The 114,548-nt window shown below is 45.5% G+C and overlaps 3 protein-coding genes across 25 annotated transcripts; 1 reads left to right on the top strand and 2 right to left on the bottom strand.

Annotated features, from left to right (window-relative positions):
* Positions 1-341: 341 nt before the first annotated feature.
* Positions 342-40,113, bottom strand: SEC31A (SEC31 homolog A, COPII coat complex component). 18 transcript variants are annotated; one of them, XM_040556485.1, is made up of 30 exons: positions 40,038-40,113; positions 39,689-39,824; positions 39,297-39,379; positions 38,736-38,859; positions 36,606-36,804; positions 35,344-35,439; positions 33,658-33,798; positions 32,576-32,718; positions 32,036-32,135; positions 30,755-30,916; positions 30,414-30,566; positions 28,547-28,783; positions 27,933-28,007; positions 25,672-25,722; positions 24,788-24,865; positions 22,391-22,466; positions 21,624-21,802; positions 19,980-20,106; positions 18,837-18,982; positions 16,907-17,080; positions 16,174-16,347; positions 13,436-13,528; positions 12,659-12,785; positions 11,788-12,099; positions 8,391-8,438; positions 6,973-7,031; positions 4,834-5,100; positions 4,340-4,459; positions 1,675-1,746; positions 342-937 (listed from the first exon to the last, which is right to left on the bottom strand). In XM_040556485.1, exons 3-30 carry the CDS (start codon positions 39,373-39,375, stop codon positions 758-760), a joined length of 3,792 nt encoding a protein of 1,263 aa, XP_040412419.1. In that variant the 5' UTR covers positions 39,376-39,379; positions 39,689-39,824; positions 40,038-40,113; the 3' UTR covers positions 342-757. The 18 variants fall into 18 exon arrangements, with proteins under 18 accessions (XP_040412419.1, XP_040412417.1, XP_040412418.1 ...); XM_040556483.1 differs by having other exon boundaries at positions 11,743-12,099; XM_040556484.1 differs by having other exon boundaries at positions 11,743-12,099; positions 40,028-40,098.
* A 1,015-nt stretch (positions 40,114-41,128) lies between these two features.
* Positions 41,129-78,805, bottom strand: LIN54 (lin-54 DREAM MuvB core complex component). Of its 6 annotated transcripts, none has more exons than XM_040556510.1 (14): positions 78,731-78,805; positions 64,474-65,201; positions 59,069-59,189; positions 56,262-56,404; positions 54,548-54,703; positions 51,978-52,194; positions 51,166-51,239; positions 50,814-51,011; positions 49,695-49,786; positions 48,291-48,362; positions 45,728-45,830; positions 45,288-45,425; positions 44,400-44,602; positions 41,129-43,942 (listed from the first exon to the last, which is right to left on the bottom strand). In XM_040556510.1, exons 2-14 carry the CDS (start codon positions 65,164-65,166, stop codon positions 43,741-43,743), a joined length of 2,412 nt encoding a protein of 803 aa, XP_040412444.1. In that variant the 5' UTR covers positions 65,167-65,201; positions 78,731-78,805; the 3' UTR covers positions 41,129-43,740. The 6 variants fall into 6 exon arrangements, with proteins under 6 accessions (XP_040412444.1, XP_040412443.1, XP_040412442.1 ...); XM_040556509.1 differs by lacking the exon at positions 78,731-78,805 and adding an exon at positions 76,832-77,174 and having other exon boundaries at positions 49,695-49,780; XM_040556508.1 differs by lacking the exon at positions 78,731-78,805 and adding an exon at positions 76,832-77,168.
* A 145-nt stretch (positions 78,806-78,950) lies between these two features.
* Positions 78,951-88,383, top strand: COPS4 (COP9 signalosome subunit 4). Its single transcript, XM_040556517.1, has 10 exons — positions 78,951-79,109; positions 80,345-80,424; positions 81,214-81,365; positions 82,694-82,797; positions 83,516-83,669; positions 84,751-84,901; positions 85,274-85,444; positions 86,760-86,875; positions 87,266-87,350; positions 87,814-88,383. Exons 1-10 carry the CDS (start codon positions 79,036-79,038, stop codon positions 87,945-87,947), a joined length of 1,221 nt encoding a protein of 406 aa, XP_040412451.1. The 5' UTR covers positions 78,951-79,035; the 3' UTR covers positions 87,948-88,383.
* Positions 88,384-114,548: the final 26,165 nt, after the last annotated feature.

Raw genomic sequence — 114,548 nt, forward strand, 5'->3', positions numbered from 1 at the left:
GCTCTTAGCCTTTGAAAAATGCATGCAGATGCGTTCAGAACCCTTGAAATGTAAACATCTCAGTGTAAATGTTAAGCAGAGCTTTTTCATGATCCATGCGAGATCAACATATCCTTGTATCTCTGAAGCAAGATAAAGCTGCCCCACTGTAATCCAGGTTCAAACTCTCCAAGTTGCACTTCATCAAGACACATTTTAATAAATTAACATTTATTGAAAATATCACAGTAGCCTCTTTTTCGCTCAGTTTCCCCTGTGCAAAATTAAGCTATTTAACATGTAAATTGTTATAACAGATTTGCAAGCAGCTTCATAAAATGAAAGACCAAATACACTTATAATAGGATCAGACTCTTTAATCCGGTGGATAAGGAACAGCGGGGTGCAGGGGAAGAATCTGTTTTAGGGTCTGATACACAACCTATCTTTTTGTTTTCACACATACATCTGTTATTAAAAGCCGCTGTTTAGCAGTATAACATGCATCTAAAAACTGACAATACGGGGTATCATCCATTAAATACACTATTTGTAGACCAATCATTAGGGATGAGGAAACGATTAAAATAAAAAGAAAAGCACCAGGGCTCCAAGGCCCGCCTAAAATATTCTGCAGGGAGAGTGTAATGCCATTTGTCAGCGCTCTACTGCAACATGCCATGAGGACTAGCATTTGGTCCATTTCTTGCATGTTTGCTGTAGAAATGCACTTCTTTGGATAAGCCTCCATCGCGGGCTTTGCAAGTGTAGGGTTTCTTCAGACACCCAACTTATTGGCCTGGGTGAGGACAACTTTCAGAACAGGCATGAAAGCCGAGGTCTCACTGAAGTTGCTGGTGCTGACTATGTGCGTGTGGATGTTCAGTCCTTCCATGTAGTTGCGGGTTTCGATGCTCTTCACAATGTTGTGCAAGCCGCTGATGATGGTTGGAGAGAGCTGTAAGGAAGCCAGACAAGGCAGCTCAGCACAGAGAAAAAGTAACAGTGCTAGAACAACTTAAGTCCTGAAAAAGTAACAGTGCTAGTTAGTCCTGAGTGCAATCTCTGGCCCTCAAGGAGGTGCAGGAATTAGGTCCTTGATTTAAGGATAGCAACCTTTGGAGGTGCTCCACCCTGGGCACAGCTGCTGGCAAGTGCGACAGCAGCCTTCAAGCAGAAGATAGCACTACAGAGGTACTAAGAGATATAAAGCCAGTCTGTTATTCTACCACAGACCTTCTGGAAGCCTTTGGAAAAGATACCAGATCTTCAAACTTCTGACTTCCAATCAAGTCTGTGAGCCTCGGATGTCTGCAACTTTTTTTTTTTTTTTTTTTTGACTCCAGGTTGCATGCATCTCACATTCCTTACTGGGAGTGGGTCCTTACTGGGAGTGGGGAAACTCTGTTGTTCGATTCTGCCAGCTTGGGACTGGGACCCTCCTGACGCAATCCCCCTATTGCCTACTGCAAGGGGCTCTGCCCTCAGTCCCTGCACAGGGCCATAAACACTGTGACCCCACAACACTGCCAAGTCTGCACAGGCACATCTGAAGCACGCTTCCGGAAATGAACAGTCACAGTGGCTACATACTGCAAAGGGGGCCACGACAATTCCTAGCCATAGCCTCCAGTATCTGATGGAGGGTGAAATGTTAAAAAAAAAAAACACAAAACCCACAAAACACAAACTTACTGTCTGTTCCCTAAGTTTATCGTATAGACATTCAAGGCGTTTATTCGCATCATCTAGTTTTCTTTTGGTTTGCTGCAAAAGAAAAACACATTAAAAACTAGCAACAGTAAGGACACCATTCTGAGCTGATTCCACTGCAAAGAAGTCCACGTAACCCATCAAATTCCTCGGTTGAAAACATTTTGTTAACACAATTTTAATTTTTCTCCCCTGGTTTTGCTAGGAAAGACCAGATGATATGACCGCAGTTCTCCACCTACAACTGTTCTCATTACCTATCAGGTATAGTAAGCTTTACAGGTACATCCAAAGGGACACTTGCAAAACCCGCAGATATAGCTGGTGTGCCAAGTGACAAAAGCACGAGTTGCAGCAGGAGCACTGTTTTATGGTTCACTGGCAAAGCACTGTAACAGTTGGAAAAAATATTACCGGAATTAAATATCTAATAATGTCATGGAGAGCTTAGGGGCACATGCAGTCATTGAAGCCTGAGTATGCACAATTCCATTATCATTTACAGCAAATTCTAGCTGTATTTTTCATTATATGACTAGTAAAACCAAAAACTTGTTTATAAGTTTTCACTGTCAACAGAAAAACTAATAGCCTAATCGTACCTGTTCTTAAAGATTCTTTCCACTTCCATGATAGAGTGAACCACCCATTGGTGTCTCTGGGATGACCTTACCACAAAAGACTATTAAAATAATCCCATTAAATTTCACATGGAGTGCCACTGCAACTGCTAGGGAAATGCATTTTTATCCGCTTGTTTTTACAAACAGCTACGGAAATAAAAGATTTTAGGCCAAAATAACAAGAAACAGCAGAAATAAATCATCCAGGTTACAATTACAAAAGCAAAAAGAAGTAGAAGGTCAATAGCAGTAGAAATGGTATCAGTGCATGTAAGTACTGGAACTTTCTCCTCCATCAGTACACACATCAATACATCTTCATCTAGGGTAGTGCCATCTTGCCCGGCTACTGGGAAATTTTCCCTCGGTTAAGTAATTGCAGAGAGAAAACAAAAGTCAGGGAATGCTCTAGCTCAGGTGTAAAGACAGGCTGGTGGCTGCCTGCTGTGCCAGAAATTAGGGGAAGCTGCTTGGATGGCAAAGGGCATAGAGGAGAACACAGGCCACAGATCTCTCGTGCCACTTGTGCAAGTCCCCTCAGCAGTGGCTATGTTGTCAAGGGACTGAGGCACGTACAGAGAGAGCATGCTAGGAACGGCTAAGGAACGGCCTTTTGGACTTTGTAATGCCCTCGGATACATGACCTTCCTACGTTTCTTTCAAAACCTGTGAAAAGATCCATGAGTTTACTTGATTTTACAAATGGCTAAGGAAAGGAAAAATAACTTGTGCTCCATATGCAGCAAGACATCTCTCCAGCCACAGGAAATTAGGCACAAGTTGAAGTTGTTTGTTTTCCTGACTCTCTGCTTCCCGTTCCAGCCCTAAGCAGTAACGCTCTTCATGTACCCATTTTCCCCCTTGGTATACAATGACTGAGCAGTGCCTGTGCATGTGCCGACAACAACTGACGGAAACAGTCAGGGCAGTGTTTCTCAGCGCCACGTGTCAGGAACGCTTGCTCTGCCTAAGAACAAAGACTGAACAAGAAGCAAGGAAGCAAATTGTGTTGGCAGAGCAGAAAAGCAATCCCTGGGTACAGATGTGAACTGAATGCTTTTGCCTTTGTTGTGTGTCTAGGAGAAGAGGGAAGACTCATTCAAGGAATAAAAGGTCAGAGGGCCTCCTGCACTATCTGGCTTCTTCTACCCCTCTGTTCTACAGGGTAACTTTTAAAAACAAGATTTTGAGCAACCAAATGCTGTTGAACCTTATGGGCTGCATCCAAAGCAGGGTTTATGGCCTCTAAAAAGCTCTGCAAAGGAGGAATCGGGTGAGTCCGCCATTAAACTGTTGCGCTGAGACCCAAGGGGGAAAGAAGTACCTGCAAACATCAAGTCAAAACTAGAGAGCCAGCTGAAATGGTACAGCAGACCTAACGCTAGTGGCGTCGAATGCCCAATATACTCCCACAGCCACGGAGCTCTCTGACAGCTCAGCTCCTGGTAGCACAGAAGAGTGAGTCTGGGCTGCTGACCGAGCACAGGGAGGCCCCCCTGACACCCCCAGCCTTCATCATCCACCTTTCAGCATGCAGCAGGCACGAGGTGAACCGTCAGCACCTGGGCTGTGGGGCAGTGTGTTCTTCACTGACTGCTGGAGATAAATGAGAAGCTTGGAGATGGATGGCTCGCTCAGAATGAACCGACTGCCACAGGATATGTTTTTCCTGTCCAGCTCCAGTGGCTGTGTTACAGCTCATAACCTTCCACTCCTCAGCTACTCGTTGTTTCCTGCAGCGGGTTATCACCAACAGGATCTCCTTGGCTCTGAACAGCACCACTGTGCTCTGCCCATGCTGAGGACAACAAGAAACCACAGCAAAGCTGCTTGGGCAGCTGGGCTGTCAGCAGGGCTGCGCTCTGCCCCCAAATTCCCACATGCCCTTTGTACGTGGCTTTTCTACGCATTGCTTGTGGCTGCTCAAAGCAGCCTCCTGACGGGCTGTGATGGCCAGCCTAGCTGAAGCTACCAGTGCATGCCCCTCAACACAGGGACACTCTGGGAACACTGCAGAGACTTACTGGATCGGAGGCAGACAGCAGGCACCGCTGGATAAGAGCTTCAAATGTGGTCTTCAGAATAAGGTGCTCCTCAGGGATGGGCTTCTTGGTTATCTTCTCTGTTGGCAGTGCCTGCACGTGCTAAGAAACAGAGCAAGTCAGGCCTCCCAGATCACTCTGCTACCACACGTCCTTTTTAACTAAACCCAGTCGCACTACTAGCCAGCTTGGCACAACTTCTACCTCTTCCCTGCGGGTGCGTGGAGGTGACATGATGAGCATCTGCTGCCACTCCCTCTGGAGTTGCAAAGGAAACAGCTCGTTACTCCATATTACTAGTGAATTAACTGCAAAGAGAGCAGCTAGGCGGAGGCTACAGGAGCCAAAGGCCATCATGGCACAAAACTAGTGCTTAAGAACTCTGCAGAGCATGTCTGAAGTACAGCAAGCCTCCCATCCCACAGGCCTCTGCTGACGTCCAAACCCCCCACCGCCAAACAGCGGGGTCACGTTACCTGGATGGCATTGCCAATTGGGGCCCCCGGAGCCCCCTCGGTGCTGGGTTTGGAGACAGCGGGAGGAACGATGCACGGCCCCAGGGGCTGGGGGGCAGGCGGGTAGGGGCCCTGCAGCGCCGGCTGCCCCGCGGGGAGCTGCGGAGCCTGGAAGCTGGGAGCGCCCGCGGGCGGTGCCGGAGCCTGCTGCATCTGAGACTGCGGGTCTGCCAGCGGGGTCATGATGGGGGACGTGATGGGGACCGGGGGCATGAAGTTATCGGGGACCTGGGGAAGAAGGAATAGCGTCAACACTGCTGGTGGCAGAGCGCAGCATCCAGCTCCCACCGACTTCCCCACGCCAGCACCTGGGAGCTCAGCCAGGTGAGGTGCTGAGCCCCTGCGGTACAGGGTGATACCCCGCATCGATGGAGATACAGAATCCCCTTCTTCTGATGGCAGCTGCATGCAAAGAACCACCTACACCTAATATCTAAATTTTCTGCCCATGCAGTACGTAGGTCACAGCTTGCAACACACACCGAGAAAGCTTCTGAAAGGCTTTCAAGCTTCTGGCAAACAGGTTTTCACTGAGACAGATTATGAGAGCAGTTCAGATTTGTCCCTGAGCATCAGCCAGTCTTTACTTGTGGATATTTTGGAAACATTTGGTAGAGAGAAGAGACAAGAAAATGAGCTGCTAGTCTCTGCTACAAATCACCCGGGAATCCAAATGAAAAGGAGAGCTCCCATGCCTATAAGCACGTTTCTTTGGGTGCGCACAGAGAAAATGAACTATTACAGAACACTGAACACGACCCTGAAGGAATGATGCCAGAACTAATCTAGTGGTTTGGGACAGCAAGAAACATATTCCCGTTACTGCATCACCACCACTTATAAATACAGTGAATCACAATGGTAGACTTTTGAGAGCAAACCAGTAAATCCTTAGTTAGGGAGAAAACAGTTGAAAATTATTCTGTTGGATGAAACGCGAGACAGTCCTGCTTTTTTACGATAGCCTATGTAGAGTGTCATTTTGTAATAGCCCATCTCTACCTCACGCAGCGGACATGAGCATAACAAGTGTACGAACATTTCGGACAGGGCTGCTCAACACTCACCTGGGCAATGGGACTAAACACGGCTCCTCCCTTGGAGGGGAGCCGACCCCCAAGCCCCGGCTGTGGCAGAAATTGTGGCCGTGATGCACACACAGCGGTAGCAAAGGCCCTGTTTGCAGAAGGATTTTTCTCAAGCCCTCAGGTCTGGCAGTCGTTCTCACTGACAACTCTTCCCCTCCTACCCAAGAACCTGAAGGCCTGAAAGGCAGCATGCTGCCTGTAGGACACATCCCAGCACTGGGGACAGCCAGGAGCACTCAAAACACCCCTGGACTGTCCTCCAACAGCTTCAAAACCAGCTGCAGAGACCAAAACCCCAGGCTCACAGGAGACTTCTGCCCTCGCCTTGGCACAGACCTTATCTTGCCTGCTCCAGCTTTTTTTCCTTGTGACGAACACTTCACATACTCCAGACTGTCTTGCTTCCCAACAGCACCTGCAAGTGATACTGACTGCTGGGGAGATAGGCAAGACGAAAGCAGCACCAGGGGATGAAAAGGCTCACTCTGCTCTATGCCAACCATCCCCAGTTATTTTGTCCTGCTATAAGCTAAATTGTTTTTACGGAACTACATTGTCTGTACCACGAAAATTATCTTACTTTTAGCAGATCTCTCAGGGTCCACCCCTTAATCAGAATAAATTTCTTTCAGCTCCAGCATCGTCAGTAATCTATAACAATTTGCACAGCCTCATCATTTCGCTTAAGTATCATCCCTGGAAAAACTCATCTGCTTTACTGCATTGAACATAGTCCAAGGTATTCTCTTCATTCAAACCAGAATCAATGCTGTTATCGACAACAACTCTAGCACAAAATCACCATCTCTAGAGGCCTAACCATTTTGAGAGAGATACCACATAGTGCAAATGCGTGAAGGCCACGTTCTGTTCACAAGGCGTGGCTTTAGTTTGCAGCTAACCCTTCTTTTTCCTTCTCCTGCCAACAAGCTTCCCCAGAGCAGGTTAAATTACTGCTTTTGAAATGGTCAGCACTCAATCGTTTCGAGGCAGGACTTCCCAGACTGAATACCTTTTTCTTCTTCGCAGCCCTGTTCAGGGCAGGAGGGTCATTCCAGCCGTTCTGAGGCCCTGGGACAGAAAGAAAACAGATACCGTGAGTACCTCAGAGACGGTGCTGCCTCTGAGCCCAGCCAGGCTGGCTCCCTGCCACAGCTCTACCAGCAGAGTCTCGTTTTTAAACAGCACGTCTCTTGCCAGATAACTGCTTTAAACAGATGGACCCTGTGAAAAGGCAGGCACTTGCCTACCATGGCCCAAACACAGCTCTGCCACACAGACCGCCTGCGTTAATACAATTTGACAGTTACCTGCGAAGGTTTCTCCTGCCCATATGACATTAGTCATTGGTACTTTTTTCATACATGTTCCCCAGCAACACAACACAGTAATTACAGGCATAAGAGGCAAGGGGAGCCTTAAACATTTCCAGCCCAGATCACCCAGCCACCATGGAGACACACGGAGCCATAAAGCCAGGTTTCCCCTGCCAGCGATAGCAGGTTTATGGGTGCTTTGTGCCCTGCAAGCAGAGCAGAGCTGCTGGATCAAGGCGACCAAATCTAGCCTGGTCCAACACGGCCAATTTGTTTTGAGCTGAAGAACAACAGAGGACGTCTGAGCAGATTCACCCCCAGGCCGGGGTGGTGTTCTGTGCCAAACCTTTTGCTCCTCAAGCACAGCACGCTCAGCGTTAGCGCGTTAGACATGGGTCCCGTCTCAGCGCAGAGCACGTGCCATCGGGACCACAGCATTTTCTGTCAGCTTTACCGTTGGCTCGGCAAGCCATCAGGATTTATTGCACAAAGCCACAAAAAGCCCAAACCAAACCCTTGCCCAATGGACTTTTTCACCACAGCGTTTTTCACTTAGCAAATGATCAATTCACCTCAGACAGCAGAACATAACACCACTGCAGAATTCGTTCAAGTGATCTGAAATTTAATTTTCTCCTGTGCTTTTGTTGAGCAAGTTTCACATCCAGAGCACATTGGTGGGGTAAATGAAAAGCAAATTAAACCCCCTTTCACATCTGGTTTCTCGTGAACCAAAGGCAGTACCAGCGTCCCCGGGGCTCTGCTCCTCCCTATCACCAAAATCCCTTCCCAGCGTATTTCTGATACAGGAAGTCTAACTTCTGCAGTGCTGATAGTGCTAGCACATTAAGAAAACCTCCCAGTCTGATATTAATTTCCTGGAATAATTTGCTTTAAAAAAAAAAAAAAAAGGGCAAAACAGCATTTGATTCTGTGGTTAAAAACTCCAGATATGTTGTTATTGGTTTTAATTAAGGAATTAAAGTTTGACTTGATTAAATTTTAATTGGCAAACAGCATTGCACTTAACGTTCTCCGAGAAACGTATGCATTATTGATGTTTGTTTAATTAATTTCACATAGTGGCTGTAATCATTTTCAGCGTAAGAGGTACCTAGTTCACCTGCCAGGGGAGAGGCCTGGTCTTGAGCTGGTAAGTTTTCTGCAGATAAAACGCAAAGAGAACCAAAAAAAAAAGTTTTTCTTAAAAACTAATAAGACAATCTGCCTGTAATTTTAAATGAGCGATTTAGTTTCAATAAGCATGAGAAGTCAGGAGAAAAATGCCTAACTTAATTAAAAAGTCAATTGAGAGACAGGAGTCATTTGACCAACCCACCCTGTGAAATTGCTTTTGTCTGTCTACCCCGAAAACAAATCCCTTCCTCTCGCCATGCAGTAAAACAGTGTTTCTAGTCACTTCTAAGAGAAGTTGCGGAGTCCTGGCCCACTTTTTTATCTCTTCCTGTGTTCTCATCTTCTATTCCCGCAGGCCAGCACAACTGACAGACCATTACTCTTAGCAACCATCTTCTCACCATCACTTTACCATTGCAGAAAGTTTTTCAGGAGATGTTTTGAGGGTTTGACTTCAAGGTGGATGTCACCTATTTTCCTGAGTCAAGGCTCTCATTTGTACCTTGGAGAAGCAGGAGCCTTATACCTGTGCGAAAAGATGCTCTGCCTGCTGGCCAAGCAACAAACCCAGATGGCACCACAGAGCCAACACATTGTTCACCATTTCAAAGAGAAGAGAAACACCAGGATTTAACAATTCTTGTCCCTGATGTTGGTCTGATGTGCCTGTAGCTCTGCTGCAAACACGTCCTTTAGCTCACAATATGAAACAAGATTCAAGACCCTGAAAACTACAACTCCCTTCAAAGCAGGTTCAAAGAGAGATGCTGAAAATGAAAATAAAGATGGGCTTAGTTGCTGACTGGAGCTCTAAGTATGGCTTGACATACTAAGGTTGTATACACTTGCAAAAAATCTGAGATCTTAATAGAACTGTTTATTTTTAAGTGCATCTCTAAACCCAAACCAGTTCACAGGCTGGGTGCTATTCAAGACTCCGAATTTTAGATCATTCTCCCAGCCACCCTTAATGAATCGCATTTGCAAAGTGAAACCTGATGTTCCTGTACCAGACCACCACAAAACCCAGAAGCACAGCACTCCAAAGCCATGACCAGCGCAGCTACATGCTTTGCATCACAACAGACAGAGTTACAGCTAAGATTTATTGCTGCAGTTCTGGGGGATCTTATACCAAGGCACCTTGCCCTGAGCAGTGTTGCTTTTCTGGAAGATGTGTTGCTGACGAAGCATATAAAGCCTAGACACACTAACTGCAGCATTTACGCAGCAAGCTTTTTTTCCCCTTCCTATTTGTGTGTTTTTTGAAAGGAGTAATGTATAAATGAGAAGGAGACAGTGTGCGCTTGTTGGGTACCTCTACCTTCTCGACGGCTCTCTAGCTGCAGGCAGCGGCTGCGCGCCAGTAGCCCGGTTCCGGCACACGTCGCAGTGCCCTGAAGCCCACCCCTGCCACACAGCCCTGGAAATCACACTCCAACTGGGTTCCTGAGGGCCTGGCGCCTCGTGCCGGCTGCCTTCTCACCACGGCTATGGGGAGAAATGCAAACAGCGCTGGCGGTTTCTCAGAAGAATGTGTAAAAAGCACAGCAGTCAGCTCTTCAGTTTGGAAGGAAACATGGCAAGGGAACGCTGATCATGACTACTTCAACTTCCCTTCTATTACAGTGGCCGAGGATAGATGTGTGAGACCGCAGCCGATGTGAATTGCACAAGGGTGTTAAAAATAGGCCGGTGTCATCCTCGCTGTCCGTTGTTTCTACTGCTGGGGAAGCAGAGAGCCTCCCCTGCTGAGCGCGCACCACGGATCACAGCACCGCGCCGTTAACGCCACAAACCTCGTGAGCGACCACCTCCAACGTGCCTGCCAGTGACGCAAGCACAGTAGTAAAACGGATAAGAACAAACAGTTTTCTTGCTCCCTGCATCTATCTGGAGATGCAGGAGCAACGCTGTCTGCATTATCGTGTGCTGCTCCAACCCCTAGGCCCAGGAGCCTTTCCAACAACTCTTCCTCTACATTTTCATTAATCCCTCCGGCTTAGAGATTCACGTCTGATTCGTCCCATAACAAAGGGACGAGGGAGGTCCCAGTAGGGTATCTGCAAGGGTAACAGAGAGGACACCAAGCGTGGCTGCAGGATGGAGGGAAAACACCTCTTCCCTGCCTCACAGCCCCGAAGGCTGCCCCACTGCGTTCCTTTGTGTTTCTTACTGGAGCACATTTCTGCCAAAAACACGTGCCTGTGAGCGAAGGCAGTGTGCTCACGGTGTGCTCCCAGCCTCCAGCAGCACCTACTCGCAGGTCTGCTGCCAACACCAAGGCAAGATGCCTCTTCTGCACTGCGTCACCCCAACGACAGGGAGTCACAGTGTGGTCCTTAGGGCCAGCCAGTCAGCGTCCCTGAAACATCCCTCAGATCCTGCCTAACATCCCCTCTGCTCTTAGGTCTGGTCCTTGACTCTCCAGCTGGACCCCTGGATGTGAAGCACGTTTCCTGCAAGGCCCGATGTACACCAAGCTGCTGTTTTAACAGGGCTGCCAGCCAAGAGACAGATTTGTTAAACTCAGCAAGGTCAGTGTCCCACAGCAAGCACAAATACATTCCGGCAGTCCCGAGGGCCGCCAGGAGACATCGCTCCTCACCTTGGTGTGTGCTCAAACATGCTCTTAGGGCCAGCCACGCACAGCTGCTTCTGATTAACATTTGGGAAAGAGGCCATGTAAAAGCATTTCTAAATCACTTCTGATTATCTTTTAAGGCATTGACAGCTACAGTAAACCCCACTGTGCTACGTGGCTAGGGGAAAAAAAAAAAGTGAGCTGATGCCACAGGAAATGCCATTTGAATTAAACACGCTGCCAGTCCTGGGCTTGACCTGCTGCTCACAAAACAGGGACAAGCTGACGAATTCCATTTGCAGAAGTGTTCTGCGGGAATAACTGGGACTTGCTCTGCAGCAATTATGAGAACTCGCTCATTTTTCTCTTTCGCTCAGCAGGTGGCAGGTTTTGGTGCCAGCCTCAGGAGGTTAATGCTGCGCCACCACCCATCCGCTGGATACAACAGCCTCCTAAGGAGACGATGCTGGAGCACCACGTCCTGGGCCACACGCAAGCTGTGCGCATGCAGGGAGGTCTCGCTGGCACAAGGCAGACCCAGCCTGATCAGGAAGCCCTGGCTGCAGCGACACGACCGTAGCATCACCAGATGCACAGAGACGATGACACGTGGTTTAGAAATGCTTTCAACTGGCACAAGCCAACTTGGTACAGAGCATTCACAAGGCAGTGTGCACACAGGCATGTGAGTTACCGAGCTAATAAACCCGCCCTCTCCCCGCCTGCCCCCCGTCCAAGCGCAGACCTGTTCTCTGGGATGCAGGAAGGTCACTGGCTGCAGGCAGAGTACCTGTTGGTCCAGTAGGCAATGCATAAGCCACAGAAGTTGCTGGAAGTCCTGGCCTGCCATGCTGAAAGGATGCACCAGAAGGAGGGAGGGGGAAGGAAGAGGCAGGGTTGGGGCCGGTGGGGGAGGGCTGAGGCTGCCCCGGGTACAGCGGGGTGGTCGCAGGGTGGGCAGGGGCAGAGGGCAGGTAGGGAGGGGTGGTGTTAGTGGCAGGGTTCGGGTAAGAGGCTGAAGCAGGGGCAGAGAGAGGCTGCTGAGGCTGATAGAGAGCTGGTCCCCCCGTTCCGAAAGAGTACTGCTGTGTGGCCTGATATGCTACAAATGGAGAAAAGAAGAGATTCAGTCAGTAATTCAGGACAAAGGGGCATGTTTTCTCTGCTTCCTGCCCCTTCCCCCCTCAGACCAAAGCCTGGCGCTCCCAGCACTGCCAGCCAGCTGAGAACCGCTCCCAACCTCAGCCTTGCACTGGGAGCCAAGTGGGAGGATGGCCTCGGCTGCAGGGAGCCCCCTTCTCCTCCTCCCCTGAGCCACCACGCCCCTCAGCAGGGTTCTGGACCGCTGCAGTCCCCACGGTGCCTCTTGGAAGGGTTTGCATCAATGGCAAGCCTATGCCCAGGAAGTGAACCACATCCTCGGGGAGCCAATGCAAGCTCACAGCCTTTCACCAGGGGCCCCGCAGCTCTTCAACTTCACCATCTCTTCTCCACCCATCTCTTGAGGTCACCTCAGGAGATTCTGGCCAAAAAGCATCGGACTGGCTTGGTCTAAACCCTCCCAACGCCAAGGAGGGGGCTGGCTGCCCCCAGTAACGTCCCCCATTATCACCTGGCCAGTCCAGCTGGGCGGGAGGGAGAGGGGAGCTGCAGCTACTCACTCTGCGGGTACGCAGGCCGGGCCCCTGCTTGCGAGTACATGCTGTACGCTGAGGACGCGGCTGGCTGCGGCGCGCTGGGGTTAACGGCTCCCGGCATGATGAATCCTGGAGGAGGTGGGTTGTCTCCCTGTGAAACGAGGAAAAAGCGTGGGGGGAGGTAGGATTTAGTCAGTGATGGTCAGCAGCGCCGAAGCAGAACCGTAACGGAATCATCAGTTCACAGTTAAGAGGCCTGAAGCCACCTTCCCTGAAAAGCCACCGGCACAGGGGCAAACACTTGCGTGACACAAAACACAGCCTGCATGTGCAGCGCGACTTCAGCAGCAGCAGAGGAGCACGCAGCTTCCTGCTCGAGGCAGAGCTCCTCGCCAGCACTGCCTGCCGCCCAGCGAGTCTGAGAGAGCCCTGCCATCCACAGCTTTCAACTGAATGACTTTCACGTTAACTCTGACGCGTCACAGGAGAGAGGAGGGAGAAAAAACATATTGTCACACTTGAAATATCCCAGTGTGGGGCACGGACTGGACTCAGATCACCCTGAGCTACCATGTGAGGCCTGCCAGAGCCACTCATCTGGGTGAAGGTGAAAAAATGAATTATTTTTTTTTTTTAAAAAACAAAAATGTACAACAGAGGATGCAGAGGAGCAAAACCTGAGTACAGTGAAAGCTGCTGCTCCTTCCGCCTACCCGCGCCAGACTGCGTCAAGCACGCAGCCTGCACCGGGGGACTTACGGGGTGGAGCAGGGGCTCAGAGAGGAGTAATGAAGGTTATACCTGTGTGTCAGAGGGACATCCTGCAGGAGGATGGCTGGGAAGGGCAGTGGGAGTTTTGTTACTCCAGGTAGTGACAGTAGGGGCAATTCTAACCTGAATTGAACAAAGAAACACCAATCATGGAAAACAAAACATTAAGAAAGTCTAAAGGGTTTCACAAACTGAGATGCAAAGAAGTGAACAGAGAAAGGTTTGCATGCTGGCACTTCCAACAAAGCCAAAAAAAAAATCACACAGGAAGGAGAAAAAGTGCATTCAGGACTGCTGAAATCACCATGCACTGGAGCCGAAGTGAATCACAAAGTGAAGATGAAGCACAGTGAAGAGGAAGCTACAAAAGGCTGTGGAGCGAGTGCAGCGTTACATGTGCCAGCGAAGCTGGGTTTGCCCACAACATGACTACTGCTAAGCCCTTTTTATCACGTACTCCTATTGCAGAAGCTCCCATCAGGCTACTGCATGGCACTGAGCATCGCTAACCACAGCTGGAAATCACAAATCCTTTGTTACATTCAAACGTACTGCTTCACACAAGGCATTTAAATTGAGCTTCTGATGCATTAAAGAAATTAAAATCTGAAACTAAGCTCTTGCACAGGCACAAACATCTTAATGCTAACTGCTTCTCCCTGAGCGCAGGCAGAAGGAAAGCTCAAACAACTTCGGTACGTCTTTCTCTAACCCTGCGCAGTGCCAAGGCCAATGCTGCCATCAGCTGTACAACAGCTGCTGTGAACGTCTGCATAAGGCTTTTAACCCTGGAGTTATCTAAAAGATTTGTCCACCCTCCATCACTTGTGCATTTTTATTTGAAAAAAATGAAAAACGGTGTGAAATCCTCTGACAAAAAGAAATGGAAGTTTAACGATATGTTCCTATTAGGGACAACAATTACAGAAATGCCGCCTCAAGCTGGAACAAGCCAATATGGGAGAGGGAGTTAGGAGACTCTTACCAAGTAGAGATGGAGCACCGATGGCATTAAACTAGGATGCTAGTTAGTGTCTTTGCTAACTACGGTGCATTGTGCAAATTAATTAAAGCAAGAAGCCTTGGGCCCCTTACCAAGGTCAGTCTCCTAATAAGAGTGTGAGCCTATCTTAAGAAACTGGTAGAAACTGGTCCTGCGGATGGACAAGAGCCAAGGATCAACTGAGTCTGCACAAGGACAAAAAGTCAACCAGCGGTGACAAGGAAGAGTCTTCAATCTTCATCCCCACGACCCCCGACGACCACCACCAGAATACACTGCGCAAGCGCAGATGGGAGGAGTTTATGGAAATTACTCCTTGGAACTAATTTTAATATGAAGCGGGGACAGATTATGAATATGTATAGGCTCATCGTGAAACTTCATGCATATGTAACTCTTTGCTGCATATAACCACGGCAAATTGCTGCGTCAGGTGCGCACGACTTCAGTGGGACTACCCCCCGTGCTGCTCAGTGCTGAATAAACATACCTACTTTACAATCTTATTGATTGTGGAGTCTGTTTTCCGCAAGTCAAATATACCCACTTGCTTAAAAGGGAAAAAAAAAAATCAACCAAGAGATAATAAGGCTTAAGTATGTAATTTGTTTCCATTCTGGTTCACCAACACACCACTGGGCACCCCTTGGACCTGGCCCTGTGTGCTGCAAGCCCTTCCTGTAGCTCCTGCTGAGCACAAAGCCAAGAGCACAGAGGGCAAATCCCTCAGTGTGCTCCAGGGCCTGTGATACTTGCAGGCTTTTAATCATGTGCTCAGCTTTCTTAAATAATAGCTTGAGGCATTTGGGAGACAGGAGGAGAAATGGGGGACTGTGTTGTGAAAAGCATTGCTAAGCTCATGCCATCTAGAGGCAAGGTGCTGTTTTCCACAGCCAAAAGGGAAACGTAGCATCGCTTCTCATTGCAGCTCATTGGTTACAGGAAGGGAGGTCAGACAGGCAGCACAGAATAGCTGAGTTCATTATTAGCAGCAATGCATTTAACATCAGAGACAATTGTGTTAGCAAGGTAACGCTGTACAAACGGGATGAAGGCTTTGTCCCTTCAGAAGGCTGCCTTGTTAACACCCTCAAGAGAAGGCAAAGGCACCCCCAGTCATTAAGAGGGAGGGAACAAAGCCCACCTCCCCACCTCGTCCCAGCCGTTCTCCCATCCTGCCCCCATTTTTCTGTGCTCCAAGTGCAGTGACACGCCTGTGCCTGCACCCACCTCCTCTGCACATGGCCAAGAGCCATGCCGTGAGTGCAACTCCGCTCTGCAAAAAGCTGTGGCCAGCATCCCGCCTCCTAGTCTGATGAGCGCCATCCTCAGCCTGCAGGTAAAACCAGGGCACCTGCCTCCCCAGTCCTCCTCTTCATCCCAGCACAGCTCCCAGCCCCCACAGTCCCATACTCACCTGGTCTGTCTTCTGGCACAGCTGACGCTCAGCCCAGGCCTGCTACCATCCCACCTGCTGCCCATGCTACCTACACTCCCCTTAAGCATGGTCAGGAGGGCTTTTCAAACTCATCTTCAAACCCAGGCTACTTGACAAGGTGTGAGGGATATTTCCAGATGATGAATAAATAAGGCATCCGCACTGATTGAAGAGCAGCACCTATCATTCCCGCCCCCCCCCAGGTTGCTTGGAAGGTGCATCTCAGAGCCCCAGCATGGCCCAAGAGAACAGAAAACAAAGTGCCCTCTGCATCATGCTCCAGAACCCAAGCACGATGTCTTGCAGCAACTGCCAAAACACAATTACCTGTTGGTAATACTGCTGTGCTGGGGCCTGAGGCCCTTGCATCTGCCCTGCCACAGGGCCAGCTCGTCCTTTGGGCATGGGCTGTCTGTCATACGGTGCCTTGACGGCCTCCTGTCTCACTGGCAGCTCCCCTTGGGCTCTGCAAAGCCTGTCCCGTAACAGCACGATGTTTGGCTGCGGACAGAGGACAAGGAAAGAAGGTTAACTGCACTGCCCACCACCCAGTGCATCCCACCGAGCAGCTGACCAGCCACACGCCAACAAGCTGCCCCTCTAAGAAGCCTGCTCTGCTTTACTGGACTGGAATCCATCTTTCCTGCAGTAGAAAGGCAGCTACTGGGCCAGCCTTACTGCCATTGGGAAACCTGCACCTGCTTCCCACCTCAGGCTGCATCGCTCCCAAGCCAGCCTGCCTATTAATACCAGCTGATGGAAGAGGGGAAAATGAAAGAAAGCAAAGAAGCAAGTACCGAGGTACACATGTACCTGGTTTGTACCAGCAATGACAGCCTTGTTGGCAGACAGTGGCTGCAAGGATGAGGCTAAGAAATAAAGATGGAGAAGAACAAGGCCATGCTGCCAGCTCAGCAAGGTCAACAGCCTGACCACCACACTGAGGAGTTTTTCCAAAGGCAGTTTTGCAGGTGAACACTGCACTACACAGAGATCTTTGCTTGATCAAAGTGTGCCTGTTAACAGTGAGGGGGGAGCAAGAAGCCCAGAGGCCACATACCTGGTTGGTGCTGGCGGGCAGGAAGGTCAGAGCTGCAGCAATGCTGCCCTGGGCAGCCAGGAGGTTGGCGTACTGGCTCATCTTCTCAGCCAGAAGGGCCCCCACAGCATTCGGGTCCACAGCCTGGGTGAGCTGCACAGCCTTGCGCAGGATCACGACTTTCTCTATTAAATCCTAGGAGGTCAGGACAAAGGAAACAAGAAATGAAAACAAGAGCCAACCCATTACTCAGCAGCCCTACAGGACCCAATGAGAAGTCCAGGCCAAAAGTGCAGGTTTGCTGGATGGATGCCCCTGTGCGCAACGTGGGACAACAACAGCAAACAGCAACTGTGCACCAAGTGCCTTCAAATGGCAAAGCTGTGTCAGCTACATCTCAATGCCAAAAGAATAAGGTTATTAAACAGGATCTCAGGGCCCTAGCAGCATTGAGCACGTGCACCAGAAGAATATTCTTTTGTAAAAACTTCTGGTGAGAGCAGTGAGCCTGGATGGAAAGCTTCACACCCATCGCCACTATCAGAGTAGGGCTATTCAAGCTGGGGCGCTTTTTATCTGTTTGCAACATTTGACTAAGTCAGTTCTTAACCACCTGAATCAAAAGCATCTAACACTTGCACTGGGAGACTTGTCTATGGCTTTCTGGCTGTTACTGTGAGGAGGGTTTTCCCAGTATTCACCAGGAACGCTCCTTGTCTTGCCTTCCTTGTACATCCCCAACTACCAGAGGTGCTCTGGGCTGGGTTTCTACCTAGTGCTAAATTACAGAAACATGTTCCTGGTAGTTTTCTCATCTTCTCCTATTTTCTTCCTCTAACTACATTATATTGCAAGGTACTGCAAATACTCATTTGCCATCATTCAAATCTAATGACGGATTTAAAAGAGTGCACCACAAAGGATTTCAACAATACTTCGCTAATAAGGAGTGTTGACTGACTATTCAGTAATAGACTTGCATTTGTCCTAACGAATCAGTACTTCAAAAAAGGCAAGTAAAAAAATTATCACAAAACCCACCAGCTTGTAGGACTTTCAGCCGTTTCTTACCATAGTTAACAAGCACACCAATTATGACTTATTTTTCAATATTACTGAGAGAGCAAAACAACGGAATCAAAATGTCAGTTCACACAGAAGTCAAGTCTAACAAAGCCACCACACTCAAGAGATGGGTAAGAACTTTTCACTTTGCAAGTGGGGAGAAAAAAATAAAGTAATATCCAAATTACTCCAGTCCCTTTAATTTTCTAAAGATAAAGAATTACAGCAAGATCAGGTAGCATTACTTTGAGTACTTTCTGAAACTTGTCCTTCAAAGGCTGTGAACAGATGGAAGAAACTAAGATTACACTATAAAATAAATTACTCAATAATTGCTTCATTTCACTGTCATCAATCCTCCTATTCCCCCAAGATATTTGCTATATGCGATGTATTTCACTGCTGGAAACCAAACCTCGTATATGCAAACCCCTAGAGACAACGTTCATGAGAACCCTCCTACAGTTTTTCTCTACATTTAAATCATATTTATTAGATTTCTCCCCCTTAATATTTAAGCCATCTATTCCAGAAACAAAAACATACAAGTATACACCTATTGCAGAAGATGTGACCATTCCAAGTCACTTCTTTACAAACGCACTCTAGGCCCTCAGACTTCCCATGGGCCTCTTATACAGAAAGCGTGTTAGCCCAACCCCACAAAGAACAGAATAGACCCCAGGCCCATCGTGTCTCACCAAGTAATTTCTGATACCATATATACTTGTCATTTCTACTAAAACCACCCATTCCAGAAGCAAAAGTTTTGCATCTTGGTAGATAAGCAGCTATCTTCATCAAAACTCTACACAGGTCATTTGATTTAAGCACCATAGGATCCCCGTCTGTTACTTCCAACCTCTTTCGTCACAGCAATACCAACCTGAAGAGACAAGGGGCTGTTTCCATCCTGAGCTTTGGTCCAGCAGGCAACAAGCTTTTCCACATTGCCGGCACAGATGTAACAGAGACAGGCCTGCGTCTGCAGAAGGCTGTCCCCCTCGCTCTCCAGCCTGTTACCCAGGAGATCTAAGGAAAACAGGAGCAAAGATGATGCTTGTTAACCACCTCGCAGATCTCCCCATTGCTACTGGCACACAGGAAGCTTTCAACACCTGTTGTGCATCTCCTTAGCACCATGAGAAGAAATATTGCCTCTGGGCTCCATCCGTGAGGACATACTCCAGTGTCCAGCACAGGTCACCTCAGAGGGAGCTCATGTCGTGGCAGCAAGGACTTGCCAAATGCCTGCAAACCTGAGACACATCAGAGAGGACAGTCCACCAGCTGACATGACGGAGGACAAGAGGCTGGGGCATCATCACCCTCTCTATCATCTGCTTTTTGTGGATCCTCACTCAGAACAGTGAGCACATGACAGCCAAGGAACTGCGAGCAAAGCTGTCAAAATGCTCAGGGCTTGTGTGTGCTGAAACGCGTCTGTACGGCTCGACAGACACCGTGGCTGACATCTAAGAGGCACACAAGCATCGGACATGTAAGTATTGGCAATAAAACTTCCTTATGGATTGCGCAAACCCGGCCAACTGCCTGCCACACAGCACACGAGAAGGCAGGCATGCTAATTGCTCAGTGCCTGGGAAAGAGCGCATCTTCCTCCAAGTCAAAACACTGTCGGTAAAGAGCAAAGAGCTTTTCTAAAACATTTCCGCTTGTGCTCCATGGAGAAACACTCCAGGAGACTGATCCCTTGGCTGGGACACCTGTCACATCAACTTTGTCAGAACCCATTTTGAAACAGAGACCAGTGGCTGTGCACAGAAGGCGGTGCACAAACACAGCTGCTTGGAGGTGTCTCCTCTGGGCCCAGAAAAACAGGGAACATACAAGAAATACAGTACCCCAGAGGTTCCTCTCCTCCTCTGCAATGGTACTGCAGAACTGCATGACCCATCAAAGAAGCTAGTGAGGCATTACAATAATTTACCTGAAGGGAAAATCAGCGGCGAAGTGTAGTTTTTGCATTAAGTGGGATAAATATCATTGGTCTGTAAAGCATCCTTACCACAAAGGGCTGCAAACTCATCCGGCCTGGCATAAGTGAGCACAGCAGCCAAAGCCTCTCTCCAATTCTGCAGATCACAAGACTGCACGATCTCCTTCCAGTTCTTTGTTACGACTGCAGTGATGAGCTGGGGCCAAAGGAGAGAGACCACAGTTAAGATCTTGGTAGGATTTCCTTTTTTTTTTTCTTCTTTTTTTTTTTTCCCAGTACAGTGTAATTTCTATCTATTGATTGACTTATTCCCACTGCATCTGAGCTGGCTGTGGTAACCTGACCCTTCACTCATGCACACAGGCTGTCTATTCACAACCCCTGAAAGTGAAATTCCAGTTTCTTCTGTCTCAAACTCCGCCTCCAGTTACTCTGCTTCAGACAAAAGACAGGCTTGGCAGCTGTGCTTCAATCTAGTGAACAATGCCCTTGTCATGCCAAGAGTTCAAGCTCAGAAACAGCTGAACAAGCGCTAAGGGCGCAGTTTGGGCCAGAAAAGAAACACCACCACCTGAACAACAACTACAAGGTCGTAACGACAAGGTCATCGTCATCGCATACTCGTTAGCACAGGCAGAGATAACTGGTCAGCTCTCCATAAAAACACCTTTCTCTAAAGGATGAACTCAGTAAAGCACACATTTCCCACCCGGTACCAAGTTCTCTTTTGTTTAGACCAAATGCAGCAAAGAAGCTAGGGGGAAGAAACCCTGCCGAGTGTTAATACTTGAGATTCTCCTCTTGTCATACTAGAAATGCAAACCGTTCCCATCTCAAACTGGCTCACAGATGGTGACCAACAAAATTCCACCTAGGGGCTGGCTGCAGCTTGTGAGGCTGGGTGCTCTAACTCCCCAAATGACCGTGCTGTGTGGCAGTCAGTCCTGCTCCAGGAAACTACTTCAGCAGCTGCCCAGTTTATAGGCTGCCTCCTGCTACTGCATCAAACACCCTTCTTTGCCAGTGGACTGCTGAAGGAACTTTCTCCCCTCCTGTAAAAGCACCCATCCTTGCTAGACACCAACTGTCCTGTGCTCTTCTAAGGCTACTTCTCCCGTCTCATCCTTCTTTTGCTAGTCACGTCAGTACTCACAAAGGAAGATTTAGAAGAGCAGCGTCAGCAGTCCCTAGCATGGCAGAAATCTGACAAGAATCAATAACTGGTTGGCCCTAATATGCTGTCTCCTGCACACAGCAGCAGCGTGCTGAGATTACCTTGTATATAATTATCTACCTTCTGTGCACGCAGCGAAACAAAGCATCAGCAAAATCTGTTCAGATTGATCCCAGGCATTACTTAAAGCTATTGGCACTGAGCACAGATCCTGCACAGCACCTGAAAACATGTCAGGAGACTGAAGAGTACACTGTTTAAGATATTTATCAGTGACAATCTACTAGTGTACATGCATCTCAGAGATACTGGAAACAAGGTGAAGAACACTTTAGTGATATCCATGCACTGCGCCTCTTCTCTCCTTATCAATCAAATATATTTAAAAAAATCCTTTTGCTCTGAGACATTGTGGAAAACTGGAATACATATTAGCTTCCCACAGAAACAAACCCGTGAGATAGCAAGAAAACTTATAAGGTGAAAAGGGGGTTGTCAGGAGTCTAGATGCAGTTTGTTTCTTAGCTGAAAATACATACCCTGGTGATTTTGCTCTGCATCTTCACAAAGTACTTTTCCTGTGTCCTAGAAAGCAGCTCTTGTCCGCCTGCGATGGCCAAGATAATGGCATCAGCCATGCGGTTATCGTGCAAGCAGAGATCTACTGCGCTCTCAAAGTTACCAGTCAGCAAAGCTTGGGTAATCAAGCCATCCACATCTGCAAGAGAGCAATGCCTTTTCAGACCACGGCAGAAGAGTCACCTAGAAATGCAACAGCTGGTGACTCAGTCCAGCTCTACAACACTGCACAACTTTCTCTGCAAAGCAGCCTGCCCCACGCAAGTACTTAGAGGGATGCTTCAAGTTCATCTCCAGTCACACTGTGGTCACAGGACGATCAGGTGGGACACTGTCAAGCATCACTTACCTTGCTGCAGAGCAAGATGCTGGTACTTCACAGGCAGCATTTTTCTAAACGACCTCTGAAACAACTCCCCTGCATACATTACTGGAAACAAAGTCAAACCTAGACAGGGTTTGGATGGCTTCTGTGTTACTCAAGATCCCCTGGAAGTTTCTTTACGAACAGCGAGGTTAACACGCTTCATGCCTGGCCAGGTGCATGTTCTTTTATGGTAAGTGTAATCCCTCTCGGAGTAGCCACATTACAGCAATAGGGTACATGAGTGCTTTACACTTCCTTCCCCGCACTAAAGCAGTATTTGCAGGAGTCTCGAGACTGCTGCGCAATGAATGGAGTAACAGAGATACCCCCCTTTCTCTCTTTTTTTTTTTTTTTTTTTACCTCCACTGACAGAGATGTTAAATGTCTTCTTTGCAGATCCCAAATCTTCAGTTTCTTGCTTATTGTCTTTCACCCTCTAAGAGAAAGAGAAAGCAAGTTTTTTGAGATTATGTACACGCTTGGAATGCATACATGCATCTTTAAACAATATGGCTCTTGCACTAGAAGTTAAGGTAGACCTTCACCTGCCAGTCCCCTAAGAGGTCATTGGTTTTGCAGGAGAGAACATTATTACCTGTCATTTGTTATAAAAGTGCTTCAGCACATGGAATCAACTTCTCCCAGTGCCTGCACCAAGTCAACTAAGTCAAGACTTCTCACAGTGTGCTTATCAAAAGATCTCTAGCGTATGTAAATGTACCATTACAAAAGCTCTGATCTCTCTGAACAGATCGTTTTTTTTTTTTTTTTTTTTTAACAATAGATGCCAAGGGGAAAAAAGCAGTGAAACCCCCAGATTTACCACCACTGAAGGCTTACGCATGCCTAAGTATGCCTACCTGGTGACCACAAAAACCACCAAGCAGACACCTGGATCCCGGGTACTGCTTTGCACAGGTGCACCCTGCCCACACACACACACAACCCTCTCAAAGCAAAACAACCACAAAATCAGATGTTCTCCTTTCCCTCCTATTCCACCTCCAGTCCCCACCAAGAAGAGCCTCCCATAATGCTGCACATTTTGCTCCATGTAGAGTTTCAGCTCATCCTCCAAACACCTGCATTAGACACACACCCCAGTTTAACAAACACATGAACGCGTGCTTCACTTTGAACACGGAAGTTCAGAGTGCTCTACACAGGCTTAAGTACTTTGCTGGATCAGTACAAGAGTGCTCAGCAGATGGAAGCTTCTGTAAGGCTCCCCCAGGAATTAAGATGGAGGTCATTATTGGCAAGCTTTGGAATTCAGGGATTTTCAACACCTCTCCTCAGTTTATAATACCAAGAACCAAGTCTCTCTCCACCATAAATTGTGCAAAAAATGGTCTCCTCTGCCGTAAGTCAGCGTGCCAGTACATGCAGTGGAAGTTGAAGAGGAAAGGCCTGGTAAGAACGCCCTGCTTACATGCTGATTTGTGAAACAATACTGGAGAGGATGAACAACAGGCACACAGCTGACAGAGCATTAGGAGCAGGGAGACAAAGCTGCAACAAGCATTATGTTTGGCTCATGAGAGAGGCAGTCTGCAAAATTAATTCGCTGTCAGATGTTGTGTGACGCATGGCTGATATCAGCGGAGAGCATGTTGTAGCTGGGCCCATTCACTTCACGTATGTGACAGCACTCCCTTGTGCATCATCCATGGCTCCAGGCCAACCTCACAAATATTTACCAGCCATGCTGTCAGGCTACAGTTGTGTTTGGCTGGGAAGTTTCTCTTAGGAGAGATTGGTTATGAGGTATCTTGTAAATCGTGTACGGTAAAAATACATGGATTCACCGCTACAGACTGATAAACTAACAATCAAGCACGCCAGCTAAAGACAGCTCGATTTTGGTCTCCTTAACACGCTGTTACGTGGAGTTGACAGCTGCACTGATCCAACATGTGAGCCCTTAACCACCATCCAGGCCCCAAGCACAAGTTTAACTCCACTGGGAAGCTCACACAAGGCTGCAAATCAACATTGCTGGGCTAACAGCTCAAATCCTACCCTACGAGTGAGCCTGATATTTTCAGTGCTATTAACCTCATACAACACAGGCTGGGTCCTTAGTTCAAATCACAGACCCGTACGTGAAAACAGCACTGTTCAGACAGGCAGAAGCGAACAAAAGCTGCAGGAAGCACTGGTGTGGAGCACAAAATGCCCACAATAAACCTGGCCAAACTGTTGCAACAGAGTTAAGAGAGCTAACTACTGAAGACCGATACTCCCTGTCCAGGTGCAAATGGGCTGGCACCCAGTGGAAGCAACTAGTATTTCCCCTTTCCCCCAATATCACAGCTACATCTCTGCAAAGGGCTCTGTCTAGAAGCAGAGCAGTAATAAGTTTCCCTCAAGCAGAGGGAAAGGAGAAAGCAGTGATGAAAGACAAAAAAAATGAGGAATGCATGAGAGTTGTGGCAGCAGATCGTTTAGTATGTGTTAGCTGAATGTCAGAGCGAAAATTATGGCAGATGATGGTCCTTGGGTCTGGTGCTGACTGGACTGTTAGGTAATGAACACATTCTTCACTGCGACCAAAACCTGTCTGCGTGGTGGCTGCAACTGATGAGAAAACCCTGTGGAACTTAACAAGAGCCCACATTTTACTCATTCTCAATAACTTCTTGTATTTCCAGAAATACTCAGCAGCAGGAAAAGGCAACAAGATGAAATGCTCTTAATAGTGGTGAAGTAAATATACAGTAGGCCAACAGGGTTAGTCTAGAGGAAAACAGATACCTCTCCCAAGAACACCTCCTCTGCAGCCTGGCCTTCGTCCCTCTCGTTCGGTACAGATGCATCAGATTCTGCGGGAGCCTTCAGCAGAGAGAAGATGCCATAAAATAAAAAGAGCCAGCAGAAGAGAAAGAAATACTCTGCACTGCAGAGAACAGCCACCTTCCAACCGATAGTCAGAGCCAGTCTGCAAAGCAGCAAAATGCATTGGCAGTACATATGCAAATACGACAAACGTGGTAGAGACCTCAATTTCCTTGCTCTTCACTACCGCACAGTATCTTTCAATCTTAAACACCTGAAAATGTGCAGCGAATCTTTTTTCGCCGCTAGGCCACTACAGATGACATCCAGGATGCATACGGCACAAGAACAACGCTCCCCACGGTGGACTCAGGCTGTTACTACAGGCAGTGCCTGCATGATGAGAATCTGTCAGGCAGGGCAGTGTTTGTTACAGAACCAACTCTTGGTCCCGTTTTTTTTTTTTTTTTTTTTTTAAGCCCGGGGAAGGTGCTGTTCTTGACACCAGCTGCCAAGCAGCAAGGCTCTGTCCTACCTCATGGACAGCAAAGTGCAACGGTGGGTGGGATGTGGGCAGCAAAAGGAAGTACGGGGACATCCCTGAGACCTTTCACCAAAACCCGTGACAGACAGCCCATTGTTAGAAAACGGGAGGAGACTTGAGTGGAGAAAAGCAGTCCTGTATTCTACACAGGTACCTTCATCCTGCTCAATGTAGGCAATTGTCCTGTGCTGACTTATTTCTGACTGACTCACTCTGTCTGGGACAGTTACCAAGCAGAAAGGAAAGTTATTCTTACTTTGCACATTACGATGGCATTATAAAACTACATGAAGAGTTGAACACATACGTCTTTGCTTACCTCTCCCAATTCACCTTCTGCATGACCCTCTTTATTCAGAGCTGACGTAATCTAAAAAGAACAACCAAGATTTATTAAGTAAGAGCCCGTTTATTTTAGGGACAGACTTCTCACCAATCTCTTCTACTGCACAACTGGCAAACGTAGCTACTTCGCTGCTTGCACAACAGCTAACATGAAGCTAGAGCCATTTCCTTTCCCAGCCTGGTGATGGATTTACTGCTAAGCCCTGTGTACCCCAAGCTCTGGTGGAAACAACAACTTCTCTATGCCTTTAAAGGTTTAATTGTTAACTCGAGGGCCTCAAACCTCACTAGAGCTGCTGGAAACCACAGTAATAAAAATATTATCAGAGCATACAAGAAAAAACCCTCTGTCTGCACTGATTAGGGAAAACGAAACGGTGACAACCTTGCTGGAACAGGGAACTGGTCAGGAAGCTGTGGTTTCAAGCACAGCAGGCATATGGCCTCGGGGTAGAACTTTCTAAGGTACAGACGAGTTAAATCCCCAGCTTTTCCTGCTTTTAAAGGCAAATCAAGACTCCAGATTCGTTTTGGGGCCCTCAAAATGCCAATTTCATGTACAGAGTTTAAAACACACGCAAAAAAAAAAACACATTAGTTGGGCATCTAGAAGCCTGGATTTAGTAATGCTGCTAATAATCATCTATTGCCTTGAATTTAGCAAGTTGTGTTTTACCCCATAGGCTGGTTTTCACACACAAAAAAAAGCTCAAATAGCTAGGGATAATTTTCTGTTTTTTAATCATTAGTATACAATAGAAAGGAGAAAACCAGGACTTGACTCACATATAACAATCCCAGCTTTTCAAAATACTAAAGTACAACACCATGTTCTTACTAACTGATTCCAAGAAGCTGAAGTCACTGGCTTTATTTTATTTTTTTAAGCTTTTCCTGCTCTATCAGTAAGATGAAAAGCAAGTTGTAATTCAGGAAAACGATGGGCTAAGTCCAGCATCTCAGGCCACTCAATTCAGTCGCGTCCAGCTCTTCCCCTTGGGCAGTGCCCATCAACCCAAGAGCAACAGTGGCGGTGGACTCCAGTCTGCCCCCACAGTACCACCACCGCTTCATCTGCAGAAGCAGGACCAAATTGCACCTGAGTATTTTAACTGCAAGCTGCTTTCAGAAGACAGGATTTGTCTCATACTTGTCTTTGAGTCACACTACAAAAATCTAGACGCTGAAGACAAACTGTTACAGACAATGTAATGTTTTTGCTAATCATAATGAGTTTGGCCTGGAAGCCATTTAATTCATAAACATGATGCCATGTTCACAGAGCCACTCTTTCAAAACAAACATTAGATTGATACAATGGAACTGAGTCACACACTCAAATATCCATTGAATCAGAACTGATAAAGCATTAGACGGTTCCTGCGTACAACACTGCCAGCAGCTAGGAGCCAAAACGCACAGCAAGTATCCCTGTGTACCACTAAGATAACAATGTTCTTCCATCTTGGACGAAAACTCCACCCCTAAGAAGTACAAATTCCTTCCTGTAACCCAGTCTGCCTTTCCAAATGTAGTCACGTGTGATCTTTGTTTTCTTTTTTCCTAAAATCAAAAGTCATCCCCCATAAAAAGGGACTATCCTGGGTTAGCAAAGTAGTTAATGGAACACTGAAGACTGCTTGCATGTTCTTTAACCAGAAAGCCTAAAACCAGATGAGATTCAGTGATAATACAAAATCAAGATGTCACGTATCAACAAAATCACACGAACTGTAACAACAAATATCAAAGCTTTGAATGGGTGAAAATTTCCCATCAGCAAGGGACACTCAGATGTAAACAGGCCTCTGAAGTATGTCGGGTGCTTTGAAATTCTTATTGTACAACCACATAGCAAGATGACATAGCTAATAAAACCCAGAGGAAACCGCAAGTGCTGTAAAAATATCAGAATTACTCAAGGTTTCTAGTACCTCTGGAACAAAGGAATTCCTCAAATAACACAAATATTCAAGTCAGCCTTGTTTACACAGAGAATCCAGCACCACTGGTCTTACAGCTATTAGGAAAGCTGCAGTGCTGACAAATACTGTCTGATGAGAAACACACTGAAAATAGCATTGTATAAAAAAGTTTCACATATGGAACAGCTTGTGGATTACCGGCAGTGGCCCTTGCAGACCCACATGTAAATGATTACATCAATTGTACTTGGCAGATACAGCCATCAGCAGCAAAACATTTCACACAAGCACAGCTTCCAGGCACATTTACCTTATTCCTCAGATCATCCTTCCTGTATCCCAACAGCTCAAGATATTTAGCACGTGAATCTTCTTCAAAATTCACCTTAAATAAAAGTTACAAAGAGTATATATATTTCAATTCATCATTTCCACACCCTCACCCAGCTGGCTTTTCACTTGACTGGAACAGTGACTGTGAATACTAAGAGAGGGAAAAGAAAAAACAACAACAAAAAACATGACAAAGGTTTCAGTGAGCTGGACAGCTGAGCAGGTAAGCAAGGCTTCAATCTGGTTAATGGAGGCTAACTGTCTGCAAATCTGCTTCACTCAGGAACCTCTAAATATTCACAGCAAACAGTGAAAAGCAGGCACAAAGATGTTGTGATGGGGGATGACTAAAACACAGAACACCTTTTGCAAGCTGTGACTTCTCCTATGGCGTCCCAAGGGCCCTGACCCCGGGACCCTCATTCTTCTGTTGAGCCACCCCTACCTACAGGGCTTAACGAGCACCATTCCCCCAGTCTGCACTTCCTGTTCCTAACTCCTCCTCTGCTAGAGCACTAACATGCAGAATAAACCATTTCTGCACTGCCTTTCCAGGTCCATGCGGAACTCCTGGACTGCTGTCATTGTTACCTTTAAGAAAGCCCACACATTCTTCTCAAAGTCAGCCTGGGCCATGTCAATTTTCTTCTGGCAGTAACTGATGAAGCCTTCGGACTGCACAGCCTCCTGCAGCTGGTTGGAGCGTGCCAGGAACTCCTTCTCTGTAACAACCTGGCTCACGTAGACGTGGTGACGCTGCTGCTGCTGATCGATGCCCGGCTGCTGCTGAGGCTTGGCGTTCTCAAATGTAACCAGCTTGCCTCCAAACTGGAATTGAGGACACATGTGACATGTGAAAATACAAGTATATGCAAACAAACTATGCACACACACACGTATGTATACTTTTGTTTAATGCATATATGCTTATCATTCAATGGACAAACGTTCCTGGCATCAGCTCATGGTGTTCTTCCACCAGCACATGATGCTATGCAACGAAGCAGCTTGCTGGTAAGCGTGTGCACATTCAAGTGGGTTTATAAACACAACTATTCCTATGCCTTTTTCCCCCCTCAGGCTGAGGACCTGGTCTAGGAACTCCTGAGAAATCTGTCTGCACAGTGGCCAGCATAAACAGATTATCTCATGTTACTGCAACATTGTACTGGTTACTGTTGGGATACAGTTCATTCTCTTCATAGACACTCATATGATGCTATGTTTTGGATTTTTTGTGCCCCAAACAGCGTTGATAATGCACCCACGTTTTAGCTGTTGCTGGACAGTGCTTACACAGCAGTCTTTTGTTTCTTAGGCTGCCCTGCCAGCAAGGAGGCTGGGGGTACAGAAGGAGCTGGCAGGGGACACAGCTGACCCAGACTGCCCAAAGGGATATCCCGTAACATATGGTGTCAAGCTCAGCAATAAAAGCTGGGGTAAAGGAGGAGGAAGTGGTGGTGGGAACAGGAACATTCCAAGTTATGGCATTTCCCAAGAAAAGAAGATCTTGCCCATCCCATTTGCAGAGCAACCAGTGAGCAGCTACATGAAGCTTGGCTGCCTGCTGGGGTAAACATAGAACTCACTAAAGAATCCTATGCATCATTAAATACATGCTCAAGCATGATGCGTACCCTGCTTGTGGCAGCTAGTTTACGGTTTGAAAGTCTACTGAGAGATTGGCAGTGAACGGCCTTCATCATATGGAAAGAAATCCAAAGGGAAAAAAAAATGGAAGGGGCTTACGTTATTTCAGTTTACAGCTCCAAGTTGATTTAGACATGGGTGAGATAATGAATAAGCAGACACACACTGCTGAAAATCGGGTAGTATTTTGGCACAGAAATCCATTTCAAGTGGACTGCCTAAAATCTGTAGGAGCTCTCTTGGGAAATGGCCTCTGAGTCACAAAAACAAGCCCTTAGTGGAGCTGAAGAGCAGGTGACTCTGCTCTTATGAAAAGCAGGGCCTTGCCAGGCTGACAGCCGCAGAGGAGCCTTGGCCTGCGTGCTGCTACAGAGACTCCAGCTACCTCCATTAGGGAGGAGTTATTTTTCTCTGCAACGAGACACAATACCTTCAAGCTGCACTGAAGTCTCAGCTACTTGCCCAACTTATTGTCCCCCACCCCCCAAATACGCATTTTTTTGATTCTAAGCAAACACCACGGAAATAAAAGCAAAGCCTTAGTTCCCAAAACAGAAAAAAACAAGCGCCTGGCAGGAACACAGGGCTTCCCAGTTGCTTTTTCCCAAGCATTTTTTTGTCATGCTTTTGCTGGCTTGCTGTCCCAAGCGCTCACTCCAGATGTTCCCACAAGCATCTCAGCCACCACAGCACTCTGGGCAAGTTCTCACAAGGTGGATCATGATGACCAATTCCCCTCTTCCAGACGTACTTTGCAGGTGCTACCGCTGTCTCACTCCCTGCCCGGCCAGCCTTGGCCCCCGCTTACCGAGAACGATGCTCCCACGGGTCGCCGGATCCATTTGGGTGGTTTCTTTAGGGGCAGAACGACGCTCTGTGGGGCAGTCTGCTGGGGAAGCTGCAGGGGCGGGAGGGGCTGTCCTGTACCAAACGGATCCAGGTTCCCAAACGAGGACGAAAGCTTGGACAAAAATAAAAAAGGGGGGTTAAAATTCTGATATGCCATCTCCAATAAGCCAAACAGCATCATTTTTTTGCACTGGATTAGTACTCCTGCGAACGCAGAGTTGCAACACCCCCTGAAGGTTTCCCTGAGCCCATGCTTTTTCCTCTTCCCGTCCACTTTCTCAGCTGCGTGCTTCTCAATACCTGGTCCACTTGCTTCTGCCTCAACCCGTCCGTGCTGCCTCCCATAATGGAGTAAACGCTGATCCGCCCGTCGAACGAAGCGGCAGACAGGACGGCAGGGTTTCTGGGACACCACTGGATGTCAAAGCACCACTGCGTGTTGGTTGGCAACTCATACAGCACCTGGGCAACAAAACCAAAGTCCTACATGTCAGAGCTTTTCGGAAACACCATGAGCAGCAACAGCATCTTTCTGGCTGCCCTGAGAACAAGCTGCTCTTCTTGCTCCCCAGCAGCCTCCACATTACCCGTACACACTGACAGGGGGCAGGATGTGACGATCAGAGGAGATTACCACACACCGCTGCTTAATTTCCTCCTCCCATTAAGTTTTCTGTTTAATTCACACCCGACCAGCTAGGCAGGCAGCATATGTCTGTGCTGTGTGTGCAGCTACTGACTTTTGGGGGATAACTGGGAAAGTTAAAACCTGCACTCTGAGTAGACGGTCTCTCCTGCCCTGGAACAGAAAAGCCTACTGCTACAGGAGGCATTTAACCACAAACTAAGAAATTATTTTTCGCTTGCCTAACAATTTTTTGCTGAAGAAACAAAATGGTAGCTGCCTTGCTGTCTCCTAGGAAACACTTTTACTTTAAATAAAAACATGTGGTATGAGTCATCCAAATGTAAAGCCTTCTTAGCAGCACAGCATCCAGCTTAGATCACACATTTACCACCCCCACTTTTTGTCTTACGCAGCTTTTGTACTTCACCCATGTCTGAATTTTGGAAACACGTATCGCCCTGTCTGCCAGGATTGTCTTGCCTACACTGCAGGCAAGAAGCCCTCCAACAGTGTCATGGTCTGTTGGCAAACACTCACGTGGTCTGTAAAGAGGATCCACTCAGTTTAGTGACGTCCATGTCTATCCCTTATGAGATAGATAAATTTTCTGCACTACTAAATAGGTGCAGAAAAGCAGTAGGGACCCACACGTAAGATTAGCTACACCAGGAAGCAGTCTTGCAGCACCAAAACAAGCTCAGGAGGCACATGTATCAACCACAAGTAAACATGGAGAAACACCCCACAGCAGCATAATTCCTAGGACTGCAAACAAAGATCCATCCCCGGCTCCTTCCCCTTCTCAAACTGTGAAAACGCAGGGAAGCAAATACTGCGAGAATAGGTAAAACAGCACGAGAAAAATCAATGGCTTTTAAAAATGCTCCTTTACACATGCCACTGTGCAATCTCCAAACAGACTGAGACTTTAGTAAGTTGTGTGAATACAATACCTCGCCCGTGTTAGGGTTGGAGCACAGAATTTTAGCATCCTTCCCACAGCTAAGCAGCAGCTCTGAATCTGCCATACTCCAAGCAATGGCCAAGATACCCCTGCATGAAAAGTCACAACCAAGTAACAGATTAATATAAATGAAAAATGGTAACACAGAGCATGTGTTTAAGCGAGTTTGTACTGTATCTGAGCATTCCACCTCAAAATGCCCTTCCCCCTCCTCCCTTTGTTGTAAGAAACTGTTAAATGTTATCAGCATTTGATGTATTGAAATAGATGCTATTTTCTGCATGAGTAGCTCTACAGGTTCAGCCACCATATCTGAAAATTGAATTCAACACTCTCTGTAGGAGAATGTCGATACCAATGTACCAGAAGGGTGTGTTTGCCTTTACAGTGTGTGCAAACCTGTAGTGTTGTTGTACAGCATAAATCAGGAATGTCAATTTTTTTCAGGAGGAAGGTGTTTTTAATGTGAGGCCTGTCCCTTCCAACCAGCAGGCCCCATAAACGGAAGCCTTTCCAGCTTTTCTCATACCTTGTGTGGCTTTCCAAAACACGCAGCGGCGAGGAGGCAAATCTAAGGTCCCACATCTGAATCACAGGCAATCTGTCGTCCTCCGAGGCCAGGACCATCTGGGTAGCAACATCGGGGTGCCATGCCAGGCCTGAGCAGTGCATCTAAAGGATAACATTGTGCCACAGCACAGGGTAACTAAACAGCGCTAGAGAACAGAAGACAACCAGCCTAAACAGGTCTAAGCATGAGGAAAACAGGGTCTTCAGGTAAGTGCCAATTTGCGGCTGTATTTCCGGGCATTGTTTCTGACTGCACTCAACGTGGGATGCTCTCCTTGTTTCCATTAGCAAGGAGAGCTGCGGTTAGCTCCCCAAGGCCCTCTCAAGAAGGTGACTTCGTACTGTCTTGTTCAAATCCTATGTTTTAATCTAAGAACATTGTAAAAGCATCCATACAGAGCTTTTTTGCTAACTTTAACTTTCATTGATATTTTAATAAAAGCCATCATTAGGCAGAGATTATCATTGTGGGAACATCCCATCACAACCCACAATCACACGATGAAGCCAGCCTATTGTGCTGCTATTATGTCAGGGACCAGATATGTAAAACATGGAGTTAGGAAGCTCATCAGAATCAGAGCACAGTGACCAAGCAGCTATTTCAGGAGCACACATGTCAATGTCATTATGAACTCTTGGTGATTCTTCAAGGTTTTTACCTTACCCAATTACAAATATGCAGAATTATACATGGAGTTCATCCTCCACAAGCTCAACAGGCTCTCTTCTGTATTTACAGCATGGCAGGGGCAGGCATGGTGATTTTGAGCACAGGGAGGCAGCGTCCTCTGTAACCTACTCATGGCTGACCCGCCTCTGTGGTGCTCTCCATTACCAAGATCTGCCCTTGCCAAGCTCTACTGGTGAAGGGCAAGCCCTCTGCACGTACACAGCCTTCTAAGAGCACTGCCTGACGTTCATCGTGTTGTAAAGAACTGGAGCGAGCACCACGATCTCTGTGTCACGTATAAAAGGAGCGCCCCGTGCCAAGAGACACCCTGTAGCTCCCCGCACATCTCCTCACAAGAGCTAACTCACCCGGTTGTTGTGGTCACTGACTTTGATGATGGGTTCGTTCTTCCTGAGATCCCACACGGTGGCTCGGCCACTGGGGCTGGCAGATGCCAGGATGTGCTGGACTTGCCTGTTCCAGGCGATGCAGCTGATGTCCTCGAGAGGCTGCCGGGCACACAGAACAACCTGTCACACCCTTAACAAAGCAAGGCCTCAAAAGGCTTTCTTTTAGGGTCCCGCTATATAACTTGTTTGCAAGGAGATTCACCACAGGTACTGCGAGTATTCTGCTTTCCTACATACACCTGCTGCAGGGTAGAGCCCCCGAAAAAGCTGTCAACGTAGAAAATCCTATACAGAGATCCTTAACAAAAGCAAGGTTCCCAAAATATCCACGTGATAATGAAGTACCCATCCCAAACAAAGTATCCACACTAACAGTTTTAAACTAGAAATCTTTAAACTCCAGATTTCTGCTCATTCTATTTCCTCACTTCATTGCCTCCAACTTACCATGCAGTAGTAGTACACTGATTTTCCAGTAACTACAAAGTTCTTGCATAATTTCCTAACGAGAGCTGCATAAAGTACATGCTTTTAAACAACGTCCTCTCATTCTTCCAGCTCCTTCACAAGACAAAGGACAAAAGGCTATTTTCTTCCCCAGAGATCTTTGAAGAGAGGCTAAATGCCGTCACCCAAACGCTCCTTGAAACACAGAAATGTAACTGCCAACCCTACTGCCTCATCTTCTCCCTTTTCAGCAGCTGCTTCTAGTCTTACTTGTGTTTTCCCTCAGTCTCTGCCTTTGCGGTCTTCAGATACAAGCATGCAGTGAAACACACAAAGGCAGACTAGAAGAGATTCATCCTGCGTGCAGTGGCTATGGATATTTAAAAAAATGGTGTAACCAGAGAGACTCTGCTTGTTAGTACTTATTGCTTGATAAAACGCAACACTATTCTAAGACTAAAAGGGGTACTTTTAAAAAGATATTTTATTTAAAATTGTGCCACATGAGGACAGCAAGCAATGCTTGTGCAGCCGGTGAGAACTGCAGTTCTGGTGTGGATAACCAGGTCTGCACATCCCACGTTGCTGCAGGGGAACGACAGCAGCTTGCTCCTTGCAGGGGCTGCACACGATGGTACTGACCGACACAGCACTCGAGCTGTGCTCCCAGAAAGGCAGTGGTGGTTGGTCACCCTTGTATGAAGCCGGGCAAAAATTCTCCGTTAGACATCATGGAAGCCAAAACACGGCGCTGTCATAACTGACGTGCTACCATACACGCTCACTGAAAGCTACTTCAGCTGCACCTACAGAGCTCTCCTGAAGGGACACGGCCTCCTGCCATAACAGAGGCACATCACACAAACAAAAATACCTGCTTTTCAACCCCCACAGCCTAATAAAAGCCCATCGCAAGCACCAAAAGCCCAATTTTCTTGACCTTTCAGGAAGCCGCTGGGGAACAATATGCGGTAAAGCAACATATTTTTACTTACATTAATAGGAAACAACTGTTGTACAAGGACTCTAACAATCATCGACAGAAATGCAGTTCATCACTAACTACAATTAATTGCTTTCTATCATAAGTCTCTTTTTTCCAAATAGCTTCTAAAGTTGATTTTAATGAGCTCTCAACATAAATGACATTCATGCTTTTCATTAGTTTACAGTATTTAACAAATACCAATCTAGTACCTGCGTCTTCACTCCTGGAGTCATCGGCGTGGCAAAATTATTCAAGTCCCAGATATAGATTTCAGACTCATTAGCACCAGAGGCCACCAGATTAGTCTGTAAGACACATTAACAGATGCTAAGAGTATTTCCAGCATCAGCTTTCACAGTCTTAGCTGCTGGGAAGCATCAGATGGACAAGACGGTGCCAATTTCTCATACGAGCTCAGGATATAGCCTTTGGTTCACACAGAGCAGCTTAAGGAAATAAAAGCAATGTTTGAGATTGCAGATAGCGCTGAGTTAATAAAAAAACATACACAGAGACAGACTGGCATGCCAACAGCCAAATTTCTGTTTTCCTGATCGCTCCCCCCCATGGCAATTGCCCACGAGGAGGCTGCACAGCGGACAGAAGAGCGGTGCCACTTGCAGGACGGGGCAGACAGGGAGGCAGTGCTGCAGCTCTCACTGCTGCAGCCAGGATGCGACAGTCTGGGCGGGGAGGCGCGAGCAGGGGCCGCTGGACACCCTTTGATCGCATCCCACGTCTGCTGACCAGCAAGTCCCGACTTCATGAGGGACAGGAGAGGAGAGGAAACCATTCGAGAAGACACAATGAACAAAGGATGGCCTTGCTGAAAGCAAGCGTCCAGGGACAAAAGTGCTATTTAGGAAAGGAAATCGACTCAATTCCCTTGCAGCTGGAGGGGGCTGAAGAAAAACCAAGCCACTGTATCTACAAGGAACTAAACTCTCATTAATGATGGAGCAAGCTTGCTGATTTTGAGAGCTGTTCTGCCTTAAGAGACCATGTCACAGTGTGTTTGTTCTGCCTCCCTTTTCCAGTGAGGAGATTTAGAGATGTTGATGCCATCTCCCAAAAGGGGACACCTTAAATCGAATGTCACCAGAACAAAGAGTGACAGCCCAGAAAAACGTCACAAGGACAAAATCAGCACATCCTATGGGAACTGAAAGGGAAGACTGGTTAAAACAGCACAGAAAACCACCTCTATTTTACACTGAGGCTGAGCTAAAAACACCTGCAACATTGACAACATCAAATTATGAGGGGAAGGAATCAACTGGACACCTACAAGTCTTCATTCCCTCTCCCGAGATGCCAGCAACAGGACAGGTTTTTACTAATGAAGATGCAAAGAGCAGGTTTAGGTCGACCTTCTCAAGGGCTGATAAAGGTACAGATACGTATAAGGTAATAACTTGTTCAGACATGCCACTCATCCACGTCTGTACACATCAAACAGCAGAAAACCTACCTGGAACATGTTGACATCAAGCGCTCTCACGGGTCCCGTGTGCTTGTCTTTCTGGGCAACGATGACTTCGGTGTCTCCAGCTATGATTTTGGCTGGGTCATAGAGAATGACGTTCCCGTTCTCACCCCCAGCGATCAGGACTCCGGAGACTCGCTCGCCTGTGGTCATGCTGTGCGGCCCCCAGATCAGCTTGTGGTACCTGCAAGACAGACACCCGCAGGCTACAACCATCCAGCGTCAGCTCCATGTAGCCCATTTTACTCTGCAGGCTGCAGGCAAACCTCTGCTACATGTGGCCAACTATTCATGCAAAGGAGAGAAAATCGGCGGAGCTATTAAAAAATTCCAAATCCTTTTCCTTGTAGGTGCTCCTGGAAGGACAAACTTCCATCTGTTGTGCTGGGTGCCCAGCGAGTGGCTCGCTCACATCAGACACGTGTCACTTGGACCGCAATCGAATTTCCAGGCTGAACTGGAGGAATTAAATATACTTCCGGAAATGTTTTCAAACCATTGTGTCCATCCACAAACAAGAAGAAATTACTTCAGCTCCAACTTGTTAAATAATCAAGACAGCATTCCTGTGTATTCAGCCATGCAAAGCATGGTATTCTTCCGCATGAAACACCACACTGTCACACGGCAGGTGTTACACGAGCAGAATGCAAACCCACACGCTCTGGCAGGTGGTGACAAGTTGCTTGAGCCTTCACTGTGTTACTACTGAACTCTTGGCTTTCTCTGGATTACCTACGACTGATTTGTTCACAGCACATCAAGCTCGGCATATTAAAATATATACTGGGGAAGGCCAGACAAAGAGCATATGCTGGCTGCCGAATACTGTAAGCACCAAGTGCTCAGCAGCTCAGTGTCAGTGGTCACTGTCCTGCTACAGCATCCAGATTACGGTAATGGTGCGCTCATCCACACCACAAACCAAAATGGCCCTCTCTCTGGGTACACTGATTTTTGTGGTTCTGCACCTAACTATGCAAGGTTAGAACAAACGGGGTGAGCGACAGGCTATCAGGGCACTAGCATTACACCACCAACAAGATTCAACATGTAAATAACCTAAAAGAAAGCAGAAAAGGATGAAGAACAAGACCCAGAGTTAACTGCGCCATTACTTTCCTCTTGCCCTTTGCTCTTTCCAAGATAAAGAGTGGTTCTACAGAAGCAGCGTCACATTTTCCACAGGAGGACAGTTAACAAAACTTCTTGCTGAATTCATCTTTTCTGGATTTGTTCGCCCAGCCATTTTCATTTGCTGTACACCAAAATGTAACCTGACGTATACTTTGTAAGCTAAGATATGGGCTGTTGTCTTAAAAAAAAGAAAAAAGACGACAAAAACCTCCTTTGCAATGTTGCAATGTGTCTTCTGGGGGCAAAGTCAAACACTTGTGCTGTTCACCAAGAGAAGCACCTCTAAAGGAGCTCTACATCCTCCTGGCCATAGCAGGTGGGTTCTGAAAATCAGTAAAGAAAACACCACTTGGCAAGCTTTGACTAATTTCAGTCACATTTAAAGCAAGGGAGAAAAAATCCCAGGGGCTCAATGTCGTCATTCTGCCCTCAGTAGATCAACAAGGAGCGTCAGCACCAGCTCTCCCACAGGTCAGGCATAAGGCAGTCCGGGCCTGTGCTGGCTGTTCCTTCCCCAGCCCTGCGTATCAGAAGAGAAACAACTGCAGGGCAGGGATTGTGAGCCACAGCAACAGCCAGGGAAAGTGTTGCTGCAGGACTGACAGCGGCCCTACGCCTCATGCTTCCTCCTGCAAAAGCCACTGTAACTGTTACTTATCCGAATCTGGAGAACGTCCTGAAATAGGGCCACAACCTTACTGTGTGCAAATGCAGCAGAGACCTCATTTCAATCCCTCCACATCTACTTAAAGGCAAGACCTAACTTCTAAGGCCCCAGGAAACTGCATTTAGTAAAAATCTCACAAAAGAATCTTAGATCTTTAGGCCTTGAAGTTACTGCTCAAGAATTGAAAATATAGCCCCACTTATGTGGCTGTAATGATGCCCTTCAGCAGAGCTTCTGTCCTCAGCAACCGCAGCCAAACCCCACGCATCAGCCCTTCCGCGCAAACCACGTGCGACAACCCCGCCGCTCACCTGTGAGAGGAGGAGAAGGTGGCACAGGACTTCATATCCAGCGAAGGGTCTGCTAAGTCCAGCTCGAATATTTCCAGGGAAGCACTCGTACTGAAGGTTGCATCCAGCTGCTGGGCCGATGTACCTGCAAAGGAGCGGGCTCATCAGTGAGATAAAGATGCTATGCAGAAGAGCAGCTCCAAAAGCAGCGTTAAAAAAATCACGCTTGCAAAAAGGGCTCTGAGAAGCGGTCAGACTTCTGTTTGAGCTACTTAGACTTCTATATAATTCTCTTCTCTACGGTTGCCTTCAGTGGGTTTTTTATCCAGCACGAATAGAAAAAGCTTTGGGAGAACGTTCATCTTTCCCTGAGGACGGACAGAAACCCACGGCAAGCGGCAGATAAGCAACAAGGGGTAGTGTCCCAGCAACTAGGGTTGCTATCACCTTACCCTGGCACAAAGGAGAGGAAACTCGTTGTCGCCTACAGATCGCCTCCCAGAAACGAGCTAACCGCTACACCTTCCAATTATAAGCGTTTTACAGTTGGAGGCCCGCTAACACCAGCTTCATGAAACTCACCCGTGGCCAGATAAACGGGGTGCTGCTCGGCAGGGCTCCATGCCTGCATGGCAGTGCGGTCAACCTCCTTCAGCTTCATTTTGCTGGAAAAAAAAAAAAAAAAAGAAAAGATAAAGATTAAGCGGAGGAGGGCGCTGACAGCGGTTGCGTTAGAGGACGCCAGGAGTTGGTTTCTTTAGGGGACGGGAGGAAAAGGGTGTTCGTCGCGGGGCGATGCTTAAAAAAAGGGGAAAACGGGGTGTTTGTGGGAGATGAATAAAGAGGAGCAAAGCCTGAAGGCGCCCCAAAAAGAGGGGTATAACGGGGAGGAAAGCCCCGCCGCCCCAGGCGTGATTTCCGAGGGGGATCTGGGGTAAAAAGAAGGGGAAAATGGGGGCCGTGCCGGCTCTCACCCGTCCCGGGCCCGCTCCAACGTGGCAGCCCCGGCACCGCCTCCCGTTTCCGGGCGCTGCCGGCGCCTTCCGGGCGGCGACCGGGGGGGCTCCGCCTCTGCTCCCGCGGGGACCGGGCTCCTCCTTCAGCCGGGGCCTGGCGACAAGGGACAAGGGGAAAAAGGGGCGTCAGCGAGGGGCGCGGAAGGGGGGGGGCACGGGGTGAGGGGAGCCGCCGTCCTCAGCTCGACAGCGGTCGTCACGGCGTGTCGGGATGTGAACAGCAGTGAGGCTCATCATCGGACAGCGGCTCGGAGGAATTAGGTTTTTTTATTGGGTTTTAGCGGGGTGTTTGTGAACCTTTTCGCACCCCGCAGCGCGGCGCGACTCGGGCCCATGTCGCCGCCCGCACCTCACCGCGGCGCGGCGGGAAAGAGAGCGGCCCTCTCCCGCCCCGCTATATATAGGGAGGGGGGGCCGCGCCGCTATTGGCTGCCGCGAGCAGCGCTCGCCATTGGTCGCCCAGCGGCCCTGCGGATCGGCCCCCGCTCTGGCTTCGCGCCGCCTTCCCTCCCTCCTCCAAGGGGCGGGCGGCGGCTGCTGAGTGAAGGCCCGTCAGCCAATAGCAAAGAGGGACGCGGGGGCGGGCGCGCGGCGGCGGCCAACGGTCTGGGGCGGCCGCGAGCGCGGGCTGTGCTTCCGCCAGCGGCGCGGCGCTGGGCCCGGCTGCGCCTGGAGGCGGGTTCGCGCAGCCGGGGCAGGCCCGGGGGAACGCCAAGCGTCCGGACGGGGCGGCTGGGACTCCGCGAGCACCCGTCCTACGTCACCCCCACCCAGCCGTTAAGGAGAAACCTGAACGGGGCAGTCGGACGCGCAAAAACGAAAGCGGTTTTTACTGGGCAGGAAAAAACCCGCAGGCTCTCCTAGCTGGCTCGTGTTCCGCGGCGAAACCCAGCAACGTACCATCGCAAGGCTGGGTCACGCGCTTCCTCCCCAAAGAGGCCGAAGACGCCCCAAACTGCACGTCAAAACGGTGCCTCGTGTCCTGCTAACAAGCAGCCAAAGGCTCCCCAAAAAGATTTACCTGCAAGTTTGGCCCAGGTCCTGCAACCAGATCTGCACGGCACCCGGCTGTCCCCAAGGATGCGGCGGACAGGCTCAGTGGTCCGGCCTTGCGGATTTTTCTTTGCTCAACTCTTGTCCTGCAAACGCTACATTTTTTCATCAAAGTTTTTCTTATTGTTTATTTTTTTTTTAATTAAAAAAAAAAAAGACATCAAAATACGCTAACAACCAAGAGTTTCTCTCTGGTAGGATTCGATCGCATATTGGGAAGTCAAGCCAGTACCTGCGTCGCAAGAGAGCCTAGTGATAACAGATGTATCGATTTTGATACTTCAGTGCAGTTCTTTAGTATATATTTGTCAGTGCTGAAGGAAAGGAGTACAAAAAAGTGTTTACAGAATAGTATAAATGTTTATTTTTCTTTGTGATTTATCTGACTGTTTTATTTTTACAATATAGAAAAGTGTATTCTTTGAATAGGTCTAGTAAATATAAATTTAATTTTTCTACTTTCAGATGTAAACAGAACTAGAAAATGAACCCTTGCCCCGTTCCCAATTATTTTTATGTAACTGGATGGGCTTGACTGTAAATCTTGTCCAGCAGTTTGATTCAAATGGCTAAGGAAGTACAAAACCCAATCCATACGTATCACACCAGGGAGAGGGGAGAGAGGAATCCCAGCTTAATATTGGAGAAAGCTTGTTCAAAGTAAAACCAAAAAAACTAAGAGCATTTGATTGCACCTTCAAAGTCTTTACAAGTAAAATATTCTCAAGCAATGCCATCATACATAATTACAACTGTAATCTAAATTTCACAAGTGTTTCTGCACACTGTATATAAATACACATCACAAAAGGTGCAATTTAGAGTAAGACACAGAATATATACAAAATTAACATGGATTGAAGTCTAAACAAAAGAAGGCATATTGCAATCTGTTTAAAAAATAATGTACGTAGTTATTACTTTATTCACTTACACTAATTTACATTTATACAAATCTTACTGGACATACTATGTTAGCTCACTAGAAGTAAACTGAGTATCTGCCCTATCTACATGTAAAGTTACTGTACTGACTTTTAATAAACCCAAGTCTTAATTACGGAAAGAAAGTAGTTACTTACATGAGACATGGATTCCTTTCTCAGAGATTTGCACTATCAGACTTGCGGTTTATGCTGAGGGAGATGCTTCCACCAGGCAGAGCCCTTCAGACGGTGACCAGCAGGACACCAAACTGGCCCACCTCCCAGGGCCTTCATGCTCCCGAGCCATCCTGGGGAGGGGGGCACAAGGAAGCATGGAGGACAAAGGGCCTTTTGCTCACCACGCAGGGCCCCAGGGCGAAGACAGGGAGCAGAAGCCTCTTCCTGTCCTATTGCCATCAAACACACCTGTAGGTGCTCGGCTCTGCTGCACGTTTGCCTGGCCCCTGTCTTTTCCCAGCTTATCCCCGCCAGAAAACCTCGAGGAAGAGCTCTGCCACATCTCTGTGTTTACAGTTTTACATGAAGAATGCAAAATCCTTTTTGGAAAAAAAAGAAAAGCCATCTTGTTCAGGCAGCAATGAGACAGTTATTAAAATTGTTATTGACATTCACATTAGGTAAGCAACCTACCACGTTGGTAGGTTTTTGCAAATGTATTCTACTATCAGAAACGTGATCTGAGATGGCCTGTAACAAATACTGAAGAAAATCCCCTGCTCCAATCTACACAGAGCTCTAAGGTGATTTGTGTGTTATGTTGGTATATTTTCCTCCTTTTTGGATCAAAGGGTCCATAGATCTATTTTGGCAGCAACCTTGATTCTGCGCTAGCATCCTCCCCCAATCACAGCACTCTCTGTCATTCTAAACAACACTTAAAAAACCCTTACGCCAAATAAACCACCAAGATACTGAGAAGCAGCATCATGGAAACACATAACCAGGCTGAATGTAACCTCCACCTGTGGTCACAGGTCAGTTAAAAGCCAGATTGTCTCAAGTCCTCATTAAGACAACTGTGGCTCCATGGTCTCCCGTGACCTCAGCTTCTCAGGCTTAAACACTTCTCCAGGGCAACAGCTTCACCCTAGAAAACACAACGGACTGCACATCCCTACCTGCAGTGAGGGATTAGGCTCCTGCAGGCCTCTGAACACAGAGCTTCACCCAAGCAACAGCACCTACCTCCTGCAGTCAGCTAACACCACACGCTGGGCAGACAGCTTGGCACTGTGGCACAGCTGCTCTTCCTCACTTTCAAGAGCAGGCCACCGTCAGCCTCTGAGTTCCACCTTAAAATACACCTGAGCCCTCATCCATGATCATATAAAAAATTCCCAATTATCCAGTTTGCCTCCAAATTCCTTGGGGTCTGCTCAAGCGAGATTCTCAACCACTTGTCCAACACTAGACCTGCAAGCAATCCCCATGTACTCGCCTGCATATTTCACGCTGCTCTGTGCACTGAAGAAGCATGCTGTGTTACGTCCCACATATGGGTACCACCTTCCATTTAGATGCTCATTTCCAGACGTTGCCTTTTAGAACTAACTTCGACACACAGATACCTCTTCATTATGAGCCTGTTGCCAAAAGTGTCATCTGGTTCTTGCCATCATCTGCATTTTCCTGTACACACAAAGCAATGCAACTCCATATACTGTAAATAATATATATTACAATCATTTATATATGCCCTTCAGGCAATTATTTTGAGGGAAAGGGGAGAAAACAGCTATTTTTTTTTTCCCTTAAGAAACCCACGTTAAAAGCTGTACATCAGGAAGAAAAATTGACCTTTAGGCATCATCTTACATAGAAGAGGATTTAGTTAAGATTTAAAAGGCTCTAAATCTCGATATAAAATATTTTCTTGTTTCATCTTCCGCAAATCAATTTAAAACAAGCACCAAATTAACGAGTATTATTAAATCCTCTATGCCAAACCAAAGTGTCCCTGTGCCTTAAGTGTTCTGTTCAGTCCACTTCATTGTGGCTCTTGTGCACGCGTCAGCAGTTCATGGCACAAGGGTCACTTTTGGACTTGCCCGCAGAGTTAATCACTCTCATCAAACAGCGTCCAAACTCCTCCAGGATCATGCGCTCTGCCGCAGCTTTCGACTTGCCCAACTTCTCGGCTTGCTCAGCCTGCGCGAGAAGGCATTCGCAAGTTGCATCGGCCACCTCCTTGGTTACAAACGTAAAGGGCAGCCTGAAACAAACAGAAAACCAAAGAACCCACTCACTCCAACAGGCAGCGAACAAGCCACAGCAGCAGTCAAATGAACAGACAGGCCGTTGTGTTTAGTGCCTGTCTCCACTGAGAAACATGGCAAAGCCCATTTTGACCTGCCCAGGTACACAGAACAATTCTCCAGCTTTCAGTGTAAGGGCGGCTCAAGGTTTACAACCCCTCAGTAAACGCGACATGCATACTTCATGGCTCCTGGCAGCACATGGGCAACCATGCTTAGTTACACGCTTGAACATAGCCAAACGTGGCACACTAGATTTACAGGAAACAAAGTTGTGTGAACAAAATGCTCCAGTCACCCGAGTGCTCCTGGTCCTACAGCTTAGGTAACATTCAAAGATGACAGGGATGTACCTGTTGTGTATCCAAAAAAGCACATTAGAACCAGGCAAAACCGCGAGCTGCGTTAACTTACTTCCCCCCACCACTGCTGAGTGCTGGTGTTGGCCTTGTTAGGAGATCTGAGATCTGGGAAGATAACTTGGTCTTCGCAGCCGTCTGCTGCTGGACTCTAACTTCGGCAGCATCCGCTAAATGCATCAATGTCTTTCGCTCTGGGCTTTCTTCAAAATTTTTGCAGCCAATGCATTTGCATATGGAAGAACACATGATTTTTGCCTGAAAGAAACAAACAGAACGTGAGAAGCCTGTCGCAGCTTTGACACCCTTAAGGACCACCCACAGGGGAAAGGTGATCTTGTTTTAGTCTGTTTGCAATTAGCCACTAGCAGAAATCCTCAGGTAGTCGTCCTCTCTTTAAATTCAAGGTGAGATGCCTTCCCAGAATTTATACTTGAATCCAGTGCAAATGAACAGTATCCCACTCATGCCCTTCTTTCCCAATCTGCTGTTTTCAGCAGAATTTAAGCGTTTAAACTATGAGACAGGTCAGTCTGCCACCGTCTCTGCATCCGTAGAGCGATCAGTTATCTGATGCAACACAAACTTTTGCCTTTGGCTTCCATGCACATGTTCCATCCCGGAGTGTCTCTGCAATGCTGCAATAACTACTTGAGCTCCTGGGGACGCGATGCAGTAGGTTTCTTTTGAAAATATTGCTCTTCAGTAAAGGAGAGCTCCAAGCCTGTGTTCAGAGTTATTACATGTTTTAAAATTAAACTCAGATGATAGAAGTGATCAATCTTGCAAAACACACGGCTTTCTACGTGTAAACTGCTGGAAGAAAAGATAGACCTAAAACTATTATTGCAACATGAAAAACAGCAAAAGACAAAGCGCAGCAGCAAAACTGCAGCACTGAAAGGAAAAAGCAGCATCTTTAAGATGAGAGAATACTTCTTACCTCGTAACATTCACAGTAGTTTTTGAGACATCCGGAGCGTTTACAGTTACACCCTTTGCTGTGTCGCCGATCTGATTCTCCTTCCTTTCCTTTACCTATTTTGGGCTTGAAGGCTTCAGGGTTTCTGTCAAGGCAGGCCTGTCAAGGCAGATCCAAAGGGTCAGACAATGCATGCAGGGAGTAGAAATTACAGATGCAACGCAACAGCTTACATCTTGCACAGATGGGAGATCAGGGTGTTACACACCCACCCGGCCCCATGCCGTGCCTTCGGAAGACACCAGCTACTTCTTTCACTCCAGCTATCTTTGAAGCAAACTAAAAGGCCTGCTGTCCAATCACGGCGCTACTCAGCAACACACCCAAATCTATATGAACAGGAACAGGCTCTTTCCTTCCATGACATCAGAAAGAGGAAAAAAAAAAAAAAGACCCCTCACCTTTATTGCTTTTTGCCTATCATTTTCATGGTCCAGGTTGTTGTAACAGTTTGTACAGTTGCAGTTATTGCAGAATTCACCATTTGCAAAGCAATCGCAGTACCTGAAACGGAAGATAGACAAGGCATTTGTAAACACGACTGTTACCTTGCCGTTACTACTGTTGGCAGCACCAGCCATTTCTAGTCTGGTGACCATGCATATGCACTGATGAACACCTGAGTCACCCTATGCTGAGCTCCACATGGACAAGGTGTCTGTCTGAGCTGATGTTCAGACAACTCAGGTCCTCAAAGCAGCACAAGAAGCTAAGAGGGCTTGGTTCCATGGCAGTCCTTGGGTGGTTATCCTCATAGGCAGTGCCTGATCCTGCTGGTTCAAGTTAGCTTTCAGGAGCTCTCATACAGTCAAAACGAAGAGCAACTGATTGCAACAGTAAGTTAACAGGCAACCTGATATCTCACAGGACTAACACAGCAAGGAACATTTTTGGTAGCTTTGCCCAGAAGCTATTGTCAGCTGTGAAGTAAGGCAGAGTTAAAGAAAGAATGAGAGAAAAGCAGGGATGGAAGAAGAGACTGTGATTAACAAGTACATCTCAGACTTCAAAGACAGCTTTGAAGCATGGGTAACTGGAAAGGATCTGAATGAGGATAAAACTGTCATTATTGGAGACTTTTTAAAGGGGAAAGGATGTGAATAAGAAGCAGCAAAATACCAACAGGAATAACCTACCGCATCACCTTTTCTCTTCTGCACCTGTGTTACCTCCCACCAAAAACAAGATCCCATCACCCTGTGGGTCTGATACATGGAAACACACCACATTCATCCTCAGCTCAGACATGATTTCACGCCATGAGAAACTCTGGCAGGTTCCAGTGCTCCCAGTACCACTTCCAACAATAGCTGATGGAAATTGCTGATCCTTTTCAGCTGATCTTCAAATACTATTGGGAATCTATGTTCATTTTTACGAGCCTAAATCCCTTGCCAAACTGACTTCCACTTCCTGTCATTTGCCTCGGGTAACACTGCAAGAACTAGATGAGGGCTGCCCTGGATGCCACTAGAACCCTCCATCTGGTCAAATTGCATTTTGGTGATTTTTAGCATCCTGAATGGTCCCAGGGATGAACTACATAAAATGCATTTACAACTTGTAATAGCTCTCCTTTCTCTCCTCCTTAAAATTCAGCATTGCAACGGTCCTAGATTTCAAAACAAACAGCACTGGCATGGCATCAATCCAGAGCATCACTGAGCAAATCATCTTGGAGTTTTCTTCTTTGTAGATGGGCTATGTAGCAATCTGCAACATTCATTTGGGAAAAGTAACTCCCCTTACAGACACATGAAGTATGACTACTGGTGAGAAAGCACCTTTGCCAGAACGAGTTAGCTGTTTGCTCTGCATCAATGCCTAGCCACTTAAAGATATGATTACAATAATGCACCAGAGCAGCACGTTCCCAAACAGCATTCTAAAGATGGCAGCACCTGTGGCAGCTAAACAGCATTCTTGCTGGTGCAAGACATGAGCAACAATGCCGTTATTCTCTCAGAGCTTCCAGAGCATTCAAGAGCCAAAGACTAAAATCTGTGGGAAAACTCCAGGCATCTAACAGATATTTGGCACCATGAAGACAACACCTTATGTTGTAAGAGGAAAGAAAGGCTAAACAAAGGAACAGCTAGACATCTTCCTGTTTACCCTGTCTTCTCTGCAACAAGCAATTTTGAGACTAGGCAGTATAGGGCATACCTCCCCACACAGGTGTGGGGTCTATTACATGAAAAGAGATCCAAACTGCGAAGTTCAAACACATTTCTTAACGAGGGTTCAGACACCACTTCATCATTTTGCCTTGGAGAAGCGCACCAATGATTTCCTCTTCGTTGAGTAACATTCCATGAAGCACAGACCAATTTTATTATCTCCTCCTGATATGGTCCAGAAATGCCTCAAGCAAATTCAGGATGTGGAAAGAACTTAAATTCCTCAACTTAAAATGCTTTTACGTCAAATTGTTACAAACACGCTCAATAAAACAGCAAAAGTTTTCATGAAGATGATCGAGCCTTAGACCTAGCAGTTAAGAATCACTTGCCCATTCAAATGTTTAAAACAAACATACCAACTATCCCTGCAACCCAACCCAACCAACCATAAAAAAAAGCGTAACAGCCCAATTTTGCTGAAGTACTTCATATAGCATAGCATTACTCAAGGGATTTGCAAAAGCATAGTAGATGCCCACTGATGATACTGTGGGATGTCATGTCACTCACAGCAATACTGCAACTCCAGCTGCTGAGTGGATTTGGCTCTACCACACACAAGGGCACATTATGAACCCTAACATTATGAAACGCTAGGGTCCATACAGCTCACGAGTTACGTGAAGGCACATGCACTGTGACATCTCCACCAGTGTCACCAGCAGCTTTAAATGACAATCTAGACATAACATTTCTGACATGCTTAAAAACACTACTTTCTGATTCTTGGCATAAATATGGTGTCAAGGATAAGGCTTAGCAACAAACAAGATGTACTTACAATTTCAAACATAGAGACTTTGTACAATTGCAAGGCTTCCGGGGGCGATTTGCAGATTCAGAAGGAATAATTCTGTAGAGGGGGGAAAAATGCATCTATTTATACACTATTTATACATCTATTGCATCTATTGATACACAAAACGCATCTATTTATACACACACAGTTTTATTAGTTTCAGTTTCTTCCTATTTTAAATTCAAGTAAACGGTTGATGATGAAAATTCTGAAAAGTCTTTATGTTCCCTTGCCATTAGGTTCTTGGCTGATGTAAGTAACTATTATACATAGTGTATTTCCAACCCAGAAAAAGCTGGGTTATTTGTTGCAAATCTGTCTACATGTCTTAAGTAGAAATGAAGCTTAAAGCTAGAGGATGCACTACAACTGCAAATGGCAGTCAGAGAAAACTTCCCCATAACCTGTCGTCACGCAAGGGGACTAGGTCCAAAAAAGGTTCGTAAATTAAGATCGTGCCTTTACCTTTGAACAGCAACAACAAAATTGACTAAACCTAGAACAATGGGCAAGCAAGCCAAAACACGGCATTCAGCTCAAAGATGAGTTTTATATCAAACACAGGCTTTAACTGCTCTTAAAAGCTAGGATTTTGTGTCACTAATCGCTTTTGATGAGATTCATTCCATCCCTATCCAGCAATTTCTGCACATAATACCAGAGAGATTAAATCAAACCCATTCATTTGGATAGTTGCATCTGGATTAAAGATTAGTTTGCATCACAGTTTAGGTTGCAGCAACAAAAAGCACCTTGGCGTATGCAATTTCCAACAAATAATAACGCAAAAGGACAGTGCAGAACAGCTAAAAGCTGGCTGGGTCAATGCAGGGAAAATATCCCACGTTAGCTGTTATTTTCATCTTTAAAGTGAAAATACAATATTGAAAACAAACAAACAAACAAAACAAAGTCTCCTATTATGAACCATTTTGGGCCTGAGTTGCATTTTGAGGCTTGGTTGGATTTGTTTGTGCTTAGCATCTTGCTCCGGTATCGACCAGTACCTCTTTCCAGCAATGTGGAAAAATAGCTCAAGCCTGTATCTCTCAGGCTCTGATGCAAAATGAAGCACAAACATCAACAAAATTTCAGGTCAACTTTCTGCCATAGGAATTGAAAACAAAAACAAAGATGGTGGAGGGGGCTACAATAGCTTTGATCAGGAGGGTAGTTCAGTTATTAGTTAGATGCATGTCCTTTAGTCAGAATTATTAACCTCAACACAGTATACTTGATGTCCTCAGAAATCCCACAAAACCCAACATCTGAGTCCCCGCCTTTATTTATAATAGTACTGAAAAAAGTCTGTAAATTCATCAGCCTATACCACAGGTTTGTTGTCCTTATTTTTTTTTTTTCCAACTCTCTTTGCAAAATACTCACCCATTAAATGGTAGCCGTGCTTGGGACTGAATACTAGATGTCCCTGTGAAGCCAGTGTTGCTTGCAATAGATACGTATGATGACTGCTGTAACTAACAAAACAGAAAGGTAATGTGTAACATGAAATAAATTAAAGCATGCTCAAGAGGACTTGTACAAAGTATTTTAATTAGCTTTCCAGATACTGTTATAAAAAATAATATGCTTGCAAGCACAGATTTAGAAATCTGCAGAACTTGGACCAGGAAATAAGCTCAAGTCTTCGTATTTAACAAAACCCCAGTATTTTAGATGATATTTTTGTTCTTTAACAGTGTCTACAGACATACGGATAACACAGACTACAAACAAATGTTCAGACCACAAACAGTTCCAGCTCCTGAAAACACACATCTCACTCTTGTTTTCTTAAGCATCCCTGACCGCCAACGGATCAGGATCACTTTCTGCACAAACGACTTCAGTAGCCCCTTTCACCTACAAGCCCCTTACTACTTAACTAAAACGAAATTATTTACATCCCGACTTTTCTTTGTATCTGGACCCACACATTGCTTTTCATATTAAGTAAAAGGAACCACCCCTAAGAACCTGCTAGGTGACACTGTTTTGGGCTACCTTTTTTTTTTTCTACCTACACACAGCTCTTTTCTCCTGCTAAGATAGGTTTTGAAGACAGACTGGCACTTAAGATGTGGACCTACGGTGGACAGCCTGAAGGAGACAGGTTGTGTCTAGAACACCAAATATCTGAGTAGTTTTCCAAAAAAACTGTATTCTTCACTTTAAGAGAACATTTGGGCAAGTGCACAGGAAGGATGCAATGCAAGTGTTTTTAGGGACAAATAGCAGCTTTAACAAAACCAAAAGGGATCCAAAGAATAAGGTTGATACTGGTGATGCCACAGGCTGACTGAATTCTTGTCTGAACAGACTGGCTAGTCAGCTTTCAGCAGGGGGTTTCATTTATTCTCCTTTTCATTCTCAGCATTGGCCAGATTTTGACAAAGCGTACAACTAACCCCTACACCTTGGCTGGGGAGCAAGGACTTCTAACTGGAAGGCAATATGTTCCATAACAGCACTACTTTCTTACTTATCTCTGGGTTAAGACTGTACCTGTGTGACATACTGAGCTGGAAGGACTGCATAGCCGACGTTTCCTGTGCCAGGTGCTGGTGCCAGGACAGTGCCTGGGGGAAGGTTGGTGAGGTTGGGCTGTATCTGTGGCAGTGGAGTGGCTGGCATAATAAGTCTTTGTTGGGGCTGACTGGTAGTGACTATCTGGGAAGTTGGGTTGATTGGTTTGGGCACCACCTGGAAAGAAAGTCTTGATGAAATCTTGCCCCCCCCTTTTTTTTTTGTTTGTTCAGAATGCACTTCTATTAATAGAACAGTTCACGATGGTGCTGAAATTGGACTTGTTCATCCAGCTGACAAGCCAGTAATATGCCTTTTACATTCAGCTTACCTGTTTCACAGTCTGGGCCGGCACTATGGGAACAGACATCCGCACTGGGGTCGCATTCACCACCACTGGCTTTGCTGCAATCAAGACATAACATTACATTAACATGCATTATTCACTCAGCACAGAGTTGAGTCAAGACTTTCATATGCAGAGAATCCAAGGGCACCGAATACCGCAACTACGCTGAGAGTAACTGACCAAACTCCTAACAGGCAACACTTATGCCAAACCACCTACATGAACAGTTATGTGCACAAGAGTGCAGGCATATGTTTAGCAGCTATGGTTTAAAAATCAGTTTGGGTGCAGAGCCCCTCTGGACACTCAATTTTTTTTTGCCAAGAGGACACTAAAATACTACAGCTTGGTTTCAGATCGTTGATTCCGTCACAGTTCCAGAAAGCATGGACAGGAACCATCAGAAACATTTGGCACTTCTAATACATTTTATATTGAAGGATCTTCACGTTGCAGTAGTTTTGTCAAGATGTACGTGGGCTCTCATGACTTCCCACTTCTCATACTGAGAAACTGGGACTTGCCACAAGTCACCCCCATGCTGGTAAGCTAGGTGAAAGCAACAGAAAATGCTGCAGGGATTCAGGCCCAACGACAAAACCATTTGACACAGAGGAGCATTTCCACATACAAACCTGAGGTAGCAGGAGAACACAAAACCTTTCAAAACCTACCACAAACTCGGATACATCTGGCAGTCTTGAAAATTTCTATTATGTACCTATTTAAATCCTCAAAAACCAAACAAAGGATTAAAAACTTAGTTCAGACACCACATCAGCACCAGCACTTACCCTGTTGGAGAGGCTGTGTATTTGTACTGGGAGTTTGACTGGCCGACTGGGTTGAACTATTGGCTGTTGTGGCAGTAACGAGTCTGACGTAATGGAACTTGCTTCCAGGTACCTGAATCTGCTGAACATTGGGTGCAGTTGCCAAGGGAATAATTGTCTTAAATTGAGATGTACCCACTCCTCCTACAGTAATGGTCTGCACTGCTGATTTCACAGCCTATTAAGCCAATACAGAGAGCATAAAGTTACTTTTACAAAGGCAGAAAGAACAGCAGCATGCCTATTCCTTCATGCGTCAGTGAGGAACTCTTTGATCCATGAGCATCCATGAGAAGTCAGTCAGTTATCCCCATTTTTTGCTTTCCAGAGTAAAAAAGAGACGCAAACGGATATAACGCCAGCCAAAGCTTGGTGCAAAGCAAACTCTGTTCTGTTTTCAATTCTTTACAGCAAACTCCCCAGTAAACTAATATCTGAAAGAGCAGGATGACTCAGTCTGCTTCCCAAGATACAGTGTATGCCAAATTAGACTTCAGCTGACTAAGGAGAACATTGCTCACTTTGTATTCAAAATCAAGCTGAGGACAAAACTAAAAATATTCTTATTAACAAAAACACGCAGTAAGAACTCCTTGCAGAACTGTTTGTGCTGGACTGCAGCACGATTAATCTGTGTGTACAGATACATCCTGTTGGACACAGTTTATGATGAACACACACAAGTCACTGCGCAGCCCTCGAGGTGCAAATGGAACAGAATCCATAAACTGATCGCTGAAGAGATGACAAAGTGGGCAGGCTGTGAAATGAGAGAAGCAAGAACAATGAACCGCAGCAAAACAAATTTACTAAATAATAAATGCCAAAAGGAGAAAGAAGTGGATTTTGGCAGACCTGTGCTGCCGCACAGCTGGGGTAGCAGTACATCTCAAATTCACAATACTTCAGCTTTGCAATTTCTCTCAAACGACAAACTGATAACAAGTCCATGTCTGTTATTTTTATAAACATCCATAACTGTATGGGCTTGATAGCAGCCCTTTTACCATTCTTTCTGATGACCTCAAATGCGAGTTTATTCCTCTTCTTTCTCCTTTTATCCGACTTCTTTTGGAGTTCAGCTTTTTATTCTCAGAATCTCTTAAAACTGATATTAAATCTATCATGTACATTTGAACTAAGTTCTAACGTTAAATTTAATTGATACAGTGATATGACTTGATATAACATTTTCCTAGCTTCCCAGCTTCGAGCACCTACAAGAATGAAATCTCATTTCACACACACTTGACTGGAAATATAAGCTCACTCTTTTATGTAAGTTTTTCCCTGGGATAACCTTTTTTTTTTTTTCTAAATAAATATATCAAAACTCAGGAACTCAGACCAATTGGAAACAAACACTGTTTGCAAGCACACTCACAGCGACACTCACAAGGAAACCAGCTTGGGCAAAGCTCCCTCTAGCAGATGAATTTCTGTCCAAAGACAACCTGGAAAACTGTAAAATTTAAGTGACAGCTCTTCAAAGGGTATCTTCTCGAGCCCTGTCATGACAAGGGAAACCCTTGTGTTGTTTCAGATAGCTTTTGATCAGATCTCAATATACCTACTACCCAGGAATCTCAGTTCTGTCACTTCGAGTGCTTGCATTAGAATGATTTCATATTTAAAAAAACATTTTAAACAGACAATCTTGCCAGGTTTACTCCGAAATATCAAATCATGCTGGTGCCTATGTCTCCTTATCACCATTCCCATTATCACATGCCATGCTAAGACAAGACTAGTAAAATCTCTCTGAGCCTCTGGCCTTTTGCAACGCGTGCTACTGTGTCCACTACCTGAGCTATGTCCACCTTGCTCGTTTACACTCATATACATTCCTGTGTATTTACTAAAACAGGAATAGAGAGATTCCGATAGAAAAAGATTCCCCTAAGATAAAAAAGGAGGGATAAAATAAGAACTGTAGTTTGATAGACTACTCAGTTCTGTCTCGTCTTCCATTAATGGAAGGCAACTTATCCAAGCTCATAGGGAGAACCTTAAAATTTTTCTAGAAATGAGACAGATGGAATTATTGACTTAAATTCTGTAGGTCTCAGACCACAGTGTCTTGGTTATGCAGACCTTTACCACAAGAATATAAACTCCATTGTTGCAAGCCTCAGAAACACCCAGGAAGCAGCCCTAGTTAGTGGTATACAAACAGCGTTCATTGGTGGAAAAGAACCAACCACTCCAGGAATTCTTCCTACCGGCACAGGGTGCCTTTCAGATGACTTGGGAGATTTAATACGCAGAGACGAGAACATGGCCCAAGTGGGGCTTCTCCAGCTTGGGCACCTGCTTTCTAAGTGCGCGTGCCCTTGAGTGTGCTGCCAACAGTTGGCAGCCCTCCATGGGAGGAGCGCCTGCTCCTCCGGGCAATGCTTCTGCCAACTCTTAAGCAAACGCTGCTACAAGAACACCTTGGGACTGCCAGTTTGCAGTTCAGCACCCTAGATTCTCACGAGCATGAGATGAGATGCAGACACGCTAGAAATTAAACGAAAGTCAGTCTGTACCTGCGCGGTTGTGTGGTTGACTATGGCCTTCCCAGGGGAGGAGGGTGCTGACTGCTGCACTGTGAGGATCTGCTGTCCTAACGCTACATTCAGTGGGACGCCCACCGTCTTCTGGGGGGAGTTGGGAGGCTGGGAGGCCACTGACACCACTGTTAGCTGCTTGGCAAAACAAAGAAGCAGTTTAAATCTCTGAGCAGCATGCAAGACCCTGTACATAAACGTCCCCCTCCTCGTGAGGGAGGTACAGTTCTCCCACAGTAGCTCAAGTTCTTCCTGAGAACAAGGGCGCTGTATTCAGTCACAACTCACACGGCCTGACTGTGCAAGCACAGCACGTAGATATGTTAGAAACTTCAAGGCATCGCCGGTTTCCAGCACAGAAAGTCCCATGCAGACAGCTAGCACTGCTTCTCTTTTCCTTACGCCCCCAAACTCTACACACTCAGCCTGAGCATTGTCAGGACAGATTTCTGAGTAACAGCTTTCTAATCAGCACCGTGACTGTTTCATGATAAAGGGAAGCTTTAGAGGAGGGTAGTGGAAAGGAAAAACAATCTCACTTTATGCTATTAATTCAGCCAAAACATAAGAGCTTCATAAGTATTTTTCAACTTTATTTCATTTTCTTTCTTTCCGATATTTTTTACTTTCTGACTCCTGTAACGATCCAGTTTTCTGACCAGATTTCTGCAGAGCGCATCATTTGAATACTCTGTTCTAAACACCCACAACCTTTCCAAGGTCAGTTTTCAACTTGTTTTTAAAACTCCTACTTCAAGTTTAACAAAAAGAAACCCAGCTTTTGAAACCATTTGTTTTTAAAAGATACTTAGAATTATTTATCTACAGTAAACTCAAGAGGTAGCGCAAAGTCTTTTCACTCCCACTCATCTATTAATTTTTATTATAAGAATAATATTTATTATTATAACAGCTTCCCTGCAATGCTTTTCCCAGCAATATTTCTGAAACACAAATCCTCTGCTGTTTGTCTAACTCTCCGTAGCTAAAAGCACATCCAAAATAAGAAAATCTTAATCCTTGTGCTAGTTTTCATACCTGCTACTTAGTTTGCATGCATTATACATCTTGGTTCCCCTCCCTAACAATCATCCTTTCTCCAGTAATATTCCTATTCTCAAGGCAATTTTAATCACGTCTAAAATCCCAGCTTTGCCGTGATGCTTGTCCGCATTGCATGAGTTATCTTCCTATCAATTGCCTGCCTGTGCCAATCTCCAGTTCTATCAAGGATCATTGCCAATCTCATTTATGTCAGACAAGATTAGAGAAGACTAAATTATCTATGCAGCACCAGGCAACAGTTAGTAAATGTTAACCTATTAACATAACCAAGGTCTCCCCTCTTAAACAGCCTGTTGAATTTTTATGAATGCATTTAAAGACAAAAAAAGGGATTATCTGAGCGCTTGGCTAGGGGAGAACGGCTGCTCTGGGAATGGATGCTGAGGGAATGGCAAGAAGTGACAGGAATGGGAAATTAACGCAGTACCGCGTATTTACTTAAAACCACATTAAAGGAGACGGCTGAAAAACCTAGTGTAGGCCATTAACGCAGAGCGTAGTGCCACGCAACGGAGGCTCTGGAGTGGCAGGATCACAGACAGCTCGTAGCCAAGACTCAAACACAGAGCTCCATTCAGATCACTTTGCAGCAAGGATGGGAGGGCTGCAGCCAGAATGGGGTCCTTACCTTATTGGGGGATTTGAGTGGTGAGATAGCTATTTTATTCGGTGTCTGTTGTGTTGTACTCAAAGAGGATCCAATAACTCCAGTCTCAGAGATCGTTATTGTCTTTGGTGGTGTTCCTGGAGCAGACTGCGAAAGAACCCTGCCTATAATCAACAAAGACACGGTCAGCTTCAGTATCCCCTTTTAGAACTTGTAAAGCTCAAGTTTTCCCTGGTTAGCACGCTGTTGATCCTTGCCTCTGAGGGTACCTTACCTATCAGGAAGGACAGTGGAATTCTTTAACTTAGATTCAGAAAGAAAGCAGAAACAATCTGTGTTACTACAAATGAAGAAACAGTTTTCTCAGGCTTAATAAAACTGACATTTACTTTGAGCTTTCTGAGGCATCCAGCTGGTAATTCTTGAAAGCCAGCACAGCGTCCCCAGGCACGCATCCCTCCAATACACCTGCGCTGCACACAAACACTCAGCCAGCTGGCAGCATGCTACCAAGTCCCTGGGCTGCTGCCAGTGTACAGAAAAACTGTGAATTGGGAAGGGGTGGAGGGGCACTTCCCTTTAATACTCTGCCAGCAGAAACGAGCTCTATGACAGTGACCACCAAAAAGGCGCTTGGTGTCTCTCTACATTCAACTTGGACTTTTTTTCATTCTGTTTGTGCTGGTGGTTGGCTTTTTCACTGCCCAACACAATATATGATACTCCTGCGAAAATATGCATGGAGGTTTAACTCCCCATACAATCTGCTTTTGCAATAGCAAAGAAGCTTAAACATCAAAAACAGCAGCTCCAAATCACAAAATCAGCCTCATGAATACTGCAAAAACTGCAAGAGCAGAAAATAGATCTTTTTTCATACTTTTAAGCTGCTTTCCAAAGAGTGTTTGACCACTGAGCCTTCCTCTGCTGCACTTTGGCGCAGTTGTGTGTTTCTGTCACAGCCTCTCTCTCAGCAATTCTCTCATATTATATATATCAAAAATATAAGAAAAAGCAGTGTAACTTTGCCATCCAAAACCAACTGGTGACATGAAAATTGGGTCAACTGCAACTAACATGATCAAGCACCATCCACATAGAAAGCTGCCCTCCTCTGAGGTCTACGTGCTCTGAGATAACCCTCACCTGTGTGCAGCCTAAATAATAGCACGCTTGGTTGCTAAAGCCACATGCAACCCGAAAATGTCACTATCTGTGGGAATTTTACCATCTTCAGTATTCAGTGCTGCTAGTTTTGTTTTTTCCTGGTGATAGCTTTCCCTTTCTCACTGCATCCCCTCTGCGCTCCTTGGCATCAGCTTCCTAAACAGAATCTGGCTGCTTATATTGTCAATCCTTGCAAAATTACAACTGGCACCTCAGTTTTCAGAAATGTCCAGGCAATTACAAGTATCTATCGGATTGAGAAAAACACACACACACAATCTAAACAGAACACACGTGTGCTACACCTGCCCTAAAGCAATACCAACCTCTCTCAGCTGGTAAGCTGTACTGGCGGTTTGGGGTTGCGAGAGGAAAGGAAGATGTTTACGAAGATTTCACTTAGACAAGCATCTTCACCTCGCCAGCTCAGGGAAAAGTACTTGCTATTCTCCAGCTTATTGATTGAAAAGCTGGAAGCTTATTTCTTTAATAACACATTTGCTAGTCAATATGATGCAGATCTGTTGTGACCTGCATGTTTCTTTTCACTCTGGAGGCAGCAAGCTTTAGAAATCTAATGGAACAAAAAACTCTTGCAAAAACTATTTCTGTTGTGGTTCTTTAACTGTTTGACAGTTTTCACGTACTGCCAAATGAGAAGGTAACGCCTCTTGAAGTGGCTTGTTTGTTTTTGAAACACACAAAAACCTTAGTTCAGATGCATATGCACAACTTTTTGCAACTAGCACAAGTCCTGGTTCGGTAAGGACTTAACACATTCATATGTGGAAAATATTTTAGGCCTGCTGGGAGGGGGTCAGTCTGGAAACAGATAGACATCCTTCAAAGCTCTGAAGGTGACTGGCTTTCTAGGTGCGTCCTTTGGAAATAATTTGCATGCCTTAAATGTTACTTGCATACAACCCCCCCCCCCCCAATCAAATGATTCAAGTCTAAGTCACCTAAATGAGCAAAGTGTAAGGTTACTGACCAGTACTGGGCCCCTCACTACAAGAAGGACATGGAGGTGCTCGAGAGAGTCCAGAGAAGGGCAACGAAGCTGGTGAGGGGTCTGGAGAACAAGTCTTACGAGGAGCGGCTGAGGGAGCTGGGCTTGTTCAGCCTGGAGAAGAGGAGGCCCAGGGGCGACCTTATCGCTCTCTACAGGTACCTTAAAGGAGGCTGTAGCGAGGTGGGGGTTGGTCTATTCTCCCACGTGCCTGGTGACAGGACGAGGGGGAATGGGCTAAAGTTGCACCAGGGGAGGTTTAGGTTGGATATTAGGAAGAACTTCTTTACCGAAAGGGTTCTTAGGCATTGGAATGGGCTGCCCAGGGAAGTGGCTGAGTCACCATCCCTGGAGGTCTTTAAAAGATGTTTAGATGTAGAGCTTAGTGATATGGTTTAGTGGAGGACTTGGTAGTGTTACGTCAGAGGTTGAACTAGGTGATCTTGGAGGTCTCTTCCAACCTAAATGATTCTGTGATACATTTATCTGCTTCTACCTACATCAAAATCTTTGTTGATTTTTCCCCCAATTGCTTGAGGTGTTAAAACAGAAACTATAATAAAAATCAACACAGGAAAAAAAACCCTACAATTGCCATCTCTTTGAATAACCTTAAAAAATCATAAAGCAAAACAAGTCAAGTAAGTACAACCTGCAATGACTGGTGACACTTGAGTGGTCTGCCCTGTAACGGCTTTGCTATTGATTGGTTTTGCAAAGATCAGCTTGGTGATCACTGGGCCAGAAGTTGGGGTTCGGGTCTTCTTCGCAATCTGAAAGACGGATAAAAAAATTCTCAAATAACTTGAGTGTTTTGGACCTAAATCATCATGTTAATGACATCATACAAGATAGAGTGCAATATTCACAGACAGAATAATTCATCATCTCACACTTTACCTCCATTTCTCACGTTGGAGAGAACTGGGTTATCATCTACGCCTCTTGAGAGAGCCAGCCACCAAAGCAGGACAGCCAAACCCCTCACAGCTATCTCATAAGATATCCCTGAACAAACATACCTAATTTTCAAGGTGCCTTATTATTGTCCTGAAAATATTTCTCACATGTGGCCTGCCTACGTAAAAAATATTCAAGTTAAAAGCCAAGTCTCAAAATTTCAAGTTTAAAAAAAAGTTACTTTTTCAGCCACCCAGGACATAAACTTGCTCCTTGAGTCACTTAAATGAGACTACTACAGCTCTGAAATGTTTCTTCACTGCTCTGAAACATTTCTTCACCTGTTCTGACACAGCAGCACACTCCTACCCTGCAAATGGGAAAAGAGAACGTGGATCATCAGCCCCTGAAATTTTTGGACATGGGCTAGCCAAAAGCAAATCAGTACATCCAGGCTCATGAGTAGGGGGCCGTGTATCCCTTCTGTGACATCTCCCCTCTGAAGTGCAGTTGGACCAGGGACAGGTACGTGCAATTCAATGATACGGACTGCTTCAACTTAAAGGCTTTTTCAGCAGGGCTTGGTAACGAGGACAATCAGAACTTTTTCCTCCCTTCTCCACACTGAAGGGGCAGCTACCAGATGCGTTTATCCCAACCGTTTCTATACCCTGGCATGCAGGTGTGGAAAATTCAGCTTAGAGGTGACTTCTTTCAAAGACTGCTTTAAACCACCAACTCTCGAGGCTGCCAGCAGATGAGGGCAAGCATTAGGATCTTCTCCCGTAAGCAATACTGTACTCAGACCCACAGATGAGCCCCGTCCTGCCTCTCCTCTGCCCCACGTGCCTGTGTGCATCCCACAGGCACCGGCCACCACCTGCAGCAAGGTCACAGAGGCATGAGATGGCATCAACATGGGGAGCCACATCGAGACTGCACATCTGTTGCTTTTACTCAAACGAGCAAGCAGAGAAACCTTACACATGGAGACAAATACAGAGATGACAGCTACTTTCAACAGCCTGAGAAAGATGCAATTGCTTAAATGAAGCAATCAAGTAGGCTGGATGTTGTGGTTTCCTACACAAAAACCCTATTTATAGCATTTGCTGACTGCAAACACCTCCTTTACAGTAGCGCGACGCTGAAGCATTGCAAGTGGTCGGCAATGTGCAACAAATCCAGCAGGCTGCCCGCAGAGAGGGCGCGTGAGGCCGGTTGGGCTGCCTGCAGCATGCTGGCAGCACAGCTGGGGAAGCCCCGGGACGGCACCACAGCTCCTGGCCTCGCACCGACAGCAAACCCCACACTGCGTGCCTGAGTTGTACCCGGCTGAGGCCAAGGGCCCCCAGGCAGCTCCGACCCTGGGCAGCGCCAGATTGGAGATTGCCATGCTGTTGAAATTAATCCTAATCCTGCTACAAATTATCACCGTAATTTACCTGCTATTGCTTCTAGTCTCTGAAGCAAGGGCAAAGTCTGGCTCAGAACATGGCCAACACCTAGCAGGAACAGTGAGCACTCACACAGCAGCAGTTGTTTCCCAGTAACAGTCATTATCCATGCTTAAATTACTTGCATAAACACTTGTAAAATACCAGCCAACTGTTACCATCAAGTATCTCAGGGAAAAGTAAAAATCCCAGAACAAGAGCTGGTCAACACGAGTAGCCCTGCTTCAAGGGGGCTCAACTTGCGATACCCTCCTCAGATTTTTTTTTTGGTAAACTGATGGACCGGGAAGCAGAAGCTCTACATTTTCTAAGAAATGACTGAACTCCCCCAGGCTTTCAGAAACATGGCGAAAAACCGGCATGCTTTCCCTCGGCCCTGCAGCGCGGGCAGCCCCACTGGCTGCCTCTTGGCAGCGAGCCTTTCTGGAGCATCGATAGCCACAGTGTCTGCCAGAGCCTCCCAGGCTAAGGTGGGAAGCTCATTACCTGTTTCAGTAGAGACTGGAGACACCAGAGGAAATAATCAAGGTGACAGAACGTCCTCTCAATGCTTCAGCAAGAGCAACTTCTCTGGAGCCCTCTGTCACTGCCTGTACTAATCACAAGGAGGTCACCATTATTCCTTTTTGCCTATGTAAGCTAAGCACGCTCTCGGAAATTTGCTTTGAATTAGACTGCAGAAGTATTTCATAGGGCAAAGAGCTCTTCTCTAAGAAAATTATTAATTTAAGAAGCACACAGCAGCCTTCTTCCCCCTGCAGAAAGGAAAAGCTTAATGTGCAAGCATCTTTATTTCAAGGGTTAATTTGTGTCTCCCTAAGCTCTTCCCACTAAACAAGATGAACAAGTGTGCTTCCATGACCGGCCTGCCTTCAACTGTCAAGCAACGTGATATTATTACAGAAAAAGGCACTCGCATACCTTGAATTTACTGCGGGCTAGGAACAGCCACAGCCGCTTACCACAAAGGAGCTAACATAGTATAAATCCACTCCCTAGATGACCTCATGGGAGCTCCTCAATGCAGCCACACCCTATGTAATTTTTACTTGGCATAATAGGAAAAGAATCACAGAGTCTGGAAATAGAAGACAACAGCCTACTTGAGAGAAGATAATAAGGACCCTGAGTCAGGAGCAGAGATTTGCTGTGGGCTTAGGGAGTGCGCGAGGTTATTTTCCCACAGTGAGACAAAGCCACACTGATGGTGCGGCAGTTGTCTTGCCACAGTAGCTACAGACACATAGATGTAACCACTGAAATACGGAGCCAGCTACCACATCGAGACGAGTTCAGGTTGGAGCAGCTCAGTCGCAGCAGTGACGATGGGTCTGGACCTCTGCTTCTCACACAAGCGCCAGGTAGTACGCCAGCACATCATGCTTTTTAAGCCTGCATGCAAGCAGAGTCCCAGGCTGAAAACATGTGCTGGCCAAATTGTTTTGTCCACACGTGCAGGGCAGTGGTTTCTACTATATCATGACAAACTGTCCAGATCTACAGAAGGTCTACAGAAGGGAGAACAATAAACCTCTTACTACAGAAGAAGCCCGAGGTCCCGCTGTGTTTTACACCCCACAGCTTCATACCTCTAACATCGCAGTCAGAGAGGGAGCAGGATTCCAAGGCACGTTTTGCAGAACTCTATCAATTCAGCCTTTTCTCAAGTGCTGAGATCTCAAGCGTCACAATTAAATTCCAGTAAGACAAAAGGATTTTATTTTTGACCTGCAAAGCCCCTACAACATTGATAATGTAAGGAGAACTGTACAGAGCTCGTAGCCACCTAAGCCTCACCTTTTATCAATTCTTTTTTTCAGCACAAAGTCAAACTGCTGTGCTGCCTTGCGTCTGAAACAACCGCTTCACATGAGTTAAGTTACACAAGACCCTTGGGAAGCAGGGAAGCATTCACTGCTTCCTTTTCCACTCAGGAGGTGCCAAGAAGGCACTGAAAGGTTGAGAGGCTCGTCAGGATCATGGGGTTAACACATGACATCATTTTCTAAGTGTGGGTTACCTCCCCTGTCATCTACGATAGAGCAAGATCGTGAATCTCTCACCCAGCCTCATATATCCTTTTGATAATTAAGTAATTTCCTGCAGGGAGACGTACTGTCTAGGAGTTGCACATGTAGTTCTTTCCTGCAGTATCGGTCACTTTTAACAAACTGAACTCTGCTTTCTTGCTTTTCATTTCTACTTCCTCACCTCCTTATAGGGGAAAAAAAAAAAGGAATATCAGGCATTAACGATTCATTCCATTTTGCAAAAGGAAGCAAAGATTTAATAGAAAGACCATAACAAACAAATTCAACCCAACTGCAATTCAATGGATTAACAAAGGGATGCAAGCCCATTTATAATGGGTTATATTAAGGAACCTGTAGAATTCCTCCTGACAAACAGGTATCAATCACTGAGTCAGTTTCTCAGTCACTGATGGCACAGGTAATCTCATGGAAGCAAAAGCTCATTGCAGTTATTTTCTTACTATTATACTGTTTCATTTAAGTGCTAGTTGGCAGTAACTGAAGCCAGTCGGAAATGATCCACTCTTACACGTTCCTGTGGTGACATAGCTTTTTTGAAAACTGTAATGACAACTGTATCATTAACAATGGAAGGCACAAAAACAGGAGCCACGTATAGAGTGCATGGACATATTGAAAATGGTCATAACTATTAAACATTTTTGTCTGGAGATATGACACAGCAACAAAGGAGGGGAAAGCAGATACCGGTGCAGGGATCATCTGCTGATTTAAAACGAACTACCTGGACAGCTGCCTATGTGCGCTTACCATGAAATGCTAGCTGGGGAACTTACCAGTGCTCATGGCATGCTTAAAAGTAGCATGAAAAGTTACTTGAAAAACTTCAAGTGCAGGAAAATTGTTTTCATTTGTGTACCTCCAGTTTCCTTTCTCATTTCACTAATTTCAATAATCATTTTCCATCATAACCTGCACTGAGTTCTAGTTTTTCTTCACTGTCATCTAGAAAGAAGTTGCTCACATTTAGTTCTGCCACACATCAGATGAAAATCAGGCCCCTTCATTAATAACTTGTGTCTTTACAACACCTTTTCAGATCCCATCAGATTCTCTCTGTTTTCAGTTATCTCCAGATCCATGCCTGAGTTGGGAAACAGCGCTTAGAGACATCCAGCTTACCATCCTGTCTAGTTGATCAATATCTATTGATAAGCTTAAGCAGATTTGAGGCAGACGAGATGTACCTTTCTGTTACTTCTCAAATACTGTACGGTTCTTTGGAGACTTTATTTATAACAAGCTCAATGTAAGAGGCAGAAGCTACTTGATCATAAAAGAGGAAAGCCGTGCACATTCTGAATAAAGAAATGGCAGGCATAAAGAGTTCAATTCAGTCTTCTGAAAGCATGTAGAATTTATTTTTATCAAATGAAAATAATGGGAAAACTCTCTTTAATGAATTTTGATAGCTCACTTTCTCTGAGGCAAACCCTAAATTCCTAGACAGTAGCTAGAGGTAGAAGACATTAAGGCTGTAAATGCCTACACAGATGAAAAAGCAGGCCAAGAGCAGCACTGTGCTTTTATACAAGGAATGAATGCGAAGGCTGAAAGCAACCGCGCGCCAGTCAGCGAAGGAAGTAGACAACAGTTGCACCAACAGAATTGTTTTAAAGAGGTTTCATCAGCATAACTCACTTTACCTGTACTGTTTTTAATTGCTGGGTCTGCAAAACAGAAGGCTGGGCGGCAGTATTTATCAGCTGACTTCCTTGCGTCAAAGCTGAGACACCAACAACAGGTTTCACTTCTGACCGGCCTCCGATAACAACTTTGATCTGCTGGCCTTGTACCTTCGAGTCTCCGGCTTGGCCTTGGGATGCAGCCTTCTGCGCCTGCGGGAGCTGGCTGTGGGGTAATGCTAAAACAATGGGTTGGCCAGACTTGCCCAAAGTTGTTACGATGAGCTTTTGCCCGTCTGGTTTAATACTCTGATTGCCTATTTTAAGGTCGGCAGTCTTGTTCAAAAAAATCTGATTGGCTGAGATAGTGACCGGGGTCTGAGCACCAAGTTTATGGAGGCCACTTTGAAAGGCAGGCTTTACTATCGAGTTTCCCTCCGTTTTGGCAGTTGCGGTGTTCACCGCCGCATCGCCTGAGTGATTACTGGGCGCAGTAACCGGTTCTGCGGTGACTGGGGCTGTAGTCGTAGTTGAAGAGTCACCGGTGGAACTTATGTTCACTATTTCTTCCAGTTCTGTTTCCATTGGAATAGAATCTCCCATCGGTGATGACACAATAACCGCCTCGATGCCGTCATCTTCCACCAGCGTTATCCCGGTGTCCATTATTTCCTCAGGGAGCAAGCTGTTCACTTCTGCTGAAACCACCTCCATTGTAGCAGTTTTGGCAGTGGTGACTAGAGCAGGTACTGCAATAATAGGAGAAAAAAAAAGAGAAGTGAGTGGTTTCCAGAAAATAGACATTTTGCAAAGCTTTATGAATGACATCACCAAAAAAAGAAAATGTAGTAGCAGAAATTCTTGACAACTAACCCATTTAGCTGGATTTAATTACAACAAGAATTTACATCAAAGCTCTTCAACATGATCCATTAAAGTCAAATAAAGGTGTCAACTTCCTGTTGATTACCAGTCCACTCTTGGCAATTTTGTATGCCTAGAGAAAGTGTTCCCCCCAAGATACGGTATGTTGTTCGCAGAGATTTAAGCTTACTGAGATATAAAGCAGGAGGTAAAAAGCTTTGCAAATCCAATAGACAACGATGACTTTTGTCACACACGTCAACATCTACTAGCAAGGTATCTTGCATCAGCGACTTGATTCCCAGAGCTGAAGTAATGGGGTTCACCCTTGTCTAAATCCTCATTTCAGAAACGTCAGTCAAACAAACAGCTGCCCGGTAAGGGGCTGTATTTACCCCAGAAGCCAGCCGCAGGAGCAAGCTAAAGCCCTGCCCTTCCAAGGTGAACGTCCATTCCTCTCTGCTGGCACGGAGAAATGCAACTCAGTTTTTCTTTTTATACTTGCAAGATAACACAGAGCCCCAACTCAAAACGCTTCCTAAAAGCCAAACAATTACTACCCTGTCTGAATGCTAACAGGATTTTTTTGCGTGGATTAATGAAAGGACCAACTCAGATAACAAATCCACAGTTAGTTTCAGAGCCCGAGTCAGTTCCCACTTGAGAAACCTTAAGGACAGTGCTGGGAGCAGCTGCATCCGCCGTGGCCACTGAAACCGCATCCGTGCCAGAGGCTGCACACAGCACCTCAATGAAGCTTTTCCTCCATTTGCTGACCCCTCAGCACGCTCGGGCACTGCATGGGTGACTACACAGCACGGATATACGTACTCCACACACCCTCAAGTGCCCGTGATATGCGCACGAGGAGAAGATACCCACAAATCCAGCTTCCTTCTTCCTAGGAAAAGCTGACTGAGTTCCTTGTGCTTCAGTGACATTCGTTAAGTCAGGAACCATGTAAGTCAGGAACGATGCTGCTGAAAACGCAGCCCCACCGCTGTGGTAACAAAGACCGACCCTGTGGCTCGACCTGCGCCCAGGACAGCTGTGTTGTGTCCAACAACTTAAGGCTTGTGCCTTAAGCTGTACCGCTTGGAGCTCATCTGCACAAAAACCCATCACTGCTTCTGCTGTCCGAGAAGGAACCAAGGGCTGGGATCCACAAGTTAGGCTCTTAGGGTCAACTACAATCCAAGTAATGATTGCTTCCATGTTTGAGAAGGAGGGCATCATGTAAAGCAGAAAAACCAATTCGATAACGACAAATTATTTCAAACAATATTGCTTTAAGTTGCATTTCTAAGTGCTATTCCCTAGAAGACAGGCCATTCTTAGTATATTTTAGCGGTATAAGCAGAACACACTGCTTATATGTATTTAAACAGTTATACAGTTCAAAAGGAACTTATTTATATTCTTTATTCTTACCATTTGGTTATGCTACAAACCAGTAGACAGTTGCTAAATACCTCTATCTCTTTGAAAAAAATGAAACGAAAACGCAACAGAGTCAGGATTTTAAACAGAACTCTGAGTTCTAACCTCCCGCATATCAAAATGCAGAGGGAAAAGAAATACATTGCTTCAAGTCAGGCATTAAGACCTGTAAGTTAAAAGAAAAGAAACATTACATGTGGTTGGAATAACAGTTTACAGCCATTAACACTGCAAGATTCTTGAGGTATGAGGTCTTACCGCTTTACAGATGGCTTTCATTACTGTATTTAGGCTCATGTCATCAAAAACAGCAAAAAAAAGAAAACACAAACGTACCTCGCTTGTTTGATTTCTTTGTTTATTAGACAGAACTAAAATAGATGCACAAAATGAATTGACGAAAATCTTGTCCTACCTGCATAAGAAGCTGCTGTCATCAAAAGCCACTTCAACATCCAAGCACATCGTATTTTTAGGTATTTACCCAGGATTTCTCAACCACTCAGCTGTTTACTTTTGCAAATGTTTTTATAGCAAACATACTGTTTCCATTTTTTCAGCTCCTCCACTGAAATGTTTTCCAATAATAAAAGGTCACCAAACTCTTAACATTCTAACGGATCTGAGACCTTCAAGTAAGCACAGAGAAAATACACTGCTATTTTCACTGGATTTCGAAGTTTCTTTGGCTTCACCAACTACACTTGGAATCACTTGGCCTCGCCAGAGCTGTACCTACACCTCCAAAAAGGACGCATCAGTAAGCATTTAGTTGTTTGCAGTTGACAACCAAACGAAAACCTATACCAAAGAAGTGGGTAAGCACACCATCAGATTGAAGAACTCCCCCAAGACTGTATGGTCAGTTTCACAAACAGATCATTTCAGGCCACAGAACAATGGTCATGCAACAAATTAAAAGCTCTCCTAGAAAGTTATGTAAAGAAGATTGCTTTAATAGAAGACTACCCCAGTACAGCTCAGGACATGAAATTAGCTAAATGCGCACCAAAAATAGTAAAGTAAATAAATAGAGAAAAAATAGGGACTAAAGTTCATCATCAGCAAGGTTTGGCAGCAATGACTTCATCGAATTACTTTCTGTCACCTTCTACTGAGAGAGCAGACAGCAGTTAGGAGGGCAGCAGGGACCGAAGACCAGCTCAAGCGGCCCACCCCTGCCCATCTGTCTGACAGCACAGACCTACACCTGATATTCACAGGAAAGAAAACAGAGAACAACTTGAACCTTGCTGTTGCCCGACCTCACACTCCAATACTCCTGAATGCTGTATTTGTTTCTAAAAGGTCTTATTAAAAAAAAACAATCACCACGTTCCTATCAATATAACTTCATGAAGGTTAAAAGAGATTTCTAAGTAGGAAGATCAACACGTGATGACATCGGCAAAATGCAGAATGGAAATAAGGGTTCTGACAGGTACCTGTGAACTTCGATCTGTTTTCTCCTTTTCTTTGCCAGTATGCCAATGCACAATCTTCAGGAAAGTAACCGTGTTAAGTATTGAGTGCTATTATTACACCTTTGTTGTGAAAACATGCAGATCTATCACGTTAAACAGGAAAAAAAACATATCAAAACAATGGGCAGAGTAAAACAGTGAAAACATGCAGATCTATCGTGTTAAACAGGAAAAAAACATATCAAAACAATGGGCAGAGTTAAACAGTGGTGTGGAAAGCAGTCAGCAAGAAGGCAGTGTAATGCCCGTGTGCCCCAGTATGCAGGCACAGCTCATTGCCCCTCCAGCAGCGCCAGCTGGGTCAGAACAGCTGAGCTCCCAGTCTGCGCAGCCAGCAGCGAGGGCTCTGCACTGCGAGGAGAACTGTCCAGGGGAAAAATAAATGCTCTGACAGGAAGGCTGAGAGACCAGGATGTCCGGGGTGCAGCTGCAGCAATGCCCTGTGCACAAGCACCCGCCTGGAAGTGGAAAGTGAAGCCCTAACCTAAAAGCTTCATGAAGGCATCACGTCCGACACAGCCCCTGGTGGCAGGGATGGCTCTGGGGTCTCCAGATCTGCTGCCCACGAAGCGAACCAAATGGCAGGCGAGCACCCCTGCCAGGCACAGCAGCCACCTGAAGGTGGAGCAGAGCTGTGTGCTGAGGTGCAGCGCTGTTCGGAGCCAGCAAGGGCAAATACCTTCGGGTTCTTGAGCTATGGACTGCAAAAGCCTTCCAAGAGGAGGAACGATGAAACACCCGAGTGAAGTCCTACCCTGATGAGGTGACCGCCGGTACAATCATCCAAGGGACAAACGGCATGGGGACGTGTACCATCTGTACAACTAACTGCTATAAAACTACCTTGTGCATCACTCACCACGAGCAGATGCCAATATGACCGTACATTATTGCAAGTTTCTTCCTGAGGGGTGAAAAACAGGATACAGCTTAGAAGGTCCTGAACCAGAAAATAAACTGCTCTGAATCAGTGCAGTGGCAGAGTTACAAGCGTCTCCGCAGCCCCTTGGCACCGCCACGGCTTTTCCAAAGGTCTGTAAAGTTCACAAAAGATTGTTACCTTCCTACTGAGGGCTGGCTGATACCAAAGGGATAACATTTTGAGTGCCTGGCCTCTGCAAAGGAATGTGGCAACACCAACGCTTCTCTGCCAAATAGAGGTGCAACGGGGGAACTGTCTGCAGGCTGCACCTCATATTTCAGGATTTTACAACTCCAAACCCTCGCAGTATTTGTATAAAGTTACAATATTAAAATCAGTATATTCCTAGCATGCTGATCTATTAAGAGTTAAAAGAAATAATAACTTAATCTATTTCTACATCCACTTAATCGAACAGAGGCAAGAGCAGGAGGAAGCAGTGGAAATACAGAATGAATCCTTGATGATTACGGTTCACAATTTTTAAGTTATTCACTTGGGAAGTGTGAGATACTTCCAGCCACATGCAATTAAAATTTAGGTGCTTAAACGCTTCTCAATTTTTCAGCTTTTGCTCACGCACACTTTTCAATAGCAGCAATCTCGAAGTTCCACAAGGCTGCCGAGCTGAGCGTATTTTTTTGCCTTAATACCTAGAGATTAAGCAGTGTAAAATTACTCGGCATTGACTAGTTGGAAGCTGCCACAAAAAAAGAGATCCAAGTACCCCTCAGTGGGAAAAATGCAGAAGCCATCCCTCCACCTGCTCCCACTCCCCTTCCTCAACTTCCAGCACGTGGCACGGAGGCAGAAAACAAGCATCTTGCACTTCAACTGTGGAAGTAAGCTTTCCATGCTGTGGTCACTGACATATAAAAAGCGATAGGGACAGATAAAGAACAGCAAGCCAAAAAGCACACCAAGGAACAGAAACTGTTTTGCAGAGACTTGCTTAAAAAAGAGCACAAAAACACAATCAACAACACAAATCTCTTTGCTTGAAGTTGAGTAAAATTCATCTTCTATTTGCCTTGAAACAGGAATGTTTTATCAAGACAGATGAAATACACTGCCTTTACTAGAAAGCCTTGATCTGACGGTACCCACAGCTTCAGAAGTGACACACGCAACATGACCACCCCCCTTTCCTTCTCCACAACCGCTCCGATGCACACAGGCTGATGGGCTCAGCTGTCCTGCGACCTGTAGCTGTTTTCTCCACATCAGACTGAGTTCTCCCACACAAGGCATCACAGCGAGCTACCGCAGAAATTAGATTACACACACACAGAGCACAAAAGCAATTTTCACAACAAAACTAACAAAGACCTTCGACATCGTACATGACCAAAAATCCCCATGAGTCAGAAACCCTTTCATGTGAAACAGAAGCTAGAAAGAAAGGGGAAAAAGCCACAGCCAAGTTTTTGATGAAAACAGTATGTCACATAGGTTGTCAGCGCCTGACTTACATTACATGTATACATGTGCTTTCTAAACGACCGTCACCTCAAAACCCTCAGGTATCTCACCTGCATTGGACAGCCCCTTTTCACCACAAGAAGAAAGCATTGTATGGCCCAAATGCTCCTTCAGTTATGAAACCAGACAAGCAAAGAAGAAGGCACTAGCCGTGGCTGATTACAAAGAGGTATTACGCAGCATTACTGAAAAAGCCATGCCAGACTCTTCTCTCCTGAGTTAATCCTAACCAGAAAACCCAGCCACTTACAGGTTACGCTACTTTCCTAGGCATGGCCCACACGCTAGTTACACATCCATTAAGAAGGTGGCCAAAATCTAGGCCGTTTTACTAACACTAGTCTGCATCTCGTGCCCAATCTGCATTTCCAATTTGCATACACAAATAGTTTGTTCCCCTCGGTCCACACTTTCAGCGTTGGCTGTTGGTGGCTCACTGCAAGTGTAAGACATGCACTCCTGCCCGGTTCTGAGGACGATCATGGACCAGCTGCCGAGAAAGCCGCTCCTCAAGAAGGGCTCAGTGCCTGTAAGGGGCTCACCCTCGCTGCGGCTACGGCAAGTCCGGGGCACGCTCGGGAGCAAAGCCGTTCCTGTTACGTGAACCCTGCGAACGCAACAGGGCCCCATGTTGCAGAACAATACTGATACGTGCTTATTTGACAGCTGAGTGGCATGTCCATGTTAAGAAGGCTCAAACAGAGAATGAAATAAATAGGACAGCTCTTCATGCTCCCATTACCGACAAACAGAAGAGTAAATGGGATCGACCACTGAAGTAGGTTCCGTACGGATCTGTACGCCCTCCTTTCCTCTTAGAAGTGAACCACTGGGTAGGTTGCTTCAGCATGATAAGGCTCAACCCTGCCTGTTTAGCCAGCTGCTTACTGCAACCCTGGAGGAAAGAATGGGGCACTTCTAACATTTATTGCAGCACAACACTTCAAAGCAGTTCAGTTTGCTTTCTGTAATGGGAAACAACATTCTACTTTCAAGCAGAGCTTCAATGCAAACTAAAAATAAAATGGAAACCAAAAATCAGAACACTTCCCTTTACCCTTCCATTGGCTTGCACACCATAGCCCTCGTTTTCATGACACACAATAGCACCAATTCAGAGAAACAGAACTTCACAGGTGTTCTTACGATCACTAAATACGTTCCAAAGGTGTTGCTGCCATGAACAGTCTGTTTCCTGTCTGTACATTTAACGAAGCATTTCTAACCTTAGGTTCCATGCAAACTTTGTGGTGAGACCAAAAGAAATACCCTGAAACTAACATGAACATACTTGAGTTTTGTGAGTATTTAGGAGTCCAAAAGTAAAGCATGAACAATCTGACGTCAAAATGACTATGTCCATAGTGAACTTAGCTCGACTGGAAACCTACCAGAGAGGTGAAATCTATAGGCCCCAGAAACGCAGATTTGAGAAAAGTGCTTCTTCTCAGTCTGTTAAATATAGTTGGAAATTGGTCTTGCTTTCCAAGTTCAGGCTATGACGGAATTCAGACCCCACAGCGCTATCGCCCCAAACATGCAGCAAAACGAGGAGCGTAGAAGCTGCCGTTCAAGGCTCGATAGCGAGTTCCCCACAGACTCATAAGAGGTGTTATCACGCTGAGCACCTTTGCGGGGCAGACCTGCTGCCAACAGTTCCTGCACGAGTTCATGTTAGCACTGTACGTACGTGCAAACGTTCATCACAACAGCACTGGAAACCACCAACTTACTGAGGCTTTGCGAACGGGGAAGAGTGACGATGAGGCAGTACATCACACGCGTACTTGAGCACCTTTGCCCAGTCAGAAGGCTAAGTACGCTACACTGTTTATTCTAACCCAAATTAAACCACGTGTAACACTGATTTCACTTCCAGAAATACTCTACAACACAGCACAATGAAGCATTTTGTACTAAAAACTTTATTCCTTACGTGTCCTATGCAATCATTTGAGTCTTTTCTGGCAATAATTTGCCCCAAACCCACACACCTACCTGCAGATCTCAGCAGCTGCCACAGGACTAAGCATGACAACTTCACAAGTACAGAAGTGTACTCGCTCACAGGACTGAGCTGAAGATAAATAGCGTGCCTGCAGGCAAACCATGACTAGGTCTTGGTGCCAAAAACACCGTTACCCCCTCCCTCCCACTTCAATCTCTAGATAAAAGACCTCCAAATTGCTTTTGAAAGAAACTTATTTGAATAACCAGAATTGTACAGTATCTGACTGGCTTTTGTGCCAGTCTTAATCACATTAAGATTTTGAGACAAAATACCAATCCAATAGGTGAAATGAGAATTTTAGCGAAATCTTGGTTTCTTCTCCAGAACTACATGGGCCACTTCCAATGCAAGTTTCTCACATGCCTGAAGATTGCATCACAAAAGGTCCCAGAACTTCTATACGCATAACACAAACACCAACTGCTAAGTTTTCTCAAGTATCTGTATGAAACCCACGTAGTAGAGAAGCTTTTGCAAGCTGCTGGTTCCTACTTTTGCAGTCGGGGATGAGCACTGTCACACGGGGCAAGACACAGAGCTGGCTGCGCACAAGGAGCCCGCTGCGGCAGGTTGTGTGCCGTGACTCAGCACTGCACCAACAAACCGGCCCACGGGGTGGCCTTGCTGTGCTGCGCCACCGTCCGCGATAAAGATGCCCGAGGTGCCCAGAAGAAGCCGGCGCCCTGCGATGTCCCGCCAGAGCCCAGCGCAGGTTGGACTCTGCAACAGCTCTGCCTCAAACCGAGGTCCACAACGCCAATGCCTGGCTGCAACAACAGACTGTAAGCGACGGCAAGACGAGATTGTGTGTAGTCACACAGCTCTTGTTTTTTGCCAGTTGTTCCAATAGACGAGGTAAAAATTCCCCTGTAGCCTCCCTCCTTTCCGTTTTCTGCGTCTCCCCAGTAGAGCCCATACCTCATATACAACAGGTAATTTTTTTTCACAGGCAACTCGAGTAATAACCTCTCCTCCCTCCTGTAGATGTTAAACCGACTCCAGCCTCCTTAGTGCCAGCGCTGCAGGCAGTTCGCAGCACCAGCACCAACCCATTCTGTGCAGGAGACAAAAAACCCAAAACGCTGCTACTTTGTTTAAAGTTCCGGACATTACCCCAGCAAACAGAAGAACCTTAGTTCAAGAAAAGCTGGAATTAACAGTATAAAAGTCCAAGGCTTGTAGTTCCCACAGATTGCCGCCTTCTGGCTAGTGCCAGGGACACAGAATAGCAGCCCATGCAACGCAGAAACAAGCCACAGGTCAGGAGGAGACGACAAGGTCACTCGCTGGTGTAAGGTGCTTTCAACAGCAAAAAAATTTTAGAGAAACCATTTTATCAGGTCATTTTATACAACAAAGCAAGACAAAGAACATGCCAACTCACTTTCTTGTTTGCTGTATTCTTGCATCTCTTTTTGCCCACTATGTACAGCACACATCAACTGTTCCAGGTCACCAAAACTCACAAAGTTCAATGGTGCAAAAAGAGGGAAAACGCACTTCTAAACAGACTCTTGACAGTCAAAATCTTTCCTCTCATTTGCCAGCAAAGCTTTCAGGGAAGCATATGTATAGCCAAGATTTGTCTTGTACTATATCATCACATTTAAGACCATGACTGCGTGTAGGCAATCTCAGGGTACTACACAATTTGCCCAATTATTTGCAACCCCTCTATTCTGCCACTGTTTCAACAACGGGCAAAGGAGCCTCATTCACTTTATGCATTCCCCGTTTCCTTACTCCCTTTTCTGCTTCACGTTTTGTCTTCAAAATTGCAGGATTTGTTTTGTTGTAAAGCAGAGAACTACAAAATCACCCAGCACTGCATTTTTATTTTTTTTTTCAACAGAGGGTCTTTTGTTTCAGCTTACTGGACTGGAGATGGCCTTAAAAATACATGTCTCAAAAACAGCATTCCTAAGAAAGCTAAAATTAACAAAGACAAGAGAGAAAATTACTAATCTAAGCCTGCAAACTCAGTATGTTTGTATACGTAACAGCAAAGCAAAAACAAATCGTGATGACACGGTAAAAAAAAAAAAATACCCATGTGGAACAGATAAAATAATTTCCATTCTCTTTGCCACTGTCTACAGAAGACAAGATAGAGGGAATTGGTCTGCATCCTTCCCAGAGGAACACAGTTCTAGATTTATCAAATACCATGCCAATGCAAATTATTCTACAAAAAAACCACCTTGCTCCTTACCAAATGCTTATTACATAATGCGGGTAAGTAGCAGGTTTTTTTTCATCAGCTGCAAGGAACACCAAGAAAAAAAAAAATCAGGTGTTATATCTAAGGAGACATTTCATGTTCTTCGCCATAAATTCATCCGGCTATAGGCACAAAATTCAAAATAAAGGTTCCCAAGGCAACCGTAATTCACTCGAGGCGCAGCAGCCCCTTCTCAGACTGCATGGTCTGTTGCGCGCCACACCTGCCACGGTGCCCTGTGCAGTCCCACTGCGGACAAGGTGCCCCTCGCGGCAACTTGTACACCTTGGAAGTCACCCACCTCGAGCCCATGGCATGCGACAGCTTTACACTGCACAGTTCAACTATGCTGGCTCATTCATTTTTAATGGGGGGAAAGATTAGGCTCATGTCCCTCTCAGGAGGTGCTAGCCATTTTCTTAAGAAGGGCTGGAGGAAAAAATTAAATCCACTTGCCCACTCAGCAATCACGAGGAGATCCTTCTTCCCTTGGCAAGTTGTGGGTCATGTCGGCTTCCATTATGATTTTAAAAGGAACACCAGTAGCAAAAAAAACCCTTATTTGTCAACAAACTGGCAATTGTCTACTAAGCACCTGCTCCTATTTCTATTACATTAATAATGCAAAACATAGGAATATCTTTTCATGGTTATAAAAATATCATCTTTTGCAAATTTGATCACTGTGTGGCATGTCACCATCAGCATTACTTGGTTATATTCCAAGTCCCCACGCCGTCACTACTACTCAAGCTCTCCTGTCCTCCTTTGGCATCTGCCCATCCACTTCCCTCCCAACACGCTCCCTCGTAGCTGCAGGGACGGAACAGATCAAGGAACGGAGCTGGGTTAGATCCAGCCTTCCAAACCCAACCCGAGGCTGTCGCAGCCCTCCTTTCTCCAACTGCTGATGCTGGGGTCCAACAGGCCTCTGGCGAAGCCGTTGCCACATGCTAACCCAGCAGGACCCCACTCCCCAGAGCCACGAACGGATCCGGCCAGGTCAGTGTATGGGACAGGTCAGCTCAGAAGCTGTGAGTGCCAGAGGCACAGCAAGAAACTTCGCCCAAGCACATGACCCAGCTGGGCTGGGGTCCCAGGGAAGCCCAGCAATCTCCCTTCCTCCCTGCCCCTCCCAGCTTGGCATTGATACTCCCTGCACAGCTTGTGCCTGGAGACGGGGATGCTTCAGCTCGGCGCCACCTTGCAGCAAAAAAGTCAGTTCCGAGCAAGCAAGAGCAGCAGGAGTGGGCGCCGCAACCAAGTCCTTCCGTGGTGGCAGGCCATACACTGTGACAGGCTGCCTGGCCCACATTTGCTCCAGCTTCCAACCAAGCTCAGGTCGGGATTCACGCAGATGAGCCTTTCGGCGTGTGGTCTACGTGTAGCTGCCTAAATGCTTATGCGGCATAAGAGAAAGGGAAAGCATGCAAGAGGAATGAACCGAGAGGGAGAAGCTGAGCCATCAGCAGCAAGCAGTGCTGTGAACATGCATAGGGATGTGTTCCAAGCCTCCTAAAGAAATGGGAGAGTAATATATAGAAAAAAAAGGTAAAACACAAACGCAAAACTATGAAAGTTGGCAGGAAATCTCTGCCCAGACACTGCAATATTTACAATTAACTATGTTTTCTAACAGAAAGCTTTTACTGCTTTTCAGATTTGGTCTCTTGTTTCATTTAAGAGAAATAAAAGTGAGATGGGGGGTGAAAAGAGCAGATTAAATTATATAGACAGTCATGAGACCACTGGGATTTTTTTTGGTAAAACTAATATCGAAACAAGAGAACCCAGGAAAAACAGAAGATGACTTATCCCAAGAACATCAGATTCATCTAAAGAGACTTGTAAAACGTTCTTCAGAAAGGCTTCATGTGTCCATAGCACACTGCAGTTACCTCAAGGAAGAACAGAAACAAGCAGGGGATAAACAGACCGGGGGGCTGTGTATGTACCTGGAACTCGTAGTATGGATGAGAACATGGCCCAGAAGTAGGGATGGAGCTCTGACCAGGGTGGGAACGTCTTTGAGAGCAGAAGTACAGCTTGCAAAGGGCAGTGACACACATGGAGGAGCTGAGGAGCTGCCAGTCTGTATCTGGGTCTGGAACATCAGAAATGTGGACCTGTCGTGCTGCATAGCTATGCGTCTCACTGCCAATCGAGGGGTTATTCTGGATGTCTTCTTTTTTCCCATGTAAGACAAATGTTTCTGTTTTCTAGCATTATAAAGCTAGCCAGCCCAGTTGTAGGCTGTCCTGGGAACCCCATGCTGCTTTGCAGGTTTTCTAAGTGGCAGAGTAATCCAAGCTACTAAAGAGTAAGGCCTGCTAAAACACAAGCCCTAGGAGCAAACCTTTTAGAGACCTTTTTCTGCTTCTCTCTGGGAGGTCCTGCAGCTGAGAAAAAAAAACAGGAGATTCTCTCCTGGGCATTTGTAATGAATTCCACCACTGCCATATACAGATTCTTTAGGACATTAGAAAGCATTTTTAAGCACCTCTGAAGTAGGAAAGGACCACCTCTATAGTATAGGAAGGGAACAGAGCACAAACAGAAGCGAGTGACATAAAAAAAACCACAGTTTGTTGCAGAAGCAGAGCTCAACAACCCTCTGTAGTGTGCCTTGCTACGTCTCCCATAAAACATTTTTGAAACAAGCATAAAGGAAATGAAACCAAGGGGCTTAGACTGAGCGCTTTCCAAAACCTAAAAGAAGGTGATAGCTCTACACGTGAGGTGTCAGCATCTCTGAGGCCGGAATCCTCCAGCACTGTCCATCGTCACACTTCCAGCTGACCTGTGGTTAGCAGATCCTCAACCCGAAACCAGTGACTGCTTTTTCTGATAAACCAAGCTGAACCGCTCAGTGTTCAATAACAGGCTGTCAGGGCTTGAACGCGCACACAAGTGCAAGCAAAACAAACAACGCTAGATAGTTCTTGATACGTAATCTCAACAATTAACCTTGCATAACCAACTTCTGAAACCGATAGCACTACAGGAAGCACGAAGGACGTTTTTAAGCCATGAAGCTGCCTGGGCTGCCCTCTCCAGCAGTGTCCCCGGCAGCCCTGAGGAGCGCTTCGCCCACAGCACAGCGCCGGCTCCCATCTCCGCTCCGTCGCCCAACGCACATCCGCACGGGGCACGCACTCAGCAGCTTCTCCTTGCCGGAGCGTGCACGAAGCGGGTGTTTTGGGGAAGGACAGGCTGCTGCGTTTTGTTGGGGGGGTCCCTCCACGGAAGATCCCTGCCACGGAGGAGGCACTGGAGCTAGCAGCCGCCTGGGGCTGCCCCCGCTGTGCCCCCAAAGCAGGGTGAGGGGACAGCCCGAGGCACCGGGTTTTTACCACCCCCAGCCCGATGTTGTGCTGCTCCTCGCCCCCTAGAGACCACCCCCGGCCCCCCCGGAGTCCGCCCCCGGCCCTTCAGCGCCTCGGCCCCCCTCAGACAAAGGCCGGGCCCCGGGAGGCACCGGGCGGGCACCGGCTCCTCCCCGCCGGCCCGGCCGGGGCCCTGCAGCCTCCCGGGGCCGCCTGAGGAGCCGCGACCCACCGCCGCGAGCCCCTAACGGCCACCGACGGCCGCCCCCCCCCCCCCCGGCCCGGGGCCTCACCTCGGCGGCGCGGGGGTGGCCGGGAGCCGCCGGCCCCGTTTCGAAAGCTCCGCCATTTTCCGCCCGGCCCCGCCGCACCTGCCCCGGCCCCGGGGGGGGGCCTCCCCCTCCCCGCAGCCCCTCACGGAGCGCCCCGCACCGGCGGAGGAGCCCCCGGGGGCCGAGCCTGCGCCCTGCCGCCGACTGTCAGCGCTCCGCCGCCACAGGGCTCTGCCTTCCCGCCCCCCGCGCTCACCGGGCGGCCGCTGCCCTTCTTCTTCCTCCTCCTCCTCCTCTTGCTCCGTTCCGCTCCGCCGTCCCCCGCCGCCGCCGCCGCCGCCGCCCCGCTCCCCCCGCCGCGGCGCCCGGCGGCGCCCGCCCGCCCGCCGCGGCCGCGTTTGTTCAAAATCACGCGCCCCGCGCCGTTCCCCCACCGCATCCCATAATACTCCGCCGCGCCGCCCTGGCAACCGGCGCCGCCGCGCTCCCGCCCCGGCCGCGGGGCTCCATGGGCGCGGGGAGGAGGAGGAGGTAGGAGGAGGAGGGCGGCGGGGCTACAAGATGGCGGCGGCGGCGCGGCAGGAGCTGGCGCAGCTCATGAACTCCAGCGGCTCCCACAAGGACCTGGCGGGCAAGTGAGTGCCGGGGGCCGGGTCCCCCAGCGGGGATGCCGAGGGAGAGGTTGATCCTGTGGAGGGGGGCCCCGGGAGCGGGGCGGGGTGGCGGCTGGGGCCCTGCGGCCGTGGTTTGTGAGGAAAAAGAAGGGGAAAAAAGGGGGGTTTTACCTCAGGGTTTGGTCGTTTTCTACTTGTTTTTCATTTTTGACTGAGGCTCCGTGCTGCTATAGTGTGGGCGGCCCGTTGGGGCCGCGCGGCAAGTTCAGGGCCGGGTCCTTCGGGACGCCGGTAAGCCTTCATTTTATTTTATTTTACTTTATTTTATTATTTATTTATTTATTCTGCTTCTTTTTTTATTTTATTTATTTTTCCCCTTTTCTCCTTTAATTTACGCGCGTGTTTTGGGTGCTGCACCTCGCTACTCGCTATGTGATTTTTCACGTGGATTTTTTTCTTTTCCTTGAGGGTAGGCTGTGAAGCTGATCAGTTAGAGTAAAATTTTTTCACTCCCTGACTACCTCTTTCTTTCCTGGAGGAATTCTTTCTTCTTTCTCTTTTGGAGCTTCATGTTTTAAAAAAAAAAAAAGTTTTCTTCAAAATACACAATAATATCTAAGCTGTCTCTTGATGAAAACACTTCAAACATTTTTACATTTCAGATATTTTTTGCCTCTCTTGAGTAGTAGACGTCCTCAGGTTAAAGCCCAGAGTTGCACTGGCCTTTCAAACCATGAAAACAAAAAACTTAACACTTAAAAACGCATATTTTCTGTGTGCATTTGTCTCAGGGGACCAGAACCTGCTACTAACTTCCAAATTCCACCACGGTTTTTCATTTTCACTGAATGTGGCAGTTTAAACCTTTGTCTAATATAAGTAATGTTATTCCACAAGGGTTACAATTTTCGTTACTTATTCTGTACCACCTCTTTTTGGCAAAGGAAAACTGCACTATTGTAGGGATATATAAATAAACTAAAAAAAAAAACCACACCTTAATTGCACAAATAATAAGAGATAAGAAGATGATTGGCTACGTTATTGACGCTTTTGGCTTGGGTTTCGGTAGGAGTCAGGTATCAATTTCAGGTGAATGTGCCTGGCACTTGAATGTCAATGCTTTGGAAAATATCCACCTCACAGGTAGAGAGAATAAAAGCAGGAGGAAGGCTCAGGTAGAAAATAAGCAGAGCAGTGGAAGCGGTGAGTGAAAATGTCATCTCAGATGTCTTTTATTTTTCTCCTGTGGACAGATATCGTCAAATATTGGAAAAAGCAATTCAGCTGGTGGGTGTAGAACAACTTGAAGCTTTGAAAGCTTTTGTGGAAGCAAGTAAGTGCTTTTGGTATAATTGATTGCAAACTGAGTGAAAGCCAGACATACATGGGATCACGTTTGTTACGTCTCCAAGAGGTTACATGAAGACATTATTTCTTGGTCCTATTGGAACTTAAAAATGATTAGGAAAGGAGCCATCAGCACCATGTTCAAAAGTTGAGGAAAGATATAAGATTTCTAAGTTAGTACAACTTTCCAACCTGTCTGTGTGACAGTGTCTGAAGGTAAAATCCAAGTAAGCTCTGAATGCTAAAACGGATACTGGATGTTTAGCAGTCTTTTAACTAACAAACTCCTTCAGTCTCAAATTAGCTTGGAAAGCAATCAGAAGAAATGGCTAGGTGTTTTTGTGTTGTGGATAGATACTTGGCCTGTTGATTACCTCTAAATTATACCTGTTATTTTTTTAAAAATTGTGAATAAACGTAGTGCAATTTAGCCGAAGGGTTTATTCTGTCCAAGATATTTCTAATGTCCTATTGAGAACAATGAGTCCGAATTAATTGTTTTTAAAAACTATAAATCAGAGTGAGAAACAGGTTGTTTGTTATCTGTTAGGTGTTAGAACTCTGACCTCTAGTGTTGCTGAAGGAATAAAATTCATCTTTAGAACAAACACTGCTTCACTGATACACAGATGTAAAATTTTGAATTACTTTAATAAATAAGTAAATGACTGAAAGGCTGAAGTAAATGATTGAAAGGCTAGGGATTGCTTACAATGAAGGCACTAACAAGCATTGTGTCCATCTTATGTTTTTCTTCCATGCATTTCTGAACCAGTGGTGAACGAAAATGTCAGTCTAGTGATCTCACGTCAGCTGCTGACAGATTTCTGTACCCATCTTCCGAGTCTTCCCGACAGCACAGCCAAAGACATATACCACTTCACCTTGGAGAAGATACAACCTAGAGTTATTTCATTTGAAGAGCAGGTGAGAAATCCAGTGACAATGGGTTTTGGTTTGCAGGCTTTTTTTCCTCTCAACTTCTGACTATTTTTAAGTCTTTAAAAATACTGGTCAGAACAGACATTCCTACTTCGAGTCCATTTTTCATTCCTATACATGTGAAAGGAGATAAATGCAGGGAGTATTTAGAACCGTGCAGAGAATACCGACATTGTGTCTTATCAGGATGCAGGGCATATAACTCTTCTGTTGACAGAAAACGTCTTCTTACAGTGAAACAGTGCTTGAGCAACTGGAGGCACTGTCCTGAGACTGACTGGTACTCATTGTATTGCATTGTACCCAACCCGGGGACAGGCCGGTGATGGAAGGACTGAATCATTTTGACAAGCAGCTGTTGTTTAAATAATAATAATAAAAAACAACAACAACAAAACATATTTGTAGATACGTATGCTTATATTTAAGCCAAAATCACTTTATTGGGGGAAAAAATATTCTTGAAATTCCCATTCTGCAGTTACCCGCTGAATGTGCCGCATCTTTTTCCTTTCTATTAATTTTCTTCCACGATTATTCACCATTGTCTGAGAAATCTTGCAGAAGATGCTTATGTGAAAAGCTTGTGCGATCTAATATTAGAGGAGAAAAGGCAGTTTGTCATGATTTATATTTGTCTTTTTGCCTTTACCCTTGTTAAGCAGCTTTTGCTCTATATCTTAACTGAACTCACTTTTGTAGAATCATTTAGGGTGGAAAAGGCCTCTAAGATCATCTAGTCCAGCCTTTAACCTAGCACTGCCGTACTTTCCCATATGTTACAATGATTATGCATACATTACATCCTCAACATGAGATGTCTTTTTTTAACGTTTTTATAGAACCCTGATTCTACCACTTAGAGTTTACCTGCTGACAGCTGCTCTACAAAGTTGAAGCTTCAGAGCTAGGATCTAATCATAGCTCACCTCATTTGTATCTCTCCAGCCTGATATGAGGTGTAACTGCAAGAAATGTATTATGAATCTTGGTGTTCTAGTTGTCAAAAACCTTGTTTCATCTTTAAAAGTTTGGTAAGAGATAACTACTTACTATTCCCTGAACACCGACTCCCTTTATCTAGTTGCAAGGTCATTAGGAAATGCTTCAAATCAGCACTCATTTAAACTGTACGGTCTTAAGGACTTGATGGGGGAATTGAAAACCTTCATGTCAGAAGAGTTGTATCTGCGCAGGTTGCTGTGGTATTGAGAGGTGGAGAGGAATGTACAAACAAGGAAAAGGACTGTGAATGTTAACTCCAAACCATTCAACTGTTACAGCGTTTGCTAGTGGCTTTTATTATTGCCTAGGTTGCTTCAATAAGGCAACATCTCGCATCCATCTATGAGAAAGAAGAAGACTGGAGGAATGCAGCACAAGTGTTGGTGGGAATCCCTTTGGAAACGGGGCAAAAGTAAGTACCGTGCTAGACGTTGTTCTACCTTGTATAGTATACTTTCTCACTGCTTAGTGAACTGTACCAGTGAGTGGGAATTTTGGGGTTGCATATTCTCTTGGAGTTTAGGTAGTTTAGGCTAAAGTACTTTCTAGATGATGCAAGTGTAGCTTGATGGCTGTTGCTTGCAGTAACCATTCTTGTCTGTCAAAACACTGCTCTGGAAGTGTTTCATTATTTATTGGATGTTGACGTTGTCTGTGCAAGTTCTTAGAAACATTGGCTTCTACAGTTCAAAATGAAGACATAATTTGAAATTTGATATTAGCTTTTTTTTTTCCAAGTGTAAAACCCTTACTGTTATTTTTCTTGGCTGTCTTTTCTGTTCTTTCTCAATTTGTATGTAGAAGGAGTTGCAGTAGGTTTTACCCATTCAGCTCCTATTTGTTCCACTGCAAATTTGCCTTCCACCTCCAAGTGGCTCCTTGTCCGTGGCAAGTTTTCACCCCATTAGAAACCCGTTTCTTTTGGTGTTTGTAGGAGCCAGATTTAAGTTAGCTTTCATCTCAGATTTCTGTACTCTGAATGGAGGGCACTAATTCTGGATTTAGGGAAGATGAAAGCAGGGTAAAGCAGAAGCTGCCAAGTGCTTAAGAAGCATAATATGTCTTTAGAACAGGAAAGAACAGAGGTAGTAGCGGGGCGTCTCTGAGCACTCTTTTCTGTTTTGCTGCAGACAGTACAATGTAGATTATAAACTGGAGACCTACCTGAAAATTGCCAGGCTGTATCTGGAAGATGATGACCCAGTTCAAGCAGAAGCTTATATTAATCGAGCTTCCCTGCTTCAGAATGAATCAACTAATGAGCAACTGCAAATCCATTATAAGGTTGTATAACTTTGAGTTCTCTGTCTAAAGGGAAATGCTTCTACACGGAGATGGTTATTAGACAGTGCCACACAAACTTTCACAAAAAGAGACAAAAGGAAAAGCTTCTAAATGACCTTGGGAACAGGAGAGCTCCATCTTAGCAATAGTTAGGTAGCCAATTCCTTAAAATTTCGAGAGAACACCATAAAGATTGCTTATGTGCCAGCTCTAGTGGCTCAGAATAACTGAGTTTTACTTGATAATATTGTCTTCTACCTTTGTAAGTCTAAGGGGAAACAAAATTACGTCCAATATTGGAAACAGTTGATGTTTTTTTTCCCCCCAGCAGTAAATAAATAGCAAGTACCATCTGTGAAAATAGCTTTCAGTCCAAAGCAGTCAATTAATTTACCTTTTTGCTTATTGAACAATTTACTGTGTTTAGAGTTTGGACACTAATTTCCCAAATGAAATTTTAGTAACTGTGATTAACAGTGATTGGTCTAATGTGACAGTACCGATCAAGTGGTTTAAAAGGGGCCTTGTGAAGTTCTTCAACACAGCAGATGTGACAAGAGTTGCAATTTAGAGTGAGAGATTTTAGTTTGTTTTTCCCTTTTTCCCTACACACATTTCATGTTACCTTTTAAAGTGCATATTGGGTGGGAAATACATGATTAGAATAGCAAAAAGTGTAAAGAAATATCAGGTGCTGATACAGCTTTTGAGAGAAAAGCAAACACCTGAAAAACAGGATTGACTATCTAAGTGCTAGCTGTTAATGTCACTAGTGAAGGGAAAGCGTAGGTAACTATCAGCTGTACAGTATTTCACTTGCTTTGTTTTTAGACATGCGGAGAGTTTAGCATGTGAACAGCACTGGAAAAGGCCTTTTCAGTCATCTGCTGTGTTACTTGGCTTGTCAAGGCCTCACCTAAGCTAAGCATTTCAAGACACAGATTTGCTGATGATTCATTAAAGCAATGTTTATGGGAGCTGACAATTGATAATGCAGGAATTACAGCAAATGCAAATTACGCTATGTAAAACTAACTGCCCCGTGTTAGTTTTCTGTTACTTAGATGTATTTTCTTTCTAGGTTTGCTACGCTCGAGTTCTTGATTACAGAAGGAAGTTTATTGAGGCTGCCCAAAGATACAATGAGCTGTCCTATAAGAGCATAGTCCACGAAAGTGAGCGACTGGAGGCACTGAAGCATGCTTTGCATTGTACTATTCTAGCATCAGCAGGTAAAATGCATGTTTTGTTTTCGTGCTGGAGATCCCATGCACACGTTGCATGTTCCTGAAGCGAGTCAGCATGCGCATTATATGTGGGGACTGATGGAGGAATCCAGAATTGTGAACACCGTCAATTATCTCCTGGCATTCTTTTAACTCGGAGTGGGAGTACTTGCACTTTTGCCAGTGATAAGGTGCCATCTTGCCTAAAGATGCAAAAATAAGTGTCAAACAGCATGCTGGAACTGAAAGCAGCCGAGTCCTCTCTGCTGGAGCTTTGGTGGTTAATTATCTCTATTGAAAAAGACAACTTTTTTGTTGTTTACTTGTAAATTCTGAATTCTGTGGTGGCAGTTTGAGCATTCTTCTTGACTCTCCTAGGACAGCAGCGTTCTCGCATGCTTGCTACGCTTTTCAAGGATGAAAGATGCCAGCAGCTTGCAGCCTATGGGATCTTGGAGAAAATGTATCTCGACCGAATTATACGTGGAAACCAACTGCAGGAGTTTGCAGCTATGCTAATGCCTCACCAGAAGGCAACTACAGCCGATGGTAAGCATTTCTCTGACGCATCCTAATGCTGCTTGTTCATCTAGCATTGCCTGTTGCAGTCTCTAAGTGTGATAGAAAAGAACACAGTATTGTTTGTGATTGTTATTTCCTGGATTGTTACCCTCATGAGCACAGCTGTAGAGTAAAGCTTCTTAGTCTCATTTTTTGTCATTGGCTATAAAGATTTTGAAATTCTCTTCTAGAAACTTAGTTCTAAAAAGCTAATTTTTCTGTCCATTTCAAGTCCTTTTCACTAACACACTCTCCCAGTAGTTTTAGCCTTGACTCTTGCCTCACTCTACATGAGTTTGTCCTTTTGTGCGTCTCCTGTTCTGATGGTGGATAGGATGCTTGCATGAGCTAGGACCGCTGGAAATTGTTCTAGGTCATGAAAAGTCTGCATTTGAACTTCTTCCTGACTGTTGACAGATTGTGGTGGGGTGATGGGGACTTCACATGGTCTCAGAATTGTTTTCTGATCTGTCACACTGACACCTTAATACCTTTATTCTTCCTGGAACTTCTGAACAGTGATAAACTGTGCAAAGTAATGACTTCAGCAGAATTCTAAATAGGCCGGTCTCAGTTTCCTGAATGAGAACAATGAAGTGAAATACCTCTTCAACTGGCAAGTCTGCCTAGTAAACAACGCAAAAATACACAAAATGTAAATTTACAAAAAGTAAAAAAAGGACAGAAAAACAGTTCTGTTGTAATATCAGAGGTGAGAACTACCTAAAGGGACTTCCTACAAGTAAGCTGCAGTCTTCCTCAAGTCAATCTGTTCTTTGTCCATGACCTGTACTGTTTATCTTTTAAGTTGAAGAATACAGGTTAGTTGATAATGAAAAAGATGCCTATCTTTGGCTGTATGTTACGGGGCAAATGAGTCAGTTAAATCAAGAGCAGACAAACAGGATGAGGGTTTCTCATCTCAGGGGCTTAGATGAAGCCTCTAAGTGCTGCTAAGGATGGAGGGGGGGAGGTGTGGAAATAATTTTGTTACCATTGGGCAACCATCCCTCAGCTTCGATGCTGGGTCTTGTAGCAAAAGGAATATCTCCATTTCATTATTCTGGAAATTTAACTAAAAGGGTTAAAGCTGCCTGTCTCAAAAAATTAACCACATGGAATCCATTACTCTTTCTTTTTTGGTGGCATATGCTGATGCAAGGCAAAGAGAGGCACTTGAATGTTCTGCACATGCAACCTTTTAAAAAAAAAACACAACACACAACACTTTCCATCTGTTTTAAAATACAAACCAAATACTTGATTCATACTAATTTAACTGTTGTCTCATCCAACCCTTAAGGTTCCAGTATCCTGGACAGAGCTGTTATAGAACACAATTTGCTATCTGCAAGCAAACTTTACAACAACATTACTTTCGAAGAGCTTGGAGCATTACTAGAGATCCCTGCAGCTAAGGTATTGTTTTTTCTACACCTTTTTTCTTTTATTAAAAAAAAACAAAAAGCAACAAGCTACCTCAGAGACATGACAAGAATAACTCTAGTAAATAATAGAATAAATAGTTAAGGAATAGGAAATCATTAAATATTCAATACTAGACATATGAAAAATTAATTATTTAGCATACTTCGTGAGAAAAGGTGCGGAATATGGAATAGACAATAGCCAAGTTTGATGTTGCTTATAGCGTGTAGTCTGTGTGATTGGACACTTTCTGTACAGTGTCCTCCTCCCCCATGTATAGAGATGATGGAAAACCTACAAGAATTGTCAGAACCATATTCATTTTTCATGTCTTCCAGAACAGAGCAGCTACCTAACACATTTCTCTCTCTATCATTTCAGGCAGAGAAGATAGCTTCTCAGATGATAACTGAGGGCCGCATGAATGGATTCATTGATCAGATTGATGGAATTGTTCATTTTGAGAGTAAGTTGGAGTACAGGATTTTCGTTGGCATCATTCAGAATCACCTTTTCTCAAGCTGCTGTCTGACAATACAAGAAAATTAGTTTGTTGGAAGTGAGCATGCTGTCTCTCGCTATGGCCAGGAGGTAGCAGAGCTTGCCCTAGCAGAGAACCACACTTCACCCATCCCTGTTACACAGTTACACATTCTCTTACCTACAGGAAAGTGTGAATGGATTCTGTCAGTCTCTTTGTAGGAACATGTTCAGCAGGAAGTTCTCTGCTCACTTTTCCTTTGCAAGGCAGGAGTTAGGCTTGTAACAGACAGCCAAAATCACTGTAGCTTTTGATACAGAAGCGAGCACAATGTAGCTGCAAGGAAGGCTTTGAGGTAGGTGAGGGCAGTGCCGCAGGAGGAGGTTGCAGTTGAACAGACGGGGAATTACCAGGACTGACTTTGGTTTTGTATGGTTCCCTTCTGCAGCTCGCGAAGCTCTGCCAACGTGGGACAAGCAGATCCAGTCACTGTGTTTCCAGGTTAACAACCTGCTGGAGAAGATCAGTCAGACAGCCCCGGAGTGGACAGCGCAGGCGATGGAGGCTCAGATGGCTCAGTGACTGTGCCGCCGTGGCCTGAGGGGAGGCAGTCGCCTGCTGTGCTGGAGGAAGCGAGCTGAGCAGGGCTGAGAACTGAGTGAATGGCCTGCCTTCACAGCCACACCACTTGTTTTCACTCCGGCTTAGGACACAATTAGGCGATACTGTGTTTGGCGTGAGAGTCCGCCTGTCCTCTGAGCATAGGATGATGCTGTTGCTGCCCCTGCATTGCACTCTGCTGCGCTGAAAGCTGTGGTTTCCACGTAGAAGAAACTGTCACGTCTGCAGCAAGCTGGGGTTTTGGTTTATTTAATGTTATTTGGTTTTCCACTGTATTGCTATAGCTTTGTAGCCCATTTCTTCCTATGGTGCTTATCCCACTGTGAAAAATGCAAGTGCCATGTTTCTTTTAGTTGTAACTATTCTAATAAAGGCTGCAGTGAGCCACTTGGTTTAAGTGTTGGAGGGACCTTGCTTTTTTTTCCCCCCTGAAGCAGTAACTTGAAGCCAGTCTGGTATTTGGAAACGTTGCTTTTTGCCCCTGAAAATATAAACTGAGCAAGCGGTTCTGTTTTTCCGTTGTTTGTGCAACGCAGGTCTTCAACCCTAACTGAAGAAAACAGTGACCCTTCTACTGCATGGGTGCTGCAGGGCACAGAACTCTGTGGCATCCTGTGGGCTACAGGTGGCTGTCGAAAAAAGCTGGGGTAGTGGCCAGTGTTCTACAGGGAGCTTGTTGCAGTGACGTGGCCAACGATGAGAACATAAAATCAAGTATGGGAAGCCAAGCATGCTCTCTTTTCTTCTCTAGGTTAGCATGAGGTGGTAAATCGGCAAAGGTATTGTTAGTGTTTCTGGAGCTGCAGCAGGAGCCTGCATCACAAAGCATTAAACGCTTGAAACGGGAAGGGTGGTGCAGGTCAGTTGTACATGATGAGATACACCCAGCATAGGAAGCGCTGCGTGCTTAATGCTGCCGACACGAATGGCTCAGAGCGAGTAAGTGTCAAGTGCCATGCCTATGAATTATGTCACGACTGGCTTGCACTTACTGCTGCAGCAATGTTTGCAACGTTTCTTACGCTTCTTACTGAATCACAAAAAGCAAGACGCTATGGCCCAGCTCACAGAGTTTTTAATGGTATAAAATGAGTTTTTAGCCTTTCTGCTCTGTCTGAGCTCAGCAACACAGGGTGTGGTGTCTGTTCCACATATGTACAGCCCTGTAGTATTCTGTGTAACCAATGAGCTCTCAGTGTGGGAGTCAATTTTACTGGCACTACTCAGCCATTGTCTTAGAGCTGCTATGTGTACAGGCCAGGCAGAATGGCTGTTCTTTGATGGCTCTTGTGATATTTGTTGTGCGATTCACGTCCACATGGTCTGCTGATACACAAGTCTTAACGTGCAGTCTGCTGGCAAGGTTTTGACAGAGCTCTATTGATAATGGAGAGCCAAGAGCAAGTTCCATCAAGAGCTGTTTCCTATGTAGAGGTTAGATTTTTAGTCTTAGATCATTGTGTTCAAACTGCAATTCCAGTTTTCGTGAGAGTTTTCTTAGCTTGTTTTTATATTCAGTAATAACTTTCTATGAGTTATCAGTTACTATTCATACTCTCTTCTGTCTCAAAACCCAGAGGATGTTGGTTCTCAACATACCAGTCAAAAGGTTTTCCCAAATCCACAGCTAGAATGCCTTGATTCTTGTTTTGCTTTCTTTGGCATATTTATTCATAGAGAGTTGTATTGCTGTTAGATTTTTTTTTTTAGAACATTCTGGAGCTGGTGAATGATGATAACATCCTTTAGTTTATCTAGTTTAAGCCGAGTGGTGGCAGAGCTGATGTGGGAACAGGGGGAAGCTGCCTGCTTTACAAAGTTCCTCTAAGAGAGCAGAGGTGGGAGATTTTCCAGATCCTTGTCACAGAAGGTGTTTGGATGGCTGTTGCCCTTCACTGTGGGGTGACTTCATCCAGTAGAAGTGTCTCAGTCTACTGGAGATGTGTTTGGGTACTCCATTTGCTCGCATGCGATACCCACAAGGGTCATTTCTCTTTTATAAAATAGCTTCCTGCGTTACCCTCCAACAGAGCAGATGTATTTAATGCATAGGCTACAGGTAAGATGCTGGGTACTTCGCTAGGTGGCAGTAGAAGCCCAGCTGACCAAGAACAAATCCTGACTGTACTGTATGCATCTCTGCCGCACTCCTTTTTCCCAGTCAGCATCATCAGAACTTAGGCCTGGCCTTGCCTAATCACTGGATAAATGATTTTATCTGCAGGTGACCTTTAAGGTTGTTCTTTAAAACTTTCCCGATTTTTTAATGCCTACTGCAGTGGGGCAAAGAAAAAAAACATTGGTGTAGACAATGTAAGACAATTTGATGCACAGTCAGAGTATCAGCAGAGGAAAAATATATCCTTGCAAATTGGTGATTAGGCTTTTAATCAGTTCAGTGAAGTGCAGGGAGTTACTTTATACCCCAGATGTGAACTATGGAGTTATGTGGTAAGCTCACTCCTCTAGCTAGTCGCACCATTACAGCTTGACATTTTAGGTGTAACGTTGGTTAACAACTATTCTGGGGAGGATCTGTCGTCACTGCCTCAGTGCTTTAAAGTGGTTCGTTGTTTGCATAGCTTATCCACCAAGTATCACTTATGTTTGTATTTGATTCCACTTACATTCTTATTGGCCTTCAGAACTTCAGTGACCCATCCAACATATGTTGCTTATAGATTTGGGGTTGAGTTAGATGCACAAGCTATTGTCTGTTTAATTCTACAAGGAAACGAATTTGCACTTTTGCAATAACAATAATTTAGCCCTATTGCAACAGAACATTTGTTGCCAAGATTTCCCTCATTTCACTGTTCCCATCTGGGAGAAAAAGCAATTTCAGAACCATCAGAATTTGAAAGGAACAGTTGTACAGAGCCACTATTTCCAAAACAAAGACAACCACAAAGGATTTGCTTGGCACTGGAACTGATGTAGAAAAGATAGCGACTGGAAAATTTTCTATTTGCTAATAGTAAGTATCTTATATAACTTTTTTTCCTAAAAGAGTCAAGCAGTGATAGTGACATTCGCAAAATGTTAATACACTTTCCTACTCTTTTTCCATTTCTGCTGTTGATATCAAAAGATGTGACAAACATCGACTCTGCAGAGGCTTTTGAGCTTTCTTCTTTTCGTGCTGCTGGGATTTGCATTCAGTCAATCACCTATCTAGCTTCATACCTCGGATCCTTTCCAAATCATTTGCTGTTTACAGAAGCAGAGAGAGCTGGGTGACGAAGCCAGAAGAGCACTGCCTCAGATTCTCCAGCATGCCCCTGGTGAGTGGCTCCCAGCACCGGGAGCAGCATCAGCTGCAGCTGGGATTCTGTCAGGGCTGGTGGCTGTGCTCCCTGCTGCCACTGCCCCGCTCAGATCTGCGCTGCACACAGTCTTGTTGCTCAGACTTCTAGACTGAACCTAAGCTCAGTGCTGCGTTGTGTGATGCAGGTGTAGCCTGTGGCAATTATTTTTGTCTTGTAATAGTTGCTGTCGCGTCATCTGTGCAGGAAAGCCTTGGTGGGGGAAAGTCAAGACAGCCCCCAAATGCAGTGTTTAGATGAATGAGCGTGGGCAGTTCTGTTTGCAAGACGTAGTTCAGTTTCCTGTAGACTGCCCTTGTAATAGAGCGCGCTGCAAGTTATTAACCTGAAGTTTCAGGGCAAACCTCCAGCAAGAAAGGGAGTTTCAGGATGGCAAGGTAAGGCTGACAGCACATCTCCACTTCAAATAATTTCACAGCAGCAAGTAGCTGCTACGGAATCAGGTTATTTGATACAGGAAAGAACACAGAAAGCATGCTGGACTGCTAAACTTGTGATTACATCATCTAGATGTTTAGGGAGAGGTGGCTCACTTTAAGGTACCTTGCCTCCATGATCCAATAAGCTATCATTTGAGTTTACAATTATGTTGTTTCCTGTGCAATTGTTGTTAGTTCAGCTGCTTCAGACAAACGAGCAAATGGGTAGTACCATCAATGGGTGTCAATTTTCAAGGAAAGGGAGAGTATTTTGACCACATATTTTCAAGTGAAATTACTTCTGATTGTTGAAAGTGGTACTGCCTGAGAACTTTATCTTAGGTACAGAACTACAAATATAGTCACCGTTAGTCTGGTGCCAGGGTTGGTGGTTTTTATTTTGTTTATGAAACAATTTCATTTGTGCAAAGGAAGTCACAATGACTTCTGCCCACAACTGTTCTCTTGGGAGTATGTCTTCTGCAGCATGGAGGTGGGTATGCCATGCATATGAATTCCAATTTAGGGCATTTGCTACCTCAGAAGACAGCTCTAAAAAAACACAACAGGATGTGTTCAAAGCTAGTTCGTTCTCTCCCAGTGGACCAGAGTGAGTGACTTCTGGAAAGCAAGAGATGGGTGCCTTGAAACCTTTTTGAAACAGAGAGCCAGGTGGCTAGCTCTAGGCTGAAAACAGAAGTGATCTTTGGTGGTCAACAACAGCATGTGAACAGGGGCAATGCTAATCCCTCTGAGCCTGAACCACACTGCTGGCTGAGGTGTGTATATCTTTCTCGTTTTAGCCACAGCCTACCCTAATGCAGCCAAAATGAGCAGCTCCCCACTAGATGGAGAGCTGGGCACACAGCTGTTGCAGGGGCTCTTCTGGATAACAAGCACATTTCCAGTTGGGTATTGCAATTAAACTGAGTTCATCCTTAGTGATCACAGACGACAGAAGTCCTCAGCCTCCAAGCCTTTTAGATTTCTGAGCCTTTACATGCATTCAGATGGCATTACGCAGCACGCACAGATGGGTCATTGCACAGCAGAGTGAATTTTTTCTCCAATAGGTGAAAAAGGCACAAGGACAGGATACAGTATCAAGGAACACATATTCTCCCTGAGTTTTGCAGGCTGATTAAAGGGAACATGTAACATTATTTCCAAGTAGTTTGTGTAACTGAACTTGAGGTTCTTGAGATTGTGTTGGTTTTATGGTTTGCTCCAGCAGAAGCTTGGTTCCCTTTAATTATGGAGATCTGGTAAAAACAACTTCTAAGAAAACCCTTCAAAATGGTGCAAACTGTGCATTAGGAAGACAACCCCCCCGGCCCAAATAACTTTTTCCATGAAGAAAACACATGAAAGGAAGCTTAGAGGTCTTAGATTTTCTCTCTAAGAAAGTTTAGAGATCTCTTCTAACACAAGACATTTTTTCAATGTAATGACTTTTTTCTTTATAGTTACTCAACTATTTTTTTCACTGCATAAAGTATTTCTTATGAGGGAAAAAAAACCAAACTTATCAGATTAAGAAGGCTAGGCTGGGATATGGTCAGTCATCCTCAGTTGATGCTTAATGACCATACAACATCTATTTCATTGCAGCAGCAAAGAATTAAAAGTATAACCATTTATCTAGAAAAAAAATATAAGATCAAACCACTTCTAGAACCCAGCTTTGCTAGTAAATAGACTGTAGAAAACAATTGGGATAACTAAACCAATTCCAGCCCTCCCTATGCTGCTCTACATAGAAAATTTGTATGGTTACAGGAACTAAAACTATGGCGGTCATGCTTGAAAAAAAAAAACACACCACTTTTTTTTTTTTTAGTGGAAAAGTAAGCGTATTCAGACAGCTTAAAGTTTCACTACCAACCATTATTTTATTTAACTTCTTTTCTAGATTCCTGAGATATCTAACAGATAAAAGTTGAAACAGTAATAAAAATGCAAATAGATAGTTTGACAGTACTTTGATGCAGTACAGGCTAATAAAACAGCAGCAGTTATGTTTGTACACCTCCCTCTCATGTCCTAGCAAGTATTAGTGTAGATTAAGTCACTATTGATGAGCTGTGCAACTTATAACAACAAAAAAAAATTATTACCTGTTCAGTACGAACAGCAAAGTACATTACAACAACCTTAACAGTATTTTATGGTTTGAAAAAGCTAAGACATTATTCAACCTTTATCAGATATTAAAACATAATAAAATACCACTTACCTCTCCCAATCCCAAGAAGCTGAATCATAGTCTAAAGAATCATACTTCAGACAAGTTATTTGCATTTTTCTCCATCTGCTTTTAGTGATTGTTCCCCCCTGCTAACTCACTGCTAATCAGTGCTTTAATTGAGCCAAATTACTTGAAGTTTATATAAGCTTGTATGGTAGGTAGACTTTCCTTAGGTTGAGTTAGTATATTGTTCTTTGTTCTGCCTTAGAAATTAAGTTTTTTTAATTGTTATTACTTTCATTATTGTATTAAGCTTTTTTCACACAATAGATATTTAGTCATTTTTTCTAAAGTTCTAGGAACAAATACTTTTCACAGGTATTATATACAGATGTTTATTATGCTCCTGGCTTTTTTTGTTTGTTTGCTTTGTTTTTTGTAAAAAGAGAAGGCAATTTCATAATCCAGAGTATTTTACTGTGTGGGTATCATTAGCTGGTTAGCTGCTGAATAGCTTTAGGTTTACTACTAGGTACTTTGATCCTTATTGCTGTGCTCAATATATCTGTGGGAGAACTGACAATATGCCACTCGTAAGCGTTGATTTGGAGGATGCCTTTGTCCATAATAAGGGAAGGTCTCAAGTCTTCAACATGTTCTGATATAGTTATTTTTAATTAAAGAAGTAGTTTATTTTATTGACTATCCTGAGTTGGTTCAAGTGCATTTTGTTAATGAGATTGTTTGGCTATGCAGCAAGCTAGCTCACCATGTGCCTTACAAGCCTAGTGGTTTCTGCTAAACTCCACCATTAAAAAAACTTAATGCGGTGTGTGTAGTAGAGAAAGCTGTCTCCTTTCAAGTTTTTAGTATTTGCTGCTTTTTGGTTTCATTAGCGCAAAACCTGTGTACAGTCTCATCTGCTTTCTAACGGGAAAGACAAACTCTGCTTTCGTCACAAAGCAAAGGTTACTATCACGACAATTTCTATTCCCCCACTGTCCAGGCAGAAACAGGTTGCCAGCATTTTTATTATGGCTAAACAAAAAGCGCTTCCTAATTTCCATTTTGTGTGCTACCATACTCCAAAAGAAGTAATTGACAAAGTATTTTACAGCATGGTGTGAGTGGAAGGTTTTAGGGGAATGATTGAAGAAATTGCGTGTTATGGGAACTACACAGCTCAAGGAGAGGTTTGGCATGGTTATCTTTTAGTTGGCTCTCGAGTGCTGCAATCATCATTTCAACTTCTACACGCTTGAGGGTACATACACACTTCCATTTTTGTTTGTAGGGGACTTCAGAGAGTGATACCTGAGTATATGATCATTTCTGGATACCAAGCACTGCAGTGCTGGAGACTTTGCTTTTAAACCATGCAGTTACATACCTGAGCTCCATTAAACTGCCACTGAGTGTTTTAAAAAGCCAGTAAGCAAGAAGACTGCATTACCCTGCATACTCGGTGTAGCTTGACTCTGCTCTATAGAGACAGTCGAAGTTCTTGCCCCAGGTATAAAATCTGAGTGAAATGGTAAGGTGTGGTATGCTGAAGTTACTGTTCTGTAATGATTTCATAGGTTCATAACTCAGTGTCAGCTGTAATCCTCTGCTCTGAAGTACAGGAAATCATCACTCCTTACAGTTCCTGCTCTTGATCTTGTCACTCCTGGGCATGGCATTCTGTTGTGCTTCCTTTTAGCCTTTAGTGTCACGGGCAGCAGCATGACTGCTTTTTTTGTTCTTTGAATTAGCATATGCACAATCTGGAGAGATATGATTGTGGTACATACCTTCGCTTTACAGTGATGGATAAAAGCGGCAAAAAATAGAAGAGCTCCTGAAGATGTTTTGGTTTTGAAGTACTACAGTCTTTGTAAAATGACGTTATCGCTTGAACTTTCTTTAAGCTTATAGTACTTGTTTTCTTGTCACCTGCTTTATGAAGGTAAGTGACACCCTGAGACAGGAGTCCTGTCACTCCCCAGCTGAGTAGCCAGGCCTCTTGCAAACTACATGTGTACATTTAATAATCAGAGACTTAAAAAAAACAGAGACTTAAATTAAGATTTAGAAACATTGCAGAGTAAAAATGGAACAAGTTGGTGGTTGTCTGTTCCCAGGTGTGATGTGTTGTTGTTTTCAACTGTGTTACAGCACTACAGGGGCTTTAAACATAGATATGGTGTGATATAATTTTAAGCTGTAAATGAATACAAGAAAAAGAGGAGGGAACAACATTCAAGACTATATTGTAGTGGGAGGCCAGGTGCTGGAACAATTCAAAATCTTCTCTATAAAGAAGCTTACTGAGCTGTTATCGAGAGCTTAATTTCAGGTTATTTCCGTGCTAGAATGTTTAAAATTCTCTAAAAACACCGGTAGGCAGGCCTGATCGTAGTTCGTAAGTTTAATTTGGTACAAAGAATGAATGAAGATAAAAGGTTGTGGATATAGATTAAACAACTGCAAAACCTAATTCTTTGCTGAAGGGTTTTTTATGAAGTTATTAAGAATAGAAGTTGCTGAACTGAAGTTGTAGTTGGACATCACACCTGTCCTGCTTAAAGCAGAAGGAACTGAGAGATGGGGATGGAAAGCTAGAGCTGCCGACTAATGGTTTTGACCTATTGGGTTTTGCTAATGGAGCTCAGTAACTGTTCCCCTTGCCTCAGGGCATCTTCTCTGATCCTAGAGCCTTTTTGCTGTCATGCAGAATAGAGATTAACAGAAGGGAAGATGAGTATGAAGGTCCCTGGAGGCCCTGGCTGGGAACTGAGGATGCATTTGCAGCTAGTAGGGCTGGTATGGCCACGCAGAGGGCCTGAAAAGTAGGTTTGTACTGCATGGGCAGCCGGACGCCTAAGATGGGACCAGAAGGCCTCGTGCTGATCTGTGCAACTGGTGCTGCAGATTCTGCCACGAGAATCCCTAGTTACCTGCTCCATGTTTGATGTGATTTTTGTAGGTGGTGATTTTAGCTGAAATGTACCTTTGGGTGGTAAGTGGTGTTTCTCTGCGTAGTGGGATGTGCAGTGAGCCAGAAGAGGAGCATTGTTCAGTGCACCAGGAGCTCAGATTATCTCAGAGCTCATCGGTAGGCTCGCTAGCCTGTCCATAGTGCCAGGGAAGATAGATGAGAAGTCAAACAAGATTCACTCAATAAAGAATTAGAGGCTGGGAAGGTGGCAGTGTAATTCAGCCTGGCTTAAAGGAAAGCAGTTGCTGGCAAAGAAGCCACACGGTGTCTCTTCAGTAGAAGCATTCAGCCTGGAAAAAAATAATTGTGCAGGTGTAATAGGTTTGGGAAAAAAGAGGTACTCAGCATCGCAGGAGTTGGTGATTTGCAAGTGCTAGCTGTTCCCAGCTGGCTGGCCAAGAGAGAACTGATCTCATTCTAGCTATGATTAAGGAATCGTTACCTGCTGCAGGCTTTTGTCAGAAACAGCCACAGCTCAGCATTTGTGTTTACTTGCAAACTGCAAATAGAATAAATTGGTGGATGCTGCGCTACAGTGAGGATGTGCTGGTAGGCAAGATGGTCTGGATGCAGGTGAGTCACTAAAGCAAAAAAGACCTTAAAATGGGTGCGTGCAAAGTTAGACACAGGTATGCAAGTGTGTCATTGCTTCTTAGTTTGCATGTTAGCCCTGGCAAAGCTATTGAGAGAAATAACCCTGACATTTTGATACCTCTTTTAAAGGGGATATTGAAGTGCTGGGGCAACACATCAAAGCCAAGTCAGACTGATTTATTTTTTGTGCTTAAAAAAATAAGGAAATGCCTTTTAGGGAGGACCTGAGGAACTTCTGCTGTTGAATTTTTTCAAAAGCAGTCCCTGGAGTCTCTGTGTTACAATACTTTTTCTTTCCTGGAACGGATGTTTACTGAAGTAGGGTGAGAGATGCAATAACAAATGGGTAGAAGTTAGAAACATGCAACTGTAACTAGAAAATAAGGCTGCAGTTCCTAAAAGCAGGAAAAGGGTAGACTTCCGCTTTTTCCTTTGCTGAAATCCAGACTGGCAGGTTTGCTGGAAAGTGTTTGTCAGCTAATGCTGACTGAGTTTAGCCCAGAGGTAGCAGAGAAATGCCAGGGTCTGATCTGCAGGAGGTCAGACATGACGACCTAATGGTCTGGTCAGGCCTGAAGCTTTCTGAAGCTGTTTGAAGGTGAAAAACTTCAGGAACTGTGAGGGAAGTAAGCTTGTGGGCAGGACTGCTGATAAACGGAGCAGGTGGAGTTGGCCCTGCATGTGTGCTGTGAGGAATGGCTTCATGTGAGGCTGGAGAGCACGGATTCTGCACTCGCTAGCACTGGGTAGATGGCTTTTTCTGGGCCTTGCTTTACCTGCGATCCTTTAATTGTTGTGTAGCTTTCTGCTGGCTTACTTGAACTCAAATGTCTTGCTAGGAGACAGCTCTAAGCCAGCTGCTACCTGTTCCTGAGGGTCTGAAGCAATTAGGATGGTTAGAGGGGAAGACGGTTAAAGGCTTCACCTGTGCTCTGCCAAGGACGCTTCTTTGTTTCTCACACTCGCAGACTTGGCAGGCATTTTCTTCCTTTGTTGACACATTGCAATTGCTTCTGGCTGCTGTCAGCATAGATTGCGGTATTAACTTGTATTATGGTAAGAGGGAATTGATGCGAATGCTGAGCTCTTTCTCACCAGTATGCTACTGTCATTCCCCAAGCTGCTGGGACTAGCAGAATAAGTCATTCCATTCCCCCAGGTGAGAGACGTTCCTTCTGGTGGAGGAAGCCCCTCGATTTAGCTGGATTGATAATCCAGAGAGGAGCAGGATGTCGTCTTTGTGTTTCCATGAGTTAAATGTGGTACCTGGAAGGGAGTTGGTTACTTTTGTCATATTTAAAGGGCTTCAGTGATTAAACATGGGTTCTGTCTCACAGCAACTACAACTAGGCTGTGGTAGGTGTACAGGCCTTTGCTAGCACCTGCAGATCTCACACAGGTTGTTGGCCTGGTTGTTCTACACTGAGCATGGACACGTAATGCAGCTTGGAGTCAGTGCCTGGTAAATTTAACACAAGCTGTAACTGCCCTCTGAGCTGCTGTCACAGACTTTACCATTAAAGAAGGTGTCTGGGGCAGTGAGAGCTCCTTCTTCTTACTGACATTCATTTTTTAAAGTTAATTCTTTGAAATACCTTCCAAAATGGGCAGTTGATTAAAAAAAAAAAATGAATTATGAAAGTAAGATCATCAGTCTTCATGCAGAAGACCAGGCAGTACTGAACTGTAACTGGTGCTGTAATTGACTACTTGTGCTGTAACAAACTCGATTTGTTTTCATGGGGGGGACCAGAGGGCTTCATGCAGCACAGCGCAGCTTTGCGGCTGCTTTTCTCCTGTGTGCTGGCCTTGCGAGACAGAAAGTTGGTGGTGCTGCACCCGGGTGAGAATTGCTGTACTCAAAGGCTGTCAGATGAATAGCGTGCTGTAAAAGCAGTGCCTCTTGTGCAGGCGGTAGGGTTATGAACCAGCCTGGGCTGCTGCCTGCTGCCCAGCCGTGCTGGCAGAGCTGTGAGGGTGCCCTAGCCCTCCAACCCATGCGAGGGACTCCTCCGCAGGATGGGGAGGGCACCTGGCTTGAGGTAGCAGAGCTGTAACCGTGAAAGCTGGTGTTGTGTAAAAGGGGAGCTCGTGTTGGCACTGCTTCCACAGAACTGTGCTGAAGTTTGAGTGGTAGAGCAGTTTCTCGGTGCAATGGGACCACAGAAAGCACAAGCTGCTTAGGGAACCCAGTGCAGCTCTCCTGCCTGATTACCTGGTGATACAAAGGTCTGCTGTGAAATGGCATCGGTTTGGGTACCTGAAATGTTTCGTGATCTACATCCCATTAAAAAGTTACCCTTTAAACTGGTGAGTTGTTTTGGTGTGTGCCCTAAGGAATCAATTGCACACAGTGTTGTTTTAGCTTGTGATAAAAGCTTTTCTTTACTGCTGTGCATGGGACATGTTTTATTCATGCTTTCCAGTTGGTTTTGATTTCCTGGAAAGAGTTGTTGTGCATGGTGACCCGGAGAGCTACCTAAAATCTAGATGGCAGCTCCACTACTGCAATGGCAATAAAAACGGGTAGGTTTCCCTCAAGAGCAGCCAAATCCTGTGGTGGAAGATTCCACTGCAGGGGAAAGCTGTGACTACAGGATGTGGTGAGAGGTTCTTGCATGTTCTCCCTCTGCAGGAGGTGGCAGCGGGACCTGTGAAGGGAGGAACGAGACAAGAAGCCGTGCTGCCCCTTGCTGCAAGGCACTGTCTTCAGCTTTTGCCTTATTAGACAGGCAGTTAGCAGAATGGGGGTTTGCTTCAAGCCTTGCCTTCACCTGAAGTGTCTGAGCTGCAAAAGATTGCATACTGTAGAAGCATAGAAGCTATTTTGCAAAGAGAAGCAGGACAAAATCCCACAAAACGTTGAGCTGTTGTACCAAATGTGTTGGATGTGCTCAGTTAAGGGTAGCCTTTGTATCTCTTCATTGTACTAGGATGCAATTAATTTGTGCATGGCTTAGAGCAGCTCTAATTGCTTTGAAACTTCTGAGCTGCCTTCTCTAAGGGTGGTTATAGCAGCTGACTAGTAAAAGCCTGAATCAGGGCAGCAGAAGTGCTTCTAAAAGCAGCAAGAACAGCGCCCAGCACAGGGGAATGTCTTGCAGAAGAGATGAAAATTTCCCTAGAAAACTTCCTTGTTAAAATTGCTGTCAGACTTTGACCTCACTGCATTGCTTCCTGCCGGCAGCAGCTCATCAGCTTCACAGGAGCTGAACTTGTTTCCCACGAGTGACAGTAGGAATCACCTCATAAGGTTCTGGTCTGTGCAGGCTGCGCCTGCTCTTCAACTCTTGTTTTAAAACTGAGCAACTTCTCCTCTGCAGCAAAACCTGAGCAACGCTGCTTAATTCTCAGACTCTTGCCACTTCACCACGTGGGTTGTGCTTAGTGTGTGATTTGCAGTGGTGTTGCAGTTTGTTTTCGGCACTTGCACAGATTAGGCGTAATCTTGCTGAATGCTTGAGAACCCTCCAGGCCGGCGCGTTAGGGAGTCTCAGGAAGAGACTACAGGTTGCTGAGCTGGGACTATAAAAAAAAAAAACCACACCTTTCTTAAGCATATTGAATAACTTTTATTCAAAACCTAATGTCTCCTCTATCAAACATCTTCCTGGTGGTTTGTGAGAATGTTTATGTAGCTTGTTAGGCAGTCATGTATTTGTGTTAGCTGGAATATGCCCTGCAGGAATATCTCTAGCATTGGAGGGAAAATTGCTGCGTTATGCTGGTCCCTGGTGGCACCTTCTGGGCTTGAAATTCCTGTGAGGAAGGCTTGAGAGGAAGTCTCGGCAGGAGTGTTTGTGTTCCAATACCTGGAGGCAGGAATTAGGCTGTGCTCTTCTATAGGTTCCTCTTCAGAAAAGATGATGATCTGTTTAGACAAGAAAAAATTATAGAAGGCAGGCAAGATGTATGTAAAAGTTTAGGATCCCTTGGGGGTTTGAATTTTTCAGCCTTGCTGGGTTTGGAGATGGCTCCTGGAAGGAGCAGCCGGAGGCTGTGATGGAAGGCCACACAAAGCCCTGTACAGGCAATTCTCAGAGGCGAAATGCAACTGTGTCCCAAGCCCCGTAATGCCAGGGGCTTGGGTGAGGGAGGAGGTGTGCCCAGGTCCTGCAGTGCTAGTTCACAGCTCTGGGGAGTTAATATTGGGCCACCTGATGGGTGTGTTCCTTACCCAGGAGGGTGCTGGTTTTCTTACTTGACTGTGGAGGGAGACAACATCATGGATTTGATGTGCTTATTCCTTTCAGCAGCATTTGGTGGACAAGATGAACGCCGTTCATAGCACAATCCCCATGGCCATGACGGTTTCAGCTGCATGCTCCCGAGGGTAACAGTTCCCCTGAGAATTAGTCATGCTCCAAATGTAGGTGTGGTACTCAGACCTCTGTAAGTGGTTGAGCCCTTCTGTAGATTTTCAAAATGAGCTACAGATATGCTCACATGGATGGAAAAAATACTTGTGTTGGTGGTAACAGTTTTACTACAGCATGTGATGGTACATGAGTGCTGTCACTTGAGACTACAAGGGAAAAAAGCTAGCCAATGCATGTCAAAATAGAGAGAATGGGACCAAGCTGGGTTCCTCCCCTTGTCTCAGAGTGTGTTACTACGTATGAATGATTTTCTGGGGCTGTCCCAGTCATTGCTTTAACTTGTGAGTAATAAAAATGTTCCTGAAGATGCTTCCCTTATTTTCAGAGCTTGCACTCTGATCCCTTGGAAAGTGCCCTTCCATCTCTTACAGCCGGCTGACCTGAATTAAATGCACTTCAGCCAATTAGTTGTTGAGTTTTTTTCTCCGCTTACTTGTGATGGCTAACTCTTGGGAGATGTTTTTCCTTTCTACGCTGCTAGCGATCTAATAAAAAGTAGTTGCATGTTATTAATGGTTTAATGTCATCTGTCTTCTTAGAAGAAAGAGAGCAGCAAGGGAAGCTAGCTGCTGTGTGCCTGCTGATGCGCTTGCTCTGCCTGGCTGCATGGGTGTGCAAGTAGCCACCTTGGCAGATGCTGATTCTCGGGCCAAAAGGCTAGAGAGGGAAGTTAATTTGGCTCCTGCGTGCAACACGCAGTATGTTGAGAAACCAGAGCCACTAGGGCTCCGTGATGCTCGGGGCTGTGCTTGAGCTCAGGTCAGTTGATGAGAGCACTGGCGGTATGGGACATGAGAAGCCCAGCCTCGCAAGGAGGTATTTGAGGTAGTAGTATATAAAATCAGCCAGAAGGAGCTTGAAGCAAGAGCTCATATTCAGCTGAGGTCTCCGCAGCAGTTCCTTGTCAGAGGCGAGAAGGAAGAAGCTGTGACTGTGTTGCCTTTGGTGTAGGGGGCAGTGTTACTCCCAGGTAAAAGGAAAGGATCTTCTCTGCTTATGGCAATATAGACTTCCCTTGAGTCGTGGAGTACCAGGAAAACAGGTACTGAAGGCAGCTGTAATGAAGATAATGACTGGATATCTAGGGTTTGGTTTTAGCAGCAGGAATTATTTCAATGCTTGCAGCTGAAGAAACTGTTATTCCTTTCAAGTGTCCCCCAGTTAGCTTCTGATTGAGGGAAGCAGAACAGAGCTGTGCCTGTGGTGGAATGGATGGCCCAAAAAAAGAGATGGAGACGTGCAGACACCATTCCCTCTTATGTGCCTTCAGTCAAGTGTACTGCCTCACTAATTACGTAGCTGGTTGTTGGGGGCTGGAATTGGCGGTGCTGGAGCTGAGGCTCCTGCAGAGCGCCTCAGCGTGCCTTCAACACTTGCACCATCTAAGTGGGATGGATGGAGCAGGGAAATGAACTCCCAGGGGAATACAGCACGAGCCAGATGGGTTAATGATGCGTCTCCATGAACGGCTGTCTGTTGAAGGGGGGATTTTTGTTGGCAGGGCACGTGATTGCATGTACGTGCTCGTGAGGCACAGATTGGCAGCTTTTCTCCTGGTATCCCGGGCAGTACAAAACCTTGTGCTTGCCAAGTCCAGGGGTGTAGGGCTTCCCAACAGACCCGTTTAGGTGTCAGTTCTGAAAATTGTTCTGTTCGTGCCATTTTGATCCCAAGTACTGGGGTGTTGCAGCCATGCAATTTGAATTCAAACATGATAAAGGATGACGTTTAGTGAGCTGGTACTAATGAATTGGTATTAGGGAGTTGTCCTGCTCACCTGTACTGCTTTCATGTTTACCCCAATGCTATTTACTACCATGTTTTCTCATGCTGCCTGTGTGCAGCAGAGTAGGAGCAGTCTCTGCCCCTTAAAACTGCCACAAATCTCATAGACTGCACATGTGACAGATCTAAATATACATTTAGGTAAAATATATAACACAGCTGCTAGGCAATTTATTTTCACCAGCGGAAAGATGATATGCCAAGGTGGTGGTGAAATGTCAAGTGAATTATGGGGTTTGTCCTCTTACTTGTGAAAACAAATTGTATATTCTATAATCTGAAACAGATGAGTTCCTAATTATGTGCTCTTGGTCTTTGATTTACTGGTCGGGTTATCTACAAGCCAAAACACTGGCAGATTTACCCTAGTTGCTCTGGAATGGAATGAGTAAAAGGGCAAACATTAGGCAGAGTATTTCATTTTTAACGAGCTATCCTGGTTCCTTGCTAGGCTTTAATCTTTTGCCCACAAGATTAACTCTTTTGTGGATAGTATCAGCCACTCCGTTCTGATTTGTTTTCGGTATTAATCATCAACCCTGTAGAGTCTGCATTCAGCTTACATCCGTGGGCTGCCTCCCGCACCCCTGGGCTGTGTGGCTTGGTCCTGGGCAGGTCGGGCCCTGCTGCAGAGGGGCACCGGGGCTGCAGAAGCAGCCAGGAACCGAGTGGCATCTGGGTACATGGGGCCTTGCATCTCTGGAGAGCTGCATGCTGTCGGAGGTGATATCCCAGCACTAGCCCCTCGCTGCTCACAGCAGCACTGGCGTGGAACTTCCCTGAACATGTGATGGTTTCTAGTGGGGTTTCACCTTCTTGCTCTGCTCTTGTGCTGGAATTTTGTGCTTAATCAAGTGCCAAAAGTTTCTGTAAAGAGGTGAATTTGGAGTCAGGTGTGGCTTTCTTAGCAACAGTTTGGGTGCTTGTGGTCAGTATGAAAATCTGGCATTTCCCTGGCTTTTGCTGCTTGGCGGTCGCAGGTGCGGTCTGTGTTCACAGAGCGACAATGCTCTGTGTGTGGGCCTCCAGTGTCAGAGGAATGCTTCAGCACCTAAAATGACCAATAGAAATGGTTGGTGTGGGTTAGTAAAGAAGACCTGAAAAAAGCTAAATGTAAGGACCATGTGTTAACATCCCAGTCTACGTGATTCTTCTAGTAGATATGACATGATACATGATATAGTTGAAGCAGCAGAAACCCTGTGGTGCTACTCAGCAACAAGTAACCCAACAACAAAGCCATGCTATTTCGGGGGTCGTTTTCTTGCAAGATTAGTTCAGCCACTGACAATTGCAATAAGGGTTGTTGTGTGAGAATGAGGAGACGCTAACCTTTAACAGAGTATATTTTAGTGAAAGTTACATCAATAATCTGGCCTCAGGGATTCAAAAGGGACCCTGCAGGTGGGCCAAGTGTCAGAAGTTAGTGAGTGCCGATACTGCGCGGGACAAAATGATTACCATTTTCTTCTCTGCTGATGCTCCAGCCTGGCACTGCTTCCTTCTGGCATCTTAAGGTGTTTTAGCGCTTGATTCGTTACCTAGCTCAGCTATGCAATGAATATACAGGCACGTAGCTTTTGTACTGGTTATTCTTTTACTGGTACAAAACTTATAAAAAGGCAACAAATCTATCTCTGAAGATTTGTTTAAGTAAAAAGCCAATTATTTGGTAAGTCTGTATGAGTTTTGTCTGTAAGAGTAAAATTATAAACATAGATTACTGGATTTGCTCATGGTTGTGTAAAAACAGATGAACACAACTTGATATTTTCTACAACTTGATATAATCTACAGTCCGTCTGTTTCTGACTAAGTCAGCTTGTGTTTCTCATGTCCTCAAGTGAATCGCCATTCAACCTTCTTGTCCCTTTCTTAGTAATTGAGAAGGAAGATTCAGATGCAGCTGACTGATGGCTGCGAGCACAAGGTTGAGAAAAGCTCTCCAAATGTGTTAAGACCTTTGTTGTCACCCTGTGCTTTTCAGTTACTGTGAAAAGGGCTGGGTGAGCGCAGCCGTTCAGTCTGTGATCACAGTTGCAAGGCTGGGGTGCTTTCTTGCTTGAGTGCTTGTTCTTGAGGTCAGCGGAGACCTTCCTGCTTGTCTGCTTTCAGTTTCTTTTCCATGCCAGTTTCAATGGCCATGTAAGCCACAAGTGGCATGTATTAATAGCAGGACCTGGAGAAGCCTCCCAGTTTCTGGCTCTGGTTGTGTTGTGGAGGACATTAAGGCATGCAACATCCCTTGTGAAAATGAGTTAAATTAGTTTGTGTGGAAAGAAATCGTACTGTGCTTTGAGCAAGCACTAGGAATGCCTCGAGTTCCACGGCCCTGGGACATGATGGGGCATGCGGTTTAGACAACCACAGGGATGTAACATGGTTTTACCCAGTCTTGTCCAGCTTGTTTGTTGAGAGCTTTGGGGTTTTGTTGCTTTTTTCCTAACAGTCAGTCTCCTGTTGAAGTTGAAATCCCTGTATATACCCTAATTATACTTGGCACTCTGGTCAGGTCAGTCTAGAAACCTGCTTTGCTTTTCTGCCATCCCATGTAAGAGCCTTCAGAAGCTTCCCTGTGTTAGGGAAAGTGCAGCAAGGCATCCTCAGACGTCCTGAGAGTGTCTGATGAAGCGGAGAGGGCCACCACATCGCAGAGTGCTAGTCTTTGAGGGGCTTCAGGCAAGAACAGCTGGTTAGCTGTGCACCTTGAGGTGATCATCCTTCCTCCAGGTGGAGAAAAACACTGTCCAGAGACGAGCAGTAGTTGTCAGAAATTTGTACAGAGCATGACCAAACTTTCCAGAAGACCATGGAAAAAGCAGTACTCTTCGTGCTCTACGGGGATTTGGAACCTTCTTTGGTGTGCTTTGTCTTGTAGTGCTGACAAGTTCTTAGCTCTTACTAATAGTGTCAAGGAATAATCATAGAATGGCCTGGGTTAAAATGGACCTTAAAGATCATCTAGTTTCAACCCCCCTGCTCTGGGCAGGGTTGGCAACCCAGCTGCCCAGAGCCCCATCCAGCCTGGCCTTGAATGCCTCCAGGGGTGGGGCATCCACAACCTCTCTGGGCAACCTGTGCCAGTGCCTCACCACCTTCTGATGTATAAATGTAATAAAGTATAAAACTGTAATGTAATACAGTACAACTGTAATGTAATAACGTATAAAACTGTACGAGTGTGCCTTCCTTCTCTTAAATAAAAGTAAATCTGTTAGCTTCTAGGGGTTTTCTTTTTCTTGAGAAGTGGTTTTCATCACGAAAAAGCCGTGCTGCCATGGGTTCCTCAGCACCAGGGTAATTTGACAGGAGTTCGCTGCTGTGGTGGTGGATGCTTGCTGCTACAGCCATGTGAATAACTGCTGTTTAGGCAAATTACCAACAGATATAGAATGAACGGTTGCACTTCTCAAAAAAAGGAGGAAATAGCAACAGGGCATCTAATTAAAGTGATGATCTTGTCATGTGATGCGGGGCAAGGAAATGTGCTGAAAGCTGAAGTAGAAAGAGCTGGCTGTGGGAGAAAAAGGAGTGAAATAGAGCCTCTTGCTGCATTTGCCTTCTAAAAAATTAGCTGCAGTTGTCTGTGTAATACTACCCTGGCTGTGGTCTGACAATCACCATTTGTTCCAAGGCAATCTATTTCTCTCCTGGAACTTATCCTCCCTGAGTAAATCTGAGTGGGTATTTATATAAGTTTGCATCATGAATTTATCTTCACACCATAAACAAGTACCCAAGGCAAGCTTGTGGATAGTGTCAAGGAAAAATAGTTGGACAGGAAGAAATGCCGCATCTCCCTATAGAAAGAGCCATCTTGAAGAAAGAGTTCCTTTCATAAGGTGCGAACGCTTCAATGTATAGAGGGCTGTAATTTGAAATTCATTTTTTATTTTACAGGGCTATGCCTACTAGTTTTTGCTGGACGTTACTCTAGAAATTAAAAAATAACTTGAAGTTTTTACAGCAAATTCCTTTACTTAACTGAGATTTTATGCTTGTTAAGCTTTGAGGCCAGTGAGTTTTCTCTGGATTGCAGCAGGATCAGATATTCCACACTATGCCATGTGGCTTTGCTCTTGCCTTGACACTAGATGTCAGGGAGTGAATCAGGCAATGAGAGCAACCAGCAGTGTGGTCCCTGTACACAAAACACAAAAGCAGATGCTTTGTGTTTTCCTGCCAGGTGGGAGGAGATCAGGTGGCATAGTCCTGTGGGTTTCTTTTAGACTTGAAATCAAGGAAGCCATGAATTGGAGCAGATGGAAATATTTTACCTGCTCAGAAGGATGCATGTTTCAAATGGACATATGCAAATGTAGCCATCGAAATTCTCAGCTTGGTGGCCATGGTTCCAGAGACGTGTATATTTAACACCCATTAGTTCAAATGCAAGTTGCGTAGCCGCACTGAACAGCTGAGGATCAAGCTGTGCGTGAAACCTGAGTGTAACCTTGAAAGAGAAGCAGTAAGTCTCCATCCTCAGGCAGACCTAAGCACAGGAGGTGTGTCTGAGGACACGAAGCCTAGGGTGAGCGGGCTTTCCACAGGCACAGGTCAGGCTGATCCCATGGGCCAAGTAGGGTGTCTGCTCTACAATTGCGTATAAGTATTTCTCTGAAGACTTTACATTGTGGGGATCTAAGTTTTCAATCTATGTGCAGGGCAGCCATTAATATTTTCACGTTGAAGGATTCCAGTTTGGTCTTAATTCAAATTCTTAACAAAAAGATTTTAGCCAAATTAATTACCCGTTTTCTGGAACGGGTTCTAGAATAGCACCAAAACACTTCCTGTACCAGTGGTAAACTTCCTTTGAAATGAAATACCTTTGCTATTAAAAAAACAAAACATCACAAAATGTCTAAAAGTTGTGACACGTTTTTTATTGATGCATAAAGAGCAAAGCTTAAATCTTTCTTATGCTCAGGTGCTGAATTAAAAATGCTTTCAAAAATAAATCTGCAGTGGAGATCTGATAAAACACCTCCTCTGCAGTTAGTCGGATTCATAAAATGTGTTAGGCAGATGTTCTTAGCTAAAACAAATGTAAAATATTTGTTATCAGGCAGGGGCAAGGCTAACTGCGTGCACTTGTGAAGACTTCTACTGTTTTGTTCTGCTTGACTGAGACCTCTGCCAAACCATTGTGGTTTGTGCCCGTGTAGCTGTTAGCAATGTTTCTGGCAGTGATCCTCTGTGGATTGGTACCGACTCAGGATATTCTGTGGTTCTGTGATAGAACAAAACGGTGAACCCGTTTGTAATACCTGTGGTTCTAATGCAACTTCAGCTGCAAGCCATAGCTAGGGAACTGTAGGTGCCCAGGTCTTTTATGTATGTTCTTGGCAGGTCCAGGACATGCTGATGAATATTTTTTTCCCTATTGCTTTCCCTAGCTAACAAGACACCCCAACAAATATTTGCCCTGTTTGCGTTCTCTCTCGTACAACAGAAGGTTATTTGTAGGAACTTTAAATGCTTGAGCATGAAGGTGTGAAGTCATGGATTTCCCATCAGAGTGATGCATCTGCTCCCACTGTAGTGGTTGGGTGTTGCAATCCATATCCAGCTCTCTGAACAGCTGGAAGGCTGCTGTATCATTGCTTCATTTTTTAAAAAGAACTGAGAAACAGCAAATAGCGTCCTGGAGTTTTCATACTGTTTCTTCAGATATGGAGTCCAGAGACTGCCAAAATTTGGAGAGACAGGTCACAAATCCTGTGGCTGAACTAGAGGTGCTTTTGTCCTTGGTGTCTGTCCTTTCCTCCCTGGCATCTTCTCTTAGTAACTGCAATCGTGTGTTGAAATACAACTTACTGTAGTCTAGAAATGAGAGTTGGAATTCATGTTTTTCATTTATGTAAACTAACTCATCTCAAATTTACACATCACATCTATGTGTATTGTTACTTAAGTTTGCCCACTTGTGTTTTTGTTTGTAAAAAGCACTGAGTAAAACAGTCATGCTCTCTGTGTCTCTGTTAAATAATAAAAAATGACTTGGGTTACAATTGCACAGGTACGTGTTGCATTGCAACCCGTCTCCTAGAGGTGCGTGTTGTGTGGGGCTAATGTCTAGTGATGTTTGGTGAGGCTCAAACCAGCACAGAGGGAAGTACCACCAAGGCTTTGTGTGCCCATTGTGACAAAAGTGCAAAGTTGGTGCTTAATAGGAGAAACTGTGGGCTACAGCAATGGCAACTTTTTCCATGATCCTGGGAGCATTGCAAATTTCAGCCCTGTTTCTGTTTGGTAATGGTCAAATAGGTAGAGGTAATTTCTGAGCAAATGTAATTGCACCAAAAATGTGCTTTCAGAAGAACTGTTGTGGAGCAGGGCAATGGTTAAGTTTGTGTCAGATTTCATCCCCTTAGTGAGATCTCATCCTTGCTTACCTTTGAACTTCACTTCATTCATGCAGGCTTAATGCAGCAAATGTCAGTTAACAAAGGATTAGCACTTTGATCTGTCACAAGCATGTGACAGCAATTGCCCGGCGTTGACAACTGCATAATAATTGATAGTGGTCTAGGGTGTCAATAATATCGCAGAGCTGGGGAAGCTTCAATGCTGGCACTTATTGGCACTCGGACTCTGCTTTTTTTTGAACAATTGCTCTGCACTCACTTAAAATATTGTTTTATCTCATTTTTTCCATACACGACAGCAAAATAATCTGTCAAATGTTTGCATTCTACTAATTGCATTGCAGAATGGACTCGTCACCTGGAGCTGTTGCTTCTGCCCCAGCTAGCTGATCTGTGGCGTGGTGCTCCTCAGTTCAGAGCTGCAGATGGGCTTGGTGTCGCAGCTCTGGGGCTGCTGGCAGTTGGGGTCTTCCCCTCTTTCTTTGTTTTCGGACCAACATTCCCCAGCCTGCCAGCTGTGAGCAGTGAACCTGCTCTTCAGCCCCCTCCCCTTCCATTTGGGTTCAACGCCTGGGGTCTGAGGGGCTTGGGATCTCAGCTCCTCTGTTAGGGGGTGTGTAGACTCTGAGAAGAGCCGACTTGAACTGTTCTGTGCTGGAACCAGGAGGAAACCTATAGATAATAACACCCTGGAAGACTGTTCACTGGCTCTGTTGGAAAAATGTGACACGTCCTCCTTTATCTGGGGAGGAGCTATCTCAGGCACTTACTTGTTGGGACTGAGTCGCTGTATCTGAGCGATGCCACAGAACTTTCACCTGTGGATGCTGCGTGCTTCTCATCGGCTCTGCAGATGTCTCCAAGATTAGTACTTCTAAATCATAGGCCTGGAGAAAACTGTCTGCTTCCAGATCTTTTAAGGTTTTATTTCTTTTTAGGAAAACAAGTGCTCTTAAGCTTTTGAGGAATGCACCAGTTGTTAGGCAGGATTACCAACTTACCTAGTGTGTTTTGCCCTTACTGGTGTCCCTCTGTGTGTGACCTGCAGTTGTAAGGACGAGAGAGCAATGAGTGCTTCAGACCCTGGGCCTGAAACGCTACCTGGAGAAAGCTGTTGGCTGTTGGTTTCTGGAGAGTGGAAGACAAAAAGGTATTTGTGAGTGCTTCACAACTGAAGATGAAATCGACTTTTACCCTCTTTTTCTGCCTGACAGGGATTTCCCCGACATTGTACCACATTTGCGTTCAGATGGGACAGGCAGATGCTTCCTTTTCCCATGTTTGGCAGCAGTACAATTAAGGACATTAAGGCTCATAAAGGACCATGTGCTCTGGCCTTGCTGCTGAGCATCCTGGACTGAGCATTTGTGCTCCCATGCAATTAGGTCAATGGGGGAGACGGATGGTGGGTCACAAAAAAGAATTGAGAAGCGATGGGGAGAGGTGAGCGCTAAGGTCAGACGTACCACTTTGGCAACCAGTTGTCTCTGTGCGGAAGGGGTGGAGTGGGCCAGTGCCAGAACGTGGAGGTGGGACCATCTCTGACCTCGCTGTAGAACAATAGTGCTAATGGAAACACAGCTCAAGTACTGGGGACGACATGCAGTGGTGGCTGGAACGAGTGCTGGAGGTGCTTTCGGAGGTGTGGTCCCCAGGAAGAAGCCTGAATTCTTCTGCAGACGGCGTGGATCTCTTGCTACCGCTGCAGCTGCACTGTGGTCAGAATGGCGTGCAAAAGGAGAAGGGGTTATGTAAGGGAAGGGCTTGGGCCCTGCGTGCTGCTACGGCAGGTGGTTCAGGTGGTTTTGGCAATTGCAGGTATTTGCGAAGGGAACAGATGACAAAAGCCATGTGTTCAGGAAGGGAACAGTCCCACAGTTCATGCTCCTGCTAGGACAAGTTCCTATTGTTCAGTTCCTTTAAGTCATTTCTTAGGTGGGCCGGGAAGGCATGCAGGCAAAAATGTTGACACCGGAGGGTATTTGCCCAATGTTTTTTCCCTCAGAGGTTGTATGTTATCATCAAGTTGATTGTGTTAAAGCTAAATCTGTGTGCATCGTTCAGTATAGGAAATGACTTAGTAAAGGTCACTTTAACTGCTGTTGTTGGCTCCTCGCTTAAATCTCCTTTGCAAGGCTTAGTGTTTTAGAAAGTTGGCTACCAAACTGTTAATATTTACGTAAGCGTTTTTGTCCTGTTTGGCTGCTCTTATGTTTGGAGAGACTCTTTTCTCTGTAGCATTTGCTGGAACACACTTCAAGGGCTTCACTGATCCTGAAGGAGTTTACTTAGTTTGGAACAAGCCTTCTGTGAGGCACTCTCATATCCAACAGGAAGAGCATCATGAGGAGAGTATGTTGTGTGCACATGTTCCTGGCAGCGCTCGGTATGTTGGAGCTTTGCTGTTGGCAACGTTGTGCGCAGAATGGGGCTAAAAAAAGTTGGATAGAAGTTGTTTATTGGATAAAAGATGGATAAAAGTTGTTCTGATGCTCTTGTAGCCTAGGAGAGCTTACTTCACATGAAAATCCAAGCCCTGGAAAACTCAAGTTTTACCTTTCAGCTTGGTCAGGAAAGGGAGATGGTGCAGCAGTCAACAAGCCAAGTGTGAAACAGCGACTGCGTGGTCTGGTGCTGCTGCAGCTCTGACGCCGAGTGGTTGTGCCACTCGAAGTGAGTGTCAAGCAGGGACTGTGCCTGCCTGCCTGCCTTGTCCTAATGTATCCAAACTCTGGGGGGAGACCGTGGTGTAGCTAGTACAAATGGACAAGGATAAATAGGAAAAGGGAGTATTTTTCTCCTTGCAGTGTGACAACTGCTGTTGTCACACTCCTTAAAACATAAATTCTTAAAAGCTTTCTGTCTGGAGTCAAGCAGGTCTGCGCTCAGGTTGGTGTTAAGGTTTCTGGGCTGTGCAAGCAAAAGCTAACAGTAATCCTGTTTTCTGCTGTTTAGAAACCTTTCTTGTGGAAAATAGACCCTTTTTGAAGGCGGTAAGGTTCGCTTGTGGAGACAATGAGCAAAAATAACTGCTGTGCTGCCGAAGTGCATTTGAAATTTCAGATTTGTTTCCTTTTGGAGTTATTGATTATTCATCTGAGTGGAGCAGTTCTGAAACTGAAGATCTGTTTAGGGAACACCTGACGTCCACTTGAGCAAGAATAAAAACCAAGAAGAGAAAAGAATGGTTTGTACAGCATAACAGTGGTGGTGCTTTGAGATGCTCCAGTAGACTTCTGTGTCTTGAGTGCAGCCTTTCATGTTACCTTTGGCTGCACTCACTTAGCTGCAGCCTCTACCTTTTGTCTTGTTTGGCTATCCTTCTGTTTCAAGGGATTTATTTATTTTTCTCTCTGGATGAATTGGCTGGGATCCACTTCAAGGGCTTATTGATCGTGATGGAGTGTAGTTGGTTTGGAACAAGCCTGGGGCGGGGCATGCTCATAAGGTGCTTCCTTCAGTTAATGGTCTGCAGATCATAATTTCCTTTTATCTGCTTCCCCTGTAAACTGGCTGTGGCCAGGTTTCTCCCAGTTTCTGCTTGCTCCTGCAGCTCCAGCACGGTCTGAGGGTGCAGTGAACCCCATCCCCTCTCGGGGATGACAGGCGACTGGCGAGCGAGGCTTGTTTTATCAGGAGGTCTGCCAAATTCCCAGGATGTGTGAGCTTTGGAAACTATACAGAAATGCCTCTTGACCGATCCTTTGCCAGTACTAAGCTCAAATAATTTCATTCAAGCTTTTTTTTTTTCCTTGGTGAAGAACATGAAAAGACAAGTCTCCTCTCCTCTGCCTCTTGTTAATTTTTCAAGAGATTTCTTCAATTTCACAATTAAGCAAAAGCTCTTTAGTGTACTGAGGATTTAGAGAACTATGACATGCAGCGGCCGCTCCCAGCCCCCAAGTGGAGTGCTTTTCTGTTGGAAGTGGGACTGGTTTTGTGGTACCGGCTCAGGGGCCACTGCACCTGGAATCGATGGTGGCCCTGTTCACCTGGTGGCTGTATGCGTGTCCCCGGTGCTGCCCTCACAAATCCTCCTGCTGCCAATGACCAACAGCCAGAATGGAGCCCTCTGACACCTGCAAACACCACACGAGGTCAGAGCTGCCCCACCACCACCTTGGGTGGTGCCAGTTTTGGGTTGTGCCATGGGTTGAGCAGCTGTGTTGGGGATGCAAAATGCTGAGGCGATGGCCTGTGAGGCCAAGGGGCTTTGGGGACCTCTGCTGATGCCTGCGAGATGAGGAGGGAGCCTGGCCTGAGCCTTTTTTTTTTTTTTTAAATCAGGTAGTAAGACAGGACTGAGGTGAGTCAGTTCAGGGAAATCTCGCGGGCTGTTGTTGTCTCCTGTTCATCATTTTGAAGCTGAACGCTGTGGTGCTTTTCTGGCACATGCATCAACCAGAGCGTTCTGGTGAGTGCTGTTTTAACGAACCAAAGGGACACCCCTCTGCCTTGAAGGGCTCTGTGTTGGCCTCCCAGCCACGCAGGGCGTTAGGAAGTTACAAGGACACTGTCCC

The sequence above is a fragment of the Cygnus olor genome, chromosome 4, assembly GCF_009769625.2.
Source record: "Cygnus olor isolate bCygOlo1 chromosome 4, bCygOlo1.pri.v2, whole genome shotgun sequence".
Classification (NCBI taxonomy): domain Eukaryota; kingdom Metazoa; phylum Chordata; class Aves; order Anseriformes; family Anatidae; genus Cygnus; species Cygnus olor.

Bases quoted from the DNA above. Each gene is read 5' to 3' on its own strand.
- SEC31A (XM_040556483.1), bottom strand. From the start codon at position 39,375: ATGAAGCTGAAGGAGGTTGACCGCACTGCCATGCAGGCATGGAGCCCT. The intron at 12,786-13,435 runs GTATAACCTTCA...CTCGTTTCACAG, and splicing joins GATGTCCCTCTGACACACAG to GGAGACAACCCACCTCCTCC. The intron at 12,100-12,658 runs GTGAGTAGCTGC...CTCCATTTGTAG, and splicing joins CCGGCCTGCGTACCCGCAGA to CATATCAGGCCACACAGCAG.
- LIN54 (XM_040556508.1), bottom strand. From the start codon at position 76,859: ATGTTCTCATCCATACTACGAGTTCCAG. The intron at 65,202-76,831 runs GTACATACACAG...CTATTATTGCAG, and splicing joins ATCCATACTACGAGTTCCAG to TACCTGCTCTAGTCACCACT. The intron at 52,195-54,547 runs GTACAGACTGAC...TTGGCTTAATAG, and splicing joins TCAACCACACAACCGCGCAG to GCTGTGAAATCAGCAGTGCA.
- COPS4 (XM_040556517.1), top strand. From the start codon at position 79,036: ATGGCGGCGGCGGCGCGGCAGGAGCTGGCGCAGCTCATGAACTCCAGC. The intron at 83,670-84,750 runs GTTGTATAACTT...TTTTCTTTCTAG, and splicing joins AACTGCAAATCCATTATAAG to GTTTGCTACGCTCGAGTTCT. The intron at 85,445-86,759 runs GTAAGCATTTCT...CCAACCCTTAAG, and splicing joins GAAGGCAACTACAGCCGATG to GTTCCAGTATCCTGGACAGA.